General features: G+C 38.3%; 1 protein-coding gene and 1 pseudogene across 7 annotated transcripts; one reads left to right on the top strand and one right to left on the bottom strand.

The window, feature by feature from the left end:
* Positions 1 to 18,936: 18,936 nt before the first annotated feature.
* On the top strand, positions 18,937 to 19,692 carry LOC125356785 (annotated as a pseudogene).
* A 2,763-nt stretch (positions 19,693 to 22,455) lies between these two features.
* On the bottom strand, positions 22,456 to 112,250 carry Tsga10 (testis specific 10). Of its 7 annotated transcripts, none has more exons than XM_048352262.1 (20): positions 112,111 to 112,250; positions 101,319 to 101,447; positions 89,304 to 89,519; positions 86,339 to 86,404; positions 85,151 to 85,318; positions 84,611 to 84,769; positions 76,456 to 76,626; positions 76,282 to 76,359; positions 74,301 to 74,452; positions 53,349 to 53,464; positions 50,226 to 50,380; positions 47,054 to 47,109; positions 45,496 to 45,664; positions 44,411 to 44,521; positions 41,500 to 41,685; positions 30,522 to 30,731; positions 27,652 to 27,854; positions 25,931 to 26,035; positions 25,455 to 25,601; positions 22,456 to 23,183 (listed from the first exon to the last, which is right to left on the bottom strand). In XM_048352262.1, exons 5-20 carry the CDS (start codon positions 85,199 to 85,201, stop codon positions 23,159 to 23,161), a joined length of 2,094 nt encoding a protein of 697 aa, XP_048208219.1. In that variant the 5' UTR covers positions 85,202 to 85,318; positions 86,339 to 86,404; positions 89,304 to 89,519; positions 101,319 to 101,447; positions 112,111 to 112,250; the 3' UTR covers positions 22,456 to 23,158. The 7 variants fall into 7 exon arrangements, with proteins under 7 accessions (XP_048208219.1, XP_048208218.1, XP_048208220.1 ...); XM_048352261.1 differs by having other exon boundaries at positions 112,027 to 112,150; XM_048352263.1 differs by lacking the exon at positions 112,111 to 112,250 and adding an exon at positions 111,904 to 112,037.
* Between the last annotated feature and the right edge of the window lie 1,543 nt (positions 112,251 to 113,793).

Genomic DNA, 113,793 nt, shown 5'->3' with positions numbered 1-113,793 from the left:
AGAAGAGGCTAAAATGGCAAAGAAACACACTAGGAAATGTTCATCATCCCTTGCTGTAAAGGAAATGCAAATAAAAACAACCCTGAGATACCACCTTACCCCAGTTAGAATGGCCTATACTCTGAACTCAGGCAACAACAAATGCTGTCCATGATGCAGAGAAAGAGGAACTCTACTGCACTGCTGGTGGGAATGTAAACTAGCACAACCACTAGGAAAAGCAATCTGGAGGTTCCTCAAAAAACTAAACACATACTTACAAGGCAATATGTTGTAAACCAACTGTACAACTTGGAGGGGGGGTGATGGGGAAGAGGGTAGGTGGGAGAAAAATGAGGGAGGAGGTAACAAATTAGACAAGAAAAGTACTCACTATCTTACATATGTAACTGTAACCCCTCTGTACATCACCTTGACAATTTAAAAAAATATAAACAAAACAAAACATAGACATATCCTATGACCCAGCTATACCACTCCTAGGCATCCACCCTGAGCAACAGGATCCAGGATATGACAAGGACACCTGCACTTCCTTGTTCATGGCTGCACTATTCACAATAGCCAAGATATGGAAACAACCCAGGTGCCCCACCACAGAGGAATGGATCAAAAAAGTGTGGTACCTAGATACAATGGAATTCTACACAGCTATTAGAAAGGATAAAATAGTGGCATTTGCAGGGAAACAAATTGTGTTGAGCAAGATAGTCAAGAACAGAGAGACAAAGGGCCTTGAGATGTAGGTGTTAGATTTAAAATGCAACAATATATAACAAAGTAAACAGGACTCAAGATACCAATACACAGTGAGACCAAAAGAGGACAGTCTTAGGAGAAAAGTACCAAATAGTAAGACCCAAGCACCACTTCATATGTACATAAGTAATAGACAGATGGAAAAAAACTCCAAAGATAAGGAAACAAGGGACCTCTTCTTAATTTGTCTTATCATTTTTAGATGACTCTGTATTCTTTACCTCACATATAGTGTATACATGTGCACACCTGAGGGAAGCTGGGAGATGGGCAGAAATGAATGGAAAGCGGGTGAAAAAATACAGCAGAGGGGCCCAACAGCTGCACTGGACATTGATGAAAGTGAACTAAGCAGCTCAAGGGCAGGAATGGAAGGGAAGGAATGAGAGAAAGAGGGGACAGATGGTACTAAGCAAAAGGAAAGAAATGTACCTATCATGCAATCAGGAAGAAATTGTTTTATTGGTAATGTTCATTGAATTCATAAGCTCTATAGATTAGAATAATGATGTTCATCATTGTGAAGGTTAAAATGTGTACTGTGAAATTTCTGTAGTTACTTAATCTCAATAAAGAAAAATAAAATGTAGCCAGGGGCTGATAGCTCATACCTTTAATCCTAGCTAGTCAGGATGCTGAGATCTGAGAATCATGCTTCAAGACTAGCCCAGGAGATTCTTATCTCCAATTACAAAAAAAGCTGGAAATGGAGCTGGGGCTCAAATGGTAGAGAGATAGCCTTGAAGAAGCTCAGGGACAGCACCTAGACCCTAAGTTCAAGCCCCAGGACCATCACTACACACACACACACACACACACACACACACACACACACACACACACACTACTACTACTACTACTACTAACAATGTGATTTTTCCATAAAAGTCTGAATTTTTGTGCTTAACACTTAATTGTGTCTCATAACTTTGTTACTTGTTTATCCATTGGCACTGTCTACTTCCTGAACTGTGCATAAACTTCAAAGGCAACTTTGGAGCAATGCCATGTTATGTTTATATGGAATAATATTTTAAATAAGAGAAGTAAGAACTCTAATTATGGTTGTGAAGGAAAAGTCTAAACCTCTACTTTTCTTCGGGTAGAGAGATAAAAACAAGCATGTATCTGATTATGTGCTGGCCCACATAGCTAGCTCCTTTTGCAAATGTGACTTTAAACCAGCTAATCTTTTAAAAAGTCTTTATACTAATTTAGAAGCAAGGAGAACAAATGTGGGAGTATAAATGTAAGACGCTGAATAAGAGTGATAATCTCTGCCAATGAGCACACTGCTGTGTTTCTGAGTAGCCAATGCCGTTCACGATTTTCCTTTTGATGGAGCTTCCTGGAGTGGAGCTGTCTTCCTCCCCAGCACAATGTGCTACGTGACAAGAATTCAGATTTGGGAGGTTAGATCTGCCCAGCCGCTTCGTGAACATACTCATCAGCCTCGTTTTCTGGAGGGACAAGAGTGTTACTGGTGCAAGGTTACCCAGTGATGATGGAGCCTCTGCCTGCAGCAGTGGTGCCCACCTTCTTTACAGTCTCAGTCCAAAGCTGTAGCTCGCCAGGTACCGAGAATCACCAAGTTTTGATAAACAACTATTTTTAGTAATGCAAATTAGCAGCATTATTCTCTGATAGGAAAATAGAATCTTATTGTTGTGCATTTTTAAAAAGGATTTTTCAATCACAGGTTTTATAATGGTCAATCTTTGGATAGTTCCTAATTTGTGGCCGAGTTACAAACAAAAACATGCTCAGAGAGCAGTTGTTTGGTACCCAAACCACATACTGTCTTCTGAAAACTGTTTGAGCAGCTCTCTTCCTGTCTGCCAGTGAAATGCTATGACACAAAGGTGAAAGAGCTAAGCGTATGTTTCTATAGCAAATGGTAGCACTAAAAATAGGGTTTGGCATGAAAGTAGGATGTAGAATAATTTCTTCATTGTTTCCATGGAAAACCAGCAGAGAGGGAATGATGTCACCAGGGTCTGACGGAGCCTAGGAGACCCCAGGCAGATTTGAAGACTTGTGGGGAACAATGAGAATGGCATCAGCATTGGTGATGGGTTACAGGATAACTCTCTCGACACCTGGCAATCATTTCGCCACCATCTCCATCACCTCCTTCCATTCTAATGTCTGTGAGTTTTTTCATGTGCAGATGGCAAGCTTTCATTGGCTATGTTTTGTTCCTAGTTGCCTATGCGTGACTTTTTGCAGAATTTCCTGGGACTGGTGACCCTGTGTGGCCCCTGTGATAGAAGTGAAGCTTGGGTTTGGGAGCCAGTACAGTCCCCTCACAGTTACAGAACTCACACAACGGACTCTCTAGACTCACCTGGAGTCAAGGCACACTTTTCTTTTTTAGCCTACCTCTCTGCCTTCATTCCAACATAACATTCCATAAACCTCGGGGAGGTAAAGCACATGTTAGCAAACCAATCTCCTCCAAGGGGTAAATAGAAAACATTGACTTGATGTTTCTCCATTTAATATGTTTGTGTATTTTTATAAAATACTAGAGAAAAAGCTCGAGCAAATGCATGCCCATTGATGAAAAGCACATCACTTGGGAAAATGTTAGGGTGCAGGTCTTTCTGGAAACCTACTACAATGCCAAGCCAGGCTGCTTATATAACAGGCTTTGGTGATAAACATGTGTTCCTGCTTAATACTCGCAATATACCTGTGCAATAAATCTTATCTTCATCCCAGTAATTAGGAAAGTCAGAGAGAACTTGCCAAAGTTTAAGTACTAGTAAATGAGACAGGCACAAGTGAGGCCTACAGCAGTCTGGTCTCAAAGCACTTTGTATGAGGCCTGATGTATAGGCACTCGGAAGTTGCCTCTCCTTACCCTATAGTTGGGTGAAGATAATTTGATGCTACTGAGTGCAAATATTTAGTGGAAACGATGTGTTTCTTTTAGCCTGTGGATTGTAACAATAAAGCCAATGAGCAGTGTGGGCTATTTTGGGTGAGGCAGACTTCTATGCTTTCCTGGGATTGCCTGAAGTTAGGGACACCATCTTGCTGTCTGCCGTGATTTTTTTTTCTCCCTATAGCCAGAGAACAGATTTAGCTAAGCTAATGTATTCCAGCTTGCTGGTATACAACAGGCACTGGCTAGGAGAGGCTCTGTGATTAATATCATTAATGAGCCTTTGTGAGCCTGTGGGAAGGCAGCTCTGTAGTCCTTTTAGTTCAAGTATGATGTACAAGTAGGATATCTCAGTACTGATGTGCCAAAAAAAAAAAAAAAACTAATGCTATGGATTTTATATCAACATAGGTTGCCTTATCGACTCCACTTGAAAAAAAAAATCAAAGGGAATTTTAAAAGTTCATTCTGGAATTCTGCCCTTGAGTATAATGGAAGAAGTAGGACTGAACTATTAGGAAGCTGGAAGAAAGGTATGAAATTATGTTCATTGATGCCCTGCGGCACAGGACTATGAGTTCTGAGAGAAGGGAAACAAATTAGCTGAGTCCCAGGACCGTGCTAGCTCCCTGTCTGAAGGTGATTTCTGGACTGTGTGGGTGGAGAGAAGGAATTCAGAGCCTGAAAATCTTGCTGAGTTAAGGAAATAGAGATCAGAATACAAGAGGGATAAAGAAACAGGAATTTTTAGGGTGAAGTTCTAGAAAGGAGTCCTGCTTAAAAGAAAAGAGATGAACAGGACCAGAAAAGGGTCTTATTAACTGCATTCTTCCTAGGGCTTACACAGATGGTCGTAGGAAAGTATTCAAGATTTAAACTGCTTGTAATTTCTAACAGAAGGTGTGCTCATCAATGGAAACCCCAAGATGGTCACTGAAATATGTCCTGGGCAAATTGTCTCTAGGTGTACCCTAACCAAGTGTTACAGGGTGAGTTCCCATCAAATTCATTTGTTGAAGCCTTAACTGCCAGTACCTTAGAATATGACCTTATTTGGAAAAAGGCCATTGTAGATGTAATTAGTTAAGATGAGGTCAGTGGGGTAGAGTGGATCCGTAATCCCATGTGACTGGTCCCTTCTATAAAAATGAGAATGCCAAGGGACCATCAAGGCAGAGATCTGGGTGATGCATCTACACACCAGGAAAAGTCAAAGATTGTTAGCAAATTCCCAGAATTTAAGTGAGAGACATGGGGGCAGATTGTCCTTCACAGCCCTCAGAAGGAACCATTTCTGCAACATTTTCAGTTTGGATATCAAGCCTTCAGAATTGTGTAAGGCAATATATTTCTATTGTTTTATCCGCTCATTTTATGATATGTTGTTATGGTAGCCCTAGCAAGCTAATACAAAAAAGAAAACCTTTAAAACAGATGTGGGGAGGGTAGAACACGGAAAAATTCAGGAGGTGGCAACTTCTACAAGCCTCATGGCTGTGTACTGGCCAGAGAAGTTTATGCTTAAAATAATAATGATAATGTCAGCTAGGTGTGGTAGTTCCATGCCTGCAATCCCAGATACTCAGGAGGCAGACAATCAAACTTGATTACAAGTTTGAGACTAGCCCAAGTAAAATTAGTGAGACCCTATCTGAAAAGCAAAATATAGGTCAGTATTAGGCAACATGGTAGATTATAAAGTTCCTCCATTTGACTCCATGAATGAAAAGTTAAGATAACAAGGAAGAAACCTTGCACTGGGTGGCTCATGCCTGTAATCCTAGCTATTCAGGAGGCTGAGATCTGAGGATTGCAGTTTGAAGCCAGCTGGAGCAGAAAAGTCTGAGAGACTCTTATTTCCAATTAATCACAGAAAAAGCCGGAAGTGGCACTGTAGCTCAATTGATAGAGCACTAGTCTTGAGCACAAAGAGGCTCAGGGACAGCACCGAAGTCCTGAGTTCAAACCCCAGGACTGGAAAGAAAGGAAGAAAGAGAAAGGAAAAAAAGAAAGAAAGAGAGAGAGAGAGAGAGAGACGGAGGGAGGGGAAGGGAAGAAAGAAGGAAGGAAGGAAAGCAGACAGGAAGGAAGGAAAGCAGACAGGAAGGAAGGAAAGGAGGAAGGAAGGAAGGAAGGAAAGAAGGAAGGAAGACAGACAGAAAGGAAGGAAGGAAGAAAGACCTAGAAGTGGTGCTGGCTCAAGTGGTAGACCTCTAGTCTTGAGCAAAAGAAGCCTAGGGACAATACCCAGGCCCAGAGTTCAAGCCCCAGTGCCAGCAAAAAAAAAAAAAAAAATAGATAACAAGAGGCTATTGTTTTTTTGTCTGTTTGTTGTTGTTTTGTAAGATATAAAGCTAGACATGTCTGTAATCACAAAAGAAGGACAGGACAGATGGAAAGGCATGGAGAAACAAAAGCTATAGAGAAAATTAAGAAACAGTCTGAAGCCCCCAGACCTAGTTACTCAAGGAGGGAAAAGCTGAAAACCTGGCCACAAAGGTAAGTGAGGCAGCCTGGTGATAAACTGGCAGAACAAGCAGCAGAATAATACCACACATTCTGCAACCTTTCAGCCTAGTGTGGTGACATTGGTGTGCCAGTCGCTAATCCTGCATAGCAAGCTAGCCTTCAAGAACAAAGGTATTTTATGGTAACAGGTACCATCTTGAGAGGGGACCTGCTGTGAAATGGGGCCACTCTGGGAGCTTAGAAATAAGCAACAATTATGGCTTAGGGAATCTGAGGACACACCACCACTGTGGGAGATGGCCATGAGAGGGGTGATAGAGAAGAGGGTCTAGCGTGGACTCAATGAGGACTTTAAGCATCAAGAAGTTCAGGCAGTAATGGAGCAGGGATTGGTGGTCCTGCTCTCCCTGGAGAAGAGTGAGATCCATCATCTGAGGATCACTATTTAATAAAGACCTTTGATCTGGGTGCCAGTGTCTCACACCCATAATCCTAGCTACTCATGAGGTTGAGATTTGAGGATCACAGTTCAAAGCCGATCCAGGCAAAAAAGTCCAGGAGACTCTTCTCTCCAGTTGGCCACCCCAAAACTGGAAGTAGATCTGTGGCTCAAGTGGTAGAGAGCTAACCATGAACAGAAAAGCTCAGGCACAGCACCCTGGCTCTGAGTTCAAGCCCCAGGACTAGCACGCATGCACACATGCACACGCGCGTGCGCGCACACGCACACACACACACACACACACCTTTTAAGGTGGAATACTTGGCCTCAGCCACCTGTGTGTTTGTTTTTGTTTTTGACTGAGTAGGATGAAGAGATCTGATCCCAGGTCCTGCAGGCCATACAATTTGTCTAGCGTCCTTCTCAGAGGTATGTTAACTGCTGGGTAAAATCTGAATCATTGAGGATGCCTTAACGAAAAGACTACAGGTGGTTACATTACTTGCCCTTGGGTTTGCAAATTCCAATGTAGAAACACAAGCAACAAGCCTCTACTAAATTCAACAGATCCACAATAATAGACTGTAATGGTAGGGAAATGAATTCTTTGATTTCAAAAGAATAATCAAGGAAATTAAAGTGAAAATTAATAAATACCTGAATATATTCCAAGAGAATACAAATAAACAGCTGAATTAAATAAGGAACGCAATACAGAATATGAAGAATTCAATATAAATTTAGAAATGTTGAAAAAAATGAATTGAAAGTCTAGAAATGGAAAACTCAGTAGTCAAATAAAAAGCTCAGTTGAATTTATTATTAGACTGCATCAAGTTGAAAGACAGGAATATCAGGGCTTGAAGACAAGACTGGTGAACTAGGGCCTATAGACAGAGATAGAGAAAAACTATTTAAACCATAAAAAATGTCTAACACCATTAAAAGACTAGGCATCATTTTGAGATGGGTACTATTGTAAGTCAGACTTACTCTGTTGACCTAGAAATGGCTTAGGGAGCCTAGGGACACATTGCCATAGTAAATGGGAGGTGAATCATGGGTATAAAAGAAGAGGCATAAGCTAAAGGCTTGGAACACAGTCAATGAAACAACAGTAATAATAATTAAGTTTCCTAAATCTTGTGGAAGAGATGACATTTAGGTAAAGGAGTTTTTTAGAACATTTATCAGATAGTCCATAAATAAATCTTTCTACATATAGTTAAAATATTGAGTATATATATCAAGGAAGGAATATTGAAAGTTTCAAGAGTGAAACATCAAATCACATATATAAATGTAACTCACAAAAATAGTAGGTTTCTCAACAGAAAACTTAAAAACAGAGACATGGAGTGATGCATTCTAAGCACACAAAGCAAATAACTGCCAACCTAGAATAATATAGCCAATAGAGAAGAAATAAAAATGCTACATGATAAGAATAAGAGGAATTCATGACCATGACAGCCAGCACTGTAGAACATACTCAAAGGAATCCTGCACATGGCAAAGAAGACCAACAGAAACATGAAAATAGTAGAGGAAACAAATCCCATTTGATGAGTAAAGGAGGAAGAAAGAAGGGAAGGTAAAGGAAGATAATGGAAAAAGACTCTAACACTGAAATTTTAAAGAAATCAAGAAAAATGGCAGGAGTTACTACACATCTCTCCATTTTAACACTTAATGTTAATGGCCTCAGTTCTTCTACCAAAAGAGATTAAAAAAAAGAAAGATCCATCTACTGTCTACAAAAAAACACGTTACTAACGAAAACATTGATTCATAGTGAAAGCATTGGAAAAGACCTTCCAAGCAAATGGACCCCCAAAGCAAGCAGGAGTAATTACAGCTGACAGAGTAGACTTTAAATCAAAATTAGAAAAGACAAAGATCACTTCATATTTATGAAGGGAGCAAGCCACCAAGAGAACACAACAGCTGCTAACATTTATGCACTAAATATTGGTTTATGGAACTTTGTTACACAAACACTACTGGTTTTAAAACACATATAGACCTCAATACAATGATAGCAGGAAACTTTAGCACCCCACTTTCACTATATGATGGAATAGATTTGATAGGGCATTAATAAATCTTCTCATTCATAGTTAGGTAATTTCTGATGATGTGAAAGAGGACCCAATGAGTAGGTCTTAACAAATGTTCACAGACAGACTTGACATCCATGTTACAAAGAATGAATCTGAATCCTTCCCTCACATCCTATGAAAAGATAGTCACTGTGAATGGAGGATCTGAATGTAAGAGTTAAAACTATAAAATATCAGGAGAAAACACAGAGTAAGTCTTTGAGTTAGGCATTGATTTCATCCTATTACAACAAAGGCACAGAATTCATGAATTCCTCAAAATCATAAAGTTTTATGTTCTAAAGTATAATGTCAAAAATTCAGGGGCTGGGCATATGGCCTAGTGGCAAGAGTGCTTGCCTCGTTCGTATACATGAGGCCCTGGGTTCAATTCCCCAGCACCACATATACAGAAAATGGCCAGAAGTGGCGCTGTGACTCAAGTGGCAGAGTGCTAGCCTTGAGCAAAAGGAAGCCAGGGACAGTGCTCAGGCCCTGAGTCCAAGCCCAGGACTGACAAAAAAAAAAAAAAAAATTTTTTTTTTCAGATAAACTGAATATCTATAAATTATAGATTTGTTAGGAACTTAAGTCCAGAATATATAAGAACACTTACAACTCAATAATAAACAACAAATTACTTCATTATAAGTGGGCAAAAGACTTACATAGACATTTATCCAAAGACATGAATAGCTAAGAAATACATAAAAAGCTGCTCAGCTTAGTCACCAGTAAAAGGAAATTCAAAGCTATATACTAGAAGTGCATCATAAAACTTGTATATGTCATCAAGAATTAAAATACACACATTTTAAAATGATACACGCTTATTTATAAAAAGCATTGCAAGCATTGTTTTGGTACTGGGGCTTGAACTGAGGGCCTTGCGCTCTCCTTTGGCTTTTATTCCACTCAAGGCTGGAGCTCTACCAGTTGAGCCATGCCTCCACTTCCATAACAAATATTTTAAAACAAATGTAGCAACATTTTTACACAAAACTAAAAAACACTACTGAGAAAAATCAGATCGAGGAATACACATTTATATGATGAAAAGACATTGTTAATTTTAGATGGTTATTCAAATGCTTACAATTTAACATATCCATTTATGTGTCCATTGCTTCTTGAGCAGAGTCATCCCTTCTGTCCTTCTTCCCTAGTCCCTCCACCTCTTCCCCTTGGACCCAAGTCATGTTTCCCTCTTCCTTTATCACATATGTGCATTATTATTCACCATCTTTGTCCCTTGTTTTCTTTTCCATTGACATATCCTCATCCACTGTCCACTACTAAAACTATGATTCAGCTTCCTGGGACCTTGCCAAGCTGTCTGTTAATGTTCAAAGGATTTATCCATGGAGTTTCACTCTTACATATGCTATATTTGTCAGCTTGATTGTGTATAGTGCATATGGCCCCTGCTTGTGTTTAGATGGGAGGCGGTATTTGGGCTCTAAGATCCACTTAGGAGAAAAAACATGTACCATTTGGGGATTGGCTTATTTTTATGAGTCTATTTTCCAAAACCATCCCTGCAAATGACATTAATTTCATTATTCCTGATGGCTGCATAAAATTCATATACATGTGTGTGTATATACATATATAAACATGTTATGTATATATATTTATACCCATGCATATTCTATTATGTAATATATGTATATTATGTGGATAATACACATATAAGGTAATATGATATGATATGTATTTTGTATGTGCATGATATTTTGTATACAATATACATTTATATTTGTTCAATTTTTTTGTGGTAGGGCATCTGGATTGTTTCCATCATGTAGCTGTTGTGAACTGCGTTGTAATGAACATGGGCATGAAGGTGCCTGGCTGTATTTTGTCATGCAGTCTTTCAGAAAAATGCCCAGGAGTGGTATCATTGAATCATAGAATAGTTCTATTTTGCGTTTTGTGAGGAATGTTCATACTGATTCCCATAGTGTTTGCACGAATTTACCAACTGAGTATTTAGCTCGTTTCTCCCCTACATCCTCACCAGCATTTGTTGTTCTTTTTTTTTTTTTTTGGCCAGTCCTGGGCCTTGGACTCAGGGCCTGAGCACTGTCCCTGGTTTCCTTTTGCTCAAGGCTAGCACTTTGCCTATTGTTCTTTTTTGGTTTGGTTTTTTGTTTGGGTGCTGGTCCTGGGACTTGAACTCAGGGCCTGGGCACTGTCCCTGAGCTTTTGTGCTCAAAACTAGCCTTCTACTACTTGAGCCACAGCACCGTGTGTGTGTGTGTGTGTGTGTGTGTGTGTGTAATTTGGAGATGAGTCTCATGGACTTTCTTGCCTGTGCTGACTTCTAGCTGTGATTCTCAGATCTCAGCCTCTTGAGTAGCTAGGATTACAGGTGTGAGCCACCAGTGCATGACTGTTGTTCATATTCTTGATGATGGCCAGTCTCACTGGGATAAGATGAAATTTTAATGTTTTTATTTCTTAGTTCCTTTATAAATACCAGAGATGTTGACTTTTCCTCATTTATTTATTAGCCATATGTACGTCTTATGATAAGTGTCTGTTTTGCTCTTTTACCCATTTCCTAATTGAGTTATTAGTTATTTGGGGTTTGAGTTTTTTTAGTTCCTTATATATTATTATTGAAATATGCCAGATATATACCTGGAAAGAGGTTGTTGTTGTTGTTGTTGTTGCTGTTTTTCCTTTTGGTGGGCTTTTTCTTTTCTTTTTTCTTTTTTTTTTTTTTTACGTTGCCCTGGGGCTTGAACTCAGGGCCTGGGTGCTGTCCCTGAGCTTTTTTTCCTCAAGGCTAGTTTTCTAGTGCAAGAGCCACAGCTCCCTGGCTTTTTGATGGTTCAGTGAAGATAACAGACTTCCCTGCCCCGGCTGACATCAAACTCTGATCCTCAGATCTCAGCTTCTTGAGTAAATAATATTATAGACTGAGAGACTAGCATCTGCCTGTAGACTGTCTTTTCAGCTGAGAGATTGTTTCCTTTGCCAGGAAGGAGCTTTTAAGCTTGATGTTATTCCATTTCTCAATTCTCTGTCTTGTTTGGTGAGCCCCTGAAATTCCCCTAGGAATTTCCCTAGAATTCTGTCACAGGAAGGTCCTGCCTTTCACCAGAGTTCAAATATTTCCTCTATTCCTTTCTGTAGCCGTTTCAATGTTTCAAGCCTAACAATGAGGTCTTTGATCCACTTTGAATTGACTTTAGCACATAGTAAGAGACAGAGATTTTGTTTCAGTCTTCTAGTTTTTCCAACACAAGTTTTTCTCCTAAAATAGATCCATGGATTTGCTGCAGTATAATAAATCTGAATAGAATTTCACTAAAAATGATATGAAAATGCAAAGCGGGAAATAGCCAAGATAGCCAGGCCCCAGTGGCTCATGCCCATAATTTTAGCTACTCTTAGGAGGCTGAGAACTGAGGATTGTGGTTCAGTCACCCAGGCAAGAAAGTCAATGAGATTTTCATCTCGAACTATGCACCAAAAAAGTCAGAAGTAGAGCTGTGGTTCAAGAGGTAGAGTGCTAGTAAAGCTCAAGAACAGCACCTAGGTCCTGAGTTTAAGCCCCAAGGATGGCACACACACACACACACACACACACACACACACACACACACACACACACAGAGAGAAAGAGAAAAAAAATAGAAGACTTAATTGTGAAGATAAGTAAATGAGCTACTATTCTTCAAATACACAACTAGACCAATGGAATATTGTTGAGTTACCAGAAACAAAGCCAAAGACTTTTTTAAATAGAAGTTTACTGTTATTATTAAGGTGCTGTACAGAGGGTCACCACTTCATAAGTCAGGTACTGCATACAATTCTTTATGGACAATGTCACCTTTCCCTTCAACACCAAGGATTTTTAAACACTTGATAGGGCATGGTGGTGATGTCCAGCTGTGAGGAAAAGACAGTCTTCAATAAATGACACAGAGTTAACTGAAAATATATATTGAATAAAAAATTATTTCACCCTATACCTCGTACTATGTATAAAAAACAATTTTAAATGGATTTTACCTCTAAAAGTAACAACCAAAATAACAAAATTCATAGAAATAATATTATGAGGTAGAAAAGTATTTACCACAGAAAATAAATGAGCTATTAAAATTAATAATTTTATTTATTAAAACACATTAGTATATGAATAAAAAATGAGCCACAAATGGAAAAGTATTTCTAACATTGCTAGTGGGCTTGTATCTGAAGACTATTGAAAACTACAACTTAAACTCACAAATAACTCAGGAGATCAAAGGGAAGAGGATAGAAAAATGAAGAAAGGAAGAGGCAAAATGCGGTTATAATATGCAATATATATCATAAAACTAGAAAAATTGAGGCGAGTGGTTTGGTTGAGAGTAGTTTGGTTGAATAATGAAAGGGAGTTATTGTCTAAACACATTGTAGTCATAAATTGATTCACTGAATGGTAACGCTTTGTACAAGTACTTAATGATAAAAACACAAATGATTCAAACACTAGGTAAGAGATTTGAATTAGAACTTCAGAAATGTATTCCCCCCCCCCAAAAAAAATACATTTGTCAACTGGGAAACAAGCATCTAAAAGTGTGCTTAACCCTATTAGTCACTAGGAAAATGCAAATTATAACCACAGTGAAGTGCCATTTTACACCTACTAGAGTAGCAGAAATTTACACAATTGGCAGTGAAGATTGTGAAGTACATGAATTCCTTGTACAACTGGTGTATAAATTAGTGCATTTACTTTGGAAAACAGTATAAATTGTCCACCACAGTCAACATAGACATATAGTACTGGGAGTTTGAACTCACGCTTTCTAGACTGGTGTGATACTGCTGAGTCATGCCTCCGGCCCCATTTTTCACTGGTTCATTTTAGGATAGGAACTCATTTCCCACCGCAGTTGTGCCTTTGAATCATGATTCGCCTACTATAGTCTTTCCATCACCACTGAAATCACAGATGCACAGCTAGCTTCTATGGAGATGGAGTCATGAAAACATTTTCTGCCTAACCCTAACCCTAACCTTCTTCCAGCCAACTCAGCCTCCCAAGTAGCTCATATTATGAACCTCTGCCACCCAGCCATATGTGTACTTGTTAACCCAGTCATTCTACCTGCAGATGTAAACCCCTGTGTGTACCATGAGATACATACACAAATGTTCGTAGCTGTTTTGCAATTGAGTTCAAACTAGGAAATAACTTGTGTCAATTCCAGCAGAATGAACATGTAATGTCACATCTGCTCAATGGAAATGAACAAATTGAAGTTATCATTACATTTATCAACATGGGCAAGTCTCATAAACAAACAAAAAAAGAGTGAAAAAAGGAAACATGATTACATTCTCTAAATCTCCAAACTAAAATATAAGCCTTAGATATCATGGCATTGGTTAGAGCAGACAGGAATAGTGATGGAAATTGGGCACAAAGGGAACTGCTGAAACTTAATATGCTCTGCATTTTTACTCAGGTTATGCTTATTCTCATTTACTGAGTTCATAAAACATTTGTGTTCTTTTTTGAATGCTTGAAATTCACTATAATAAAATCAGCGCATTTTGTGAAGTTTTGCCGAGACTTTATTTATTACATATTTCTGATGAGGAAAATTAGAATCAAACAGCTATCCCTTCTTCCCAATAGGTAACCTTTTCTAGTTTTTGTCAATGTATCTGCCATATCAGATGTCAGGCCCATGATCTGATATTGTAATCCAGAGAAGGCAAAACATTTCTTTCTCATTGTAGAACCAGAGATGCCTGCTCTGTTTTACCCCAGAGAGCTTTTAAACAAGCACAACACACCAAGGGAGCAGATAGCAAAGAAACAGCGGGACAGCAGTCTGCTGTCTAGTTTTGATGGGGTAGAAACTCAAATAGACAACTTCTGCTCATTCTTTCTCATTAAATCATAAATTCTATTTATCCACCATATCTACAATAGGAGATACTATTCTCTTGCTTTATGTTAGAATTACTCACTTGCCACAGAGAGCTTATTTTAAAATTTTCTAAGGTTATTCTATTATTAGATGGGTGAAAACCTGAAAGCACTTATCTTTTAATTGACTCTAAAAATCTTTGTCTCTGGACAATCCAACTGCACAAATACCTGATGTTTGTGAATAAGCAGAGGGATTTGAAAAATGTTACACAAGAGCTGTCATGCTGAAGACTATAGATCAGTTATAGCAATAGCCATAGTTCAACCTAGGGTACAGAATTTCACACTTCCTGTGTAAGAGCAGGTATAATGTTCTGATCATAAATACAGTTGAGTTTTTTTTTTAACACATGACTTTTTCAAGACAGGTATTGAACATTATAGCTCACTCTCATTCTCTCCTTCCATTTCTCCTTCCTACCTTCCCCCCCCCCCCCCCCCCGTCCCTTAACTCAAACAGACACACACCCACACAGCACTCTGTGCAGTTGTTATTAAGGAGAGTATTTTTAAGGCATTTTATATGGCTTTACTTTTATGTACCTAAGTCTGTGTATTTAATGCCTACAAATCCAAGGGATAGTTACCCTCATTCAAACAGAAGCTCTGAAATGGTCAAAGGGACCTGTGTCTACTTCTTTCTGGATGTGCAATTATATCAATCAGCATATTAACTTATCAAAGGTGTGTTTTGTTTTTGAAGGAAAATATTTTCATCTGCATGTAGAACGTGTTACATGGTAAGGAAAGCAGGGGAATGTAAAAGCCTCCCTCTGCAGAGTCCACTCCACACTGCCGGTTTGTCAGCCTCTTGACAGAGTACAGGAACATGTTAAGACTGGTGTGCGAGAATGCAATTTCAGTGATTTCTCAGCATTACAGACATGGAACAGCGGAGGAACACTTTTACACTAATGTGAAAACTAAGTTTCACTTATTTCTTTACTCAACAAATATTTACTTAAGATTCATTTTTAAAAATCACTAGTGCCCAGTGCTGAATGTGAAAAAAGTTACAACAGTTTAGTGAAAGAAAAATAGCAAGATATATATATGAAAGCAAACACCATTTTTGCCTTATGTTTAAATTCAGACAAAAATCCTTTCCTTTGGAAATAGTCAGAACAAGGAAACCTCCAGACATGTTCCTAATTTCTCCCGTGACTCTCATCCGATCGAAGCCCAGCCTGCTTGTATAGAGTCTGAGGCATCCTGAGGCATCCACACACAACCGATGGAGCTAATTAGCTACCCTTGAACTAAGCTTATTTCCAGCTGTCCTGTCTTTGATAGAAACACCAGTAAAGAATGTAGCCCTATAGTAACAATACCTGATAGTATACAGCCTGTTAATAAAACTAGAGAAGCAGAAGGGAGTTCTGCCATAGAGTCAAATGCCTTCTAACAGAGAATACTACAGATTAGCACCTGTTATATTAGATGCTATATCTTAGAGGGGATGCGGTTGCATTAATATTTAGTGTGGTGTCTATTTTTCTAGTTTTGATTAATAATATTTTATATTATATGATAAGAGTATAATGTCTGTTCACAGCTGAGATAAAACAGGTTAAGTTGAACTCAATGAAATATATAAGTTGGTAGTAAACAGAAGATGGGAATTTTTCCTAAATGTTAAAAACATAACCCTATAGTTGTTTTACCTGAATAAATACCAGTTCAATGTTACCAAGTATACCAAATAGATAGTACTGATACACAAAAAATGTTTCCTCATCATTGGGAAACCACAGCTATGCTTATTATCTTTGGTAAGTTTATTCCATTAAGTGTTTTAAGCAGTATTTCCATCCACAAGTACTAGGAGAAAATGGATATACTTTCTGTGTCCTTTCTAGTTTCTCTATGGGATAAGTGAGGAGGGTACTATAATAGTATTTAAAATTTATTAAAAACTTACTGTGGTACTTTTCTGAGTTATTTGATACAGGTGCTGGAAACATTCAAAAAGTTATATAACACTAGCTTTAATAAACTTGAAAGTAGTTCCTGACTAATATCCATTATGCAAATTAGGCAAATATACTTCAAATTGGCTTGAAATGCATATAAAGATGTATAATGTCGGGGCTGGGAATATGGCCTAGTGGTAGAGTGCTTGCCTCCCATACATGAAGCCCTGGGTTCTATTCCCCAGCACCACATATATAGAAAACGGCCAGAAGTGGCGCTGTGGCTCAAGTGGCAGAGTGCTAGCCTTGAGCAAAAAGAAGTCAGGGACAGGGCTCAGGCCCTGAGTCCAAGGCCCAAGACTGGCAAAAAAAGAAAAAAAAAAAAGATGTATAATGTCCACAAAAGTATACCAATCAATCTAATGTTCAACTTGGGTGTATGACATCAATAATGTCCTTCAGTAATATCCTCTGGGGACAGGCTATGTCAATTTAAATAACATATTTAACACATAGCAAATAAAATCTTACTCAAGTTGTTTCTGAGGTTACCACCATAGAACACAATAGTCCACAATTTCACTCACATAGACTAGAAAAGTTCAGTTAGTGTAATATGTCAAAAGCTAAGAATAAGCTACAAAGCCAAGTTAAACTGTTAATTGTACTAGAGCTACAAAAAATAATTGTAATTTACAAATGAAAAGTACAATATGTACTGTAGTATATGCGACAAGTACAACATATATTAACCTAATGATCATTTATTTGTAGTTCTGTAAAGTTCAGAAAGAATGGCTGCTTGGTTCTTCAAATTGGGTTATCAAGTGACATCTCTATACCACACGACGTTCATTGCATGCTTTGTAAAAGTCTACATGCCACAGTAAAAAGTGAATTTACAGTTAGGAATTACTGAAGTGATGGGACAATGAAAAAATGATATTATCTTGTTTGCATCATATTCCAATCTATGTTTAAGGAAACAGACTTAACATCTTCATGCTGCTAATATTATTTCCATTTCATTCAGCCAATGAAATCACAATACTATGTAAGATCGGAACTATTACTTATGTCTATCTTACATATTACTTGCCTAATTAGAAGGTTCCCAGTTATTTGTATACACTTAAATATAGTTAACTAAATGTTTATCATGATATTTTAAATGTTATTTATTTCTATGAATTCTAGGACTTGTCCCATCCTGTGATTTTTAAAAAAAAGTGCCTTCTGTTCTGTAATCACATTATTAAAAATCTTTGCTAAACTATAATGTATAATATACTTTTCAATTAAAGAATACACTATCTCATGCCTCTAATCCTAGCTATTCAGGAGGCTGAGATCTAAGAATCACAGTTCAGAATCAGCTCAGCTAGGAAAGTACTTGATACTCTTATCTCCAATTGATCACCAAAAAGGCTGAGAGTGGAGCTGTGGCTCAAGTGATTGAGTGCTAGCCTTGAGCAAAAAAGCTCAGATATAAAGTCCAAGTCCTGAGTTCAAGTCCCAGGACCAGCACACACACAGACAGACAGACAATGTGCAGGAGTGGGGGGTGGGGGTGGGGGAGACTAGTTTATCTATTATGATATGATGTGTTTGGACACTGATAATGACTGTGGAGGGTAAGAATTCTGTGGGAATCATCTTGAAATAATTTGCTTTGGAATTTCAATCTCTTTTTATAAAAATATATTAAATATTCTTAAATTTAATTTGGAAATTACAGAAAATATGAACATAATTAGTCTACCTTCCTCTATTTGTATAATATTAAAGGGCAAGGAATTAATACACCTAGGAGACTGAATAATTGATCTAATTATCCTGATATATATATATATATATTTTTTTTTACTGTATGAAGCAAATTGTGAAGTGAAACTAAGAAAAAAAATCTGAAAAGTTTCATTCATTTGTGTGTGTGCTAATACCAGGCATTAACTAAGAGCAGCCTGGTACTGTCCCTTTGCTTTTCTCACTCAAGGCTGGAGCTGTATCACCTGAGCCAGAGTTTCACTTACCCCTTTTTGCTGATTAATTCTGAGATAAAAGTCTTGTGGATTCAACTTGTGATCCTCAAATCTCAGCCTTCTGAGTAGCTAGGATTACAGGTCTGAGCCACTAGTATCTGGCTGAAAAATTAACTTGATATTTTATGACTGCTCTGAATAACAGCTTGTTTCATGTGGTAACCCATGGTTTGCTATGGTCATTTTTAAGGAGAACACTTTAGATGCATTAATTTTGAATCAATCAGTAGCGTTCACTTTATTTCATGGGAAGTAAATAAAGCTTATAAATTAAGTTGTAAACTGTTTCTGGTTATGCAAGAGATGTGGCTTTGACAATAGCACTAGGAGCTGAGGAAACTATGTAAAAGGCCATAGCAAGGACTTATGGAAAAATCTTTGAAGAAACAAGCTTTTTTGCAAAGGATTTGCCAGAAGAATGCAGGTGCCATGAAAATTACTGCAAGTCGAGGCCAAAATGGGAAAGGAAAAGACCAAATCAACCTCGTCGTCATTGGGCACATCGATTCCGGCAACTCTACCACCACTCCCGGACATCTGATCTACAAAGGTGGTGCCGTGGACAAAAAGAACCCTTGAGAAATTGGAGGAGGCGGCTCCTGAGATGGGAAAGGGCTCCTTCAAGAATGCCCGGGACTTGGATAAACGGAAGGCTGGGCACGAGCGTGGAATCACCGTGGACATCCCCCCGTGGAAATCTGAGACCAGCAAGTGTTAGAGGACTCTCCCAAGAACAGCATTCCAGGCGCATTCCGGGCTGACTATGCTGTCCTCCTTGTTGCTGTTGGTGAAGTTGAAGCTGGTGTCTCCAAGACTGGGCAGACCCATGAGCCTGGCCTTCTGGCTTACACGCTGGGTGTGACACAGCTCGTCATGGGGGTGAAAATGGATCCCACGGAGCCACCCCACCACCAGAGGACCTACGAGGAAGGAAATTGTTAAGGGAGTCAGTACCTACATTAAGAAAATTGGCGACGGACACAGCGAGTAGCATTTGTGCCAGATTCTGGTTGGGACGGCGATAACACACTGGAGCCAAGTGCCACTGCGCCTCGCTTCCAGGGGTGGAAAGCCACCGGGCTCCGGGCTCGGGGCCGCGTCCCTCCGCCGCGCCTCCACTGACGGCCTCGGCGCCGGCCCCGGCCCGATGCCCGTCAGCGGGGTGGTACCGGTAGCAGCACCCTGTGGGCCGGGCGCGGTGGTCGCCACCAGTGAAGGCTGTGGGAGCGCGTCGTGAAGGGTGGAGGGAGGCTCTCGCGGGGTCAGGATGTGCGGCCCGCCGTGGAAGCGGCTTCCCGGCCCGGGTGGTTTGCTGAACGGAAAGAGAAGCCGGACGACGACCCTCACTCCGCGCCTCAAGTCCGGGGGCGCGGCCTGCGCCGATGGGGCTCCAGACCGGCCCGAGAGGGTGGAGCGCTCCTGGGGTTATTTACCCTCCTCCTCGGGGGGTCATCGGGGCCGCGGACTCGAAGGCTGCCGAGCTGGCAGGGCCACCGGGGCTGCCCGGGAAGCTCGGAAGGGGAAACGAAGACGACCCCCCACCCCGGCCCCTCAGTCTTCACTCAAGGACGGACTCGGAGCTGTTGTCTCCATTCGCCATGCACGTTTACTAGTGAAAGACGGAGTCCGTATCGTGACCCTCGGAGGGAAAGGAAAACGTCTTGCGAACCTTGTTTTTGTGTGCGTGGTAGTTTTCAGTTATTAGCTTTTAAAAATCAGTACTTCTTAATGGAAACAACATGACCACAAATCTGTCACAAAATTTTGAGATCCATTAAAACAAAGTTTAATGAGAAAAAAAAAAAAAGAAGACAGAAAACAAAAGAAAATGGAAAACTGTGACTTTTTGTGTGTGCTGGCCTGGGTGCTGTCTCTGAGCAGTGTTGCTTAATGCTAGAAGTGGTCTACACTGGAGGCCCAGCTCCATGTCTGGCTTTTGGGTTAACTGGAGGGAGAAGTCTCAGGGCCTTTCCAGACTGGGCTGGCTTTGAATCATGATTCTCAGATCTCAGCCTTCTGAGGAGCTATGATTAAAGGCGGGAGCTACCAGTGCCTGGCCAAAAAAAAACCAAAACGTATTTTAAATACCTGGATTTGTAATTTCAAGTAATTCATAAAGCAGTAGCTGCTTAAGAATCATAACTGAGTAAATCTAAGGAGTTCCATTGGTTTTCTTGTTTCTTCTTTTATTTTCTCAGGGTAATTACTTGTGATCACTGTGGCCAATACTTCTGAGTTTTAACTAGAAATTATCTTTATATCGTTAACATTTTTAGTTGATTCCAAGCTTTATTTGGCTGATATTCTAATCAAAACATATTTAATTAGCTTAGTATGCTGTTCTTCCTAAATTGTACTAACAGTGTGAATATTAATATTATTATCACTAGTAATATTCTAAAGACCGAAAAGATAACATCTGTTCCCTTTAAAGCAATAGCTTACAAATTTACAGATCTTCATGCAAATGGCTTGCTTCCACTTCCAACAAAAAGCTGGATGATAGCGTAGATTAACTGAAGGGGGTAGAAAGAGACTCGTGATGGTGCACAAAACTCCAATGTATGTTTTTATACAACAAGTTCTGTATTTAAATTACACAGAGGGTTAGCAATTCCCTTCACAACACCCTTACTTTAGCAGACATCAATGTTTTTACTAAACATATTTGAAAACTGAGAACTGTTAGATTTATTTATTTATTTAATTTTCCAGTGATAAGGCCTGAGCACTGTCCCTGGCTTCTTTTTGCTCAAGGCTAGCACTCTACCACTTGAGCCACAGTGCCAACTTCCAGTCTTTTCTGTTTATGTGGTGCTGAGGAATTGAACCCAGGGCTTCATGCATGCAAGGCAAGCACTCTACCACTAAGCTGCATTCCTAGCCCCCCTGTTAGATATTTTTAGTCATCCAAGAAAACGTACATTTGGTATAGCTTTGGTAATATAAAACACCAGGCAGTCTCTACTGTATCAATAAACTATTATTATACATTTATGTCAAAGTAATTAGAATATAATTTAAAACTACAAATGTTCTTGAATATTATCTTAATAAAAAATCTTTGAAGTATTAACATAAAACACGATTGAAGTTTTTTTTCTACCTTTGCATAATGTTGGCCTCTTTATGTTACCATACAATTTTCCATTTAAATATTTTACAAGAGTCATAGCCTTTTAATCAACTAGGGAAATATTTTATTACCTATTTCTTTCTGTTCCTCATATACCTGTCTCTTAGCATCCTGCATCTTCACATGATAAGTGCATATCAGAACTGGCAATCAACTCTTTGCTGGTTCTAGGTAACAGACTAAAATCAGTGTTTTGATAAGATAGTACTAAGGTCACCGGGCAACCAAGGAATGGTTAATTTTGTAAGTATAAGTATATTATTTAATATTATCACAATTATATTTGCACAATATTCTTTATAATCATTATAGACATCTTATGATAAGTTACTCATTTTTTACCAACTTGTAATTAAACTATATGCATAAACCTGAACTTAAAAAAATAAATAGTATGAATTTACAACTAAATATCGGAATACCAATGATTAAGCAAGATCTATATCTGGGCACTATCGTATATCATTCTCATCATGTTGAACAATGACTATATAAAATGAGAAATTGTCAACATTATATAAATACTATTAATGACAGGACTTCTTTTTTATTAAAATGACAAGAATACAAATAGTAAATCAGTAAAATACAATGGCATTCAGTCTCTAATATCAACATTAAATCAAAGCCTATGGGAAGAAAATAGATTAAGTAGATGTTAAGGGAAGGAAAAGAAAAGAATATCAATCAACTCCCTGTATTATAGACAACTGCCATAGGCAAATAATAAAATAAAAATGGCAATTAAGTTGATTTTAGTACTTTAATATTTTAAAGAAGCCTTGTTAAAAATACAAATTTTTAAAGATCTTACATTCTTGACAGATATATCATCACCTACCTTTCTAAAAATAGAAGTAAACACAATTGTAGAAAATGCATGTTAATTCATCTTAGAATGGTACAACAGTATGCATTTAAAAGCCTGACATACTCCTACTTTCTGCTGCTTTGAAGTCAGACTGTGGCATGGAATCTATGTCAGGTTGGTTCCAAAATGCAATATTGGGTCCCAGGCCAGTGTTGTCAAACTGCCTATTTTGGCACAATTTCTCTGGCCATGAAAACATAAATCACAAAGAAAAAATTTAACCAACCAGTAATTTGAGATACCAAGAAAGAAAAGGAAATCAGTTTTGTAAAAACACTTTTCCCTCTTTTTTTAAGCTTCTTTATTTACTCCGGATAGTTAACAAAACAGTGTTCAATAGTGAAGTAAGCAGATTTTACACTCACTATTACTGTATGGATAGAAGAGCCATATGCATTTTTGTTTGTATATGTCATCTCAGATCACTGCAATATGGCACATGAGAACAGATTCGGAAGCACAAAAGTAATAAAATTTAACAGCGTCAAGCATTCAAAAGATAAAAGCAATCATATAGCAAAAAAAAAAAAATCCGTCTGTAACTTTGACCTTTCCAAGGATGTGAAGAATCTTACTACATGTCAGAAGTCTCTGTAGCAAAGATTCCTGCAAGAGAAAAAAAATAATGCTGTTTAACCTAGCTCAACATATGTTAAAATGCATTTTAGAATTACTGTGGCAATACTCAAGTTGTTTCATGAGGGAGGTTCTTTTTGTTTTTAGCTAGGCATCATGGCATATATCTGTTTGCTCAACATGTGGGAGACAGAGACAGAGGATTGTGTGTTCAAGGACTTACACAGTGAGTTTAAAGATAACCTGAGCTACAGAGTGAGACTGAAAATTTTTTTTCTCTTTCCAGCTTCAATGAATACATTTTCCTTTTTTTTTTTTTTTTTGTGCTGATCCTGGGGCTTGAACTCAGGGCTTGAGCACTGTTCCTGAGTTTTTTTGCCCAAGGCTAGTGTTCTGCCACTTGAACCACAGCATCACTTCTGTCTTTTTTATGTTAATTGGAGAAAGGCATCCCATATACTTTCCTGCCTAGGCTGGCTTCAAATCACAATTCCCAGATCTCAGCCTCCTGAGCAGCTATGATTACAAGTATGAGCCACAAGCTGACAATGCCTTTGACCACAAAATCATCAAAGCTTTAGATATTTACAATCAGCTGTATGCCACTCCTAGGACAGCAATGGACATATGCTGCCTAAGAGCTATATTTTTTTAGTTTATTTTTCCATGTGAATTTTAGGGTCCTCCTGTCGAGTTAACATTTTTAAAGCCCATTGAAAGTTTTCTTAGGATCACATTGAGTTTATGAATGAAATTAGGGAGAACTGATACCTTGATAATGTAGGGACTACCTAATCAAGAAGAGGAGGTGTTCTGTTTATTCAAGTTTATTTTTCTTTTCTTCCTGCTTAGCAAATATGAGGCCCTGATTTCAAGCCCCAGTGAAACAAAAAAGGAAGCATACATAGCATCGAATTTTCCATGAAAAGGGAAAATAAGGGCTATAAATACTTTACTATAAAAATGGTTACAAAGGAATGGACTAGAGGCCTGGGCCATAGAATGAATGGAAAGCATACAGGAGAAGATGTCACTTTTGTAAGTATTAATTTTTAAAGAAAATTGACTTTTAAAAGCATGATAGTCTATATACTCAAAAATGAACTTAAAATAAGGTATAAGTTAAAAATGAGAAAAAGATGGTGGGGTACCAGTGATGCCTATAGTACTAACTATTCAAAAAAAAAAAAAAAAAAAAAAAGCTGAGATCTGAGTATCATAGTTTGAAGCCAGTCCAGACAGGAAAGTCTTATGAGACTCTTGTCTCCAGTTAGGCAGTGAAAAAAAGCCAGAAGTGATACTGTGACTTGGTGGTAGAGTGGTGCTAGCCTTGAGTGAGAAAGTTCAGGGACCGAACCCAGGCCCTGAGTTTAAGCTCCATGACAGGCACAAAAACAAAAAGAAAAAAAATGCAAAATGAAACAACTGTGTCTAACTTTTTTTTTTTTTTGTAGTTGTTGTTTGTTTTGTTGCCAGTGCTGGGGCTTGGGACTCAGGGTCTGAGCACTGTTTCTGGCTTCTTTTTGCTCAAGGCTAGCGCTCTACCACTTGAGCTAACAGCGCCCCCTTCTGTCTTTTTCTATATATGTGGTGCTGAGGAATGGAACCCTGGGCTTCATGTACACGAGGCAAGCACTCTACCACTAGGCCATATTTCCAGCCCCTCTAACGTTATTTTGAATGTGTATAACCATAACCACAATAGAAGGGAAAATTTATTCAAGTAATAGTTGAACTCAGTATCTGACTCTCTCCCTCTCTCTCTCTCTCTCTCTTTCTCTCTCTCTATTTATTACATACGTACAGTTCTTTGGCAAGATAGTATATGAGAGTAGGAAGAAAGAATTTCAGACTGATCTTGAACTTATAAGTCAAGTACATTCTGGGGCTAAGTAAATGAGCAAATTACATGGATGAGTAAGCATCAGTGTAGTGAATGTGTTGATGTTGAGCTAGAGTTCTCACCATGAGAGAAAGAATATATAAACAAGGGAAGGGACCTGCAGGAGTTTGAGTGCAGGAGACAGCACTTGATTACATGATAAAACAATGGGAAACAATATAATAGTAAGTCTGGGTAAAGGACATATTTATTTTTGTAACTTCATGCAAGTTTTAAATTATGTTTTAAGTAAAAATGTTTTTTTCAAAAAAACTTAGCAATAATTTAATTATGGACATCTTTATTTTTATGTCAACACATCCTGGTAATATATTTAAAGATGTTTCCCTACTTGCTCCAATATTCATTGGGCATATTACTACGTATTCCCAAGAGCACAGATCCTTGATCAGACTTACTCTTCTAGTGATCGATCTAGTCCTCGGTCAGGAGATCGATGGTGAGCACGTTCTGGTGAATGACATTTTGAATTTGGCTTCATCGAACTCATATGATAAGCATTACTTGAGTAATTTTGGCGGCGAAGTTCTTGGACAGCTCTTTCCCTAAAGCAAAATGGTGATGTTATTAAATTTCCTATTCACTGACAAAGTAAAGCTGTTAACTCATTGCAGCTCAGTTCATACTTTAAAAATCCATCCTGAAATAACCAAAACCTATTGTAGAGCTCGATGGGGTATGGGATAGTGTACGCTTCTAATACATACTAGCATTTGGGAGGCCACTATAGGAGGCTTACAAATTTGGTGCCAGTCTTGGCTACAAAGTGAGATCCTGTCTCAAAAAATAAAATACACAACAAAGCCCAAATAGAACTATTTTTACCTCATAACACATGCTTTCTAGGCCAAATATTACATAGAGATAAGCTTACCTTTCAAAGCGTTCCGTCCCTAACTGTCTTTTAGTAATGTCTAAGTCTGCTTCCAGTTGTGTTACAACATTTCTGAACTGGGCCACATCTCTACTCTGGATGGCCCTGTGTAAATGAAGAGAAGAATGATCATTAATTAAACTCAAAATAGGGCTGTGGCTCCCAGAATAAATTAAACTATGTTGACAAGGGTGTTTCAGCTGTATCCAAGTCACAGTGTGACTTTTATGGACAGATTTGTTTAAGATGTAGTAAGTGTACAAACTAGCCCACTTGAAAAAAAACCCTAAGTAATTAGACCTAAGTCTCATTTCACTTAGTTAAACATTTTCTGTTTTAATTTCTCTATGCATACTGAAGCAGTATTGTATTATCTAGCTATATTATCCACTTAATGCAAATAATGTTTATAAGTACCGTGAAGCACTGAATATATGTTCATCTATACTATGGTCAGATCCTTACTAGAATTTACTATGGTTGATATGGTTTGTTTTATATATGTTAACTCAGTTGAGTGCTTCATATATATTCAAGATGAAATTTAATATACAGTGTTACAAACATAACACCTCCAGTACAAAAGGATTTTGAAGCAATGCTTCAAAAACCCTGAGATAGGCACATCATGAAGATAGTGACAGATGAATGCTGCATGCACAGAACATTCTATCCTCTTTGCTAGCTTTCAGGATAGCAGTGCAGACTGCTGAAATATAAATGTGAAAGATTAAGAAAAATTTATCATGCTTGCAAGTTTTAAGAGATGGTACTTACCAGCCAGTCTAAAACTGTGTGTCCCTTGAGGTGGGAGATTTCCTCCTACTAGCTTGAGAAATGAGTCTCAAATAACTGATTGAAGCTATCAAAATAGCTCAGCTACAGTAATTGAAAAAAATGACTTGGCCACATCTGCCAGGACCAGAGACCAGCCTTTGATGGAAACAGGCTCTGGCTCTGTGGCCTTTGCTAACCAGGGGCTCCTAGAAGCTGTTGAATGCTGAGACCATGAGTTTTCTCCTAGGTCATAGGCAGGGTAGAGGCTTAGTGAAAGCATGCCATAGTTGGGACAGATAAGAACACAGGCTAAGGATCACATTCATTTTTGTTAAAGGTGATCAAGTTTAATAAAAGAAACTTTCATTGACTATCCAGGCAGACATTTCACCCCAAATCTCCAATTAAGGTCTTCTTCAAATAAAGTGCTAAGTGATAGTGTTGCTAGGGATTATTGAAAAAGCCAGACTCAGTGTTCTGGGAAATGTTCAGTATTTCTTCAGAAATGTTCAGAGCTCTTTCAAGTATCAAGTATACATTTATAGGTACATAAGGAAATATTATGAAGAAAACAGAAAGGCTAATAAGATAGCAATACGAGATAGCTCATAAGTATAAAAATTCTTCTGGTTTCACAGTGCCTAATTCTACTCTGCTTATATTTCTTAAAAGAAGCATTTTAGATTGGACATTCTATCATACATGAAATCCTACTAAAAACAATCAGCAACATGATTAAACTTAAATATCTTAAAAAGAAAAAAACAGAGAATGGTACTATATCTTAGGCAAATCATGATGCTTCTGTTCTTCAGTTTAATTAATATCAAATTATGGGAACTAAAACCTCTAGATTCCAGCTTTAGAATTCTAATAATCAATAAAGTATCGAAAGCTTAAGAAGTATTAATTTATGTTATTTTATTGCTAACTAGCCAACTCACATTTTATTTTCTGCCAAACAAAGGTGCTCTTTAAGAAGCTGAATTTCAGATTCTTTTTCTTGAAGTGCTATCTGAGACTGATATTCTTTGTCTCTATTGGCCACCAGCAAAGCTTCTAGATTCTGCATGGAGATTCTCTCATTTGTCATTTGACTCCTGAGGAGTTCTATTTCAGAACGAGCAGAGTCTAACTCATTCTCCATCTACATAACAACAGAAAAATATCTACACTTATTCCCATTCATTCACTTAACAGACATATTGTCAAGGGGTCATAAATTTTTGTAGTATGTTATAAACAGATACCACTTTTAATATCTGAATTTGAAATTGTGCTCTCTCCTTAGCAAATACATATACTACATATGTTATACAATACAACTTTCACATCCTCTGGTTATCAGAAAATTTATTAATTCATCAACTTCAAACTGCAATCAATTTTCTATTTCCAATATTGATGTTCTCTGTGCATTTCTGTAAATGGACATAGTATCTGTGATTCCCACTTTGAGTTAGGCAGCTGTAAACCTGTACTCTATAGATAAGGAATACATGAAACAGACTTATATTTCCTCTCTTGCTTAAACTTGCAGAGCACTTTTCTTTTTTAAGGTTATTTTGAGCCAAAAATATGTTCTGAAAGCCAAATATTTCTTTTAAAAGAGGAATATTGATATTCACAAAACATCATAAGAAATTGTTCCATATCCCATAGTAGATTATAATAAGTCATGTGTTAAAAATGAAATGGTTGCACTTAACCAATAGAGCACAAACTAGTCCACACTAAAGCTACCAGCACAACCATGGTTAATGCAGCATTATTTACCATAGCCAAACTATAGAATCAGCAAAGATGCCCCTTAGTGGACAAATGGATCAAGAAAATGTAGTAAGAAATGTACCCATGGCCTAACATATAAACCTGTAACCCCTCTGTACATCACTTTGACAATAAATAATTATTATTATTAAGAAAGAAAATGTAGTATATATACACAATGGAGTTCTACTCATCCATCACAAAGAATGATATTGTACCATTCATAAGGAGATGGAAAGACTTGGAAAAAATATATATTAAACAAAGTAAGCCAGACCCAGAGAAACACAGGTTGCATGGTTTTCCCTCATCTGTGGGAGCTAGAATGTACCCATAAATCTGTAAGCAAACACACTGGGTGGTATTCAAGTTGTTACAAGTGAATTCACTGAAGTAGAATAGACTCTATGGGGAGCTCAAATAGTATAATTCTTTTAAAAGACTAAGTCAAAGACCAACAAAGTAAAAGTACCATGAAATGGGTACTTGCAAGACAGGAGGGTAAGGCCAAGGGGAAAGTGGAGAAGAATGAAGAGGAGGGACTGGGACTATGGCTTAGTGGTAGAGTGCTTGCCTCAGGACAATATCAACAAAAAAAGCTGGAAGTGGTGCTGTGGCTCAACTGGTAGAGCGCTAGCCTTGAGTAAAAAGGAGCTCAGGGACAGTGCCAGGCCCTGAGTTCAAGTGCCAGAACCAGCAAAAACAAAAAAATGAAGAGGAGAAGGGGGGAGGAGAATACAAGCAAGAATTCAAGAATTCATTGTATAAACCACAGAATTAAGAAAAATAAGGGAAGGGGTGGGTCAGAGGGGGGTGAAGATGTTGAAGGAATGACCAATTGAGATCCACTGTATATGTGAACTGTTTTGTTAAATGAAAAAAAAAAAAAATTCAGGCCAGGCACTGCTGACTCACACCTGTAATTCTAGCTACTCATGAGGCTGAGTTCTGGGGACATGGTTCAAAGCCAGCCCAGGCAGGAAATTCTGTGACTCTCTTATCTCCAATTAACCACCAGAAAATCAGAAGTGTATCTATGGCTCAAAGTGGTAGACTAGTAGCCTTGAGCTCAGTGACAGTACCTAAGCCCTGAGTTCAAGCACCACAACAAAATTGCCACTACAAAGCCTCATATATTTCTTCTTAGGATAACTTTTATTCCAATTTAGATTTCAACACTGCAAGGTCTTTTAAGCCAGAAGCCTGTATATTTTGAATGTTATATTTTCAGTGGTAAGCCCACTATCAGGCACAAAGTGGATACAGTTAACTCAATTATAGTGTTAAAAACCTAGCCACTTAGTAAATAAATTGAAATTAGAAGCATATCATTAGCCAGGTGCCAGTGGCTCACACCTGTAATCCTATCTACTCAGGAAGCTGAGATCTGAGGATAGCAATTTGAAGCCAGCCCGGGCAGAAAAGTCTGAGCCTCTTCTCTCCAATAAACTACTCAGAAAAAGTCAAAGCGGTACTATGGCCCAAGTGGTAGAGCACTAGCCTTGAGCACAAAGAAGCTCTGTGACAGCCCCTGGGATCTGAGTTCAAGTCCCAGGACCATCAAAACAAAAACACTACAGTATATCATTAAGGATATAATTTAGCTGAATAACCTTTGACCTCATTGTTCTTTGCTGACTGCGATGTCCATATGTTTTATAATTCTACTGATTAAAAATCACTGCAAACTGTATACATTCAAGGGACAATTTTTATGTTCTTTAATTTCTTGGAATATAGTTGTTGTATATTGATCCCTTTATTTTAAAAATAAAGCCAAATAAATTCTAAAAATAACCAGAATAAAACCTTGTATTGAAAGAAATGGCTTGGTAAACTATTCTATAAAGGAATTGTTTTGTGATATTGTAGAATAATACAGAATTAGCCATTTGTGAAAGTTTTAACAAGGATTCATTTTAGTATGATAAGATTAAAGCACAGAAAAATAGAGAAACACTTCCTGCTCTCCATAGAGGAAATGGGAGTTAGATACTCTAGTAATAGCAATTTTTGTAGAAGTTTTGTGAAATGTATTACATACCATTTCTATTTCTTGATCTTTAGCAACCAGCTGCCGATTCAGAAGCTCTTTGCTTGAGTCAAGTTTAATACAGAGTTCCCTTGTGGAAGACAAGTCTGCAAGTGCAGACACCTTTTCAAACTGAACTTTCTGAAGCTCTTCTTCCATCTTCACAACAGATTTATGTAAGGTTGAGATCTGGGACTTGTACGACCTTTCTGCATTTAAGTGCTGCAAGGACAAAACATTTAATACATTTCCATGTTGTACAACATGAAAAACAAAGTGGGACAAAACTTAAAATATTAGTTCACTTTAGACCATAGGAAGCTTAGAAGATACAGGTGGTGACTCATGTTATGAAACAATGTAGAAATGGTAAATTTTGGTTTAAGTTTTCTTTACATAAAATCTATGAGTAAAGTGGCCACCTAGTCATTAAAAATATTCTTAGGAGAAAACCTTTTTCTACTTGAAAGTTTTCAGGCCCAAAACTGACTAATGTTTGGCCTACAGTTCTATTTCCAGTTTAAATCATTCATAAATATAAATGTGTTGACAAACACAAAATGTTAGCCACTCCTTCATTCATAAGACCCATTTGCTTTGTTCTTGTATTGTATGTTGATATCAATCACAATATCATAGAATTAGGGCTGATAATTCTCTAACACTCATATTTCTGAGAGAAAGGGATTTGGGGCAAGAATAAGCAGCATATATACATATAAGCATATATGCAATTATAAGAAATAAGAACTTTTAAAAACCATAATGTGACCCAGATTTGGTGGTTTACACCTACAATACCAGCTATTTGGGAGGTGGAGATGAAGGCCAGTCCAGGCAACAAGTTATTGAGATATAATTTCAAGCAAGCAGAGTGTGACGGTTCATAACTGTAGTACTTGATATGGGGGATTTTAAGTAGGATTGAAGTCCAGAGATAGACCCAGAAGAAAGCCAGACTACTTGAAAAATAAAATAAAGCAAAAAAAGGATTGGAGCATGGTTCAAGTGGCAGAACAAGTACATGTCCTTGAGTTCAAACCCTACTACCACAAAGAAAATTTTTAAAAAACGTAATACATGAGATCCAAGTTACATAAATGTCTTCAAAGTTTTATAGTTATCAGGTTCAAAATTTGAGAAGATCATTGGAATGTTTTAGTAAAATGGTTGATTAAATTAAGAGCAAAACTGTCTGAATAACACTGAATAGTAAAAATATCTCTTTCAATTCATAGTTGAACTGAGGAAACAGAAAATCCCATTTCCCCCCAAAAAAGGAAATAAAGATATTTTAGTAGGCCTGAAGCTAAGCTTAAGGATGAAAAGACTCAATAACACAGCAGCTTATCCCCATCTAGGAAAGATAGGAAGTAAGGATTTAGGACTAATGGAGAGTTAGAGCTGAGAACTCTAGGGTTAAAAGGTATACTCAGTGGCAGAGCACAAAACAAAACAAAAATGAGCTACATAATCTGAGATCCCTGAATGCTGTACTATAAAAGAAAGGAGGTTCAGGGTAGGGAATTCATTTAGTCTCACAGAAAGATGATAAAGAAAAGATCTTAATGGGAACAATGACAAATATAGACTTATAAAGAATAACAATTAGAATAAGAATGGATATTGCAATAAAAGCAAAAGATATTTTCAAATTTGTAAGAAAATGTTCTTAGCCTAGGATTCTATGCTCAGATAAACTAATTTTCAAGATTGAGGAATTGGCCTTGACGGTAATTCAAAGTCGTTTTTAGACACATATTGAGAAAATGAATTTGTAAAGTTTTGTTGAAAGACAGTTCTTTGAAAAGAAATTAAAAGGGGCTGGGAATATGGCCTAGTGGCAAGAGTGCTTGCCTCCTACACATGAAGCTCTCAGTTCGATTCACCAGCACCACATATATGGAAAATGGCCAGAAGGGGCGCTGTGGCTCAGGTGGCAGAGTGCTAGCCTTGAGCGGGAAGAAGCCAGGGATGGTGCTCAGGCCCTGAGTCCAAGGCCCAGGACTGGCCAAAAAAAAAAAAAAAATTAAAATACAATTTTATAATATAAAAAAAGAAATTAAACTGGGAGGAATAGAATGCAAGAATCAATGGTGAAGGACTGGGGCATAACTCATAAGGTAGAGTATTTGCCTAGCAAGCTTGAAGCCTTGAGTTCAAACCCCAGTCCTACTTTAAAAAAAAAAAAAAAGGAAAGACAAGAGTAATAAAAAGTATAGATTTTGTAAACATATGGGTAGATACAGTTAAGTATTTACTAAGAGAACCGTAATAATGAACTGTTTGGGGGAAAATACAAAAAGACAAGCTGAAACTAAAGTAGTATACAACAATGACATGAAAGGTTAGAGTGTGTGTGATAGTGAAAGAAAGCAAGCATGTGTGCTAGGGAGCTGAGTGTTGTGTTCATTATTTAAATATTCTTAGTTATACATATTATTTAAGAGAGTTGGTAATATTAACAATAGACTTTGTTGAATATATATTACAATTGTAACTTCTATAGGAATAAATATACAATACATAACTTCCAAACCAATGCGTGCTAGTGGACAGATGTAAAGAAAGCAAACACAGCCAGGTGCCAATGGCTCATACCTATAATCCTAACTGCTCAGGGAGTGGGGCTGAGATCTAAGGATCACAATGCAAAGCCAGCCTAAAAAGGAAAATCTGTGAAACTCTTATTTCTAATTAACTACCAAAAAGCCCAAAGTGGAGCTATGGTTCAAGTGGTAGCCTTGAGCAATAAACATCAGGGAAACCTCCAAGTCTCAGAACCAGCACATGCACAGAAAACTGAAAGAGAAGACAGAAAGTAGAACATAAAGTGACCATGATAAGTAGAAAACGTGAAGTAGGAAAGCAATTCATCTAAATGCACTAGTAATACAGATAAATACAAATTATTAAGATTATCAATTAATAGTCTTGGGTTTGATTTTTTTTTTTTGGCCAGTCCTGGGCCTTGGACTCCGGGCCTGAGCACTGTCCCTGGCTTCTTCCCGCTCAAGGCTAGCACTCCGCCACTTGAGCCACAGCGCCGCTTCTGGCCGTTTTCTGTATATGTGGTGCTGGGGAATCGAACCTAGGGCCTCGTGTATCCGAGGCAGGCACTCTTGCCACTAGGCTATATCCCCAGCCCCTTGGGTTTGATTTTTAAGTCATGTTATATGATGTTTATTTGAGACCCATAGCTGATAGAAAAGGAATATTTTTTTTAAAAGTATGTCATGCTTCTGTTTCCAAAATAGCATAACTGGGGCAGAACATATCCTCTCACTATTAAAAAAAATGGCTTAAGTAACTTTCAGACATTGAACAAAAAGCAGTTGTCATGTCTGAGAGAAGGAAAAGGACCAAGGACAAATCCCTGTGACCACCCAGTTTTCTGCCTAGAAAAATTTTCCAGTCTGTTGTTCAGGGAGGAAAATTCCAATTAGAGCACAGTGATTTTGTCAAGCTGAGAACACAGAGATAAGCATTTGAAATTGTGAGGTGAGAGTTTCATAAAGAATCTACACACACACAAACATATACACTCTCACACACAAAGATCCCCAGAATTTGCCTAACAGTTGTTATGAATCTGCTGAATACTAAGCCATGAATGTCTAAAGGGAAATTCTTAAAGGCTGAGTTAAGAACAACCAGGGAGCTCTATGATAAACAGTCACAGAGTTTGAATCTGCCAGAATAGTGAGTCCTTAATGGACACCTTTGGTGAAGTGTTCATTCTATAGATGCCTCAGAAAGGTCAGGCCTATACTGTAAAGCGAAATCACTTGTAAGGAAAGGCTTGCCTAGTGGCAAGAGTGCTTGCCTCCTATACATGAGGCCCTGGGTTCAATTCCCCAGCACCACATATACAGAAAATGGCCAGAAGTGGCATTGTGGCTCAAGTGGCAGAGTGCTAGCCTTGAGCAAAAAGAAGCCAGGGACAGTGCTCAGGCCCTGAGTCCAAGCCCCAGGACAGGCCAAAAAAAAAAAAAAAAATCCTAAAAGGAGCAGTGGGGCTGGGCACTGGTGGCTCATACTTGTGATCCTAGCTACTTAGAAGGCTGAGATCTGAGAACTATGTTTCAAAGCCAGCCTGGGCAAGAGAGTGTAAAAGACTCTTATCTCCAATTAACACCCAAAAAGCCAGAAGTCAAGTTGTGGATCAAAGGGCCACAGAGGTAGAGTGTTAGTTTTGAGCAAAAAAAAAAAAAAAGACTCAGATACAGTTCCTAAGCTCTGAGTTCAAGGCTCAGTAATCGGAGGGGGGGCGGGGAACCTAGACATATAAACTTGTGGAAAAACATGACCCATGAGCAGAACAAACAGCCAGTATAAACTTGCAAAAATAACAGCGACTATAGTATTCAAAAATAAAGGCTTATAAGGAAATATTATCCAGATTGGAGGAGGGAATAAGGTTCTGAATTACCATGGTTTTTTTTTTTCTTTTGCCAGTTCTAGGGTTTGAACTCAGGGCCTGAGCACTGTCCTGGCTTCTTTTTTCTCAAGGCTAGCACTCTACCACCTGAGCCACAGTGCCACTTTCTGGCTTTTTCTATATATGTGGTGCTGAAGGATCGAACCCAGGGTTTCATGTATACAAGGCAAGCACTCTACCACTAGGCCACATTCCCAGCCCTGAATTACTGTGTTTCTATAAACAAAAATATAGGCAAACTACAAGCGGAAAAGTTTTCAAATAACAGTAGTGCTGGGCACTAGTTGTTTGTGTCTGTCATCCTAGCTACACAGGAGGCTGAGATCTGAGCCTCACAGTCCACAGGTGGCCCAGGCAGGAAAGTCCTTGAGACTCTTATCTCCAATAAACATCCAAAAAGGCAGAAGTGGAGCTGTAGTTGAAGTGGTAGTGTGCTAGCCTTGAGAAAAAAGGCTCAGGGACAGTGCCCAAGCCCTGAGTGAAAGCCTCAGGACGAGCAAAACAGCAACAACAACAACAAAAAAAAAAACCACAACAAAATAAATAATAGATAGCAAGTAACACAGAATATGATCATCACAGGAAGGAAAACCAACCAGGTAAACCTCAAAATAACAGAATGTTTTGTCTACTTGTAAGTTCTGGATGAAAATTTAGGAAGTAGGAATCAGAAGACCATCCAATGGTCTAATTGTCTTTAAGAGACAAGCATCAAATTTTAGGGAAGCTCAAATTTTAGGCTAGAATTTCTAAAGAACAGCAGCAGAGAGGAGAAAGGCATGCAGAGAAAAATGCCAGAAATCGGTATATTCATAAGCAAAATTCCATAAGGCCAGGCAAAACAAACAAAAAGAATTGGGTTGGGAATATGGCCTAGTGGCAAGAGTGTTTGCCTTGTATACACGAAGCTCTGGGTTCGATTCCTCAGCACCACATATACAGAAAAAGGCCAGAAGTGGCTCTGTGGCTCAAGTGACAGAGTGCTAGCCTTGAGCAAAAAAGAAGCCAGGGATAGTGCTCAGGACCTGAGTTCAAGGCCCAGGACTGCAAAAAAAAAAAAGAAGAACAAAAAGAATCCTAGTACAGAAAGAAATTAGAGAATCTGCAAGACAGGCAACTCCCACATTTCATGTATGACCAGAAATCATTCAATATCCCATCAGCCAGAATGAATTTCTGTAAGCATATTTATGTTGAATAAAGTTATTTTAAAAAAGGTTGCATGAAAGTTGTAGGCAGGGATGGAAGGGAAAAAGTGGGAGAGAATAAAGGAAGTGGTAATTTTGTCTAAGAAGAAATGTACTCATTACCTGACTTATGAAACAACAACTCAGAACATCACCCTTATAATAACAGTAAAAAATTTTTAAAGATTGCATGACTAGCAATCATTCAAGTGTTTAGCAGGATAAAATACAACAGCTTAAAAAGTCCAACACTTTACAATTAACAATGTCTAGAATCTGATCAGAGATTACTAGATATGCTCAAAAGTAGGAATATGAGATTCATAACTAAGAAAAAATCAGTCAATAGACACAAAAGCAAATATTATAGAGATGATAGAATTAGCAAGCAAGGACACCTAAACAGCTATTATGAATACACTCAATAACATCAAGAATTTAAAGAGAAAAATAAGAAAATTGAAAGGCACTAAAAATAACCTAAGAAACAAATAACCTAAGGGGGAGGGGGAGTGAGGGAGGAGGTAACAAATAGTACAAGAAATGTACCCATGGCCTTACAATGAAACTCTAACCCCTCTGTAGATCACTTTGACAATAAATAAGTAATTATTATTTTAAAAATAACCTAAAAAAGGTAGTATCATAAATGAGTACTGTACTGAAGTAGATAAATTGTAAATTAGATAAAAACAGATACATAAATCTTAAAACACAAAAATAGCACTTATGCAAAATGAAACACACATACACATGCGCATGCATGTTCTCTCTCTTTCTCTCTCTCTCTCACACACACACACACACACAAAAAGTGGGGGGATAGACGAACCCTTTAGTAATTTGTAGAGCCATATCAAGTGATCTGAGTACTAGTACTTTGAATTACAAAAGTAGAAGAGGCAAAGGAGAGATAAAAAATATTTGAAGGAATAATAACCAAAATTGAAGCAAGAATTCAATGTATATACCACAGAATTGAGGAAAGTAAAGGAAGGAGTGTGCCAAAAAGGGGTGAAGATATTGAAGTGATGACACAGATTAAAGTACATTGTATACCTAAATTGCTCTGTTCAATGGTAAAGAAATTCAATGCATAATCTAAAAATTAAGAAAAATGAAGGAAGGGGTGTGTTGGGAAGTGTGGGTGAGAATGTTGAAAGGGGCAATATTGATCAAGACACAGTGTTTTCTTAAACTGCTTTGTCAAATGACAACTCCTTTGTACAACTACTTAAAGGTACTAAAAACATTAAAAAGAAATAGCAGCCAAACATTTTGAATTTGATAAAACTTATGACCCTAAGGAACCATCAGAGTAGCCTCTGTAAGAGAGTTATAGAGATATACTACAAACAACTGTATGCCATTAATTTAAATAAACTTCAATAAAATGGAAAAAAATGTTATAGAAAGCACAAACTATTGAAATTGACACAGAAACAGAATTAATTGAATAACCTATAACAACGAGGTTGATTAGTCATTTTGAAAATTCTCACAAAGAGTGGGTCTTGATGGATTTACTAGAAAATGCTATCAAACCTCTAAAAAATCTACAAATAGATACAAATTCTTACCAAAAATGAAAGGAGGGAGGGAATGCTTCCAAAGTTGTCCTACGAAGACCATAGTATTCTGACATTAATATCAAACAAGTATGGAAGAGACATAAAATCTTCCTTGACCATTAACAAGTCAAAACAAAATATAGCACTATGTAAAAGTAATTATGTACTATGTCCAACTAGGTTTTATATCAAGAATGAAAAGTTGGTTTTGTATCCCCAAATCAATTAATGTAATATATCTATAAAATAAGAAAACCAAACCACATGATTATCTCAACACTTAAGCAGTCATTTGACATAATACAGTCTTTTATGATAGATATACTCTACAAATTATGAATAAAGGAAGCCTACTCAACTTTATAATAAGCATCTACAAAGAACCTACAGCTATACTTGCTGACCATACTCGACGGTCAAAAGACTTTCCCTCTAAGGAACAAGATAAAGTTGTCCCTTCTCAACACTTGTATTTAGTGGTATACTTGAAGTTGTAGGCAAGGCAAGAAAAAAATAAAAGCTATTCAGGCTGGAAAGAACAAAAATTAAAACTGTTTTTGTTTTAAAATGACATGACATGGAGCTGGAAAATCATAAGGAATTCACTAAAATCTAAAGTTCAGGAACAAGATACATATAATACACAAAAACATGGCATTTTTATATACTTGCAATAAAAAATATAAAAATGAGCCAGATTTCAGTGGCTCACACCTATAATTCTAACTTATTCAGGAGGATTGTGATCTAAATCAGCCTGTGCAGAAAAACCAGTGAGATTCTATCTCCAAAATAACCACTTTGGAGGTATGTTTCAAGTGGTAGAGTGCTAGCAGAACAAGCAAGCCAAGCAAGCACAAGACCCTAAGTTCAAAACCTGTACTAGTTAGTGCAAGCAAAAAAAAAAAGAAAGAAAGAAAATTTTTACAAAAGCATTCAAACTAAAAGTATTACTTAGAAAAATTAACACAGAGGGTATAACATAATCTAAAACAGAAAAATATTGTTGAAATAAAGATCTAGTAAGGGGAACCATATCCCATGTATGTGAATCAGAAAAGTTCACATTAGATCTGAGGTATTACAGTGCTTGCCTAGGTTGCACAGACCCTGACTTTACATAGGGATGGGGGTGTAGCTTAGAGCTCATGCTTAGCATCTTGAAGACCCTTGAGTTAATCCCCCAAATCACACACCACCAAAGACAATATAAAGGACTTCATATTGCTAAAATGGTCACACTCCCCAATCTAATCTGTCAAGTCAGCATAATCCCTATTATAACCCCAAAGGGCTTTCTTTCAGAAAGCTTGGCTATAATCCATTATTTTGTTTATAAAGGTGTTAAGATCATTCAGTGGAGGAAGAATTAGTCTTTTCTACAAATGTTGCTAAGACAACTGGACAGGAAAATGAAGACAACTGAATTTACACCATATACTTTCTACCATGTACAAGACCTAACATTTTTAATTGATATTTATACTTATTTATGGGATACAGTACTGTAATTTGATACATGTATACAATGTATACTATTAAATACATGTATACAATTAAATACAAATATACAATGATACATATAAACAATTAAATCAGAGAAATTAGCATTTAAATCCCACATTATCATATCTGTATTGGAATCTTCAAATTCTCCTCCAGATATTCTGTATACACTATAGTAAATCTCTGTGCTGAGGAACTTTAGAACTATTCTTCTTCTAACTACTTTTGTACCAATTACATTCTCTCTATTCTCTCTCCCTCCCATTCTTCCCATACTTCAGAGGAAAGAAATCAAATAAAAAATATAGGAAAAAATACCTTTCTGGCCTTGAAACAGGACATAAAAGCATAAACCATATAGGAAGACTAATAATAATCCTGAATGCATCAGAGTTTAACATGCCTTTATACTGCAAGTAAATGGAAAAGGCAAGACACAAATAAGGGGTAATTGATATATCTTCATAAGGTTTATTATCAAGAACATATAAAGAATTACTATAAATAATTAAAAGATAAGTAATCCAATAGTAACGTAAAATTTTAAAAGGTGAAGTTTAAGACAACGTTATTCAAGAAAAATTCATCAGGATAATCCTGAGTGGCCAAGGAACATGAAAAGATCCTCAATTTCACTTGTAATCAAGGAAACAAAAAAGGATGGAAAAGTGTTAAGGTATTAATAATATAGCATACTGATTTGTATTTGAGCAAATTGTAACTTGTGGTTCTAGAGGGAAAGTAAAACTTTAGAAAGTTGACAATACGTCTAAGAATTGAAGTCAAGTATATTTTAGGTCCAATTACTCACTTCTAGAAATAAACTTAGAAATAAAGCCAAGAGAAATGTAGAAGGTTTGTCACAAGGGTTTTACTATAAAAAATGAGAAAATTAAATTTCCTTCAATGTAGTAATGATTTAAACAAGAAAATATTTATGTCAGTGTTTGAATAAGGTATGTGTATCAAAATAGAAAATATTTAAGCCATTGTTAAATAAAATATAGCACTATGTAAATCAAAATAGAAAAACAGCCAATTTAAAATATTGAACAGGGGCTGGGGATATGGCCTAGCGGCAAGAGTGCCTGCCTCATATACATGAGGCCCTGGGTTCGATTCCCCAGCACCACATATACAGAAAATGGCCAGAAGTGGCGCTGTGGCTCAAGTGGCAGAGTGCTAGCCTTGAGCAAAAAGAAGCCAGGGACAGTGCTCAGGCCCTGAGTCCAAGCCCCAGGACTGGCAAAAAAAAAAAAAAATATTGAACAAAACAGAAATATCCAGTATGTTACCACTTAAAATTTAAAAACAAAACAACAATACATATCATTAGTGGGAGATATATATGTATAAAATATAAACACTTGCAAATGAGATAGACATAGTAATATGAAATATTCATCCACTGTTAGGGAGGAAGCAAGGGAGGAGTGGAAAGGATGAGAAGTGATATTTGCAATGCTTTTTTTTCTTTCAGCAGAAATATAAGAAGCAAACACATCAAAATGTTAGCCCCCTTACATCTGAGGGATGGAAGTAGGTGTGCTCCCTTTTGAGGGGCAGTATTGGAATCTGAACTCAGGGCCTTCCACTTGGTAGGCCAGTGCTCTACCTCTTAAGCCACACCTCCAGTCCCTCACCTTTTGTCATTTTTGTATGTTTAAAATAGTTTCTAATTTCAGATTGTAAAATTTTAAGATTATGGTTGTAGGGTATGTAAGAAATTAGAGGAAAACCAGGGTAGATAAAAGGAGGATAAAATTCTCAGAGCCAAAAACAAAATCCTCTTCTAAATATGATACAGGGATGGGAACATGGCTCAGTGGTAGAGTGCTTGCCTAGCATACATGAAGCCCTGGGTTCAATTCCTCAGTGCCACATAAACGGAAAAAAGCTGGAAATGGCACTGTGGCTCAAGTGGTAGAGTGCTAGCCTTGAGCAAAAAGAAGCCAGGGACAGTGCTCAGGCCCTGAGTTCAAGCCCCATGACTGGCTAAATAAATAATATGATGCAGATGGGGCTGGGGATATGGCCTAGTGGCAAGAGTGCCTGCCTCATATACATGAGGCCCTGGGTTCGATTCCCCAGCACCACATATACAGAAAATGGCCAGAAGTGGCGCTGTGGCTCAAGTGGCAGAGTGCTAGCCTTGAGCAAAAAGAAGCCAGGGACAGTGCTCAGGCCCTGAGTCCAAGCCCCAGGACTGGCCAAAAAAAAAAAATAAATAATAATAATAATAATATGATGCAGGATATATTATAAGTTCATTTTTCCAAACTTACTTGCTCAACCTCTCTGTTGAGGGCATCTACTTTTTCTTTTAATCTGTTACCCTCTGCTTCTGCAGTGATAAGTTCTAATTTGAGGGTATTGTTATCTGCCTCTAGTTGACGAGACTTATTTTCCCAGTTTTCAGCATCTTCATTGGCTTTTCGGAGTTGTTCCATTATTTGCCGGTTCTCAGATTCCTGAAAAGCAAATCTTGGGTATTATCTTAAAACATCTTACACATTCAACATATGATACATACTGAAATAATTATTTTCAGGTCACTTGTAATTCACTTCCCACAGGAACATTTGTAACATAACCTTGAGAAAACCTATCTTAGAGAATAGTGCCGTTGTGATCTGCCCTGCCTCAGCCACAGTTATCCCCCTTAGTAAATTTAAGTTCATTTCTATCTTAGGAGATGATCACAGAGACTCAATCTATGTGCATAATACTGTATTAAATAATGCTTATCAAAATGAACTCCAAGAAATGGAAGTAAAAGATTTTTTTTGTCAGTCCTGAGCCTTGAACTCAGGGCCTGAGCACTGTCCCTGGCTTATTTTTGCTCAAGGCTAGCACTCTGCCACGTGAGCCACAGCGCCACTTCTGGCCATTTTCTATATATATGTGGTGCTGAGGAATTGAACCCAGGGCTTCATATATATGAGGCAAGCACTCTTGCCACTAGGCTATATTCCCAGCCCCAAAGTTGTTTTTTATTATTCTGTTTTCAGTTCTTTTTCTTTTCTTCTTTCCTTTTTTTCTTTGGTTTATTCCCGTCTGTTGCTACTTTCTTATTTCTGTACCCTTTGTCTTGTATATAAGTTTATCTGTGTTGGGGAGCAGAAGGGGAAGCACAGAAATGGTGAGCCAAAAGGTGAAGCAATTCAGCAGTGAAACCCAATAGGCACTATGTTAGAAATGAGCTATACAACTTTGGGGAAAGGGAAGCTGTGAGGGGAAAACTGGGAGCGAATGAGATGGGAGGAGGGGACACTGTTCAAAAGGAAATGTACTCATTATCCTACTCCTGTAACTGTCACTCCTGTGTATACTACCTTTACAATAAAATTTTAAAAGAAAACCTGGGCAAACATGTCCTTATATTTCCTTTATTCAAGCAATATTCTCATTGCCTTCTTTTCCTATCTGTGTTTATCTGCTACTTTTGCATCTGCGAATTCCCCTGCTCCTGGACATTTTACTGGGTAGTATGACAGCTTCTCTGTATTCTACATTCCCCAGGCATACATTCACAGGTGAAACCAATTTTTTCCATCTTATAGGTTATAACTGTATTGATTGACGTAAGATGTTTTTCTTGAGGAAAAATTTCAGTTCCATAATAATATATTTTAGTACTATGGTTTGGCCAATTCATTCTAAGAAATCAATTATAATTTCAGTAATTAATAAAAGGCACTGGATATCTGTTTCCTGTTAACAAACATGGCATTTTTCTTTCTTTTTTAAAAAAAAGTTCCTTGCTATTTTATTTTATTTTATTTATTTTTGCCAGTCCTGGGGCTTGAACTCAGGGCCTGAGCATTGTCCCTGGCTTCTTTGCTCAAGGCTAGCACTCTGCCAACTTGAGCCACAGCGCCACTTCTGGCCTTTTCTATATATGTGGTGCTGAGGAATTGAACCTAGGGCTTCATGTATACGAGGCAAGCACTCTTGCTACTAGGCCATATTCCCAGCCCCTAATTATGGTATTTTTTCTATCAGAGATCCTGGGCTAAATAAAATGGCAAATTTGCAATAGTGTCTCACCTTATTAGTCTTTCAGATCAGATCTACATTCTCACAAATAACATCACTTAATAGTAATAAACTGGTTGAAATCCAGTTAACATTGCCACCTTGTGGCCTTTGGTGTGAATGATTTTTGCAAAATCTTATATTAAACTACATACTATATACTAAACTACTTCATTGACTTTCAAGGTTTACATATTTCATATTCGACTTTCAAGATTTACATATTTCATATTTGCCTTAGACACTTAATGTATGTTTTCAATGGCCGTAATAAAAATAATAGCTGTCTATAAAATATGCATCCCTCTTTAACTTTGTGCCATTTGTTTAAAACTGACATATAGTTATATGGTTTATGTACTTATAAGTGGATATACTGTCTCCCCAATAACACTTCTATTTCTCAAAGATAGGGACATTTTTAATGTTACATTTTGTTTTGTGACCAAGTAATAAGTAAGAAAAGGATTCCATAAAATATGTCTCTTGCCCTCCAAGCCATATCACACCTTTTATTATCCTCCCAGAGAATTGTGGGGCCTGAGAGAGACAATAATACAAGGGAAATAAAAGTGTTCATTGTATTCCTCTACCTTCTTCTTATATCCTGTATCCAAAGTTCTCTCTGGCTACTCCCAAAATGCTGCAGTGTTTGTTCTACTGTTTCAACTGGAATTCTTTGTACTACTTGCCTAAATTGGGGTCAGAACATCTCTTAATTGTTCTCCTTTCTAGTTTTATCATAATCCTAATTAATTCTTCCTCATATCTGCAGAATCATCTTTCTAAAGGCAATTCTTTCTTCATGCTTATTATTATTATTACTTTCTAAACTTCCTGAAAATAAGGGTGGCTGTGACCTAACTGCTTCAGTTAGGAACTTTGTATGGCCTTGAAAGATGTTATACGTATTCAAATGGCCCTTGACAAACAACAACAAAAAAAAAACTTTCTCATCCTAGTGTGAAAGGTACACACATATTATTGAATTACCTTCCTAGATATTAGTGAAACTCTATACAATAATTCATCATTATCAAAATTATCAAAATGTATTAAAACAAAACCTGGTCCACCTGTTATAATGAGCATAATAGCTAAAATAATACTTATGAAAACTTTGATATCATGAGCCACGAGAAAAAGAAATGTACATACTTCAGATTTTAATATATTTTTCAGCTTGTTAACTTCCAAATTAGTATCTTGGACCTTCTGTTTTATGTCATTAAGTTCATTATGCGTGTCATTCAACTTTTTGGACAGTGCCTGTAAAAAAGAGATAGCTGGATTTGAGTATAACTAATGAAAATTTCAATATGTAAAAATAACACATTGGTCATTTAAACATTGATGATGTATATGACAAATAAAATTAATGTAGCTAATACACAAAGATGATGAGGTAAGTTTAACACAAAGCTCAGTAGTGAATGGGCAAAGAACCTAAAAGACAATCCACAAGAGGTAAAAGTGTTTTAAAAAATTTAAATTTACTAACTAAAAGAAAAACCAATTAAAATGATTTTGCTTTTGCATAGGCTGGCTTTAAACCTGAATCATCTCAATAGCCACCTAACAAGTGGCTGGGATTACAGGTGTGGGCAATTGGTGCCTGACATTAAGATCACTTTATATAATTAACAAAGTTTTACATTTTATAGTTATTTCCACAAATTTAAAATATTTTAAAGGTAGGTTCTTATAATGCAAAGTAAACATACTGAAAGTAAAACCAAAGGTTTGCTCAAACACACACATATATCCTCTAGTATGAAAGTGCTTTCCATTAAATCTTCATTCTTTTTTCTTTATTTTATAACACTTCATATCAAGAAATTCATATTATAGGGGCTGGGGATATAGCCTAGTGGCAAGAGTGCCTGCCTCGGATACACGAGGCCCTAGGTTCGATTCCCCAGCACCACATATACAGAAAACGGCCAGAAGCGGCGCTGTGGCTCAAGTGGCAGAGTGCTAGCCTTGAGCGGGAAGAAGCCAGGGACAGTGCTCAGGCCCTGAGTCCAAGGCCCAGGACTGGCCAAAAAAAAAAAAAAAAAAAAAAAAAAAAGAAATTCATATTATAGAAAGTTCATCTAAAAATAACATGGCATATTCTTCTATAAAAGTAAAAATGAAATGGCTATTGTGGTGTCTGAGCTTTTCTACAAAGTGAAATAAAAATGGTTACAGAAGAAACGTATTTTTTTTCTTGGACAAAACGATTCGAGGATAACATGTACCTGGTTTTCTTGTTTGGCTTTGCCAAACTGTTCTTGGACAGCATCATTCTCATGAGCCAAGATATCTCTTTCCCTAGCAATTTGAGCCAGCTCATCATTCGTTTCCTCCAGTTGCCGGCGCATTCTGGAAATATCTTGTTCACACATAATTAGGGCTTCTGTAGACTGTCTATTCCACAAATCAAATAGTATATAAGAAGGGACATTTTACTGAAACAGAATAACAAATTCTCACAAGACAGAAGATGAACAGTTAGCATGGAAATATTTGAAGAAGTTTAAAATATGTTTAAATTTATAGGAACACTATTTAAATACAAAGACAGTACATTTAGTTTGCCAACATTCACGATACTTTGCCAACATTCACTATAAAAACAGTATTTGCTAAACATTTTAATACTTCTGATACTCAAGAATAGGAAAGATTTCTTCATCATACCTCTAGTGGCTTAGTTTCTCCTATAGGCTCTTGTTCCTCTGTCCTCTTAAAAATTAATGTTTTTCAAGGTTCAAAACTTAGCCTCATGATTCATCTCCCCCACAGCCCATGTCTCAGAGGATTCTAGTCATATCCTTGGCTCTCAAACCCATCTATACTCAGATGACTCCAGAAACATTAACTCCAGCACTCATCCACCATCCTGTAAATGATCCAGCTTTATGCTAACTGGATATTTCTACCCCCCCCCCCCGCCAAAAAAAAGGCTCTTCCACATCTGAGATGAAAATCACTTTTTCCTCACACTTCTGCCATGTTCAGTATTCATGCTCAGCTGGAAACTTGGCATTTTCCTAGAGCCCTCCCTCATTTTTCTCTCCTGAAGCTGCTAAAGCCCAATTTAACATCACCCCATCAGACTGGTTAATCAAATACCAAACTCTGCTTAAAATTCTTTAATTACTTTCCCCAAAGGATAAAAATCAGCAGGACCAGTGGCTCACCCCTATAATCCTAGCTACTCAGGAGGCTGAGTTTGAGGAATGCAGTTCCAAACCATCTCTGACAGAAGGCCATAAGACTTCTTATATTCAATTATCCAGCAAAAAGCCAGAAGTAAAGCTGTGGTTCAAATGGTAGAGTGCCAGCCTAGAGTGAAAAGGCTGAAGGACAGAGCCCAGGTCCTAAATTCAAGCCCCAGTAATGGCGCGCACACACACACACACACACACACACACACACACACACACACACACAATAAAGGGTAAAAATAAGATAGATTCATCTATTTATAACATAGATCTCTTCTGGCCTGTGTGGTATCCCCTTCTTTTGCCTATCTTATACTTTAAGTTTCAACAGCACTCATTTTCTTGTAGTTCAAGAAATTCTTAAATATGATCTGTGGCTTTTGGCTAATTTTTTCTAATTTGAATGCCCTTTCCTTCATTTTGTTTGGCAAATTCTATCCCATCTTACCTAGGTAGACTTAGGCCTCCTTTGAGTATTAGAGAGTTATTACCTTATACTTAACACAAAGTCCCTTATTTCTTACTCTTTGTATCTTAAAATTGCTTTGCCTCTGATAAGTACTCTAATATTTGTGGATTGATTTACCTTGATGCCTGTTCCATCTCTGCAATGATATTCTTCATGCCTGAAATGGTCTTTTCCTTGAAAAGTAATACAGATATTGCATAAAAATTATCTTAAACTGTTAGTTTTGTTAAAATCAAACTTAGAAAAGAAAATTTCCTCTCCCATTTTGATTTCCATTTGGTTTTAAACATTTATATCCTGTTTTGTACTGATCAAAAACAATAGATCTTACTCATTGAAATAAAAAACACATGTAAGTATACTAGTATGAGATTATATATCAAATACTTTGTTACAAAATGTATGCAGGCACCTAGAAATACTATCTTATATAACTACCTAATTTTTAGAAGTAAACCAATAGTTTGGCATTCCTCCTGGTTCAATTTCTTATATTCTTCATGTTATAAAGCACAAATAAGAAATTCATGAGTAGGGGCTGGGAATATGGCCTAGTGGCAAGAGTGCTTGCCTCATATACATGAAGCCCTGGGTTCGATTCCCCAGCACCACATATATAGAAAACGGCCAGAAGTGGCGCTGTGGATCAAGTGGCAGAGTGCTAGCCTTGAGCAAAAAGAAGCCAGAGATAGTGCTCAGGCCCTGAGTCCAAGCCCCAGGACTGGCAAAAAAAAAAAAAAAAAGAAAAGAAAGAAAGAAATTCATGTGTAACTAAATTTAGTTCTCAAGAAAATTATCTTTGATCGAATATATTATGCATATTAATTAATAATAAAAAGTTACTTTTCTTGGAGGGGGGTGAATTTGTTAAAAGTGTGTGCATGATTGGAAATAACACAGTATATTATTAATATTTAGGTGTGAGATAATGAGATAAACATCAGGCCTACACCAAAGGTATAGCATAATAAACTGTTTGTATTCTCTTTTCTCATAGATGTGGTAAACTGAAATAGTCATCAGTCTAAACTAAAATGGAATCTCTTAATGCTTTCAATCTTATTCTCATGTCTTCTTTTACTACTGTCAGTGAGCATGCACTATCTTCCTTTCTTCATGTAGTCTTCTTTAGCATGCTTATAACTTTTACTTTCCCATTCTGCTTTCTGATAGAATGAAAAAGGTTCTACATCTGGCAGTAATGGATATTAGGATATAGTTTAAATATCCACTAGCAAGAATAATTAACCCTTTTAAAGAATAAGCCCATGAAGAATAAACTCAAACTGAAAATGCTGGTTAAAATGGAATGTTCATATAATTTAAAAAAGTATAACAGCCTTGATAGAAAAGTCCATGCGACTCTTATCTTTTAAGTATCAAAAAAAGACAGAAGAGAGTGGTGGTTCAAATGGTAGAGCACTAGCATTACTAGCATTGAGCAGAAAAGCTCAGGGTCAGTGCCCAGGCCTTGAGTTCAAGCTCTAGGACACACACACACACACACACACACAAACACACATGCACACACTCACACATACACACACACTCACACAATGGTAAGCTAATACATTTCAAAAATAATTTCTAAAAAACAGATTAAACTTTTAATGTTTTGGGAAGTCATTACTTGGGTAATCTTGAAATGCACTTTACAAACCTAAAAGGGGCTTTTCTTTTATCAATAGAAGTTGACCTTAAAAGTAAGATTTTTCTGGGGCTGGGAATATGGCCTAATGGCAAGAGTGCTTGCCTCGTATACATGAGGCCCTGGGTTCGATTCCTCAGCACCACATATACAGAAAATGGCCAGAAGTGGTGCTGTGGCTCAAGTGGCAGAGTGCTAGCCTTGAGCAAAAAGAAGCCAGGGACAGTGCTCAGGCCCTGAGTTCACAGCCTAGGACTGGCCAAAAAAAAAAAAAAGTAAGATTTTCTAAGAGTATTGTAAAATAGGCAGTCAACAAAACTATTCCTTGCTTTGCTTTCTGAGGATGGGTGTGCTTACTTTCATAAAATCTTAACATTTTGTTTTGAATTGAAATGAATTTACAACTCAGTATTCCTTGTGAAGGAAAGTTAATGTCAATGCAGCTAGTAAAATGAAAAAAATGAGAAGGGAGAAATAAGATTCAGAAAGATGTGAATATTTTTGTTTCAAATGTTAGTGCTTTAAAATCATGATTAGCTACTAAAATATCTAGAATATAAGGAAAAGCAAAGTTGTACCTAAAATCATTACATTTCAAAAATAGTGAGCCTTTCACAAGCATTCAGAAAACAAATTTATCTCATGTGTTTTTATTATTTCAATTATGCTTATGATTCCAAATTTATTAACTTCAGTTTTCTCATTCCAACAGCCTATGAATATTGCATCTACATATCTCAAAGCCAAATAAAATTTAATATGTAAATCTCTCTCAGCCTCTCTTAGCTCCTGTATTTGCTACATCAGGCACAGAAACTATTCTTTGAGCTCCTAAGACAGAAAACACATCTTGTCAGTTTTATCTTCTTAATTATTTCACTCATAATCTTCATAAGGTCATGCCATTGTCAATATTCTCAATACCTTATAATCCATCTGTGGAATTACAAGTGCCACAATATTTATTCTAAGGAACAAGCTGTAACATTTCATACACATTGAAGTAAAAACAATGTGTTCCTACAAGTTCTTTTGTAAAGTGGATGTGGAGGGACAATGAAAAGGGTAAATGAGGATGGACATGATTGACACAATTTATTAGCATGTATGAAAATAGAAAAATGAAACCTATTGAAATTGCTTTAAGAAAAAGGAAGGGGATAGGAGAGTGATAGAGGGGTGAGGTTGATTGGGATACAATGTCTACATATGTAGAAATATCACAATAACACTTCTCATTGTACAGCTAATACATAACTACAAAAAAAAAAACCATATCTCTAGTTCACAATCACAAAGGCAGTTTCAATGGAATAAACATTTTGCCTATCAAGTTGACTACCTGAAAATGTTCTTAAGGAAAAAAATCAGTCTACTTTATGATTATGTTTGAATTAATCATTATCGGTGAATATCAGTCACCAAATTATGACAGAAAAATCACTTTAAAATATTAGCTAGTGGATTTACAGACTTATTTCCTGAGACTATCTAAAATATTTCATACTCAGATTTTGAAGTTTCAGCTCTCTAGAAAGAACTTTGAGAAAATCCGTCCTATTACTTTATTCAGCTTCAAATGAGACACAGTTTAATATTTAAATTAAACATTTCTTGTTCACCACAGCTCTCAGAACATACTTTCATTGCCAAACTCTCTCCAAGGGATGCAATATTCTCAGATTTTTTATCCAAACATGCTTGAAGGCATTCTTTTTCTTTAGCCAAATCATTGAGTGTTGCTCCAAGAATGCTGATTTCTTCTCGTTGTGCAATACTTTGTCTTGTAAAATTATCTAAATAATCATAAAGGTATTATTTCAATAAAGATAACATTTTTTCCTGTTCAAGTAGATAGAAATATGTTTCAAAGTAAGTTTTCTTGTGTTATAGTCAATAGCTAGAAATAAGAGTACTGTATTCCAAGTAAAAATAGCTTTATTCCAAGGAAGTACAAAGCCCTGAGTTCAAACCCCAAAATGGTTTTGTTAGCGATGTAAAACTACAGTGAATCATTATATTCTAAGTAGCTCATAAATGTAAAATTAATTAATATGTTTGAATCAGAATGGAAAAGAAAAACCTGTCTATCATAAGTTCTCAAAGTAGATGCACAAGTGTGATGGGGAAGAAGTATGTTACCAGATGAGATAGATAAAACATCAGAATGATTTGTGGCCTTTACTCCTTGCATTTTCCCTCCTCTTCCCTCTAGTCTAGAATGGCTATTGCATGTAAAGTTGTTAAGTAAGAAAACTTAGTAAGGGCTGGGCATATGGCCTAGTGGCAAGAGAGCTCGCCTCGAATACATGAAGCCCTGGGTTCGATTCTCCAGCACCACATATATAGAAAATGGCCAGAAGTGGCGCTGTGGCTCAAGTGGCAGAGTGCTAGCCTTGAGCAAAAAGAAGCCAGGAACAGTGCTCAGGCCCTGAGTCCAACCCCCAGGACTGGCCAAAAAAAAAGAAATCTTAGTAAAATATTCAATTAAGCAGGGCTCTAGTGATTCATACCTATGATCCTAGCTACTCAGGAGATTGAAATCTGAGGAGCAGGAAAGTCCACGAAATTCTTATTATTAACCCACAGAAAACTGGAAGTGGAGCTGTGGCTCAAAGTGGTAGAGCCCTAGCCTTACTAGCCTTGAGTAAAAGAGCTCAAGGACAGTGCCCAGGCCCTGACCTGGGCAGGCCCATGCCTAGGCCCATGACCTACCAGAAAAGAAAAGTCTAGTAAGTCTTCCTCACAGGCAAATGTTTTTTAATATTCTGATTTTCCCCTGATTTTTCCAAATTTCTCAGAGGAAAATAAAATCATCACCAGAAGTGAGATTCTATCTGTGAGAACTCTGGCAAACCAATTTCAGTTTGAAGGTCTGAATGGCTGATATAGAGTAGTGGCTTTAAAATTGTTGTATATCAATAAACACTGTCAGGATCATGTGAGAAATGCAGAGTTTTAGACCCCTACTCCAGACCTACTGAATCAAAAATTATGGGACTGGACACAGTTATTGATGCTTTAACAAGCACATTCCTCCCTGTAGCCCACAGTTATCTAATGCACAGTGAGGATTGAGAACCACTGTCCTAGAGCAGAGGTTCCAGGGTATCAGAATCATTTAAGGAAATTGGTGAAGATACAACAGCTTGAGTCCAGTCCTACTTCAGGGGCTCTCTTTGCAGTTATTAGCTTCCAGAGTCTGAGATCTAGAAGACTCCTGCTAGGTTAATGCCCATGGAGTAAATGCCTGTTAGGAGATATTCTGGTGCAGTGTGAAGGGCAGCAATAACATACTTTCATATTCCATATAGTACTTTTACTGGCAGAAATGCCCTTAAGCCAGTTTAGACTGATCTCTTATAAAGTTCTATAATTTCCTAGCTTCAGAAGGAATATCCTCACCTTCATATTCCACTGAAGCTACCACTTTATACCGCTGAAGAGACTTCTCTATTCTTTTCCACCACTACTTCACTTCATTTTTAAACCAACTTTATCTCCCATATCCAACACTCAAAAGTATTATTGGTCAGTATTACTAAAACTGCCAGTGTGTCAAATTCTATCACTGTCTTCTTATTTCACTCAGAAAAGTCTGACAATTGATCATAATATTTAATCTCCTCTCTTTTAATACTCTTGCTCTCTTGCCTTCCAAAATAACACTCACTTCTGGGTTGGGCTGGTTGTTTCTTTTCCCATCCTGGGGCTAGAACTCAGGGCACTCTCCCTGAGCTTTTCTGCTCAAGGCACTATATCACTTAGGCCACAGCTCCACTTCTGGCTTTTTGGTGATTAACTGGAGATAAAAGTCTCACCCTCAGGCTTTGCTGCCTGGACTGCTTTCAAACTGCAATCCTCAGATCTCAGCTTTCAGGATAGCTAGGATTATAAGCATGAGTCACTAATGCCAGCTCCTTCATATATCTTTGGCTTCTTGCTCAGTTCTAGTTCTAGTTCTCTTCCTTATGTTCTGTATTTTCCCTAGGTGAACTGATAGTTTTTAAACATTATTTATATACTGTTGTATTCCAAATTTGCATCATTACCTTAGAGTTTTCTTCTATGATACAAACATATGTTCTACTGCTTACCTTATATCTTTACTTAGACTTGAAATATAAAAAATAAATCCAAGTTCTGCTTCAATATTGCCTTTTATAGTTCTCTTCTAATATTTCTTATTTCAGTAAGTAGCAACATCACCTCTCTACACATACATAGTTAAGTGCTTTAAAAAAAGTCTCCTGCTTTAGCATAAGTATCTTCATGGTCCTAAACAAATTTTATCTTACATTTACAAGACTAAGTTATGACTATTTTCATACAGATCACTAATAAGAAACATAAAGAAAAGATTTTATAAAAGCAATTTTATAAACCCAACTAATAGATATAATCAAACAAATGCATATATTCTACAATATGTATATGTATATACATATATATTCATGTGTATGTGTGGATACATGCTCACACACTATGAGTAAGCTATAATGGATAAAAAGTACAAACTGAAAAGTAATCATCATCCATTTAAAAACTGTTTTGCTTAGGTTAGCTAATTTTTCACTGAAAGTTTATGGTCTTAAATCTAAGTTTTCAAATGTTTATTTTTAAAGAAAAAATGAACTTTTGCAATATTTTTATTTACAAATTTTAAGGTTAATGGCCTATTTCTAAGTTCATATATGTTAGAGAAGAAAGCATACTTTTCTACTAGACAAGAAAAATAAAAGTAATATCAGGAAACAAACTCACCAATTTTTTCATCCAAGCACATAATTTTCTCCTGAGTAAGTTGTAGCTCATACTTTTTCTTAGCAAGATGTCGCTGAGTATCAGAAAGATCTTTCTCTGTGTTTTCATATAAAAGTCTGCAAATATTTTAATGATAACTCTAATTCTGATTTTTTTGTTTTTCCAACCTTCAGTGAATTTAAGTTTAAAAACTGTTAAAAACACAAATTTTTTCTTCCTTTTTAATATTTTCATTATAAAACCACACTACAGGAAGCTTGGAAAATTAAGCAAGCATAAAGAGGAATCCTCAATGGGACTGGGAATGTAGCTTAGCAGTAGAGTGCTTGCCTAGATGCATGAAGCCCTGGGTTCGATTCCCTAGCATCACATACACAGAAAAACCGGGAAGTAGCTTTGTGGCTCAAGTGGTAGAGTGCTAGCCTTGAGCAAAAAGAAGCCAGGGACAGTGCTTTCAGGCCCTGAATTCAAGCCCCAGAACTGACAAAAAAAAAAAAAAAAAAAGGAATTCTCAATTGACTACTCCAACATTAGCTACTATTTTGCATGTTGGTATTCATTATTCAGGTTTATTTTTTGCTATGCACATTTTTAAAGTTACCGTAGTATAGATTAAAATTTTGGTCTTGAATAAATATCACCTACAGCAGCCCTTGGAATCATTATTTTATGTGAATAACAATGATTTACTTTTAAGTAAATGTACATAACAATTACCCTATTATAAGACATTTAGCTTCACTTTGGGTTTTTTTTTTTTTTTTTTGGCCAGTCCTGGGGCTTGGACTCAGGGCCTGAGCACTGTCCCTGGCTTATTTTTGCTCAAGGCTAGCACTCTGCCACGTGAGCCACAGCGCCACTTCTGGCCATTTTCTGTATATGTGGTGTTGGGGAATTGAACCTAGGGCCTCATGTATATGAGGCAAGCACTCTTGCCACTAGGCCATATCCCCAGCCCTGGGTTTTTATTTTTATACATAAATCCACAATAAACATTTCCTTCATTCCACCAACACTTATTAAGTGTCCAGTGTGTACCAAGCACTGGATGTTTAAAGAAGCAATGGTGAATTCGGTTGTCACTGGTTCTGCCCGCATGACTTCATAGTTAATAGGTAATAAACAAATTTCAATTTCTGGAAATAGGGAAAAACAGACAACCAAAAAACCCTTTCACCACATAACTCTTAGATATACTAAATACTGTTTAAATAGAAAGCAACTTTTACATGTACAGAAAAACGTATAATAATTTGAGTGGGATACTAGTGGCTCACACATATAATCTTAGCACTTTATAAGATGAGATCAGGAGGATTGCAGTTGAAGGCCAGTCTGAGAAGAAAAAGAGCATGGGACCCTTTCTCATCACATCTGTCACTCCAGATATGACAGAAAGTCAAAAACAGATTAAGGTCTAGGCTTGTACTCAGGCAGGAACCAAAAATGTTATCTAAAAAATAACCAGTGCTTAATGGGCTGCAGGTATATCTCAGCTGTAGAATGCTTCCCAAACAAGTAGAAGAATGAGTTCAAATCTCAGTTCTGTTATTAAACACAAACAAAAACTTGTAATAATTTGTGAAGGAAGTGCTTTGGAATACAATAAAAGCAATAAGACGTATAGTTATGATCTTGGTTTATCTTAGTAGCTTATGACCTTTGTATTAATTCAGAAACAAAAATTAAGGCCTCAGAAATGTCTGCAGCATAAAGTTTTAGATTAAGTCAGCATACACAAAGCCATTAACAGCTATGTTCAGGGGCAATATCCAGATTAGAGCCTTTGCCAGTTTCTCCAATTGTTGCTAGATTCAACAGCATGTCCTCTAAGAAATCCTTCTTTTTTTCCTTCCTTTTCCTTCCTTTTTTCTCTTTCTCTCTCTCCTTCCTCCCTTCTTTTTTTCTCCTTTCCCTTTTTCCTTTCTACATTTTCTTTCTTTCTCCCTCCCTCCCTCCCTTCCTTCTTTCTTGTTGGTATTGGAGTTTGAATTCAGTGGTACTGGCCTATATGCTTGCTAGAAAGGCACTTGAGCCATGACCCCAGCTAATTATTTTTCAAACAATTATATTTTCAAACATTTCACACTGATACCCACACAAGTCTGGAATCCTCCAATTTATGTTTCCCCCATAAGATAACCAGAATGCCATCATGCTCAGCTTTTTATTGGTTAACAGAGCCTCATAAACTTCATCCTAGCTGGCCTTGAGCCATGATTCTCCTGATCTGTCTTCCAAGTAGCTAGGATTATAGGCATGAGCCACCACACCTAGTTTCCTCTAGGAATACTGAAACTCAAGATAAAACTCTAAGTAAAAAGTTGGTTCCAGGGTTGGCCATATACTCTGTAGCGTTTGACAAGACTTCTGTATAGTGATACCCTCTCACCTGAGGCATAAAACTAGATCCCAGAACCTGATGAAAATGATCTCATAATGCAAATTTCTAAACAGTTTAAGAAACAATACAATTTAGGAGTTAAAAAATATACAAACTAAGATGGTGGTAACAGTTCAAGTAGTATACCTGCCTCCAAAGCATAGGGAAATTATTTCCTCAAATTGGAAGCAATCAAAATGCCCCTTATTAGGAAAACAGTTAAACAAATTGTGACACGTTCATACAACAGAATATTACTCAGCAATAAAAGTAAGTGATATACATAAAAGTTTGAATGATTCTTTTTTTTTTTTTGCCAGTCTTGGGGCTTGAACTCAGGGCCTGAGCACTGTCCCTGGCTTCTTTTTGCTCAAGGCTAGCACTCTACCACTTGAGCCACAGTGCCAACTTCTGGTCTTTTCTGTTTATGTAGTGCTGAGGAATTGAACCCAGGGCTTCATGCATGCTAGGCAAGCACTCTACTGCTAGGCCACATTCCCAGCCCTTGAATGATTCTTGATGATACTATTTTAACTTTTCAAGCCACAAAAATTATATCCATATGATCCCATGTATACAATTCTTGAAATGACAAAAATACAGAGTTAGAAAACGGGTTAGTGTCAGATGTGCATGGTGTGGAAAGGAGACAGTGTGTGACTATGAAAGAGTAGAATAAGGTAACAACCAAATATCTTCCAAATTAGTCATAAGATCCTTGTAGAGCCAAGAACTGGCAGCTCATGCCTGTAACCCTAGCTACGCAGGAGGCTGAGGTCTGAGGCTGAGGATCACTGTTCAAAGCCAGCTTGGGCAGGCAAGTCCATGAGACTTTTATCTCCAAGTAACCACCTAAAAGCCAGAAATGGAGATGTGGTTTAAATGGCAGAGTGCCAGGCTTCAGCAATGATAAAGGATAGCGTGTAGGTCCCAAGTTCAAGCCCTAGGAAAAAAAAAACCCACACAACTGGGCTGGGAATATGGCCTAGTGGCAAGAGTGCCTGCCTCGTACACATGAAGCCCTGGGTTTGATTCCTCACCATCACATATATAGAAAACAGCCAGAAGTGGCACTATGGCTCAAGTGGCAGAGTGCTAGCCTTGAGCAAAAAGAAGCCAGGGACAGTGTTAAGGGCCTGAGTTCAAGGCCCTGGACTGGCCAAAAACAAAAAACAAAACAAAACAAAAACCCCGACAACTATGAAATACTGGGACAAATCTGATTTTTTTAAGTGGGAAAATAGATGTGTAATGTTATGTATTATATTATTAAGTATAATATATTATGTCAAATTAAGTCAATAAATCACTAATAAACCAACTCGAAAAGAAGGCATTCAAGAAGCAGCTATTAGGGGCTGGGGATATGGCTTAGTGGCAAGAGCGCTTGCCTCGTATACTTGAAGCCCTGGGTTCGATTCCCCAGCACCACATATACAGAAAACGGCCAGAAGTGGCGCTGTGACTCAAGTGGCAGAGTGCTAGCCTTGAGCAAAAAGAAGCCAGGGACAGTGTTCAGGCCCTGAGTTCAAGGCCCTGGACTGGCCAAAAACAAAAAACAAAAAAAACAAAAACCCCGACAACTATGAAATACTGGGACAAATCTGATTTTTTTAAGTGGGAAAATAGATGTGTAATGTTATGTATTATATTATTAAGTATAATATATTATGTCAAATTAAGTCAATAAATCACTAATAAACCAACTCGAAAAGAAGGCATTCAAGAAGCAGCTATTAGGGGCTGGGGATATGGCCGGCCTAGTGGCAAGAGTGCTTGCCTCGTATACTTGAAGCCCTGGGTTCGATTCCCCAGCACCACATATACAGAAAACGGCCAGAAGTGGCGCTGTGGCTCAAGTGGCAGAGTGCTAGCCTTGAGCAAAAAGAAGCCAGGGACAGTGCTCAGGCCCTGAGTCCAAGGCCCAGGACTGGCCCAAAAAAAAAAAAAAAAAAGAAAGCTGGTGCTGGCTCTAGTGGCTCATACCTGTGATACAACTACTCAGGAGCCTGAGTTCAAAGACAGCCCAGGCAGGAAAGTCTGTGAGACTTTTATCTCTAATTAACCATCAGAAAACTGGAATTGGCACTGTGGCTCAACTAGTAGAGTGCTATCCTTGAGCTAAATAGATCATGGACAGTGCCTAGGCCCAGAGTTCAAGCCCCATTACTGACAAAGAAAGAAAGAGAGAGAGAAAGAGAGAGAGAGAAAGAGAGAAAGAGAGAGAGAGAGAGAGCTGGTAAAGTCTATTGTAGAACCTTACAATCAGAAAATAGATTTTTTTAAATCTTTGAAGATATATGTAGAGGGTACTTTGGTAAAGCTACCTAATGTGCAGTTTTCTCATGTCCCCATTTGGGGGGGGGGGTAAAAAATAAACTCTCTTGATCATATAAAATAATATTTATTGAAATGAACACTAGGAAATGGAAACAAGAGTTTTTTTCTTTGTTGGTATTTTTGTTTTCTTTTCTTCTGGACCTGTTTGTCCATTTACATGTCTTTGGGAAAGTAAGGAGGGTACAGAAATGGAAGGACAAAGGGTGAACAAATGCAGCAGTAGTATTCACTAAACACTACGTTGAAAATGAACTATATAAGGTGAATTTCCTTTGGCATACTCCCTGTGGTCATTGTATATGATTTTGGTACACTGGATATTGTATATATGCTTATCTGAACTAGGGAAGGGAAAGAAAAATGAGGGAGGGTATACCAAATAAGACAAGAAATGTACTCACTGCTTGCCTCGCATACATCGAACCTTGGGTTCGATTCCCCAGCACCACATATGTAGAAAACGGCCAGAAGTGGCACTGTGGCTCAAGTGGCAGAGTGCTAGCCTTGAGCAAAAAGAAGCCAGGGACAGTGCTCAGGCCCTGAGTCCAAGGCCCAGGACTGGCAAAAAAGAAAGAAAGAAAAGAAATGTACTCACTACCTTATTATGTAACTGTACCCCCTCTGTAGATCGATCACCTTGTCAATAAAATTTAGTTTTTAAAAAAAAGTGAACTTGTGGGTGGAGATGAGAGGGAAAATCTGAGTGAGGGGAGGGATGACATGGTCCAAAATGACATGTACTCATTACCTAACTGTATGTAACTGTAACCCCTCTGTATATTACCTTTAAAATAATAATACTAAAGGGGGATCCAACTCTCTGTGCAGCCATGGTAGCATATATTCAAAACCAGGGTTCTTGAATGGAAAGGATTTCAGATATGTGCATACTCCCATATCTACTGCTGGCCAAGAGGTAAAACCGGTCAACAGTCCACTGAAGGATAAATGCATAAAGAAAAGATAGTGCACATGTATAGCCTTTAAACAGAAAGTATTCGGCTAGGCAGTGATGTCTCATTCCTATAATCCTAGCTACTCAAGAGGCCAGGCCAGGCAGGAAAGTCTGTGAGACTCTTATCTCCAACTAACCATCAAAAAGCTGGAAGTGGAGTTGTGGCTCAAGTGGTAGAGTGCTAGCCTTGAACCAAAAAAGCTCAGGAACAGTGCCCATGCCCTGAGATCAAGCCCTAGGAATGAAACAAAAAGAAAAAAAGGGAAAGAAAGAAAAACAACAGTAGTTCTTTACAACTTATATAGATATGTCTTATCTTTCACAAAACTATATAAATTCTCCACATAACACTCTCTTGATTTCTCTATAGGGCCTTTTTCTCAAAGCGATTAGTTATTACATCTCAAGTAATTCTTTCCATTAGGACTCAGATGTGAACACTTACATTTCTCAATTGAATCCTATGTAATGAATCTACTACAACCATAGTCTTAGTGGCCTCTTAACTCAACACCCTTTTAGTGGCTTCTCTTTGTACTTATTTTAAAACCAGACACCTGAATGTTGCCTACACTACTACCTTTTCATATAAATCTCTTGCCACTTCAGCCTCACCTTTTCATACATATCTCTTGCCACTCACACTACACCTTAGACTACCCTTAAAGTTTCTTAAAAGGACACACTTGCCCAACTTCTGTCTTCAGTGGCCCCTCTTTCCTTGTTTGTGCCTGGTTTTGTTGTAACTCTTAGGTCAAATTTTTTCTTATGTAAACCTTAGAGTAAACCAGACTTAGGTGGCTTATACTTATAATCCCAGCTACTCGGGAGACTGGAGCACACGGGATCACAATTCAAAGCTGGTAAATAAGGGCAAACAATCAGTCAGAAATCTGTGTGCCTCACTGCCCTCACGGCTCAAAACAGAAACAGTGAAAAGCAGTAGTGGAAGCACAGCTCCAGTGATAGAGTACCAGCTGAGCAAACATTAGGTCCTAAACTGAAACCCTGATACTTCCAATAAACAAAAAGAAACCTTACAGTAGATTAAAACTTTTCTGTTCTACTGTCATAATACTCTATTCTTTGCATTCAAGCAGTTGTTTTAAAAGTATGGTTTGTATTAACTGTACAGGAGGGCAGATTTCATTATTACTTCTCCACACATCTCACCCACTCTTTTACACTCCCTATTCCCTCTGTCACAAAATTAGCATCACAGATTTTCTTTTGTTTTCATAGTTGCAAATAATCTATTTTTACAATATTGAACTTCCTTTCTCCACCTGCCTGCAAAATGTTCTAACCCTCACCCCCTACAGTCTTTTCTTATTCCCCATCCTCCTATGTATCATCAGCTTGTGTTGATTTTCTCTACTGCCTTCATATATACTTGCAGTGTATTTCACTTATTCATTCTTATCGTTTTCCATTCTCCCATCTCCTCCTCCTGAGTAGTCTCTTAACTTGATTCCAGTTCAATGCTTACCCATATAAATAATTAAGTATATGGACATGTATACTTCTATACATTCCTTTGAGTATGTATGTCTTTTAGGTCTATCTAGCTTTCACATGAGTGAAAACATATAATATCTGGCTTTTATTTTTGACTTGTCTTGCAGAGTATTATGTTCTTTAGTTGCATCTATTTTCCTGAAAATGACAAGATCTTTTTTCTTTATAGCTGTATAATATTCCATATTATACCATATCTCTATCCATTCTTTGGTTGTTGGACACCTTGGTTGATTCCATCATTTGACTATTATATTATGAATAAGCATGGATATGTAGATTTCTCTCCATTTACTAATTTATTCTCCTTTGGATATATGCCCAATAGCGGTATATACAGCAGGGTCATAAGACCTATTTTAAGGCTTTTGAGAAACCACCTTACTAATTTCCAGAGACTGTACTAGTTTATATTCCCACTATCAACAGTAGATTAAGGATCCTTTCTTCTCATCCTTTCCAGTACTGTTTTCTTGATGGCTGCCACTCTCGCTGAAGTGAGATGGAATCTTAGTGTAGTTTTGATTTGCATTTCTTTTTGGTTAAGAGTGTTGCACATTTCTTCTTGTATCTATTAATCTTTTTGTATTTCTCCTTGTGATAACTCTTTGCTCAGTTCCCTTGCCCATTTGATTATAAGACTGCTTGTTTCTTGCTGTTTAATTTTTTTTCTTTTAAAAAAAATTGTCAAGGTGATGTAAAGAGGGGTTACAGTTACATACATAAGGCAGTGAGTACACTTCTTGTCAAACTTGTCACCTCCTCTCTCATTTTTCTCCCGCCTTCCCACCTCCCCAATAACCTTCCCCCTTGAGTTTTCTATATATATTGGATATCAATCTTCTAACTGCCGAATAGCTAGCTAGTAAAGTTTTTCTCCCATTCTGTGGGTTATCTCTTGGTTCTGGTGATTGTTTCTTTTGTTATGCAGAAACTTTTAATTTGGTATGGTCCCATTTGTCAATTCTTGTTCCTGTCCTTTGGGCATCGAAAGTCCTATGCAGGAAAAATTTACTGTATCTTCCACAGTTTTCCCTACATTTTCCTGTATCCAATTTTCCTTGATCTGATTGGAGTCAATTTTTGTACAGTGACATAGTTTCAGTCTTTTGCAGATAATACTGAGTTTCCCCAGCACCACTTCTTGAAGAGGTCTCTTTTTCATTATATGTTCTTGGTACTTTTGTCAAAAATGAGTTTTCTGTATGTCTTCAGATCTGTTTCTGTGCTAGTACCATACTAGTTTTGTTACAATGGCTCTGTAGTATAATTTGAAGTCTAATGATACCTCCAATGGTGCTCTTACTACTTAGAATTTATTTTGCTATTCTAGGTCTTTTTTGTATTTTCTGTAATTGTGAGAAATGATATGTGGTTTGTATGGGTATAGCATCGAATATGTATATTGCTTTTGACAGTATGGCCATTTTCACAACAGTACTTCTGCCAACAATGAGCATGAACATTTTTCTTCAAAGTGTTGTAGTTGCCATTATAGAGACATTTTACTTCTGTGTTTAGGTTCTGTGTTTAGGGTTTTGGAGGCTATCATGAATGAAATTGTTCTGATTTGTTTCTTAGCAGGTTTTTTGTTGGCACATAGAAAAGCTACTTATTGTGGAGTGGGTACTGCTTTTATATTCTGCTACCATTCCAAATCTATTTATCATTTCTAGAGGGTTGGTTAGTAGAGTCTGTAGGGTACATTAAGTACAAGATCATACCATCAGAAATTAAGGATAATTTGTTTTCTTCTTTCCCTACTTGAATCCCTTTTTTTTCTTTGTTTTTCCTAATTGCTTTGGCTAAGAATTCTAGTACAATATTTAATAAGTGGGAGAGAGTAAACATTTTTGTCTTGTTCCTGACCTTATGGGAATGGTTTTTCCTCATTTAACATGATGTTGGCTAGATTTGTGATACAGAATGTTCGGATCCTTGTATTCCTAATTTCCTTAGAGCTTTTATTATAAAAAGAATGCTGAATTGGTCAAAGGCTTTTTTTGGCATGACTGAGATTATGTGTGGGTATTATATTTGTTGATTTGTGTTTGTTGAACCATTTTTGTATCACTGCAATGAAACCAAATTGATTATGGTATATGGTTTAACATACTGTTAAATTCTATTTTTATATTAATGTCCATCAGTAAGGCTGATCTGTATTTCCTTTTCTTTGTTGCATCTCTGGTTTTGGAATACATGTAGTATTTGCTATATAGAATGAGTTCAATAGAATTCCTTCTTTTTCTATTTCATGGAAGAGTACGGACAATAGTTTTTATTTGAAAGTCTGGAAGAATCTGGTTGTGAATCCATCCAGCCCTTGGGCTTTGTTAGTAGTCTCTTTATTATTGCTACAGTTGTAGTGCTTGTTATAGCTCTGTTTAAATGATTTACATCTTCTTGGTTCAGTGTTAGCAGTTCACAGCATCTAGAAATTTATCCATTTCTCCTACATTTCCCACTTTGAGAGTAAATTTTTAAAGAACTCTTTTATGCCCTGAGAAACCCTGCAACAGGTCTGCCTCTTCTGATGGCAGCATGCTGGACTCCACTGCTATCTCCTCTACAGGGTTAGCCTCACAGCTGCCCAGGCTGCAACCCACTTGGGCAAGTACAGCCTCCTTCTGCACCAACAAAACAGACTCACACCCTGCTGGCTGTCTACACAGTTGCCTTCCTGTTCGTTTAGTCTATGATCTATGTCAACTTAGTCTATGGTTTCATTGAATTCTGAAGTTTCTTTGCTAATCCTTTGTTTGGATAACCTGTTGGTGATAGTGGAATGTTGAAGCCTCCCACTGTTTCTGTGCTGGGGTGTATCAGCACTTGTAAGTTCAAAGTGTTGTAGTTGTCATTATAAAGACATTTTACTTCTGTGTTTAGGTTGATGTCTGGTACTTCAGGGTTTTGGAGGCTATCATGAATGAAATTGTGGTGTCTCATGAACTTGGATATGTCACTATTTGGTCCATATATATTGACAACTGTAATTTAATCTTCATGGATCATTTCCTTTAGTAATATGAAGTAATGTTCTTTGTCTCCTGATTTGATTTTAACTTGAAATCAGCTTTATGAGATGTATGGCCACTCATCCTTTTGGGGTTTATTTGCTTGGTAAGTCTTTTTCCATCTTCTCACTATGAAATTGTTTGTCTTTTAGTCAGTACGATGTGTTTCTTGCAGGCAACTAATGGTTGGATGATGTTTTTGGTCCAAGCTGGTGTTCTACATCTTTTGAAGAATTGAGCCCACTGACATTTAGCGTTACTTTTGATAAGTCATTTTTCCTGTTTCGTAAAGCTTGCTTCTTTTCTCTTCCTGTTCTGACAATTTACTCATCCAGGATAGCTAAGTTATTAGTGTATTTCTCTGTCTTCAAGCAAGGACAGCACTGTCCTAATGTTCAATTCCTTTAGCTTTTATCATGGAAAAATTTTATTCCTCCATCGTAAATCAATAATTTTTACAAATACACCTTTCCAGCCAGTGGAGTCTCCAGAGATATACAAAACACTGAAACGAGAACTCTACATATAGCAGAGCATAGGTAGATCAAACTATAATATGTAGTGATGGTTTTAATATATTTTTTCATTTATTAATGTTTTTGTATATATTATAAACAACAGTTTACTAGCAGGGACTGAATACAGTCGATGGCTTATTACCTAATAGTTACTCTCAAGATTTTAAATTCAAAATGAGAAACCTTTACCTATTATATACTTGAAGGTACAGAAAAGCATGCTTCCTTCAAATATTGATAAAATCAAACCAACCTGTTAGATTTTTTTACAGTAGTTTTGAAAAGTTCCCTGTAAGGTAATTTAGGTGGTCAACTGCATATTTGGTATTAAAACTTTTTTCCTCTAATATGCAAACCCAAACTTAATCAGTATTAGAATTACTAAATGCAGACTCAAACCAACATTTTCTTACAAATAGTCCATCAATTATTTAATTATATGGAAAATTCTTAAGTCTTAGACCTAAAAATATATTATGTACAGGTGCAGATAAAAGGCTTTTACTTGGGCACTTTTTGAAAACACTGAAACTTTTCCATATTAACTTGTCTGACACAGAAATCTAAATAAAACTCTTGCTACTAAAATATATAAGCTTAGAAAACTTGCTCATTTTAATACTATAGAAATCTAGAAAATCAGTCTTGTTTTCAAATCTTGTGTATTTTGTTCTTTATCAGCAGAAATCCTTCTTTGTTCTTCAACTGGCTTGAACTCAGGGCCTGAGCACTGTCCCTGGCTTGTTTTTGCTCAAGGCTAGCACTCTACCACTTGAGTTACAGTGCCACTTCTGGCTTTTTCTATACATGTGGTGCTGAGGAATTGAACAGAGGGCTTCATATATGTGAGTCAAGCACTGTACCACTAGGCCATATTCCCAGTCTGACATTTTTCTTTTAGCTGACTTGGCCAGAAATGCTATAAAGGCTCAGTTAATATTCATACATTTACACACACACACACACACACACACTCACATCTCTGAAGAATTTTGCTTAGGAACTAACTTCTAATAATTGTAGTTATACATAGGACAACCTTATAATTTTCTTAATGAATAACGAAGTGATAAACAGAAACAATAGTGTTAAAACAATATTGAGGGGCTGGGGATATGCCTAGTGGCAAGAGTGCTTGCCTTGTACACATGAAGCCCTGGGTTCAATTCCTCAGCACCACATATATAGCAAAGGCCAGAAGTGGCACTGTGGTTCAAGTGGCAGAGTGCTATCCTTGAGCAAAAAGAAGCCAGGGAAAGTGTTCAGGCCCTGAGTCCAAGCCCCAGGACTAGCAAAAATTAAAATTAAAAAATGAAGCCAATGATAAATAGAAGTATATAATACAGTATAAAGTGTTGCTCTATTTAAAAAGTTGATCCTTATTGATTCTTGTGGATGGACTAAATGCATCTTGCATTGTGAAATTGGAAGAAGCCTTTGGGGCCAGACTGGTGTGTGTGTGTGTGTGTGTGTGTATATATATATATATATATATATATATATATATATATATACACATACATACATACATATATATTCTATGTGTGTACATATATCATATATATCACAATAAAATTACATTGTGTAAATGTATATATACATATTAATGTGTATATACAATGGAATTTATATATGTAATTTTAGAATATATGGAATTTTACTACCTATAAAATTATAGAACTGTACTATATAATATAGTATTTATATAAGTTATATGAAATTATATACAATTTATAATTTATATTTTTTCAATTAAATATAATCGAATAATTTCATAATTACTCATACTGAAATTACATACAATTATATATTTTATAATTATATATTCAATTAGATATAATTGAATAATTTTATTACATAGAATGTAATTACATATAGTTATACACTATATATAATATACATTCAATTATACATAATTATATATTGCAAAATTGCATTATAGACTAGGCGCTGGTGGCTCATGCTTGTAATCCTAGCTATTTTGGAGGCTGAGATCTGAAGATTGCAGTTCAAAGCCAATCCAGGCAGAACTCTTACCTCCAATTAACAACCTGAAAACCAGAAGTAGAGCTGTGGCTCAAAGTGGTAGAGCAACAGCCCTAAGTAGGAAAAACTCAGGGACAGTGTCCAGGCCCTGAGTTGAAGCCCCATGACCACCAACATACATGTGTGTGTACACACATATACCCTATACATGTTACATATATGTAACATCTATGTTACACACATCTATAGCCTATATATGTTACACACACACTGGAATTCCTTCTGTCTGAAAGAATACTATCACCAGGTGCCACCAGTGGCTCATGCCTGTAATCCTAGCTACATAGGAGACTGAGATATGAGGACTATAGTTCAAAGCCAGCCTGAGCAGGAAAGTCCATGAGATGCTTCTCTCCAATTAATCAGAAGTGGTACTGTGGTTCAAAGTGGTAGAGCACTACACTTAAGCTGAAGAGCTCAGGGACAGTGCCCAGGCCCGGAGTTCAAGCCCCATGACTGACCAAAAAAAAAATATATATATATATATGATATATATATATATGTGTGTGTGTGTGTGTATATATATATATATATAGAGAGAGAGAGAGAGAGAGAGAGAGCAGTGAAATGGATGAACCTGGGAAAAATTATGTTAAGGAAAGTAAGTCAGGCTCAGGGACTAATGAAGCATGTTTTCTCTTGTGTGTGAAAGTTAGATCTAAACTATAAACATATATGAAAACATAGGGTAACACACACACACACACACACACACACACACACACACACACATACTCAGGGAAGGATTCCAATGGTGTAACTCCTCTGAACAGCAAATTCAGCAGTTTAATAAAATGAATACTAGGAAGGTGAAGTATGTTTTGTCAGGGTAGAAAAAAGGAGTGAGCCAGACAATTTGAGAGGAAAGATGAGGAATATAGTTATTATATTCAATGTACAAATGTGAAAATGGAACCAGAGAACTTGAGAGTATGCCTGGGGTTGGGAAAGGGGGAGAACAATAGAAAGGCTGATACTGATCAAGGTGCATTATGCTTATAAGCTGATTTGTTGAACTAAAACCCTGTACAAACACATAGGGGACTGAGCAATACACTTGTGAATGAAGAGGCCAGACCAAATATAAAACAAAACCTTATGGCAAAATAAAGCAATACAAACAGGGACTGGTAGAGTGGCTCGTGTGGTAGAATGCCTGCCTAGCAAATGTGATACCTGAGTTCAATTTCCAGTATGCACAAGAAAGAAGAAGAAAGGAAAAGAAAAGGAGGGAAGGAGAAAGGGACAGCAGGAGAGAAGGAGGGAGGGAGGGAGAGCCAACAGAATAAAAGTAAACGTGCCAGCTATTCATCTGAAAGGTATTGATGCGCAGAATATATAAAACTCAAAAAATTAAACAACAAGTCAGGCAACTATGGCTAATGCCTGTAATTCTTGCAACTCAGGAGGCTGAGATCTAAGGATTGTAGCTCAAAGCCAGCCTGGTAGGAGAAGTCCACGAGTCTCTTATCTCCAATTAACCAGCTAAAAGACAGGAAGTAGAGCTGTGGCTCAAGTAGTACTGTGCCAACCCTGAGTAAAAAAGCTAAGTGACAGAGCCCAAGCTGTTCAAATATCTGTATTATCACAAAAACAAAACAAACCAGAAAGACAGACAGACAAATAGATAATCACATATATACTTAAGGGGTGGGGATAAGTATGAAAATAGAGCATAAGCCTGTATAGAAATATCACAATGGATCCACTTTGTACAATACATGTAAAACAGGAACAAAAATTTCCCCAAATGAATCAAAATAATAATAAAAGAAATTGTGGTATATATACCATGTAATAGTTTTGCAATAACAATGAAAAAATTATTATTTACAACATAGAAGATATTATGCTAAGTGAAATAAATCAATCACAAACTGCTTTTTCATATCATTCATATATGCAATATAAAAATATGCAGGTCATAGAAAGAGTGGGAGAGTAGTCATTAAGGGGTTGGGGTAACTGAGGGAAATGAGATGTTAGACAAAGTATATAGCTATATGAAAAATTCTGGAGACCTACAGTATTGTATAATTACTACAGGTAACAAAAATACATCCTATACTTTTAGGTTTACTGAGGAATTTTTTTCTTTTTGGCCAGTCCTGGGTCTTGGACTCAGGGCCTGAGCACTGTCCCTGGCTTCTTTGTGCTCAAGGCTAGCACTCTGCCACTTGAGCCACAGGGCCGCTTCTGGCCGTTTTCTGTATATGTGGTGCTGGGGAATTGAACCCAGGGCCGCATGTATACGAGGCAAGCACTCTTGCCACTAGGCCATATTCCCAGCCCCTGAGGAACTTTTTAATATTCTTACTCCAAAAAAAAAACTCCAAAAACATGAGGCAATGAATTGCCTCAAGCAAGTTGATTGAAATGAAATCATTTCACAACTTATGTATATCAAATTGCATTGTACCTTTGAACAATACAATTTTTATTCCATACTTCTACAATGAAGTTGAGAAACCTTTAAAAAAATTAAAAATAGTACTAGTGACTTAACATGCCCACTCCCAGAGTATTGATACAAAAGAATAGGCATTGGGATCTTAGAGATATCTACAGTCTCAAAATCACTGCAATATTATTCACCACAGTCAATCAGTTGAAACAGTCTATCAATAAATGAATGGATGAAGAAAACATGGCATACCGTTCAAAAGGCCATTATTCAGCCTTGAAAACAAAATTATACCACTTGCTACAATAGGGAAGTACATTGAGAACATTATGCTAACTGAAATAAGATAATTATAGAAGAATACATACTACATAGTATATGACTTACAAGAGGTAAACACAAGTAGGAAACTGGTGGTTGCTAGTCACTGGGGGAAGAGGAAGCCAGGAATGCTGTTAATGGCTATAGAGATTTAGGTACACCTGATGAAAATTTTCCAAAGATCTGATGACAGTGCCTTTTTACGGGGGGGGGGGGGTGGACTTGGGCCTTACACATATTGGGCAGAGACCCTAACACTTCAGCATCAACCCCTTTTTGCTTTGTTTACTTTTCAGTAGGGACTCACCTCACTCTTCTTTCAGGGGACAGCCTGAACTGCAATGCTCCTACTTTATGTGCTGTTTAGATGAAATGGAAAATGCACACTGCTACAATTTTCTGTTGTTGAGATGAGGCCTCACTGTTGCCGGTTGGGAAATGCAATCGTCCCAATTTCTGCTTCTCAACTAGGATTATAGGTATGACTCATTATGCCTAGCCAGCAAATTTTTACACAAATTTTTAACAAGGAAGATTTCATGCTATAGCATTTTATCACAATTAAAAACAGAAAAAAAGGGGCTGGGGATATGGCCTAGTGACAAGAGTGCTTGCCTCATATACATGAAGCCCTGGGTTCGATTCCCCAGCACCACATATACAGAAAACGGCCAGAAGTGGCGCTGTGGCTCAAGTGGCAGAGTGCTAGCCTTGAGCAAAAAGAAGCCAGGGACAGTGCTCAGGGCCTGAGTTCAAGCCGCAGGACTGGCAAAAAAAAAAAAAAAAAACAGAAAAAAAGAGCTGGGCATGGTGGCTCATACCTGTAATCCTGGGGAAGAAGAGATCAGGAGGACTGCACTTCCAAGCCAGTGAGGGCAAAGCAAAATCACACCTCAACCAGTAAGTGAGTATAATGGCATATGCCAGTCATCCTAACTAGGTGGCAAGTCCAAATATGATGATCATGGTCCAGGCCAGACTGTACATAAACTCAAATTATAAAGCAAAGAAGAACTAGAGGCATGGCTCAAATTTGCCTAGCCTAGCAAGCGTGAGGCCCTAGGCTTAAATCACAGAATAAGTGAGAGGAAAGGGAGGGAGAGATAGAGGGAAAGAGGGGGAGAAGGAGGAATGGAAGAAGGGAAGGAGGTAGATGGAGGGAGGAGGTAGATGGAGGTAGATGGATGGGGAGGTAGATGGAGGAGGAAAAGAGGAAGAAGAAGAGGAGGAGGAGAGAGAGATTCCCTAATATAGACAAGTGACCTATCAAAGTAAAAACCAAGTCGATGAAGAAAGGAAAGTCTTCACCAAATACTGTTAGGACAACAGGATAGCAACATTGTGTTCTTAAGAACAAAGAAAACACTGGATGTAGATTCATTAAAATCAATAAAATTTCACTGAAAATATCTGCTTTGTAAAAATGGCCATGATGCCAAAAATCTCCATCACAATCCCAATGAAGTTCTTTACCGAGTTTCTCCAAAGCAAAGGACACAGATACTAAACTAGAAAGACAGTGAACAGACTGGGAAAAGATTTTACCAGCAATACATCTGACTAAGGCCTGATATCCAAGTTATAAAAGGAGCTCAAGAAATTGACCTTTCCCAAAGCTAATGAACCAACCAATCACTAAAAAGGCAAAAAAAGACAAAGGAGGAACTTTTCAGAAGAGCTAAGAATGGCAAAGAAACACAGGAAATACTCATCAACCTTGGCCACAAATCAAAACAACTCTGAGATTCCGTCTCACCCCAGTTAGACTGGTCAATGTTTTTGATTCAAACAACAAATGTTGGCAGGGAAGTAGAGAAAAAGGAACCCTATTGCACTGCCACTCGCATGGTAGGAATCTAAACTAGTACAACCACTCCTGGACAGCAGTCTGGAGATTCTTCAAAAAACTAAATGTAAATCTTCCCTAAAACCTAGCCATACCACTCCTGGGCATCTACCCAGAACATCCCAAGCCAGAACACCATAAAGACACCTGCACATCCATGTTCACTGCTGCACTATTCACAATAGTCAAGATGTACAAACAGCCCAGATGAGTGGATCAAAACAATAGATGAGTGGATCTAAAAATGTGGTAGCTATGGAATTTAACACAGCCATTTGAAAGAATATTATGTCATTTTCAGGGAAATAGATGGAACTAGAACAAATCATGTTAAGTGAAGCAAGCCAAGCTCAGGACCAATGGCACATGTTTTCTCTCATATGTGAAAACTAGATTTAAAATGCACTGGGACATGATACATTATACAAGACTCTAAGCATTCACACACAATGAGACCAAAGGAAGATGTTCTTAGGAGAGGAACACAGAGGCACAATGCCCAGGTCCACTGATCATATAAAATAGTATTTATTGAAATGAACTTCCAAGAAATGGAAACAAGGTTTTTCTTCCTTTCTGTTTGTTTTCTTTTCTTTTTATCTTGTTTACCTGTGGTTGGGAGGGCAAGGGGGCACAGAAATGGAGGGACAAGGGTGAAAAAACACAGCAGTGGTATTCACTAGACACTATGTTGAAAATGAAATGTGGATGGGGACAGAAGGGAAAAATTGAAAGAGAGCAAGGGAAAGAGTGACATTGTCCAAAATGAAATGTATTCTTTACCTGGCTTATATAATTGTAACCACTCAGTATATCACTTTTATAATAATAATAAAAATTAATGTAAATAAATAAAAACCAACAAAAAATGCTGTCAAGAAAATATGCACATATTAGTTACATCCATTTGTATATGCAAGCCATAGACTGGAAGAAAATATTGAAAACAAATATCTGACAAAGCATTTATATTTAAATTATAAAACATTTTACAACTTAATCAATATATAATTCAATAAGTATATAAAAGATTAGAACAGATATATCACCAAAGAAGATGTATGTAAACAAGAACATTACTACATGTCCAAAATTATTAGTCATTAGGGAAAGAACACATTAAAACCAGAATGTAGGGGATGGGGATATGGCCTAGTGGCAAGAGTGCTTACCTCCTATACATGAGGCCCTGGGTTCAATTCCACAGCACCACATATACAGAAAATGGCCAGAAGTGGCGCTGTGGCTCAAGTGGCAGAGTGCTAGCCTTGAGCACAAAGAAGCCAGGGACAGTGCTCAGGCCCTGAGTCCAAGCCCCAGGACTGGCCAAAAAAAAAAAAAAACCAGAATGTACACCTAAATTAGAAAAGCTTAAGTAAAAAAGACATTGTATACTAAATGTCAGTGAGGATATGTAATTACTGAATAACTCACATTGCTGGTACAAATACAAACGAAAATAGTACAGCCACATGGAAAAGTAGTTTATTGGTTTCTCCAAAAATGAAATATATATCATGTAAACTAGCCATTTTATTCCTAAGTGTGAATCTAAAAAAAAAGCATATGTCCACATACAGACTTACACAGGAATGTTCTAGCCTCTTTGTTATAACCTCAAACTGGAAACAATCTAAATGTTACATATGTATCTATACAGTGGAATCATTAGTCAGAAATAAAGAAAATGAGTTATTTGCATATGACAATAAGAACCTCAATTATGTTGAGCAAAAGTAGTCTAGCAAAACACTACATGGTGTTTCTATAAAGATTTTAGGAAATCTGAACAAATCAGAGGATAAGAAGAATGAGAATTCAGAATAAGGCCATTATTTTGACTGTGGTAACAGCTATACAGACTCTTATATATGTCAATACCTAGCAAAATCAACACATCAAATATGTGAATTTTTACTACATATGTCTGTCAATTGTACTTAGATGATTAAGTGTATATTTAAGAATCCCCAAGGGCTGAGGATATGGCCTAGTGGCAAGAGTGCTTGCCTTGTATACATGAAGCCCTGGGTTCAATTCCCCAGCACCACATATATATGAATCCCCAAATTATTATAAATCTGTTAAGAATATTATAATAATACACAAAAATAAATTATATACTAAAGTGCTTTCCATGGTGCTACTAAAATGCTTTTAATGATGTGAGGAAATGTTTATGATATATAATTAAATATAATATAAAATTATACATATTTATAATCTTAATTACACAGAAAGCTTATATGATATACATGACAAACTTATGGCTGAAACAACTCTATATTAATATTTTCCCTGGTATCATGAGTGATTTAAATTTTTTCACACTTTCAAGGTTTTTTAAATTGTTGTGTTGTTTTATTACTTTCATTGTATCTCAGCTTACAATATTCTTACAATATCCTTACAATAATCAAGAAGTTTTCTTCTAAGTAAAGCAAAATATGAGTATTATCTATCCCAACAAGTGATTCCAACCTACACACTACAGGTCTTGGACAGATAAAGAGAGACTGGGAATTCATACACAAGCCAAATTCTTGTAGATGAACATCCTCCAAATTTTCACAGACATATTGAAATATAACCATACTGAATTGGTGGCACCCTTTGTTTTTCACATCAATGGATAATAAAAGTGAAAGTAGTAACAGATGTCTTTCAAACACATTCTTCATACTTAATATATATATAATATATATATCATATATATTTAGGCTGATTTGATAGTTTACTGCTGCCATACCACTATGTAAGAGCTAAGCAATGGAGCTCTGTAATATGCTCTTATGTCTTTATTTTGACTTTATATTACGTTCTAACCCTCCCTTTTTTCTGAGCCACTGTCAAAATTGGGCATTGTGCTTTCTTATTCTGTTCATACTCCACAAAAAAATGTAAAGTTACAAAAAGTAAATTAAACAAATACCAAAATCAATGTGCTCAGTACTCCAAAGGACCTTATACAAGGTCCTGGGGTGCTGGTATAATCCCAACTAACTAGAAGGCTAAGATGTGAAGATCAAGGTTCAAAGCTAGTCTGGACAGGAAAGCACATTAGATAATTATCTCCAATTAACCACCAAAATCTGGAAATTGAGCTGTGGTTCAAATAATAAAGCACTAGCCTTGAGCAAAAAAGCCAAGGGGCAGTGCCCAGGCCCTGAGTTCCAGGCCCTGAGTTCCAGCCCCAGTTCCCAGAGGGTGGGATGGGGTGGGGGCAGGGGGTGGAGGGAGTATTTCAAACCAGATGTGATGGCTCAAGGTTATAATCCCAGCACTCAGGAAATTGAAGATTATGAGTACAATGTCAGCTTGAGCTACATAGTAAAACACTGTCGCAAAAAAAAGAGCTATTTCAGTTAAATTTGATCTTCAAATATAAGAGTAAGATTACTAAAGATTACTAGAGTCATCTACTGTCATGGCTTCTTGATTGTGTCACTGCCAGTCTATAATTAATCTTGGAGAGACTATTCCATATGTTGAGGTTTCTACAACTACTCCTCAATAATCCTCTCAGATATAAAATAAATAATAAAATAAACAAAAAGCAGAGCTACAACCTACAGTAAACTTATTTATCGGTAATTTAGTTTACCTCAAAGAATTATTCTCTGCTTTTTGTCTGCCAAGTTCACTTTCAGTGTCCATTGCTTTTCTTGCTAGTGATTTCATTTCTTTTTCCACAGTGGTTATGGTTTCCTTCATCAAAGTCATATTTGACATTTGCTCCATACGTTCATCATCAAGCTACACAAGTAGAACGACAAGGTAGATTACTGCCATCACTAAAAAAGCCTCAGTAGTCTTTTTTCAGAGATACATTCCCTCTGTACAAACTGTGGTTCCTGGCAAATTGTGAATAGTCAGATGATCAAGTGAGACATGAATGATGCAGGAGGATTCATGGATGAAGGTAAGGACAGAATAGGGACAAAAATAAGCTATTGCACAGCTCTCTATAAGGCTTATAATATTATATTTGTCTATATTTTTCATGCTGGTTCATTTTGAGTACTTATATATAATAGTCTACTTGTAACAAGATTTCTTGTTACTTAACACTAATAAATTATGCATAAAGCAGAAGTATGAAAATAATTGGTTTTCTTCTACCTAGTGATTTTTACTTATAACAAAATGTTCTAAGTAGGTTTATAAATATATGCAATTAAACCTAGCAACAGGAAACAAAATTCTCTTAACTATTTATATAGTCATAACATCTCATATATTCAAGACATCTCAAGTGTTTGGCATTTTCATATCTGGCAATATTACCTTTAACAAAATAGGGAGACAGGGGCTGGGAATATGGCCTAGTGGCAAGAGCGCTTGCCTCCTACACATGAAGCTCTCGGTTCGATTCCCCAGCACCACATATATATGGAAAACGGCCAGAAGGGGCGCTGTGGCTCAGGTGGCAGAGTGCTAGCCTTGAGGGGGAAGAAGCCAGGGACAGTGCTCAGGCCCTGAGTACAAGGCCCAGGACTGGCCAAAAAAAAAAAATTGGGAGATAAGAAAGTTACTTTAAAAAGATTACAGGGCCAGGCACCAGTGGCTCCCAGTAATCCTAACTGTTCAGGAGGCTGGGATCTGAGGACATGGTTTGAAGACTTACTGGGCAGGAAAATCCTGAGACTCTTATCTTTAATTAACTAACTTTTTTAAAAAAAATGCTAGATCTGTGGTTCAGGTGGTAGAGCACTAGCTTTGAACAAAAATCCTCAGGGCCATCATTTAGGCCCTGAGTTCAAGCCCCAGGACTAGCACAAAAACATTTTTTTAATTAAAGGAAGAATCAGGTGTTGTGTGACACGTGCTTATAAGCCCAGCAAAACAGGTTAAGGCAAGATCTCAAGTACAAGGGTAACTTGGGCTATAAAGGGATATTTAGTTTCTTAGAGAAAAAAATGAATAAATAAAAAAATGAAGGAGGAAAGAGAGGAGAGAATGGAAAGACAGATAAGAAAAGGAAGGAAAGAAGGAAATAAGGGGGCTGGGGATATAGCCTAGTGGCAAGAGTGCCTGCCTCCGATACACGAGGCCCTAGGTTCGATTCCCCAGCACCACATATACAGAAAACGGCCAGAAGCGGCGCTGTGGCTCAAGTGGCAGAGTGCTAGCCTTGAGCGGGAAGAAGCCAGGGACAGTGCTCAGGCCCTGAGTCCAAGGCCCAGGACCGGCCAAAAAAAAAAAAAAAAAAAAGGAAATAAGGAAGGAGGGAGGGAAGAAGGATAGGTTCCCAATATTCCTCCCTGGGTGACACTGTTCAAAAGGAAATGTACTCATTATCTGACTTATGTAACTATAACCCCTCTGTACATCACCCTTACAATAAAATTTAAAACAACAACAAAAAACAACAATATCCCTCCCTGAGAATCATCTTAATGGTTTCTCACAACCTAATACACAAAAAACATTACTCATATTTTAGAAGGAAACAGTAAGCATAAATGCCATCTTAAATGTTTTAGGAATAAAAACACTACCATAGGAAAATGAGTTTCTCTGAATACAGAAAAAGAGGAAAGGAGAACGTTATTGAGAGTTTATAGTCAAAAATGATGTTTTACGTTATGAACTGTACACTCCAGCTCCTCTATCCTTTGTTCCAGGTGAGCCTTCTCATTAAATGCTGTCTCCTGAGCAATCTATTTTAAAAATAAAAACAAAATAAAGTGTTTTCAATGTCACTGCAGTGTGTTTCACATAAAATGAAAGGTGTGACAGATAAAATTCTTTCACACCTTTAGCCTTTCCCTCAGACTATCTCTCTCTGTGGTCATTCTTCTTAAATCAGTAAAGGCTACATCTCTCTCAGTTTCCACTCGCCGAAGAATAGCATGAGCTGTTGTTGATTTAGGAGATTTACAGGTTTTCATCATTTCTCGCCGAAGTCGGGCAATTTCTTCTTGTGCCTATAATTTCAAAACACAGATAAGGTTTAAAAAATGTATTAGCACAGATTAATTGTACAAATGGGTTTTGTTCATTTCTTTTGCCTTTTCAAGTTTTTATTTTCATACATTTTTGTATTAAAAAGAAAAGCATAATTACCACAAATTACAAAGGACTAAAGCAGGACTAGAATAGTGAATGATTCACTTCAGTCTGGAGAGCAGATATTCTCAATAATATGAATGTTATAATACAAGATTACTCAAGTATTTTACCTTTTTTTGTCCTTTTAAATGTGATGCCCTAGAGCACTTGGTAGATAATGTACTATGAGAGTATGGGGGAACATTTCTCTGCAAAGCCAGATGAGTTTTCCTCTCCAGTGAGAAATGGGTTGAAAGTTCTTATCTTCTCTGCTATCAACATGGATGTAGGAAGAGAGGATGGGGGTCTGAGGGAGAAATCAGGGACCCTTCCACACAAGTACTCTGGAATTTATTCAAGAGTCCCAGATGATCCAGACTAACTCCACCCAGACTTTTGGCAGCCCCCACCCACTCCCCCACTTCCAGGGCCTTCTGAGCAGCTTGCTTTCTTTTGTAAATCAACCATCAGAAAAGAGGGGGGGGGGGGAGCTACAATGGAACAAAACAAAAAAACTTTTTTTTTTTTTTTGCCAGTCCTGGGCCTTGGATTCAGGGCCTGAGCACTGTCCCTGGCTTCTTTTTGGCTCAAGCACTTTTACCACTAGGCCATATTCCCAGCCCACAAAAAAAAACATTTTTATAGCATGCATATATAATGTACTTTGACCGAATTCAGCCCATTTCTTTCTCAATATACTCTTTCCCATCTTCCCTCCTGTCCTGAAGATGGTTTTTGTTTTTTATGCCAATCCTTGGGTTTGAACTGATGGCCTGGGCACTGTCCCTGAAGGTGTTTTTTATTTTGTTTTGCTCAAGGATAGTGTTCCACCACTTGAGTCACAGTTCTACTTTCAGCTTTTTGGTAATTAATTAGAGAAAAGAGTCCTACCTGGGCTGGTTTCAAACTGCAATCCTTAGATCTCAGAGTCCTGAGTAGCTATAACATTACAGCAGTACACAGTACACCAGTGCACAGCTCCCTTAGAATTTTTTAAACAAATATTAAACTAACCATAAACATAACAATCTTATTTAGGCATTCAAATGCAAACCTGTAATATGCAAGCAGTAAAGAAGCAGCACGAGTTTTATTTTCATATGAGTTTATAAAATAAATGAAAATGAATAGGTTTTTATTTATTTATTTATTTATTTATTTATTTTTGGCCAGTCCTGGGGCTTGAACTCAGGGCCTGAGCACTGTCCCTGGCTTCTTTTTGCTCAAGGCTAGCACTCTGCCACTTGAGCCACAGCACCACTTCTGGCCATTTTCTGTATATGTGGTGCTGGGGAATCGAACCCAGGGCCTCATGTATATGAGGCAGGCACTCTTGCCACTAGGCCATATCCCCAGCCCCAGGTTTTTATTTATTTATTTATTTATTTTGGCCAGTCCTGGGCCTTGGACTCAGGGCCTGAGCACTGTCCCTGGCTTTTTCCCGCTCAAGGCTAGCACTCTGCCACTTGAGCCACAGCGCCGCTTCTGGACGTTTTCTGTATATGTGGTGCTGGGGAATCGAACCTAGGGCCTCGTGTACCCGAGGCAGGCACTCTTGCCACTAGGCTATATCCCCAGCCCCCAGGTTTTTATTTTTAAGACAAGGTCTTACTATGCAGCACACACTGGCCTCAAAATCGTGAACCTCCTGACTCAGTCTGTCAAGTACTAGGATTACAGGAGTACATTACCACACCAGGCTAAATCAATATATTTAAATAAAAGTTTGCTTTATTAACTTTTTTGGTAAGCTTTACTTTTTACCAAAATACAACATAAAATTAATTTGAAGGAAATCACTGCAACAGGAATGTTTTGCTAAGGAATATTTGATGTACTTTACCTATCCATTTTGTGACATAAATTTTATTTCAACACAATTCCGAACACTGGTTTAATTAACATCATCATAGTCTGTGTTCTCTAAGTACATATGCTGTTGTTATGACTTTTTATGATCTGGATACTTTTTTACTAACAGAAAGGCCCACTGGTTCTTACTGACAGCCCAACATAATCTCTGTACACTTTGTTCAAGGATTTCCCCAGGTCCATTGTTTGTAGATGGTCTTGTGTTTTGCTACATAATTCTCTTTCCTTCATCTCAGTTTTGATTCATCTAGTCTCTAAGTTTCAAGATCAAAAGCATCAAAGTTGTGTTTGGTGGCCACAGATTTGCACTGGGTTAGCACTGGTGTCTTCCTCCTCCATGTCTCAGAAATTGCCTTGGCCTCTACAGAGAGCAGGCTGGCAGGTTGGCCTTTGGTCTGTGTGGATTTTGTGAGTTGGAAAGGTTTGAACCCAAGGGCCAAACTGAATTTTAGACTGCACTTACAAGAGATGGTCAGGCCCAAGCCTTCTAAAATCTAAAAAAAACAAAGTTGTCACCTGCCTAAACCAGGGTACCAGTCTGCAAAAGCCAGTGTACTCAGAGTAAGCAACCGGGGAATACTGGGAGATTTCAAATGTCTCCAACCAGTCTGTGTAGAAATTTGCAGGCAACCCAGCAAGGAGGGAGGCTGAGAGACGCTACTGCAGCCTCGCCCAAATCCAACCTATCTCTCCTGCCTGGCTCCATCACAGAGACTAAGCCTGCTGATTCCAGATGGAAGTTACAAGCCACTGCAGGCCTACTGGAGCTGAGACTTTTACATTGTCCTGATCCTTTGCCCTCTTGACTGTTACTCATTTGTGTTCTCTTCCACCTGTCGGTAATGTTAGTCCCCACAAGTTAGACCACAAGGGGTGTATGAACAAAGAAATTATGTAACTTGGTTTCTAAGCTATTTTGCAACTAGATGCATTTGGTAAATAGCAAAAAGATGCAAAGTGTGAATTCTTGGCACAATGCTGGTGCTTATAATTCTTGAATTAAAAAGCTGTTGTTTGAGTTCAAAGGTTTTCTGAGAGTTAATGCAGACTATAGGAAATAGACCAAGGAACCCTAAAGTGCTAATCAGTTGCTGTTTGAAAATTCTCATCACATCTGCTGAGTTTTCTCATTGCAGAACTCTGGCAAGTATTTGTTTGTCTATTCTTAACAACTTACAGATAAGTTCTATTTCCGTTGGTCTTCTTGTTGCTTTAATTGGAGGGAAAAAGGGCTTTTGTGGCAAAGACTCCTTTGATTGCGGTTCAAAGCCAGCTCAGGCAGAAAAATGCCTCTGAGATTCCATCTCCCAACTAACCAGCAAAGAGCCAGGCTGGAAGATGGCTCAAGAAACTTTTATCTCTAACCAGCCAAGTAAATGCTGGAACTGGGAATTGTGATTCAAAATGGTAGAGTGATAGCTTGAGCAGAGGTGTTCAGAGACACTGCCTAGGCCTTGAGTTCAAACCCTGTGAATGCCAACTGGGATGGGCTACCCCAGCAACAGCACCTAGACCCCCAGGACAATGTCAGTCCTGACCATGAGGAACCGTTGGAGAGGAGTAAGAGGAGATGATGGAGTCACTTTATATTTGCCCTTTCAAAATTAATCAGAACCAGGAGATCAAGAGAATAGCTGCAAAAGACCTAGAATAGCCAAAGCAATTCTAGGCAAAAAAAAAAAAAGCAGTGCAGGGAGGTATCACAATACCAGACTTCAAGCTCTACTATAGAGCCATCATAACAAAAACAGCCTGGTATTGGTATAAAAACAGACCTGAAGACCAATGGATTAGAATTGAAGATCCAGAAATAAAACCGCACTCTTACAGTCAGCTGATATTCGACAAAGGAGCTAAAGACATACAATGGAATAAACAGAGCCTCTTCAACTATTGGTGCTGGGAAAACTGGGCAGCCATATGCAAAAAACTCAAAGTGGACCCTAGCCTAGCACCATGCACCAAGATCAACTCAAAATGAATCAAGGACCTCAACATCAGACCTGAATCCTTGAAACTACTGAAGGACAGAGTAGGAAAGACGCTAGAACTTATAGGCACAGGAAGGAACTTCCTGAATAGAGTCCCAGGGGCACAACAGTTAGGAGAGAGACTCAACAAATGGGACTACTACAAAATAAAAAGTTTCTGCACAGCTAAGGACATAGCCACCAAAGTAGAAAGATAGCCAACCATATGGGAAAGGATCTTTACCAGAATAGCAACAGACAAAGGCCTAATATCTGTCATCTACAGAGAACTAAAAAAACTAAGCCCCTCCAAGCCCCATAAACCAATTAGGAAATGGGCAAAGAAGCTAAAGAGAGACTTCACAAGAGAAGAGATAAAAATGGCAAAGAAACATATGAGGAAATGTTCAACATCCCTAGCAGTAAAGAAAATGCAAATAAAAACAACCCTGAGATACCACCTCACTCCATTGAGAATGGCCTATACTCTGAACTCAGACAACAACAAATGCTGGAGGGGGTGTGGGGAAAGAGGAACCCTTCTCCATTGTTGCAAATTAGTACAACCACTTTGGAGAACAGTATGGAGGTTTCTCAAAAAGCTCAACATAGACCTACCCTATGACCCAGCCATACCACTCCTAGGCATCTATCCTGAACAAAAGGTCCCAAGATATCAAAAAGACATCTGCACTTCCATGTTTATCGCTGCACAATTCACAATAGCCAAAATATGGAAACAACCCGGATGCCCCTCCACAGATGAATGGATCCAAAAAATATGGTACCTATACACAATGGAATACTACATAGCGATTAGAAATGGTGAAATACTGGTATTCGCAGGGAAATGGTCAGAACTTGAACAAATAATGTTGAGGGAGACAAGCCTAGAACACAGAAAACAAAAGGGCATGATCTCCTTGATATATGACTGTTAAGGAGGGGGGAGGGGGAGACAGTAGAGACCAAGCCTACGAAACCAAAAACGTCTTGTCAAATGGTATATCCCACAGGTTTGGGTCAGCGACCCTACATTATGTAACTAAAGCCAAACAACTACTCAACATATAAAGGTGAAAAATAGACATCTCAGGGCTGGGAATATGGCCTAGTGGCAAGAGTGCTTGCCTCCTACACATGAAGCTCTTGGTTCGATTCCCCAGCACCACATATATGTAAAACGGCCAGAAGTGGTGCTGTGGCTCAGGTGGCAGAGTGCTAGCCTCGAGCAAAAAGAAGTCAGGGACAGTGCTTAGACCCTGAGTCCAAGGCCCAGGACTGGCCAAAAAAAAAAAATAGACATCTCAGTGGATCACAATAGCTCAAAAGCTATGTATGTACGTTCATATAAGACTATTGTTGACATATTGTCTACTGTCGACATTACATTTAAAGCCCTAGGCGAATTTTCTTTGGCGTAGGCCACGTGGCTATTGTATATGTTCTTGGTACACTGTGTATTGTATATATGTCAACCTGACCTAGGGAAGGGAAAGAAAAACAGGGTGTAAGATATCACAAGAAATGTACATACTGCCCTACTATGTAACTATACCCCTTGTGCACAACACCTTGTCAAAAATTTTTGTTTAATTAATAAATAAATTTAAAAAAAGAGAAATAGCTGCTTACCCACCTAATGTACATTCCTGTCTACCTTCTAATTGGACAGGAACTTACATTCTTGCCTTTGTTTCCTGTTATGTCTTTATAGTAGCCTCTGACTGGTTACTTCAAACCAGTCCATTACCCAAAACCCTAGACACTCCTCCCTTCTTGCCCCCAGTCCAGTTATTTCTCTTTCCTTATAATGGGCCACAATTGGGCATATGCTCCAAATAGAACTTTTCTGGCTGTGGCCAGGGTATGTTCTCCCATGTCATTCATGTTAACCGGTCTTGTAACCTTGTCAGCCTTTTGCCTAACCTTTTCAAAAGTTGCTTTTTAAGAGGATAACAACCCTCACCCAGGATACCATCTAGGAACATGCAGTTCAAGGCCATCCTGTTACTACAGGCAACTGAAGACTTCACTTGCACTGCCCTGCCTAGCGCAGATCTGGATCCTAAAGACCCCAGCCCCAGAGACTCCTTGACAAGCCCAAGCCAGCTGACACTCGTTGGCTCTAGTACCTTTAAGTATTTCTGTTAACTCCTCCTCAGGTTCCTGTAATCCTAAAATGAAGCTGGAAAAGCCTTACTTCCTCCTTCAGGATATGGGAAGTCAAGGCAATCTCAGGTCTTTGACAGCCTTTTCTGGAAATTAATCCCTCTCTCGCTTATTATGCTCCTGGACCCCCAAGCAACAACTTTTGTCTTTTACTAATTGTGCCTCACATTTCAGATAACTCTTCTCATGGAAAAGATGAGGACCTTCACCCACCAAACTGTCAAGCAAATACTTCCTGGATGGTACCCAGTCAAACGACAGATCAGGGACCCCTTACTACTTTGCCCCTTTACTGCAGGAAGTAGCTCCAGAAGAATAGACCTCGGCCCATACTCTTCGCCTGGTACCCCTAGTTATTATTATTAAACAACAAAGGAGGGATTTTCCCCCACCTTAGGCCCTAGGGCCTCCCACTAGCCCCCAGCTCTACCCAGACCTGAACTCCTCCCTTCCCTAGAGCTATAGTTGGACACTCCCGTTCACCACCCAGGCCTACCTGACTCCCCTCTAGCCCCTGAGTTACAAGCTACCACCTGGATTAGGTGCAGATGCCATACTGCTCCTCTTCCAAGGGAGATATGGCCCCACTAATAAACCTCCTTATAAACCTTCTTCTCCTGTCTGTCTGTGACTATCTCCATGTGGTCCCCTGGGATGACTGGGGCAGATTCTTTCTTTAGACAAGTGATCTACCTCTTGAGTCACACACAAACCCATCCTTTTATGCTTTAGCTACTTTTCCCACATTTTCCCCCAGGGCCTGTATCAGAACACAATCCCCTTTTCTATGTTTATCTAGTGGGGAATGTAGCCATACATCACTATGCATGGTTTGTATGTTGAGATGGTAGTCTCACTAACATTTTACCTGGGCTAGTTCCAAATCACTATCTTCCTGATATCTGACTCACAAGTAACTGGTTACAGGTATGTGCCCTCATACTCTGTCCCCACCATTCTTATTCAAAATTAAGACTCATTTTGTGTATGTATACGATCTTTTATAGAATATAGAAATAACTTCTATGTATTATCTCTATTCACTTGTATATGTACTCATGCTCTTATTATTTTTGAACTGTATTATTTTTCATTAAGAATATTTTAAGAACAGGGCCAGGGATGTAGCTCAGAGGTAAAGTACTTGATTAGCATGCCCAAGTCCCTGGGTCTAATCCCAGCACCACAATAAAAAGTAAAATCTCAGCCAGATATTGTGGCACAAGTTTGTAATCCTTTCCTCTTGGGAGGTAGAGACAGCAGGATCATGAGTTTGAGATTAGATAGGGCAAAGTTATTCAAAATACAAATATAAAACAAAAGGGGTGGCAAAAGGGGTGGGGATATGGCTCAAGAGATAGAACACTTGGCTAGCAAACTCAAGACACTGTGTTCAACCCCCAATAATGCAAAAAATAAAAATTAAAACAGCCAGGCACAGTGTCTCAAACCTATAATCCTAGCTATTTAGGAGGCTGAGATCTGAAGATCATGGTTCAAAGGCAGCCTGGGCAGCAAAGTCCATGAGACTCTTATCTCCAATTAACCAGCAGAAAACCAGAAGTGTCACTGTGGCTCAAAGTGGTTGAGTGGTAACCTTGAGAAAAAAGGCTCATGGACAGTGCGCGGGCCCCAAGTTCAAGCCCCACAACTGATCAAGAAAACACACACACACACACACACACACACACACACACACAGACATATATATGGGTGTGTGCATATATTTGACAAATGTAAATGTAAATTGGAAGTTTTAAGCACTCTCATAAAACCTAAGAAGAATAAGAAATTCCCAGAAGTAAATGTTATTATTTATATAATTATTCTCTTAAAAATAAGTTACCTGTTCATAAAGAAGAAAGGTCTTGTCTCTCTCAGACGTAAGAACCTTGACATTACCCTGAATTTCTGCCAAATGCCGCTCATATTTTTCCAACATGCATTTAAGTTCTTCACGATCTCTTGCTGTATTCTTCAAAAGCTCAACATCACAGTTTGCACCCTACGATATTATTTAAGAAATCTGAAATTCTTCATTCACATATGGTACTAATGAAAAGCTGCTACTGACAGCAGTACATAATCTTAAATAAGTATGACTACATAATCAAAGGAAAGAGAAAATAAATAATAAAGAAAATAAATAACAAAATCACCTTCGCTTTATAACAGTTTCATCCCAAAGTGTTCAAAATTTGTCATACCCCCAGCAACTCATACTGAGAATAACCAGTATTGTCCACTATGTCACCAACAAGACCTCTGTCTCTCAAACTCTTTAACATAACAATTCATGTCAAACCAAAATGATTAGGTAAATCAAAGGATAAAAGCCAATGCTTAAGCAACAAGTTCTAAAATACTTTTTAGTTTTCAAACCTACCCGGGAAGATGGAGATGGGCGTCTTGGACTTTTTGATCTACTTCTGATCATTTTTCTCAAATTTTGAGCTTCACTTTTATAGTATTCTTTGTCTGCTTCTAAGGTCTTGACAAAGGAATCAAGTCTAGAAGGAGATTTATTTTGTGCTTTTTCAGTCTCTAAAATTATCTTTTCAAGGAGAAAAAAAATTAGGCCATTATTTCTATGAAAATACAACATCTTTTGTAAATGAAAACAAAGAGGAACTTTAAAAATATAAATTTTGTGTTTTAAAAATAGGGCATTTAAAATAATCCAGTAATAATTTTATAAAAACAATACTTTTTTTTCATTACTCCTGAATATTTTAATTTTACTAAAAGTATCCTAAACTGGGCACTAAGGGTTTATGTCTATAATGCTAGCCACTCACAAGGCTGAGATCTGAAGACTGAGGCTTGGAACCAGCCCAGACAAATCTCCAAGAAAAAGTTTGCTAAATTATTTTTTAGGGGCTGGGGATATAGCCTAGTGGCAAGAGTGCCTGCCTCGGATACAGGAGGCCCTAGGTTCGATTCCCCAGCACCACATATACAGAAAACGGCCAGAAGCGGCGCTGTGGCTCAAGTGGCAGAGTGCTAGCCTTGAGCGGGAAGAAGCCAGGGACAGTGCTCAGGCCCTGAGTCCAAGGCCCAGGACTGGCCAAAAAAAAAAAAATTATTTTTTAGGAAAAAGATGAAATTACAGCACGGTTCAAGTGGTAGAATGACCCAGCCATGAGTAAAAAGCCAATGAGATTGTGAGGTCCTGAGTTCCAACACACAAACTAAATTCACTTGTTATACAAGCATTCTACCACTTGTGCCATGTCTCAGCCCTGAAATAACAATAATAATCTCTAAGTATTTTGTTCAATAATTGGTCAAATGAATCCTAGATATTCCATATTTTCAAGTATATTCTTGTGAACTCCACTTTAACATGTTTTAAAACATTTCTTTTACTATATTTATTAAGCAAGGAAAAATTACATACTTTCTGACAGACTGTTTAAATGTTAAGATTAAAATGTTTCAAATAAAAGAGTTTTCATTTCACATTATTAGATAAATAAAACATATGAGAGGAATGAGGGTCAAAACATACATGGGTTTTTTGTGGCAAAGTAAAAGATAGTTACTTAACATATTTTATGGAAAATGTACTTACAGATCTAAACTTTCTTACTGTATCTTCTAATACTGTTATATTATTTTTCTGGCAAATGATTTCAATCTGAAAAATGAGAAGTAATTTTTGTTATTTAAAGATGCTTCTGTATAATTGGAAAAAGAATCAAGATAGAAAGAAGCCATTTCACAATAAAACCATGAAGACTGTACATTAAGGAAAAGGTAATCTACTTTATGCTCTGATGGTAAAAGAATTTAGGATGAAATATGGAAGTTTCTTTATCCAGTGTTGTACATAAAAACTTTACAAAATCATTTCCCATACATTAGGCCAAAATGTTAATATTAGTTTATATTTCTAAAGATCACAGTAAGGGGACTGGGGATATGGCCTAGTGGCAAGAGTGCCTGCCTCATATACATGAGGCCCTGGGTTCGATTCCCCAGCACCACATATACAGAAAATGGCCAGAAGTGGCGCTGTGGCTCAAGTGGCAGAGTGCTAGCCTTGAGCAAAAAGAAGCCAGGGACAGTGCTCAGGCCCTGAGTCCAAGCCCCAGGACTGGCCAAAAAAAAAAAAAAAGATCACAGTAAGAGGCTGGGAATATGGCTTAGTGGTAGAGTGCTTGCCTAGCATGCATGAAGCCCTGAGTTTGATTCCTCTGCACCACACAAACAGAAAAGGCCAGAAGTGGCAGTGTGGCTCAAGTGGTAGAGTGCTAGCCTTGAGCAAAAAGAAGCCTGGGACAGTGCCCAGGCCCTGAGTTCAAGCCCTGGGACTGACCAAAAAAACAGCAACAAAAAAAAAGACATAGGTTGAGGAATCCAAAGGTCTAACTTTTCTAAACATTTAACAAGATTTATGGAAATGAAATCTAACAAGTGGAAACATGTTTTTTTTTGTTGTTGTTGTTATTGTTGGTGGTGTTTGTTTTTGCTTTGGGTTATTTTTTTTTCCTTTTGTAGGTGGCAGGGATAGGAGGGGGAAACTAGGGGTGAGGAGTGAAGGAAGGAGTGACACTGTCCAAAGAAAGAAATATACTTATTACCTGACTTTAGAAATGACTCCTCTGTATAATATAATAATTAACAATAAAATTACGTTTTAAAAAAGACATGGGTCTAGTATGGATACTGTGCAAAGATTTCCATAGTATATTAGGTATTAAGTTTCAGCACAACAGAATATCTAGGATGGTACTTTCTAACAGAAATAAATTTATAGAGCCAGTGGCTCACACTTGTAATCCTAGCTACTGAGGAGGCTCAGATCTGAGGATCATGGTTTGAACCCAGCTTTGGCAGGAAAGCCCTTGAGACTATTATCTTCAACTAACTAACAAAAAGGCCAGAAGTGGAGCTGTGGCTCAAGTGGTAGTGTGAAAAAAAGAAAGGGAGAAAAAGAGAAGAAAGAAAATAAATGAGAGTGAAACTCTGGGTTCAATTCCTCAGTACTATATATATAGAAAAAGCCAGAAGTGTCGCTGTGGCTCAAGTGGCAGAGTGCTAGCCTTGAGCAAAAAGAAGCCAGGGACAGTGCTCAGGCCCTGAGTTTAAGCCCCAGAACTGGCACCAAAAAAAAGGAGGAGGAGAAGGAAGAGGAAAGAGGAGGAAAGAATAAGGAGGAAGGAGAAAGAGGAAGGAGGAGGAGGAGGAGGAGGAGGAGGAGGAGGAGGAGGAGGAGGAGGAGGAGGAGGAGGAGGAGGAGGAGGAGGAGGAAAGGGAGGAAGGAAAGAAAGTGAATGAGAGAAAGAGACAGAAGGGAGGAGGGAGGGAGGGAGGGAGGGAGGGAGGGAGGGAGGGAGGGAGGGAGGGAGGGAGGGAGGGAGGGATGGGAAAGGAAAGAGACTGAACACAATTCCTAGATATAGATGAAAAATAACCAGTAGTAGGCAAGCAGAAGATTATGTCTAAGCAGAGCAGGTATGATTGTGGTAGATGCTATTTTCTACACTCTACTATGTGGACTAAAATCTATCATCCTCATCCTCATCCTCATGTGGCCTGGAAATTGAATTAAGGGAACAGGGCATGTTATGCAAGCACTCTACCACTGGCTCAAAGTGGTAGAGTGCTTGCCTTTAGCAAAAGAGCTCACAGAGAGCAGCTAGACCTTGAGTTCAAGCCTCATGACTGACACCCACACACACACAAAATAAGAAAACCTTAAAGTATGAAGTACAGCCAGGTGCAGTGGTTCATGGCTGTAACCCTAGCTACTCAGGAAGTAGAAATCAGTAGGCTCAAAGTTAGAGTCCAGCTGGGCACAAAGAAAGACACAATCTCAACCATTAAGACAAACAAAATATTACACACCTTGTGGTTCCAACTATATGCTCTCAAAGATAGAAGGATCAAGGTCTGAGACCAGCCTCAAACAGAAACCATGAGAGCTTTCCTTAAAAATTAACTAAGGCAAAAATGGGCTGGGCATATGACTTAAGTGGCAGAGGCCTACCACAAAAAGCATGAAAAATAAATTATGGGGGCTGGGAATATGGCCTAGTGGCAAGAGTGCTTGCCTCCTACACATGAAGCTCTCGGTTCGATTCCCCAGCACCACATATATGGAAAACGGCCAGAAGGGGCGCTGTGGCTCAGGTGGCAGAGTGCTAGCTTTGAGTGGGAAGAAGCCAGGGACAGTGCTCAGGCCCTGAGTCCAAGGCCCAGGACTGGCCAAAAAAAATAAATAAATACATTATGTGAGTGATAATTGAAGATGGAAATAAATCTGTTTGTAAATATCTAAAGAGAGAATTGGGGAAAGGATTAACATTCTACTTACAGAACATTCCTGTTGCTTTAAAATCTTTGGCACATTTTACATAAAAAGTTTTCTCAGAAAAAAAATCTTCAAAGGAATAAAATGTGAGAAATATAATTTAACCCGTAATGTAGGTTTTAGCTATGTCAAAGCTAAAAAACTTTCAAATGACAAGAATGTCATTTCCCCACAAAATTGATAATCACAGAAATAAAAATTTCAGTGATAAATTTAGTACCTTTGCTTCTTCAAGTTCCTTTTTGGCGGAATCCACCACAAAAAAATTCTCTTTTTCTAGTTGCTCTGTTAGTTGGTCGATTTTAATTAATTCATTACAAAGATGCTCATTGTGGTTGGTTAAATCGTCTACTTGACTGCTTACCACCTCCTTACTATCCAAGAGTTTCCTAACATATTCTTCCAAGTCATGATTTGTCTGTTTGAGATCTTCAATCTGTTATCATTAAAAAGAAAATAATCACATTAAAAGACTTCCTTGGCTTCCTTTTGAGAACAACTACTAAGGTGATTGGTGTCAGAAAGGGAGATATGCTTCTCTGGAAAGGTGACCTAAGTACATAATTTTTTTGTACCTTCTGAAGTCTGTACCAAGAGAATATATTACCTATCTGAAAAATATTTTAAAGTACATATTTATTGTGGCACTAGGTACCAAGCAAAGTGGTAGAGGCTCTGACAAGGAGCCCATTTCAAGTCCCAGTACCAGGGAAAAGGGAAATAAAAATAACTTAAGTACTATTACTTTTTTTTTTTTTTTTTTTTTGGCCAGTCCTGGGGCTTGGACTCCGGGCCTGAGCACTGTCCCTGGCTTATTCTTGCTCAAGGCTAGCACTCTGCCACTTGAGCCACAGCGCCACTTCTGGCCGTTCTCTGTATATGTGGTACTGGGGAATCGAACCCAGGGCCTCATGTATACAAGGCAAGCACTCTTGCCACTAGGCCATATCCTCAGCCCCAGTACTATTACTTTTTAACCAAACTACTCAACACTCAAATATTATATCCTATATAATATAACCACAGTTCTGTAATTAAATGTCATTGAAGTATTTTAGAATTAAATTTTCTTGAGGGTTTTTGTTTGGGGATAGGGGGTTGTGCTGGTACTGGGGCTTGAACTCAGGGACTCAAGCTGGCACTTGGCTTTTTTGCTCAAGACAGTGTTCTCATTTGAGTCACACCTCCACCTCCTAGAATTAAATTTGTAGTTACTATTATAAAAGCACATTAACTCTTTAGAAAAGTCCTTTCGAACATAGTAACTTACTTGACTAAGCAAAATATCAACTCAATCAAGTATCTGCTGACTAATATGAAGGATCACAGCTTTCCTTCCCAACCCACTACGAAACCATCAACACATGAAGAAAGGGGCCTGTTCTAGCACGAAGGTATGCAAATGCCTTTAAAGGAAACAAAACAAAACAAATTAGACCCAATAAACAACAATTATGTCAAGAATAATATTAAAATTCTAAAAATTCAGTTAAACTAGATATCTACCCTCACATAACTTACATTAAAGAAATACAGTATGTTATAATAAAAATACTTAAGAGACAAAACAATTGCACAAACACTTCTCCATAATGTTTGTCCATTATGTACTAGTAGTTATTTATTAAGCTCTACTGTGTTCAGGACACTATGTTGGTATTCTATAGAAGAGGGGAAATAAAACTTCTCAAACCCAACCAAACTGGAAGAAGTAGTTTAAGTCTTTAAGAAAGTTCTAAATTGCTAAAACCACATCTCTTAATTCTAACTTAGTCTTGCCCTACCCTTGAATTTTCAAGTAACTATAGCTATATTTCCTTCCACACCATTAAAATTGTCCATTTACTTTAAAAGTATAAACTTTATAATCTGTCACTATAGAATATTCTACAGGCTATTAATTATCTTTTAACTAAGTATGCACAAAAATGCCATTTATTATCTCCAGTTAATATAGACTATGGCACATGATCTGTCTTTTTTTTTTTCCCCCAGTTCTGGGCTTTTTTTTTTTTTTTCTCAAGACTAGCACTCTGCCACTTGAGCCACAGCGCCTCTTCTGGCACTATATATGTGGTGCTTGGGAATCGAACCCAGGGCTTCATGTATACAAGGCAAGCACTCTTGCCACTAAGCCATATATATTCCCAATCCCATGATCAGTCATTTTAATCCAACCTTTGCTTTGGCATTTAGTAAAGCACCATTATTTATCAGACTTAAGGTAAAGGGTCTCAATTATCAAAATCAGAAAAAAGAATGAAGAAGGTTTATAAAGCAAAAAGTAAACTGTAAACACACTAACTCTTTAAGACATTTTTTCAGAGCTGGCCTGACTTTTTAGTTGTTTTTTGCTTGTTTGTTTTTTTGTTTTTTTTGGCCAGTCCTGGGGCTTGGACTCAGGGCCTGAGCACTGTCCCTGGCTTCTTTTTGCTCAAGGCTAGCACTCTGCCACTTGAGCCACAGCGCCACTTCTGGCCGTTTTCTGTATATGTGGTGCTGGGGAATCGAACCCAGGGCCTCATGTATATGAGGCAGGCACTCTTGCCACTAGGCCATATCCCCAGCCCCTGGCCTGAGTTTTTAAAATAGCTCTTACACTCCTCTCTTTTGGTCTATTCACATATATTGATTTAAAAAACTGAAAATGCAAAATTAAGTCACTTCTATAGGCTTATAGGGCTTGATCATACTCTAAATATGATGAAAATGTCACAATTTTAGTTCTACTTACCTGTCCAACCTAACTTCCTATCATCAGCAATCCTACCATCAGCAAGATATATTCCTAAGCTCCAGCCATACTATAAGAAACAATCACACTAAACTCATTTTAGGCAAGTTATCGTGATGTTATACATTGTATGGCATAGAACCTTCCTTAGGAATATCTTCAGGGAAAACTTCAATATAGCCTCAATTTTAGGCAAATACATTCATCTTTTGGAAACTTTGTTCTTACCCTAATAGCCATGGGATATTTAATATTCCCTTTTTGCATTACCTCATAGAACTTAAAAAATATACAGTCCAGCTATAACAACTTGCACAGAACCAGACAATGATCTTTTTGCTGCTCCTCACAGGCTGTCACAAATTGCAGTTTGTTTATCCCACATTGTATAGCTAGCAAAATCTATTAGTGATGGAAGCAGGTGAGACAATAAAGGTAGGATAAAAATTTTTTGAAAACATGTACTTTGCCTATCTACCTGTTTTTTGCTTGTGTGGTATCTACTGTGCCTCACTTTTCAGCAGCAAAAGAACATAAAATGTTTGCACCCCTCCTTCTGTAGCAGGAGGAGTTCAATGCTTCTCTCTTCCCATATGTATTAAGATAAAGCATCTGGCATAAGCTTTATCTTGTTGGCATTTTATAATATGTATTAAAGTATTTCTTATTTCCTTGCCCCTTCCAATGATTTGTAAGCAACACAAATAGCATTCATTTCTTTATCATGCATTATATGTTATATGCATCTAGTACTCACATTATTATTAAATGAATAAGACAAATAAATCACTAGTAAATGGATACTCCTCTTACCTCAAACAACCACACTCTACTTTTACTTAATTCCAAAACACAAGTACTTTAGAGATTCAGTCTAGAATAACAGGAGGGTTACAGACTTTGAACTTTGGTAGTTAAATATAAATCTGCTCTAGTTCTTTAACAGTTACTGTAACTATGGCAAATTATTTCTTTCTTGGTCCTAAGAGATGCATCTGGTTTCAGAAAAATAAATTAGGGTGTCTTGATCCCCATCTGCTAAATGGAGAGAATCCTTAAAACTTGCAAATTGTAGTTAACTAAAAAGCTCATATGAAGTTTGTGAAATTGTTCATATTTAACAAGTAGATTTTTAAACCCAACTTTTGCTGGGTATAGTGGCTAATATCTATGATCTTGGGAGGCAAAGAATGGAAGCATTATTGTTTGACAACTGTATGAGTAAAAAGTTTTCAAGACCCCATCTCAACCAGAAAGCTGAATGAAATAGTATATGCCCGTGGTCCCAACTATGTGAGGGGGTATAGGGCAATCCAAGGCTGGACCTAAGTGCAAGATCCTACTGGAAAAATAACTAAAGAAAGCAAAAGGATGAGGGTGTGGCTCAAGTGGTAGAGTGCTTGCCTAGCATTATTGTACATATGAGATACACTTGAATGTTAGGAAATATATCTATTTGGGGGTCTCTAGTAACAGATCCTAAATTTATGAGATCTAAAGATTGCATTTTTGTCAGTGCTGTATAATTATCAAGATTCTATGTTTCACTCCAGAGGTAAAGACCAAAGTGTTTTATATACACATATATGTACATATAACATCAATGATGCTAATTGTTGCTGGCTTCTGTGTGTTAAATGCATTTATGTTCTTCATGTATTTATCTTTTAAAGTAAAAATCTTAGGAAAACAATTCACCAAACAGGTATCCTCGGGCTGGGGATATAGCCTAGCGGCAAGAGTGCCTGCCTCGGATACAGGAGGCCCTAGGTTCGATTCCCCAGCACCACATATACAGAAAACGGCCAGAAGCGGCGCTGTAGCTCAAGTGGCAGAGTGCTAGCCTTGAGCGGGAAGAAGCCAGGGACAGTGCTCTGGCCCTGAGTCCAAGGCCCAGGACTGGCAAAAAAAAAAAAAACAGGTATCCTCCACATTAAAACTTGCTATTGATGCTAGTCTTTTGCAAGGTTGTGTCCCTATAATAAGCTTGATGAGCCGGGTGCCTGGTGGCTCATGCCTGTAATCCCAGCTAGTCAGGAGGCTGAGATCTGAGGACTGCAGTTCAAAACCAGCCGTGACAGAAAAGTCCCTTAAGACTCTTATCTCAAATAAACTACTCAGAAAAAGCTGGAAGTGGCACTATGGCTCAAGTGGTAAAGTAGAGACTCAAGGACAGTGCCCAGGCCCTCAGTTTAAGCCCCAGGACTGGCAAAAAAAAAAACAAAACAAAACTACTAGCTTGCTGATGCTGATATGATAATGTCCATCATCATTATTATCCTAAAATGCTGTATGAACTCAAAATAACTAGACCTTTCTGCCAGTTGCTAAACTTGTAAACATTCTAGCCATGGCCACTGTAAATTTTTTTGCATTTAAGACGTCGTTAGGACAACTCTTATAAGTACTCGGTCTTCAAAAATTTGACTTTGACTTCCCCTTCTGTAAAAAATTTCAGTCCCAAGTTCTTGAGTAGAAAATTACAGGTAGCAGTTAGCTACTTATGAGGTAGTGATGGGGAAATGCAAAGGAAACTTGAAATGGAGAATCTTTGGATCAGTGCATCCATGCTGAGATCCCTGCTCTCTTTTCCATTGTCTTCTTGCTTATCTGGCAAAAGCTAAAGTTTTCTAGATGTAGGCTTCTGGTTCTACATGCTTGTAAAATACCTGTGAAATGTAAAGGTTGACCAGCAGAGAGGAATTGATAAGGAGAAGGCCTGATATAGCCAGATCCTCTTCAAGACTGAGTTTGTTCTGGAATGCATTTAACTTATTCAGAGGAAAACTAAAGCCTTGGTCTAATATTGTTACAATAGGCTGCTTTGACAGAGAATTGTTCTTTCTCCATGTCGTAATCTCATGTTACTTTTAAAATTTCTCCCTCCTCTCCCATGGTAGGGTAATGAGTGATTTATGATTTTCTTGGGGAAGGACTTAATGCTATAAATCCCTTAAATTTCAATAAAAGCTTGAATCAACATATAAATAATAGTTGTTCTCAATGAGAACACTCTGAGAATGACTCATTTTCACCTCTAAATAAACTTCATAATTGTTTGTGTGTACATGGTGTACACACAAAGAGCATGTGTGTTTTCTGGTCCTTGGGCTTGAACTCAAGACCTCATGCTCTTACTTGGCTTTTTTACTCAAGGGGATGGCTCTACCATTTAAGCCACAACTCCACTTCCTGGGAATTTGTTTTGTCTTTCTGGTTAATTGGAGACAAGTTTCACAGTTTTCTCATGGGCCAGCTTCAAACCTCCATCCCTTGAGTAGCTAGGATTAAAGGCCTGAGCCACCAGTGTTCAACTTAAACTTTAGTACTTTTAATAAACTTTGATGTTATTCTTATTTTTAAAAAGATTATATTTGGAAGTCCAAATTATCATTTTTTTTAATGAATCACACTTTTGGTATTATACCTTTTGGGGGTTTTATTTGCCAGTCCTGGGGCTTGAACACAGGGCCTGGGCACTCTCCCCTCTACCAACTGAGCCATAGTGCCGCTTTCAACGTTTTCTGAGTAGTTTATTGAAGATAACAGTCTCACGGATTTTCCTGCCTAGGCTGGCTTCAAACCGTGATCCTTAGATCTCAGCCTCCTGAGTAGCTAGGATTACAGGCCTGAGCCATGAATGTCCAGCTTGACTAGGTGTTCTTCACCAAGCCCAAGTCCTAAAGATTTTTTTCCTGTTATCTCCTACAGGTTTTACAGTTTTATGCTTTAAAACTAAATGTATGGCCTATTTTTCAGTTAATTTTTGCATAAGTTGTAAAGTTTAGGTGGAAGTTCACTTTTTCTGCTACTAGGTATCCAGTTTTTTTAGAACCAAGTTGAAAAAAAACTATCTTTTTCTTAACGAAATGTATCTCTGAATCTGTTCTGGCAAAATAGATGCATTCCTAGATAACATCAATATACCTAAACTGAGCTAAGAAGAAATAAACCACTTAAACAGATCCATAACAAGTAATTAAATTAAAATGGCAATATAAGACCTTTCACCTAAGTCAAGTCCAGTTCCTCGTAGTTTTTCATAACTGACTTCTACAAGCCCTTTAAAGCAAAACTAAGACCAATAGTACTCAAACTCAACAAAACAGAAAGCGAGGGATCACTACCAAACTCATTCTATGAAGGCAGCATTACACTTATCTCAAAACCAGAGACCCAACAACAACAAAAAATAATTGTATCGTTGTTTGCTCTTTATCTCTACCAATATACAGTTTTGAGTACTGAAGCTATAAACTGAGTGTTGAAACTGAGAAGAATGATCCTTTGCAGTTTGTTCTTTTTCAAGTGTTTTTGTTGGGATTTTGATAGAATTGCATTAAACCTACATGTCAATTTGGGAAGAATTGATATCTTCACTAAGCTGACAAATCTAATCCGTGAACCTGTCTCTCCAATTATGTAAATTATGTAAAGTCTGTACTTACTTTGTTAGACCAGGTAATATGAAAAAAAGGGACATTTCATTTCTTTGTTTGGGTATGTCTGTCTTTTGACCTGGCTAATCATCATAATTGATTACGCTACTTATACACAGCATAAACCTGGTTCATGCTTTTAAATTGACTTTGCTAGTCTCTTTCAATTTGTAGGTTCAAACTATATTTCATGTAAGCATATATTTTAAGGCTTAAGCATGACTTCTGATTTTTTTTTTCCAGTCCTGGGGCTTGAACTCAGGGCCTGGGCACTGCCCCTGAGCTTCTTTGGCTCAAGGCCAGCACTCTACAACTTGAGCCACAGCACCACTTCCAGCTTTTTCTGTTTATGTGGTACTAAGGAATCGAACTTAGGGCTTCATGCATGCAAGGCAAGCACTCTACCATTAAGCCACATTCCCAGCCAGACTTTCTGTTTTGTTTTTTTTTTCAAGTTGTTTTGTTTTTGTTGCCAGTCCTAGGGCATGGACTCGGGGCCTGAGCACTGTCCCTGGCTTCTTTTTGCTCAAGGCTAGCACTCTACTTCTTGAGCCACAGAGCCATCTGGCTTTTTTCTACATATGTGGTACTGAGGAATGTGTAAGAGGCGAGCACTTTACCACCAGGCCATATTCCCAGCCCAATTTCTGATTTTTGTTCAATTTTGTGGGTCTACACACATGCACGTACGTGTACACACACACACACACACACACACACCCTCTTTTTGGTAGCATTTGAGTCTGAATCCAAGTTTCTTCTGCTTGCAAGGCAAGTACTGTACTGTTGAGCCACAATTCCAGCTTTGCTTTCTGAGGGTTATTTTTGGGGTCTTTACTTTCTGACTGCCCTCTATATGCACTGAGAACATTTTCAAACATAATTTTGAACACTAAATTTAAAAATAATGGAAATTATATTGCATTTACCAATAATTTTGATCTCCATGGTGTTCCTGTTTTGTCTTGTTTTGTTGATGGTAATGGGGTTTGAATAAAAGGTCCAGAACTTATTCAGCTTGCTTGCTCAATTGGTGCTGCTCTACCATTTGAGGCACAACTACTTCTTTCCTAGTTAGAAAAATTCCTTTAGCTATTGCTTTAGGGTAGCTCTATTGACAAGTTTTCAGTTTTGCCTTCATTCCTCAAGGATATTTTTGTTGGTGGTAGAATAATGAATAAACAGTTCTTTTTTTTTCTAGCACTTAAAAAGATGCTGTACCATTTACTTCTGACCTTCATGGTTTCAAACTTTAAAAATGTGCAGTCTTTGAACTGATGTTCCTCTATCCAGAGCATTTTCTCTGAGTGATTTCCTGAGTTTTTTTTTTTCCTTCAACTTTCAGAAGCTTAATTATGACATGTCTTCATATGGATTTCACTGGGTGCTATTAAGTGTTCACTTACTTTTTTTTCCACTATGTGTTTTATTAGGGAAACTTTCAACTATTACCTCTCAGAATATTTTCTCAGCCCACTCTCTCATTTTTCCTTCTGTAATTCTAGTGATTCAAATATTTAAGTCTTCTGTTAGTTTCACCTGACTCTAAGCTTCTATTAACAGTCTTTAATCCATCCGTCTTTCTGTTGCTCAGAGTAGGTAATTTCTATTTTTCTATTCTGATATTTAATGATGTTTTCCTTTCCATTCTGTTATTTGAGAATGCTGAAATTGTAATTTAGCTGCTGTATTTTAAAAACATCTTTTCTATGGTATAATATATACTTTACCATTTTAAGTATACAATTTAGTGGCATGAAATATATTCATAACGTCATGCAACTATCATCATTATCTATTACTTAAAATTCTATCATACCACAAAAGCAAGAAATAAGTCTTTCTCTTATAAATTTGCCTATTTGAGGTATAAATGGAAGCAAAGAATCTTTATCCTGTTTGCTTTACTATATTTAGCATATTTCAAAACTCATCCATATTGCATGTATAACAATTTCATAATTTCCTTTTCCTTCTTCTGACAGTACTAAGGACTGAGAAATTCAAGCCTCTTGCTTGCTAGGCAAGAGCTCTACCACTGGAATCATATCACTAGCCCATTTTGCTTTAGCTTAGGTCATGTGCTTTTATCCTAGGATCAGCCTTGGACAGCAATCCTCCTACCTATGCCTCCCGCGTAGCATGAATACACACATATACCACCACTGGCAGCTTGTTCATTAAGACGGGAGTCTTGTCAACTTTTTTCCCAGTTTGACCTTAAACCATGAACCTTTTGATCTCTGTCTTCTGAGTAGCTGAAACAGAAGCATGAAATCACTGTGCCAGGTTGGAAATGGATTCCTTTTTAAAGGATTGCATCCCTTCAAATATACATACCACATTGCTTAGCTGTTGTTTTTTAGATGGGGTCTTGCTTTACTGACTAGGCTGCCTGGTATGCCTGGGCTCAGGTGATACTTCTACTTCCTGAGTAGCTGGTACTATATGTGTGCCCCCACAGCCAGCTACACACTTTATTTATTGGTTCATTTGTTGATTCCAACTTTTGGCTACCGTGAATAATGCTGCTATAGCATCTGTATATAAATATCTGAGTCTCTGTTGATTCTTTAGGATATGCGCTTAGGAATGGAATCGATGAATCATATTTAGCATTTTGAGAAACACTGAACTATTTTCCAGTATGGCTGTATCACTTTATATTCCTACCTACAACACATGCGTTCCAGTTCTCTAGTGTCCTCACCAATACACTATCTTGTTATATTGATAATAATCATCCTGATGGATATGACATGGTACCCCATTGTGGTTTTGATTTGTATACTTCTTTAATATATGATGATGTTGAACATCCTTTCATATATTTATTGCCTATTTAAATTATTGTTATACATTCTGCGGGTTTTGATAAATACAGAATGGTATTACCATCTCATAATGAATATTACTGCCCGACAAACCCCTGGTGTACCATTTACCAATGCCTCCCACCATCAGATACCTTGCAATAAATGCTTCTCTCAGCTCTACAGTTCTGTGTTCAGGATGTCAAATAAATTGTATCATATGTTTTGTAACCCTTTTGGACTTTATTTCACTTTAAATATGCTTCCAACATTTTATTTCTTATTACCAAGTCTTAATCCACTATATGGATGCATTATAACTTGTTTATTTGCCTACTGAAAGGCATCTTGGTTGCTTCTAGGTTTTGGTGATTATAATGCTGCTATAAACATGTGTGAAGATTTAATTTTCTCATTTGTTTCAAGTAGGTTCATAATTGTCTGTTAAAACATCTGTAAGATAACTTTAAAATCTTTGTCAAACTGAGCTGGGCATTAGTGGCTCATGCATGTAATCCAAGCTACTGAGAAGGCTGAGGTCTGAAGATAGCAATTCAAAGCCAGCCCAGGCAAATCCATCACACTCTTATCTCCAATTAGCCACCAAAAAGCTAAATTTGAGCCAGGTGCTGGCACATGTAAACACACACACACACACACACACACACACACACGAAATCTTTGTTGTATTTCAGTGTTAACATCTCTTGATTATCTTTTCTCAGATATTCTTGTGATGAATTTTTCTGAGACAAGTATTACAATACTCTGAATCTTATATTTTAGCAGGCATCCTATAATCGAACTCCCAAAGTAAAACAGACATTGCCTCATTATTGCTAGGTGAATGGAAGTCCAGTTTCTCTACTTAGTCTGTTTATACTTGAGGATAATGTGCTCCTTGTTGGGAGGCAGGAGTGTGAGAGTACAGGCTCTCCACTATGCCTCTGCTACTACCATCAGGAAGAAAAGGTGCTTCATTACTGATTCCCACGTGGACTCCACTGACACTGTGAATGTGTGGCCTCATGACTGCTGATAAGTGGTAAAAGTCTAGTCTTTTTGCACTAGATCTCCTTTAATCCCACCCTAAGGTAGGAGAAGAGGATCGCCTATAACAAACGGAGCCTCCTGATGACCTGGTCAGGATGGAAAAACACTAGAGGCAAAATTGCAAAATAACTTCCTAGTTACATTCTGGCAAGGATCAAACGTTAGCTCTCTATTCGACCTATTATGGAAGAAATTGTGGCTATAGTTTTTTCTGTGGTGTTTGGAGAAGTTATTGTCTAAAAGTCATCTCCTTATGAGGTAAGCCCTTTGTTTAGGGAGGGATGACTTTCTCAGGCTCCTGCTTTTTGTTGTTTTAATTGCCCCTTGTCATCTCCAGTTGCAAGTTATTTTAGCACTCTAGCATATATGAAGAAAAAGAAAATACAGGAACTTACTAGCATGTCATTCTTTATGTCATGAGGTTCCTAACCTCACATATATATGTGTATATATATGTATATAGTATATGTATATACTATGTGTATAAGTATATATTATGTATGTATATTATATATGTACATAATAGTATACATATACATGTGCATACTATATATTATATACTTACACTATATATGTATTGTAAATCACATATTATACATACTATGTATATAATATACATATATGCATTATATATGTACATGCACACATATACACACATATATACATACAATTGAGTTTTGAATTGTATATGATGGAAGAATGAGGAAAAGTTAAGTCCACTTAGTTTTCCCAAAAGTTTTTTTTAATAGCCTTTATTAATAGTTACACTATATCAGGTAGCAGAACAGACACAATACTGAACATGGAGTCCAGAGACCTAGGTACAAATATGTTCTAACTTGGAAATATAGAGAAATTCTAGCTGCTATTCATTAATTGGATGTCAAAATTACGTTAATCAGCAGAAATAATATCATCAAATAAAATAATCACACTTAATCCTTCATAACTTTGTGAAGGATTAAGTATGATTATGTACTCTGCATTTGAAAGCATCTGATGTAACAACACACATAGTTTGTACTCATAAACTTTGAATCCATGTGTTCCAAATGATTAGGATAAAATTTGAATGATTATAGACCCATTAGATTTAAATGAGTTCTGAATTAATATTTATTTTCCATCTTCTTTCTTTAAAATAGGCCTCCATCCCAGGGTAATTTAGAGAAACAAGTATGTAAACTAAAGGTAACCTGTAATTTCAGTGTAGAGATGAATCTATCTTGGTTTCTCACTTCTTGTTCTAGCTGGAGAGTATTCTGATATTTTTCAGCTTCAGAAAATGGAGCCCCTAGACCAAAATGATGTTCTTTGGTGGTAACCTATGGAAAGAATGGGAAATATTAGAGACATTTAGTTTAAAACAGCTTGTAATTTTTAACACCTGGGCACTGATGGCTCATGCCTAGCTACTCAGGAGGCTGAGATCTAATGACTGCATTTCAAAACCATCCAGGGCAGGAAAATCCATGACACGCTTATCTTCAGTTAACCCCCAAAGAGCTGAAGTGGAATTGTGGCTCAAGTGATATATTGCTAGCCTTAAGCAAAAAAAGCTCAGGGACAGTACCCAGGCCTGGAGTTCAAGCCCCAGGACAGGCACTGACACACATACACAAAAAATTATTAACATTCTTAGATATGTTTTGAACTATGCTCCACTAATCAAGAGGATTTTATTCATCTTTAGTTTCTTAAAATTTGCTATAAAATGTAACTGTGCTTTTCAAATACAAAACTATGACACTGAGTATTTTCTTCAAAGATAAGCTCTAATCCATCTGTCCTAAAAAATGAGTCTGTACTAAATTAAGCAATCTACATCTAGGCCTGTTTTGTCCAATATGGTCATCATTATCTACAGGTTTGCTGTTGCTATTGTCTAGTAACAAGTAACAAAAAGATTCTCAACCGTATCACAAAGGGCTAATTTCCCTAAATATAAATAACTCCTATAAATAAATAAAATATCCAAATAGGAAATTTGGTAAAGAAGACGGAAATTTACAAAAGCATTCAATTTTCAGTCTTTAAAGTAATAAAAATTGGGCTGGGGATATGGCCTAGTGGCAAGAGTGCTTGCCTCATATATATGAGGCCCTGGGTTCGATTCCCCAGCACCACATATACATAAAATGGCCAGAAGGGGCGCTGTGGCTCAAGTGGCAGAGTGCTAGCTTTGAGCAAGAAGAAGCCAGGGACAGTGCTCAGGCCCTGAGTCCAAGCCCAGGACTGGCCAAAAAAAAAAATAAACAAACAAACAAACAAATAAAAATTAAAACAAATACTGAGTAGGTGTCAGTGACTCACACTTTTAATCCTATCTACTCAGGAGACTGAGATCAGAGGATCGTGGCTTTAAGCCAGCACACTAAACTACCACAGTGCAGGACTGGAGGTGTGACTTGAGTGAAAGTGCCAGCAATGAGCAAGATGAACAAAGAGGACAAGACCCTAAGGTTCAAGCCCCAGAACTGGCATAAATAAATAAACAAGCAAACTAACAATAGTGAAGTACCTTATTATAATCATCACCTTGGCAAATGAGTTGGACATGTAACTTAGTATTATCTTATACTTAACTGGTGGCAGTATAATTGATAAAGTATGGAGAAAATGTGTGCAAAATCTATTGATATTAAAATACAAATACACAAAGATATGGAGATGTTCAGAGCTCACTATGTGGCATCTGGAATGAGAGATACATAAAGTTGAAAGTACCTCAAGTGTGGAGAATATGAATCTCTCCATATTCCTCGAGGATCAACTCCTGTGTTATTTCCTCTATAAAATTACCACCTATCCTAAAAAACAAATAGACCCTACTAGAATGTTCTTTTGGTCTCTTACACATTCCTATAATAAAACCTATCATATTTTGCTATCGTAACGATAAATTTATTTTCCCTGTAAATTCTGGGGACAGGGTGACAGTGATTATGATGCACTGTACTCATAAACTGACATGTAGATTTAAAATTCTTTGTTAGGAGGATAATTTTAGGAGAGGATCATAACAGCTCAATAGTGATGTACATATGATCATATAAAATGATGCTTAGTGAAATGAACTCCAAGAAATGGAAACAACAGCTTTTTTATTGTACTGTTAGAAGTTATTTCTATTTTCTCCATTGATTTATTCCCTGTTTGTTGGAGAATTAACATCTCCGACCAGTGGAAAAACTTAGCCCCGGCACGGTTACTCCGATGCCTCATTAGCACACTAATAGGCCCTTGGGAACACATTCCCAGTAAGGAGTTCCTTTGTGTTTGTGGGCCAAAGGACGCCACCTTTTGTTGTGAGAATCTCCCTTGCCCCCTGCTTAGCAAGTCTCCCCAAGGAGACTAGCTTGACCAGCTGCCTTTAGTGTTAAGATTCTCACTATAGATAGGGAAGTCTCCTCACAAGTCTCTTCACAAGTCTTTGGAGAAGTCAAGATCAAAGTTGTCTAGCCTTGAGGAGATAATTATAGTTCTACCTCGATTGGATATAGTTCCTTGTTTTGATATCAACAATCTTTGTAGTCACTACCTTCTGTAATAGGAAAAGCATTTGTATCAAGTTCCTGCCCTCACAGTAGTAACTTCCTCCACTTTTGTATTTGAGACAAATGTCATGCTGTATTGATCTTTTACCCTGTAGTTGTAAAATTGATTTCTAACCCTATATAAACCCTGGCCCTCTTGGAATAAAGTATGCATTGGTTCACTCGCCTTGCATCCCCCGTGTCCTGACTTCGACTGCAGTTACCCAGGCCCAACACCTGCTGTCACTGTTTTCTATTTCTGTGCCCTTTGTCTTGTACATTAGTTTATCTGGTTGGGGGTAAGGGAAGAGGAATCCAGAAAGGTGGCACCAAGGGTGAACCAATTCAACAGTGATACTCATACTGTTGGAAGTGATGTTTACAACTTGGGAAGGAGCGGGAGTCAGGAAGGGAGAAGTGGGAGAAAATGAGGGAGGGGTAACACTATTCAATAAGAAATGTACTCATTATCTGACTTATGTAACTGTAACCCCCTCTGCACACCACCTTTACAATAAAATTCAAATAATAGTAAAATAAATATTAAATGATAGTAAAACTCCTTTGCTCAACTACTTAAATAATAATAAGTTGAAAGAAATACATATATAGCTCCTGTCCGAACAGAGTTCAATTTCTAGAAATTTATCACATAGATACACTTGTACATCTACAAAATAAAACTGTTAAAAGGTTGGGACTGGGAATATGGCCTAGTGGTAGAGTGCTTGCCTTGCATACATGAAGCCTTGGGTTCAATTCCTCAGCACCATATATATAGAAATAGCCAGAAGCGGCACTGTGGCTCAAGTGGTAGAGTGCTAGCCTTGAGCAAAAAGGAAAAAGAGGCCAGGGACAGGGCTCACACCCAGAGTTCAAGCCCCAGGACTGGCAAAAAAAAAAATGTTAAAGGTTTTTCAGGTTGACATATTGTACATACTACTTCATAGTATTCTGTATCACTTAACTATCTATGAGATAGTATAATTTAGGAAAACTTTTTCTTTTCCTGATAAAGGCTACCATTGTATCATGTCTTTCCTTTCAACACAGTAGCTGCTCACCAAAATCTCCCTCAGTAAATTATAGACTCAGAATTTTCTCCATCAATTAACCCTGTGTTATATATACCCTGCGTAACCTGGCACTCAAGCAGGCTGGCAGATTTGTTTCTTCTTTCTATAAACAAAATACAAATCTACTTTTCTGCTCAAGGTTACTACCTACCTGAAACATCAGCATAAATAAATTCTCAAACAGTAATTGAAGTTAGGAATCACTTAGGTCTTTATAGGCTATATCAAATTTCTATCATTTCATATAATTTCTGTTGAGATGTATGTTCCTCATTACAAACACTAGAATTAGGATAACAAAATAAAACTTCAGTGGTATATTTAAAGGTTTAGTGAACATGTGAACCACATGGAAATTTTATTTAAATGAACATTCCTTTTTTTTTTTTTTTTTTTTTTTGCCAGTCCTGGGGCTTGAACTCAGGGCCTGGGCATGGGCACTGTCCCTGGCTTCTTTTTGCTCAAGGCTAGCACTCTACCACTTGAGCCACAGTGCCACTTCTGGCTTTTTCTGTTTATGTGGTACTGAGGAATTGAACTCAGGGCTTCATGCATGCAACACAAGCACTCTACCGCTAAGCCACATTCCCTGCCCTAAATGAAGATTCTTATTCATAGTGCAGAGATTCTGAATTTCTAAAAAGCAGCCCTGCAAACGCTGTGTAGTTAGTACTATATTTATGATTGCAAAGATCTATGTGAATAAAGTCTAAACCTCCCAACACTAAGTTCCTCATAATTTGTTCTCACTTCTCCAAACTTTATGACCTACTTGATACTTCTCAGAATCCCTCTATTAAAGACAAACTATTATATACATTCTTAATACATATATTTAAGACTTTTCTCTCTGACTAGTTACTTGTAAGGCTTAGCTCAAATTCCATATTCTTAAAGTTTTCTTTGTCTTCTCCATTATAATGACCACTTCATCACTGAGACTTCTGTATGTTGACTATAGAACAATCTATGCAGCTATCTATTTTTTCTAGATATTCCTTCCTCATGACATGATAATCTAAAGAACAAGCAACATCTGAAAGTTCTCTGCATCTCTATTAACCTACAGAGTTCTTTACATAATAGGAAAATGTCAATAAAAATTTACTGAGGTTGATAATAATTCAGTGTGCTAAAGTAGACACCTGTCTTTGGTAAAGTGAACAGTCGGTCAAGTAGGGACTAGTCCAGCAATTAAAAATAAATCTACCTAACAATTGTGAGTAATCATGCTGGAGTTTAATACCTTCCTACCCGCTTTCTAGTCAATATTGCCAGTTGTGGAAAGATAAATATATCTGAAAATTCCCATGCTGGGCCTGCCAATTTTTGCACCTCAGGGCCCCTCCCCACTTTTCAGTGACCTCTAATATCAATAACCATTAGAATGAGATTTGGTGGGTAAGGATGTCCATGAGACCCTTATGTCTAAATTGCCAGAAATAGAGTTGTGGCCAAGTGGTAGAGTGATAACTTTGAGGGAAAAAGTTCCAGGTCCTGAGTTCAACCCCAGTACTGGCACAAAACAAAACAGAGATTACTACTGTGACAGAAAGGATTACTACTATGACCAAGTAATGTACAAGGTAAGGGAACAGAGAAAATGGCTATGAAGAAGTATTTGATTTAGGATCTACTCTCCACTCCCCCAAAAGCTATGAACATATCCCTATTGGAGCACTTAACACATTATATTGCTTTTACTTGATGTCCACAAGTCATAGAAACTTTAGTAAGTCTAAAATAGCCCTCTTAAATCCCTTAAATGCACCTTTGCTCTCAGTCCTGCCTCTACGACATCCTTTCCAGGATTTCTCAAAGTAAAATGTCACTATCATTTGTGAACATATCCAAGGTCAAAAAGTAAGGAGTTATCTTTGATTTCTCTTTCCCTGACTCATATCTAATTTATCAAGGGAGCCTTGTTGGTTCCAGCTCCATAATATAACCTAAATCCATCCAGTTGTATACATTTTCATTACCCTAGGCCAAGTCACCTGCTCCTTTTATTGCTCCCTACAAGGTTTTGCTTGGCATTTTACCTACAGTAGCCTCTTTCCCAATCATTCTCTATTTAGACTATTTTCATTTATTACCACTCAATGTTCACTTGTTTATCATTTGCCTATCCCTACTAGGAAATAATCTCTAAGATATTTAGGCTCTTTTCTAGTCATTATATCATCTCAAATGTTTAAAACCTGTGCACTACAGGGGCTGGGAATATGGCCTAGTGGTAAAGTGTTCGCCTCATATACATGACGCCCTGGGTTCGATTCCTCACCACTGTGTATATAGAAAAAAAGCCGGAAAAAAAGCCAGAAGTGGTGCTGTGGCTCAAGTGGTAGAGTGCTAGCCTTGAGCAAAAAGAAGCCAGGGACAGTGCTCAGGCCCTGAGTTCAAACCCCAGGGCTGGCAAAAAAAAAAACCCAAAACACAAAAACTGTCCACTACAGTTACTCAAAGTTACTTACTTCATATTTACTCAATAATTAAATGTTTAATTAGTAAGTAAATATTTATTATTGAATAAACACCCAATAAAAATCTTCAAGTGACAGGACTAGGGTAGAAGCCAGCCTGAAGAAAACTAATGAAAGAGTGAGGATTTTAAAAAATCAAAAAGAAAATGTAAACCTCTTCTAAGAAGCTTGATTGTAAAAGGAAGAAAAATAAAATTAAAGTTAGTTAAAGAAAGGTCAGAGTTGTAGAAGGATCATTACAAGAGGAGAAAAAACAACGTTTCTGAGTTCTCTTTCAGTCAAGGATCCTTTTCAGAATCAAACAAAATCTCTGGATTCTCTCTTGAGGAAAACACAAATACAGGTTACATATTCTGTATCTGAATATCTTAAACCTGAAATGCTTCAAAATTCAAGATTTTCCTAACTCCAACAGAATTCCACATCTGACCTCATGTGAGGGGCTGCTGTCCAAACCCAGAAATAACAAAATATATAAAATCCATCAGTCTACTTGCAGAAAATTCAGATGAGATATAAAAGAAATTTGTGTTTACATTTGGATTCTATCACTAAGATATCTCATGCAAGATTCCAAAACCTGATTATCTAAAATATTTCTTGTTTAGTATTCTGGATAAATGATACTCAATCCATACATGCAAATCTTTACAATGTCCCTGAGGTGTTTACAGGTAAAGAGGCTCTAAAGTACAGAAACAATTCATAAGACATTTGTTAGTGCTATTTAGTGGAGAAAGCAAGCAAGCTAGGTAGCGTAAGAAAAGCCAGGTAAAAAGTGTGCACGGTCCTTTAAAATAGCAGTAAGAAAAGAAAGGACAGGTAGGAATATGGTGATTTCCTGTCTAGGATTCTAATTTTTCAATAAAGAATTTACAAAGGTCACCTAACACAATTAGACAGCCCTTGTTCTCACTTCTGCCTTGTGAGAAGGGAAGTCTTGCCCCTCCCTTCTGACAATAAACCTTTCCTTTGTTCTTTTGTACCTGGATGTCTTCCTGGTTTCTGGCAATGTCTAATATATTCTAACAACTGTCAATTAGGGCCAAGTGCTATTGACTTAAGCCTACCACTACTTAAACTAGCTACTCAGGAGGCTGGGATCTGAGGACTGAGGTTTGAAGCCAGCCTGGCCAGAAAAATACAAGAGACTCTCCAACTACCAAAACAAAGCTGGGACTAGCTCAACTCGTAGAGTGCCAGCAGTGAACAAAAAGCCAAGCAAGAGCAGGAGGCCCTCCATTCAAGCATGTTCAAGGCATATGCACACACAGGCACAGGCAGGCAGGCAGGTACAGGCACTCACACACAGTATATTGAAAGGTATTATCAGTGTAAGCAAAATAATGAGGCATATTGCACATGCTCTACAAATGTCTACTGAAAATATGGGTCTACATGCAGTTTAGAAATCTTGTTCCATGGAATCTCAACTAGCTGTTGTCTTTTTTTTTTTTTTTTTTAATAGTCTTCAAGCCAGGCACTAGTGGCTCATGCCTGTAATCCTGGCTATTCAAGAAGCTGAGATGTGAAGATAGCAATTCCAAGCCAGGCCAGGCAGGAACGTCTGTGAGTCCAATTTCCAATTAACCATCAAAAAGCTAGAAGTAGAGCTGTGACTTAAGAGGTAGAACACCAGCCTCCTATAGCTAAAAGACAGTTCCTAGGCCGAGTTCAAGCTTTAGCACGCATGCGCGTGCACACACACACAAAAATTAAAGCAATAAAATTGTCTTCAAAAGTTTATATTTAAAGACATTTTGAAATAGGAACAACCTCACTATCAAAAGGTTATGGAACATCATACAAAAGTTTATAACCAGGCACTAGTGGCTCATGCCTATAATCCTAGATACTCAAGAGGCTAAATCTGAGGATCGTGCCAGCCTGGGCCAAAAAAGTCCATGAGACTATTATCTCTAATAAACTACTCCAAAAAAGCAGGAAGTGGTGTTGTAGCTCAAGTGGTAGAGCGCTAGCCTTGAGCACAGAGGCTCAGGGACATCACCTAGGCCCTGAGTTCAAACTCCAGGACCAGGACACACAAACATCGTTTATAAATAATTTTGAAGGTTTTTTTTAATAATAAAAATAAGTGGGGGCTGGGAATGTGGCTTAGTGGTAGAGTGCTTGCCTTGCATGCATGAATGAAGCCCTGGGTTCCATTCCTCAGTACCATATAAACATAAAAAGCTTTAAGTGGCTCTGTGGCTCAAGTGGTAGAGTGCTAGCCTTGAGCAAAACAAGCTCAGGGACAGTGCCCAGGCTCTGAGTTCAAGCCCCAGGACTGGTTAAAAAAAAAAAGTAATAATAAGTGAGTAAATGTTGTGGAGTTCAATTCAAACAAAACAGTAAAGCCACAGTTTAGCTTAAGAAAAAGAACTCACTCATCATTCCATCTAATCCCCCAAGTGTTTCCTACAATCTCCTTTATAATGTAAAGAAAGTTCTCTTCAATGCACCATGAAACAATGCCCTAAAAAGAGGTAGTATTTATCAAGAAAAACTTGGAAATATAAGTGATAGCTGTTTCCAGGAAGCTTTTAGACTGAAAGGATTTAGTAATATAAGAAAGTGATGCTAAAAGCAAAACTAAGACAAAAAGGACCAACTTACTAACTAGCTCACTTCAAAAGATTCAAAATGTACAAGAATGTTCACAGCAATGCTGTTCATATTGTCCCTTACTGTCCACTAACAGTACAACAAGCTCCTTACTATGGAGCACTAACCAGCATATTGCAAGCAATAATAAGCTGGGTGCTGTAATCCTAGCTACTTAGGAGGGTGAAATCAGGAAGACTGAAGTTCAAGGCGAGCCCAGGCAAAAAAGTTTACTTCTCAACCATGAGCTGTCTAAAATAGGCAGATTATGGCTCAGACATATGCCAGGCAGGAAGGTTGACCCTTCCTCAAAAAATAAGCAATGCAAAAAAGGGCTGGAGGGGTAGTTCAGAAGAATGCCTGCCTACCAGTAAAAATGGGTCTAAATTAGACCCTCAATAGTGCAACATAATAAGATTAAGGATAAATCTTAAAAACACATTAAGAAACAACATGCAGCTGTGTGCCAGTGGCTCATGCCTATAATCCTACCTGCTCAGGAGGCTGAGATGTGAGGACCAAATTCAAAGCCAGTCAGGAAACTAGTGAGGCTGTCATCTCCAGTTAACTACCAAGAAGCCAGAAATGGAGCTGTGGCTCAAAGTGGTAGAGTGCTAGCCTTGAGCACAAAAGCTTAAGTGCAGCACACACAAGAAGAAGCAACTTGCTACAGCATATACAATTCCACTGGCAAAGTTACAAAGCAAGTAAAACTAGAAAGTAAGTGTTCACATACAAAGATGGACAGGCTAGAAGGAAAAGCAAAGAAGTGGCTTTCTTAGAAGGAAGGAATGGGCATGTGGTCTGTTAGATCCGTGATATGCTAAATAACACCTGCCATCTCTGCATATGGAAGAATTTAAAACCAAATTATCCTAAAAAAATAAATAAAACTAAAACAAGACAGAAGGGAAAGCACAGAGAATCTCTACACCTAATTATATGCTGGACTAAAAGTAATTTTTCTTCAGAAAGTAATCAAAATGAAGTATGTTTCAGGAGTTGTTGCTATTGGATAATACCAAAGTTTAGGGTTTAAATGCTTCACTAAGGCAATAATTTTCCTTACTCCCAACAAATAAGACTGATGGACTGAGTCCATTGCTCAATCGAAATACAAACAAGTATTTGCTTTACCCTGGAAACAGAGTTGAATGTAATATCTTCCCTCTATTTTTTTTCCTATTTACTTCAAACCTATAGGTATTTTATTTCCTCACAAGTAAACAAGTACCTGAGATGCTGAAAACCAGTGTAGCAAACATTCTGGGACATAAGGGATTGGGCTGGAAGGAGGAAAACGAACGCTGTCATCTATGCAAACTTTTCCCGAAACCACGATCCTTGCTTGGAAGGCGATAACTATCTATCACGTTATAGTCATATCCATATGTTTGCACACATACAGTACACAGGTACATACATTCACCCGTACGTGTATTCTCCGTGATTTATCAGCTACACCACCAACTTGAGACCAGCGGCTTTCCAGACCCAAACCCGCGTAGCCGGCCTTTCTGGTGTACCGAGCCCACCCGACGGGGGTGTCCGGCCAACGCCGGCCGGAGCTCCCCGAGGCCGAGCTCTCGCATGGCGGACGCCCAGCTCCTCAGCTCCCCTCCCCAGTGCCTAAGCAGAGCGGACCCCACCCTCCGAGGGCCGCGGCGGGAGCCAAGCGGTCACCATAGGAACTGGGCTTGGCCCTGAACCCCGACGCCGCAGCACGGGAAAACCTGCTCCGGGTGGGCTTCCCGGGCCGCCGCGCGGCTCCCGCCCGCTCCGAGCAGCGGCTCCGGCGGAGGGACGCCACCGGGGCGACCCCCGACCCCCGGACCCCGGCCCGCCGCCCGCCGGCCCGCGCCCGCCTGCAGTCGCCCCCCGGCCCTCACGCAGCTCGCCCCCGGCCCGGCGTGTCTCCTCCACCTACCTGGAGCTCCGGGGCCCCGCCCGGGCCGTCGGGCCCACCGTCCACCCCGGAGCTCATCCCGGAGACTGTCAGGCTCAGCCCGCCGCCGGAGACCCCGGTCCCACCCCGTCTCCATCCTCCGCCCCTTTCTCCGCCCTTTCCACCCCCAAGTTGACCTGGCTCAGGCCCGGCGGAGGCGGAGTCTAGGCGGAGTCTAGGCGGGGCCCGGCGGGAAGGAGGCAGGGGGGGGCGGTTAGCGCCGGCCGGCTCGCCGTCGGCCCCGCCCTCACGCTCTGTACCTGAGGGGGGCTCTTCTTCCACCTCCCCGGCGCCTTCGCTCCACTTCCGTCCGGCGCGCCCCTGGGCCCCGTGCGCACGCGTACTTGGCTCGACTCGCACCCTCGCGGGGACTACAAGCCGTGCGCGCCACCGAGCACGTAGCGACGCGAAGCTCCACCGGCCAGCCTCTTTCAGGGCTAGGAGAGGCCTGTTCCTGGCCCATCGGCGCCGCGCAGGCGCAAGCCCACGCAGCGTCTCGACGCCCGGCCAGAGCGTCCCGTCTCCTAGTAACCATCCGCACGCTCGCTTCCCCTCGCCCGACCTCCGCGGCGGCTGCGGGACGCGCATGCGCGGGCTGTTAACTCGCGCGCCGCGGCCAGCTGCTCTGGAACCCGCACAGTTTGGGGCGGTGGTCGTGGGCCGCCTCCGCAGGGTCCCGCGTCGCTCTGGACCCGCGTTCAGCGAAACGGACCCTCCCCGGCGCCGGTCCCGGGAGCAGCTCCTGCTTCGCCTGGGAAATGTTTTGACGGGGTGTCCCGGGTCCGGCACCCCACGTCCCGGGAGGGAGCCCAGCCGGCCTGGTGAGCCAGGGCGGCCCCCGAGCCTGGGGAGGCCCCCGGCCCCGCGACCGTGTCCGCGCCGCGGGTCCCTCGACCCCGTGGGGACCGCCCGATGGCAAAAGTAGCGGTGGAAGGCCAGGCTCCCGGCCGGCACTCGTCCTCCGAGGCCGGACGCCGGCCAGCGCGCTGTCCCGGAGCGCTGGGCTCCGGCCGCCGCCACTTCCGATCTGCCGGTGCTCCACGGGAGAAGAGAGTCTCCAGCACGCCTGCCCCGGGCTGGCTTCGAACCGCGATTCCCTTATCTCAGTCGTCCTCCCTCCCCCAAGCCAGGATTGCCGGCTGGAGCCACTCCCCTCTTCTCCTCCCTCCCTCCCCTCTTCTCCTCCCTCCCTCCCCTCTTCTCCCCTCCCTCCCCTCTTCTCCCTCCCTCCCCTCTTCTCCTCCCTCCCTCCCTCTTCTCCTCCCTCCCTCCCCTCTTCTCCCTCCCTCCCCTCTTCTCCCTCCCTCCCCTCTTCTCCTCCCTCCCTCCCCTCTTCTCCCTCCCTCTCCCTCCCTTCTTCTCCCTCTCCCTTCCCTCTTCTCCTCCCTCCCTCTCCCTCCCCTCTTCTCGCTCTCTAATTAAGCCCATCTTCTCAATTAGAAGCCTTCAGTCAGGGAACAGACTTCATTTAAACGTTTTGGGTCACCCGACTGCCTTAAAATTGTTGCCTCTTTAAAGATATTTGAAAAACACAAAAAGATCCCCCCCACACACGTTTATTTTTATACCGATGCAACCTAGAATGTTGAAACACTTTAATTTCACATCTTGCCTTTTCCCTGTGGCATTTTGTTTTCTATTTTGAAAGCATGCCCTTGAGTGTATCCTATTTCATGTGATTTTCATACCTTACTAACTGTTACTCTGCTGTTGGAATTGTATTTACAAATTTTACGGGCTTGGAGGCGTGGTATAGGTACCAGCCAGTGAGCCAGAAGCATCAGGTACGGGGTTCAAGTCGTCCTCTTGGGGGAAAAAATGGTATTGTACATGACATTGTGATGGCTTACCATGTGACAGTTGGCCACACGTTTGATTTTCTTTAAAAGAGCTTTCTGGAAATATGAATGTTTGATTACAATAAACTTGTATTATATTTTTTAAATTATCTTGCCCAAAGTGGAGAAATTAGGCTTTTAGGTGAAAAAGAATGAGCCCTGCACGCTGCTGCTCAAGAGGCAGAGCGC

This window comes from Perognathus longimembris, chromosome 8, assembly GCF_023159225.1.
Source record: "Perognathus longimembris pacificus isolate PPM17 chromosome 8, ASM2315922v1, whole genome shotgun sequence".
NCBI classification, from domain to species: Eukaryota; Metazoa; Chordata; class Mammalia; order Rodentia; family Heteromyidae; genus Perognathus; species Perognathus longimembris.
The sequence above is the reverse complement of the archived record's forward strand: the minus strand, read 5'-3'. Positions and strand labels throughout refer to the sequence as shown.

Coding starts and splice junctions, on each gene's coding strand:
- Tsga10 (XM_048352258.1), bottom strand. CDS start 111,805: ATGAGCTCCGGGGTGGACGGTGGGCCCGACGGCCCGGGCGGGGCCCCG. Junction 50,381..53,348: donor GTGCTTGGATGAAAAAATTG/GTGAGTTTGTTT, acceptor ATGATTATTTAG/ATAATTTTACAAGACAAAGT. Junction 47,110..50,225: donor GAGAGAGTTTGGCAATGAAA/GTATGTTCTGAG, acceptor TTACTTTTCAAG/GAAAAGACCATTTCAGGCAT.